This window comes from Gymnodraco acuticeps, unplaced genomic scaffold (genome assembly GCF_902827175.1).
Source record: "Gymnodraco acuticeps unplaced genomic scaffold, fGymAcu1.1, whole genome shotgun sequence".
NCBI lineage: Eukaryota > Metazoa > Chordata > Actinopteri > Perciformes > Bathydraconidae > Gymnodraco > Gymnodraco acuticeps.
In genome coordinates this window covers 2,137-146,315 of record NW_022991850.1, presented here as the reverse complement: position 1 = coordinate 146,315, position 144,179 = coordinate 2,137, and the positions used below count along the sequence as shown (strand labels likewise).

Sequence of the window (144,179 nt, the reverse complement as noted above, 5' to 3'; positions counted from 1 at the left end):
TATTACTCTTCAGCAGATTCCGTTCTTAGAATTAATTAAATTAATTAATATCTCTGCTCTCGGTCGGTTGAGCAGTTTTACCACTACATTTGCATAGTGGTTTTGATTGAGAATAAGGTAGTTTATTTCTCATCAACTGAATTAATGTTTAACAACACAGACTTGTATTTTCTGTTAATCACACCATAAGCTCAAGAACTAAATGTAGCTATTAAATGGGAAGGGTGGTGGCAGAATATTACATTCACACTGTGTTTAATAAACTTACGGATTATTGAATTGGATTTTGTTTAAAAAAAAAAAATTAAAAAAAATAAATAAATAAATAAAAAAACAACAAGTAAAAATAAGTACTGATATTTCCCTACCCCCGCTGAAGTTTCCCTAATTCGGATTAAAATTAAACTGGATGAGTTTAGCTGTCACCTGATATTTGTTGCGGGTTCATGTTTGTTTGTATAATTGTTTCGTGTTTGTTTGTATACCTGCCGTCTTGTGCATGTTTTTGTAACAACTAATAAATTAATCAGTCCACAGCCAAGGTAAAATGAATCTAAATTTCTGCAAAAGGAAAATAAATAGCAAAAAAGCCTCTGTTTTACACCCGGGAACCTCAGAGGCATAACTGCGGGTCATCTGTCTGCTCAAATAGGTCAATGTTGTATTATTTGTTTCATTTATTCTTAATCTATGTATTGTATGGTAATAATGAAAATAAAATAACCTAATGTATTGAACACATTCCGAAACAAAGCAGATAAGACAAGACTTAGACACAATGGTGATTGAACCTTTTTGCACGATTGATGCAAAATGAAAACTTTGTCATTATCTGTTTCCAACTGGCCACTGGAATCAGATAATGGATATGAGTTGAAGTTCAATTACAGTTTTAAATATAGTTCAACATTCTTTATTTAACTGTTTGAAATTATTTCTAGTCAAAATCCCCTCCTTTTCTATACTCTGCTTGGTGCTGCAGAAGAAGAAAATAAAATAAAACGCAAGACACGGGGTCAGAGACAGGCGTGACCTCTGGAAGGAGAAGATAATCTGAAGCAGACCACGGCGCGACCCATTGGGGGTTTTATGACCACAGCACAAAGGAAGATCTAATTTCAGCAGTCAGTTTTTTTTTGGCAGAACTTTTGAGCATTTTGAAAATGTCTTTTCTTGCCTCTGTGCAAGGCTTAGTCTTTCTATCTGTATAGCCACTGGTGTAAAGTAACTAAGTTCATAAACTTAACAAGTCCTATACTTGGGCACAATTTTGAGATACTGGTACTTTATTTGAGTATCTAAAATGTTTTGCTGCTTTATTTTTCTACTCCACTACAGTTCAGTGGTAAATGGTGTACTTTTACTCCACTACATGTATTTAATACCTTTAGTTACTTTCAGATGTGGATGAATGATGTGAAATCTAATCAAGTGTTTAATCAGACTTTAGTTCCACCTGGAGTGAATCCACCAGCTACCGTATGCAGTATACAAAGTCATTCAAACTAGCTTCTCCTTTACCAGCTTTGAGAACACTTTCATGATCAATCATTATAAAACATATCATATATAGTATTCTGGAATAAACCAATCTGCACAAGGACTACTTTTACTGTCGCTATTTTCACTATATTTTGATGACAATACTTTTATACTTTTACTTGAGTAACATTTTGAATGCAGTACTTTTACTGTAACTTAGTATTCCTACACTCTGGTACTTCTACTTGTACTCAAGAACAAAATCTGAGTACCTAAGCTAACGTTAGCCAGAAACCTTCCATTTTGACACAAAGAACAATGGGGTAATTTCAAAGTAATTCGAAGTAATTCACGCAGCCTCTTCCCTATGGGAGGAGCAGCAGGTTCAGCTTCATTTAAATATGTCGTGCAGTAATAGATGGATTTATTTTTTTCATCTCAAGAGAGAATGTGTATTTTATGTTAGTATTTCAAAAATCTCCTGGGGGAGAATCCCCCCAGACCCCCTGCGGGGGTTGGGTTTTCAGCATGTGAACTCTTTCACTTGTGAGGAAATGGCAGGATTGGCTCCAGGTCGCCTTTTTATTTACTACAAGACAAATGTTTTTATTTTATTTTAATTTCATACAGTTCAATTTGGATTGAGACAGGGAAATATTCTAAACCTCACGCGTGGCGTTTCACTGACAAGGGGGGGATATAGCGTGTATGTAATTACATTTCAAATACTGATTTGAGCCCCACCACTGTATGGGTTAGCCCTACCATAGATTATCTAACACAAATACTCGGGAGCCGATAAGTCAATAAGTTGCTTATCGCGACAGGCACACAATAAAACAGTGGAAACAAACATGTGTTTGACTTTCATTATTTAATGAAACTGTGTGCCCTTTATAGTCTGTGTCCAATATTGTGTATTTGTATATATATATTATATATATATATATCCTAAATATATGCTAAGGTCCCGCTACGGACACGATAGCAGTCGCTTCGTGCGCATGTGTGTAATTAAACCCATGATATCAAAATCTCACTCCAGCCAGGTACCCAAAGTTAGCAACCCTGTCCATACCCCAATTATATTTTATTGATGACAAGTTTGCATCCCTGCCTGTTATCGTTTTCATCACGGAGCTGGAAAAATGGTGTATTGATTACTGATCTGTGCAAGTCCAATTTGTTAACTGACTTTGGTTCTAATGTTAATGTTAATTTGATTTCAACCCATAAGTAATTATTTAAATTAACTCAACATTCCACATGATGGATTAGTGTTCCACATTTTTCCCACTAATTTGTTTATGATTAGGCCAATGGTAAAGAGAGACTTGATGACCCTGTGTCCTTTTTGTTAGCACGTGGTTCCATTTTGTCTAATGGCGTTGGACAGCTTCACTAAGAGTCACCCAGTTCTACCCTGCTACAGTCCGGCTGAGTGCAGTCACAGAGATGCTATGGCTGCTCTACATGACATTAATGGTTTGGTCCGAGAATGGACACCATTTCCTGCTCCCAGAGAGAATGACGCTCCTCACACTGAACAATACAGCCATTGACACTGTCTCACGTGGGCCTGCTCCCCCCCACCGAGCCATGAACTGGAAGCTGGAACTGTCACACCAGCACCAACCCTTGGGTCAGTTAGATGAGACTAACGGCTTCACTTAGGGCATATGGGTCAGAAATATGACTCTCGTTACCACGGAGTGGGTTGTTTGTTTTTTTAAGGCTATTCATACTGCTATGCAGAGTGAAGAGCCCCTACTATTTTAACAAATAGGCCTGTCAGGGGCCTCTTACTGTCTACTTCTGCATGTATTCACATTATATGGACCATGTTTACACCTGTTGAAACTAGGGCTGCACGGAACTCAGGCTACAATACAACCATTTTGTTCTGCTCTAACGATTCAATTTATAAATTCTACATCAAAATAGTTCGTTTTTATTGTTTCCAATGATAACGTCACCTTAAGTGGAGGAATGCAAATCTGTTTTAAAATGTAAGGTTTGAATTTCTTTGACATTTCTCAGTAATGACACCCTCAGACGCCCACTATCATTTATGCCAGTGGTTCCCAAACTTTGTTGTGCCCAAGGCACACCAAAGGACAAGTAAAACATCTCAAGGCACACCTATTGTGAAAAGATAGCCCTTATAACACGTGTTATCACTCATATTATGTAAAGTATCTGTAAATGTGCATAATTATTTACTAATGCCAAATAAAATGTGACAAAGACAACTATATTACGAAATATTTCCGAAATTAATTTGAAACTTTATCAAATTAGGCTTCATCAAAGCAGCAACACACTCATTTACACCAGACATGTCACAAAATAGAAAATGAGGCAAAAGAAACTCAGCTGCATTGTCCATGGTCCGGAACTACAAATTATAAATGTATTACTTTAAAAAAATGTAATATATTACACTACTTCGTTACTATCTACATAAAGTAACTCGGTACTTTACTCGTTACTTTCCTCGCCGAGCACGTACAAACTGCGCATGCGTGAGTGGCAATAACTTTCCTTACCAGCAGGCGGCGGTAGTCAAGCCCCCAGGTAGTGCGCCGGACTCAGATGAAAATATTCGTGCTGGCCAAACGGCGGTACTACACTTCCGGTTTGGTTGCCAGGCCCGAAAACACTTTTCCCATTGACTTACATGGGGAAAGAGTGGTCTGTAACTCGTTGGATAATTTTTTTAACTAAATAAACTACCCAGTATGAACACTTGTATAGCCCTTATTAAAAAACATTCGTTCCTCAAGTTGTAAAACATTTGCTAATAACGTTATTCTGAGAGTTATTTCCCTCTGCATTATGAACGCGCATCTAATCCACGGGACCGCGCAGCCCGGCACGTTCATGTTACGTGTCCCGACCAATCAGAGCACACTGTGCTCACAGGGAGGGTGCTGGAGCCAGGCTCTGAATGGAGTTTTTGGAGCTACAACGAGCGTTAAAGGCAGAGAGTGGAATTCAGTGAATACACGTAGTTTACAGAGATGCTGTATGAGGAACCAATGTGAGTTGCGTTTATCTTTACCCATGGATGCACAATGGGAACGGATCCATATCGTCTTACTGCCATCCCACGGAGCTGTAATAATGGATATATTGCACATGTTTGCTGTAATTCATTGTCATACTACATGGGCTGTATGATTGAATCTTGTACCGTAAATGTTGTATTAAATGGAGTTAATATTACCGATATCACTAGATCATTACTAGCTAGCCGCTAGCTGCTAACTGCCGCCTCGTTCATATCAAATCCATGGCGGTAGTGTGTATTTGTCATTTAATACAGGCAACAACCGGAAGACAGAGAAGAAGAATAGACTGCGTGATATAAAATAATGGGCATACCTCCAGCCCTCGATAGTTATCGCTGACTCAGCCATGTTTATGCAGCACTGCACGTGGAGATGTGGACGCGCAAGTCGCGCAGATTACGTACATAAACCTACAAAGTACTGATATAGTAAATTAAAAAAATAATTGATTATTTTTGTGTAGTTGTATATTGAAAAAATAATGTATGGTTGTCACAAAATCCCACGGCACACCCGGACTTGCCTCACGGCACACCAGTGTGCCGCGGCACACCGTTTGGTAACGGTGGTAACTCAGATGCTTACATGGACTTGTATGTTTTTTCCTTCATATCTAACAGAAATAAGAGAGAAAGAGATGGGAAAGTGAGTAAAGAGGGATAGGAAGGAGGAGAGATATTTGCGAGTTGCATACTGACTCTGAGTTTTCTCGATTAATAGCTTATATAGACAATACCATGCTTAAATAGACTCCTAAGTTATTATTTCATATGTGACAATATGTAAGAAAAGGGAGGGAAGAGTCAAATTATATTGAGAAATTGAGCAATTGATTTCATATTGGAACATTCATTTCTCAAACCTATGTTTTATGGAAGAGGAAATGTACTTCTGATAAACTAATCCTTGATCAAACGGTAAATGGTGAATTAATATAACATCTAGAATCATTGAGAAAGGGTTATTCCACAGGGACTAGCTCACATTTAACTTCAAATAACATTTCTCTGCTTTGGACTGATGAGTATATGATTCTTGCATGTTAAATGACTAACACAAACCTTACATTTATAATGTGCATGTCTCAGGAAGGCTCCCAAATCATTCTGAGGGGCCTATCCTATTTTTGTAATTGAATGATAATGTGCTAATCCATTACCTTGAGTTGTCTGCACTCAGGAAAACATCCCTATCAAGTGTTAACCCAATAACTAGGACAGCTCTGAAGGCCAAGGGTCAGAGAGAGAGGATCACACTCTGCGGCTGCAGAGAGCAACTTATCCACGGGCAAGGACGTCGTTCGAGATGAGAGGATTCTAATCTTCAACTTTCTGATGAGATGGGATGCTTCTTCATTTTCGCTCGCAGGACGAGCGATGGTTTCAGAGGTCGACAAGGTTTCCATGTTTCATTGGAGGAGCAGATGTTTTCATAACCTCTCCCATCACGGGGGGGGCATCTGGATGTGCCACTTGGAATAGGCAGGTGCACTGCTCTCAAGCAGATAGCAGAAGGAATGCAGGCAGATGAGCCTCTGTTTCACTGGGAGATCATACAGTGCTCACTGAATTGAGCCACAAAAGCAGAGCAATTGGGGGGGATTGAGATATGGCGCTCTGATGAAGAAGAGTTTTGAGCCAATCAGCACCTCAGTGCTAATCTACAGATAATTGAGTTATGGCGCTCTGATGAAGAAGAGTTTTGAGCCAATCAGCACCTCAGTGCTAATCTACAGTATCAGGATGCCTTTACACACCAGACATTCTGTGTCATAAAAGAGAGGAGGAAAACATGTCTTCTGGCTCTCGTACAAAGATAACATTTGAATTGAATGACCAGATGATTACAGATGTACAATTAATGATTGTTTTTGTATTCCCAATGTGTTAAATAGTGGTGATAAATATATTTTATCAGATTACACTTTCACACTAAACTAATTAATTAATTGATATTTTCAGATTTATAAGGTATTGAACAATAAGATATTTCTAATATTATAACAGACAATGTTACTATCCTTAATCATTACCAGGTAAAACAGATGTTTTGATATTGATTACAGTTGATGCTCTGAATAAAGAACAGATGTTTTGATTTTTCTTTTTCAGGTTGTTATACAATAAAATGTTTGATTCTTCAGATTGTTAAACATCTTGAGAATTGTTTAGCTTTCCCTTCAGATTTTGAAATGACAATGATTGATAGTTGAAGTAATGTAATTAATTAAATATCATGCCTTACTCTTGAATAAAGCGTAATGAAGTAAACGTAAAGTAATGTTAAAGATTGAGGACACTGTAACTTTACAGATTACAGATTGATCGATTCATCACTGTGAATTTATACCTTAACTAGGAACCTTAGCTGGATCTCTCATGATTCTGATTTATACCTCAATTGGATTTCTTATAAATCCTAAATTCTAATTGTGTTTTAATAAGTAATTGCCTTGAAGTAAATCTTTGAGATGTAAGCTGATTTAGAATTTGTGTTTGATGAAGGAGATTAACTGAGTGATAAATGATAAAATATCTTATTCTTGAAACATATATTTTGCTATAATATTTTGTATCCCATGTGTTTATTATTGTACCTTTTGACAAAAATGCCAAGCACTGAAGAGAGATGATTTTATTATGATTGACTGTGTTCAATCATGGTGATTGAAGTGTTTTTCAATCTTGTTCTATTTTTAATGTAATGAATGTATCTGAGCCCACCCAACTCTGAGGACGCCTATTGATTTTAAGTATTGACTGAAATATTCTTAGACTAATGTTAATTGGTTATCAATAGATTGATAAAAAGAGTGAATCTGTAAGAGAATATTTTCATCTGATCTGTTTATAGAGTTTCTTATTGTTTTATAGAATCTGTGATACTGCAAACATCTGCTTGTAGTCAGTCAAAGACCCCTGTGTAGGTTGAGGCTTGTCTGGATCTCTTTGAGACAAGTAGACTATTGTCTCACATCTGCTACTAATTAGGTATACGCGGGCTTTCTGGGAGCCCGCCTCTCCTCGTGTTGGTTAGATGTTTTGTGCTTTTTGGGGCAGAGATTACCTTGGTGGAGCACAAGGACAGTGTGAAACTAGGATGATTTCCCGGCCGTATGTAATTGTCTGTTTCTCAATAAATATCAGTGTATTGACAGGCGAATCCAGTTTCCCTCATTTGATGATGCGCTCAACATTGCTGCAAAGAAGTTTTTACTTCACATTGACAAAGGTGGAACTTTTTGCCTCCAACATTCTAAGGATGTGTTTTGGACGTTGTTGGGTAACACATTAAAGATGTTCTTTATAAAACGGTCCCTCAATGTTACATGATAACCAAAGAACATTTTGAAAGCAACATTTGGATAATGTTTTCAGGAGGTTATTATTTTTTTATAAAACGTTCCTGTGATGCAAAATATTAACACGGTCATGGTCAACGTCAGATTTATTTGTAGTGCGCTTTAAAAAAAAACAACTTGTTGCATTTGTTTGAAAATGATGTTTAAAAAAAATCTGATGTCACCAAATGTTCCTTTAAAAAAAACAAAAAACAAGCACGTAATTCATGATATTGCATGTTTGCGTAGGCATGTCTGAGTTCCCAGCTAGACATTGCTGGTTCTAAAAACATTCTGAGAATGTTACCATTCATTGTTCTAGGAATGGTTTCATCGAGAAGTTTTATTTTGGTTCCTGGAATGTACTTCTGAAAGGTAGGATAACGTTCTCTAAAAACATTCTTAAAATGTTTGGTGATAACATTGTTCGAACATTATACCCCAAGTGTTTTTGTTGTTTATGCACATATCTCTATGGTCATGTGGATCGAATAACACTTAGAAAACCAAAGACAGACATATAGAAGAATGGACCGACTATCACTGCCCGTCCCTGAAACCCCTGTTAGTGTTTTTATGTGTTTGTTTCTACTGTGTGTGTCTCTCTCTCTCCCCCCCTGCCTGCTGGTCTGCTCTACACGGCTTGGAGCAATCTCCAATCAACCACACCTGCAACCTGCTCATCAACCACACTATGAAAGCCTGCACTCAGTCCCTGCCAGATTGTTGCCGTGAACGGTTTGTTGCGTGCCGCTCTAGCTTTTTACCAGCATATTCTTTGACAACTTTGCCTGCTTTTGCGTCACTCATTTTTGTGTCTCTCCCAGGAGGAATCCAAGGCCTTCCACACTCCCAAGACCAGCCAGGCCTCTCTACCCACCCTGGAACAACTGTTTCCCACTGCCGCCATAACCAACCTCCACTCCCAGCTCCCCTTTTCTAATAAACAAATGTTACTTTCACCAGCTGATTCCGAGTCATCCTTGTACATGTGTTAATAGTCAAATTCCAATAGTTAAGTAAACTATCAAAATCATCCTAATGACCACAGTGGTCAGTCCACTTACCCAGGAATTTTGAGTTGAACAATTACAGGAATATTATGTCTTTATGTTCTAATAATGTAAAGATATTTTAGTAAATCGTTACCACAGAACATTTGCATAATGTTTTAAACATAAAGCATATTATCCTTCTCTAAAATAATAACATTCTGGCAACATAAACAAATCTGCTGAAAACGTTTTAATTATAGTAGGGCATAATGTTCTAACAATGTTATCAAAAACATTTTAGGAAGGTTATCACCAAACATTTTAAGAATGTTTTTAGAGAACGTTATCCTACCTTTCAGAAGAACGTTCTGGGAACCAAAAGAAAACTTCCAGCTGAAAACATTCCTAGAACAATGACTGTAACATCCTCAGAATGTTTTTAGAACCAAACATTTCTAGCTGGGGAGGCCTTTGGTTACCTCCCTTGGTCATCCTTATCTTGCATGTGTCATAGCCCTCTGTTAAAAGTCTCGAATTTGAGAAATTCCGGCGATGAGGAATGGAGTAGACGCGTGTTAGGGTTAGGGTAATGTTGTGAATCGAGTGGCCTGTGTTCGTCATCCATAACATACGCCTGCCCATACCATAACCCCACCACCACCATGGGCCACTCGATTCACAACATTACCCTAACCCTAACCCTCACACCAGATACTGCCTGGTTTTCGGACCCCCCCCAGACCCCCCCAATAAAGCAGAAATGCACGTTTCAGAGTGGCCTTTTATTGTGGCCATTCAAAGGCACACCTGTACAATAATCATGCTGTCTAATCAGCATCTTGATATGCCACACCTGTGAGGTGGGATGGATTATCTTGGCAAAGGAGAAGTGCTCACTATCACAGATTTTTTCAGATTTGTGAACAATATTTGAGAGAAATGGTTATTTTGTGTATATAGAAAATGTTTTAGATCTTTGAGTTCATCTCATGAAAAATGGGAGCAAAAACAAAAGAGTTGCGTTTATATTTTTGTTCAGTGTATATGATTCTGTTTTCTTCAAGTTTGTATCTTCCTGGTCGAATGTACTTATTGTAAGTCGCTTTGGATAAAAGCGTCTGCTAAATGCAATGTAATGTAATGTAATTTAACATGAACGTTGTCCTGGCTAACGTATATGCCCCAAATATAGATGACGCTGCCTTCTTTGTCCGCCTTTTCTCTAATCTTCCCGACCTGGGCCAGCACTACTTTATACTTGGAGGAGACTTGAACTGCTGGCTGGACCAGGCGCTGGATCGCTCCTCCACCAAGCCAGGTGCAGTGAGTAAATCAGCACTGCAAATTCAATCATTTCTCTCAGTGTGGTATCTCAGATGTATGGAGGTTCCTCCACCCAAAAGAGAAACAGTATTCATTTTTCTCCCATGTTCATCATACAATATCGAATAGATTATTTTCTCATTGATAATAGACTACTTTTCCAAGTCCGTTCTTGTTCTTACCAGAGTGTTGTTATATCTGACCATGCACCTGTTGTGATGTCACTGGCACTCCCAGGTGTCCCGATGCCCACAAGGCACTGGCGTTTTAACTCATCTTTACTGTCTGATGATGAGTTTGTAAAATACTTGGAGGATCACATCACCTTCTTTCTAGAAACAAATAACACATCCGATACCTCTGCTCTCATGGTCTGGGATGCACTTAAAGCTTACCTAAGAGGACAAATAATTTCATTCACCATTAACAAAAGGCAAAAGTCCCAAAGGGAACGTTCAGAACTGTTATCCAACATTTCTGGAACTGATGCACAATACGCTCTGACCCCGACCCCTGAGCTATATAACACTAGACTGGAACTCAAAACTAAATTTGACCTACTTACTACTCACCAGACTCAAAACATTCTGCTAAAAAAACAAAAGTACATTTTATGAGCATGGCCAGAAGGCAGGAAAACTGTTAGCTAACCAGCTAAAAGGACGTAGGTCGAAACAACTAATCACAAGTATTAATACACAAAGTGGCAATGTCACACTAGACCCTACAGAGATAAATACTGCATTCAAGGACTTCTATTCTCATCTGTACTCCTCCCAATTTGATGGGGACGATCCAAAAATCAAGAGTTTTCTTGACTCTCTGCCCATTCCAACTATTCCCCCGGATTTGTCAAAGGCCCTGGAGGCACCTATAACACAAGCATACATAACCATAGCTATATCCTCAATGCAATCTGGAAAGTTCCCCGGACCAGATGGGTTTCCCGCCGAATTTTTTAAGAAGTTTTCCGCGCTTCTCTCGCCATACTTGACAACCGTTCTGGCCGAATCCTTTCAGCTGGGCTCGCTCCCCCCGTCTCTCAACGAGGCAATAATTACTCTTATATCTAAAAAAGGGAAAGACCCTACCGAATGTGCCTCTTACAGGCCTATCTCATTGCTGAACACAGATGCTAAAATCTTAGCCAAGGTTCTGGCTCGCAGATTGGAAGGTGTCATCCTACTAATAATATCATCTGATCAGACTGGGTTTATTAAAAACCGCTACTCCTTCTTTAATGTCAGGCGTCTCTTTAACATAATATATTCACCAACTGGAAACGTCCCAGATTGTGTTGTGGCTTTGGATGCGGAAAAGGCGTTTGATAGAGTCGAATGGAGGTATTTATTTACAGTTTTAGAGAAGTTTGGCTTTGGGTCATCGTTTATATCTTGGGTTAATCTATTATATGCTTCTCCCACCGATGCAGTCCAAACAAACAGTACACTCTCGCAACCTTTTGCCCTGGGCCGTGGAACACGCCAAGGTTGCCCATTAAGTCCAATCCTTTTTAATTTGGCTATTGAACCGCTAGCGATTGCTCTCCGCAACAGTGCAGACGTTGCCGGTATCTCAAGGTGGGGCTCGGTGCATGAGGTGTCTTTGTATGCAGATGACCTTTTGCTATATATTTCAAACCCAACAACCTCTCTGCCAGCAGCATGATCTCTGCTAGAGCAGTTCGGTTCCATATCTGGTTACAAGCTAAATTTAAACAAAAGTATTCTGTTTCCAATCAATAGTGAAGCACTCCATTTAGACTACAAAGACTCGCCATTTAAACTTGAACGTGAGCAGTTTACTTACCTTGGAGCAGTGTTGTCGTCAAGTCACCAATTCACGAGTCCAAGTCACTCTAGAGTTACCACTCTTCGAGTCCGAGTCCAAGTCCCAGTTACCAAGGGAGAGTCGTAGTCGAGTCCGAGTCACCCAAGGAGTGTCCGAATCGAGTCCAAGTCATCATTACCTGTGTTCGAGTCCGAGTCCAAGTCCGAGTCACCCAAGGAGTGTCCAAGTCGAGTCCGAGTCATCATTACCTGTGTTTGAGTCCAAGTCAAGTCCGAGTCACAAGTCTTCATGTATTAATCTTTGTGGATATATGTGTTGACATTCTTTTTTCTTAATTCTCTGTCAAAGCGTCTTTGAGTTTCATGAAAAGCGCTATAAAAGTCCCATGTATTATTATTATTATTAATAAATGTAGCTGCTCCTCTACATTGCTTTTATCCTGTCATGTTATACTAATCTGTCTTTTGAACTACTGTGAAGCGAGTTTGGCTACAATTCTTGTAATAGGTGCTATACAAATATAAAGCTTATTACTAATATTAATATTATTATTGTAAATGACCTTTAATATGTCCAACTATATTTAAAATGAGTTAACTTTTAGAGAAGTGATTATATTTGTATGCCAATATTTTCCTATGATAAAGTTTTCGTTTTGCACTTTTATTTTGATAGTAATAAGATCGGGAACTTTTACCAGTTAAATCAGTTTACTAATAAAGATTTAGCCCCAGAAAGCACATGGCTTCACATTTCTATTTTGGTTTCATCTGACCATATGACATTCTCCCAATCCTCTTCTGGATCATCTAAATGCTCTCTAGCAAACATCAGACGGGCCTGGACATGTAATGGCTTAAGCAGGGGGACACGTCTGGCACTGCAGGATTTGAGTCCCTGGCGGCGTAGTGTGTTACTGATGGTAGCCTTTGTTACTTTGGTTCCAGCTCTCTGCAGGTCATTGACTAGGTCCTCCCGTGTGGTTCTGGGATTTTTGCTCACCGTTCTTGTGATCATTTTGACCCCACGGGGTGAGATCTTGCGTGGAGCCCCAGATCGAGGGAGATTATCAGTGGTCTTGTATGTCTTCCATTTTCTAATAATTGCTCCCACAGTTGATTTCTTCACACCAAGCTGCTTACCTATTGCAGATTCAGTCTTCCCAGCCTGGTGCAGGTCTACTATTTTGTTTCTGGTGTCCTTTGACAGCTCTTTGGTCTTGGCCATAGTGGAGTTTGGAGTGTGACTGTTTGAGGTTGTGGACAGGTGTCTTTTATACTGATAACGAGTTCAAACAGGTGCCATTAATACAGTTAACGAGTGGAGGACAGAGGAGGCTCTTAAAGAAGAAGTTACAGGTCTGTGAGAGCCAGAAATCTTGTTTGTTTGTAGGTGACCAAATACTTATTTTACCGAGGAATTTACCAATTAATTCATTAAAAATCCTACAATGTGATTTCCTGGATTATTTCCCCCAATTCTGTCTCTCATATTTGAAGTGTCGGCTGAAAATTACAGGCCTCTCTCATCTTTTTAAGTGGGAGAAATTGCACAATTGGTGGCTGACTAAATACTTTTTTGCCCCACTGTATATATGGCAAAACATGAAACCGCAAGTTAATAAATGACTACTGCAACGACTCAAGAGGGATGGGGGCATGGGCCTCCCCAACACTCGCCATTATTACTGGGCTGCTAATATTCACTGCCGCCACTTCTACCTTCAACCCAACAGGCCAGCGTGGACATCCTTGGAACTGGAGTCATCTGGTGATGTCTCACTTCCAGCACTCCTTGGGTCACCACTCAGTCAATTTTCGTCTAAATCGATACCTAATCCAGTTGTTCGGCATACCCTGAAAGTGTGGGTCCAGTTTAGGAGGTCTTTTGGTCACAAAGATTTCTCACTTCTGACCCCTGTGGCTTCCAACCATCTTTTCGTTCCATCGAGACATGACTCCACCTTTCAGGACTGGCACGGGAAGGGTATCAGTCAATTTAAGGATATGTTTACAAATGGTAATTTCATGTCTTTCGACTAACTTTCAGAGAAATACAATCTACCTAAGACACATTTATTTCGATATCTACAGGCTAGGCACTATGTGCGTTCTGTCTTGCCGTGTTTTCCTAAGGAACCGGATAGTAACCCTGTTGATATGTTCCTCTCCTTTAACCCAATGTCTCAAAAGGCTATGTCAACCTTATAAAGAAACATCTCCATGTTGATTCAGGCACCCTTGGTCAGTATTAAGCTGGCTTGGGAACATGACCTGGGGCTAGGGATGGGTATCGTTAAGGTTTTAACGGTACTACTACTTTTATCGATACCGCTTATCGGTCCGGTTTTTTAACGGTACTCTTATCGGTTCTTTTGGAGAAAAATACAAGGTAAACTAACTAAACAAATTGTGAACAAAACTAACATTGCTTTTTATTTAAATAAAATAAATAATATGTCACATCAAAAGAAACAACAATGCTTTAACAAATCGTATTAAATAATCTGATGACAGAATAGCTGAAACTTTAACAAAATAAATAACTCAGTTTCCTCTAATCATTAACCCATGTTTGTATAATGTAGTTAACTCCGTGTGATGCTGCTAGCATACATAACACCTGACGTGGAAACGTTACTCGTGGATGGAGCTACAGAGCTACTAGAAAGACAGTCGAACCCGGTGCATTCCTCCGTCTGGATGTGGAGCACTTTTGATAAATGTTTAGACAAACTGCTCGTGTTACCGCCCTTACATGCTAAACTCTTTTGGCAACGAGCATTGTCCACATCGAGACGGGTAAAGTTTAACCACACCTTGGAGCGCGTTCTCTCGGCCATCTCCTCCATGTGTGTGTGTGTGTGTGTGTGTGTGTGTGTGTGTGTGTGTGTGTGTGTGTGTGTGTGTGTGTGTGTGTGTGTGTGTGTGTGTTGCTGCACGTAGCAGCTGCGTGTGTGTAAACTGCCCCGCCCCCTCCCAAGCAGGCAGGGGAGAGAGATCTCTCGACTGGATTGGAAAGATTGAAAATACTACAAATAATCATAGACGCATTTTGCAGTCTTTTTGCATCATTAGAAACCGTATTATCGTATCGTATTATCGTGTCGTATTAGTTGGCGACACTAAAACTGCAATACAATGTTTGTGTAGCAATAATACATACGACATATATTTGTTACATGTCTCCAGTACCGATAAAAAGACCGATAACGTCGGAGCTTAACGGTACCACGGTCTTTAATAATTCAGCCTCTGTACCCATCCCTACCTGGGGCAGTCCTTGGATGACGACCTATGGGACACAATCCTCACATCAATTCATAAATCTTCACTCTGTGCAAGACACTGCCTTATACAGTTTAAGATAGTAGGCTACACAGGGCGCATTTTTCAAAGGCTAAATTGTCCAGCTTCTTCCCGGATGTGAACCCTACTGCGATAAATGTAAAAACAATGTTGCTACCCTCTTTTACCCTCTCTGGCTATGGAATTCTGGGTAGACGTTTTCCTTACCTTGTCCAACATCCTAAATCAAAAACTAGACCCAGACCCCCTGGTAGCTATGTTTGGTACAACCACTGTAGGTGTGCTGCACTTGACACCCTCGGAACGCCGCATGATTGCCTTTTCCTTGCTTCTGGACAGACGTGCAATTCTACTTAAATGGAAGGACGCTGCCCCGCCCACATGCAATCAATGGCTTCGGGACATAATGTCCTGCCTTAACTTAGAGAAGCTGCGCTTCTCAATCAGAGGCTCTGATGAGAAATTCTATAAGACATGAAGCTTAGCGCAAGTTCAAGAAGGAATACCATACCCCTGGTGTTACACGTCACTGCAAGCTCCTCTCCCATTAAGTAATCAGGGGCGGTACTCCCCAGCTAGCAATCATTGCACCTGCTAAACCCTTTAAATCTGATCTTCCCTCTCTGTCAGTTGTCATTTCAGGTGTCAACGCACAAGTGTACGCGTCACGGCGTTCATGGTTAAGCCAAGCAGCAGCAGGGCTTTGGCCCAGCTGAGGGCTTCGTTCCAGCTCCAGGCATTTATTCATCAGCTCCGCAGTATCGCGGATTAAGCTACAGGCTGCGTTCCCCAGTCGGGTAGCGGGTCAGCCGGCCGTCCCGCAAGCCCGGACGCGGGAGGAAAAGACAAGGAAATCTGGCTCCATGGAAGTTCCTCCGGCCTAATGGGAATGGCTACTTCACGCAAACAACTGACGTACGCTTCAGTCTCTTGAGAAGGCATCACTGGCATCAGGGCCGCCTAATGCAGCGCTTCCGGCTTCACACGGAACGGGTCCTCATCACATGCGGAGTTTTACCCATTCTGGCTTCAACTACAACCCCTCCTGCAGGCAGGCAGGCAGGCAGGCAGGCAGGGCTTAAGCTATCCCATTGAAGCTATTCCTCCTGCGCTCACTTCAACAGGCATCAGGGTAACGTTGGCAAAGGCAGTTGCAACAAATTCACGAGATGTTTCGTATATTGTTACGACATTTGGGTCATGCAGAGTGAGATCGCTACCCTTAATAGAGGGGCGTGGCGTGTGCATGTGTGCGTGGGCATGGTATGAGCGAGCGGGATACATGTTTTTAGAAATAAACGAGGCAGCAGAAAAAAGAAAGGTCTGCGATCTTGCGAAATCTATCTTGCGAAACAGGAGAGCTAAATTATGCAACGACCTCCCAAGAAGAGCTCGCCTCTCTCCAGTCTTTCCGATAAAATGGGTTATTGAACCAGAAGCGTGTTGCTTCTGCCCTGGGAGACGACAGAGAGTCACCCCCCCCCCCGTTTCCTCGACTACGGTCTGGGAGCCGACAGGAAGTTCAACACTATGCATTGCTACCTCTAGTCAGGGTTAAGGTGAGCTTCAGGCAGTGTTGGGGGTAACGTGCTACAGTATGGAGTTTCAGTAACGTATTACTTGCATTACTAATGCAGTCGGGTAATTACTCATTACAATGCTCAGTAACTAAACGCAGGTTCAAGCTTCAACACAGCGTTTCCTGAAATGAATGGCGTTCCGTAGGGCTTCTTTTCCTCAATGAACAAGTCGCTGCACATTATCCTGTTTATGACCAGATACTAAATAAATTAGGAATTCACTCCCAATATTAATTTAATGATTATTGACTAAATGATCGGTTTTCTCTTTTTCTTCTCCACTAAGAATATTCCGTTTCTTGGTGCACCAACGGCTAGATCTGCGACAACAACATCTCCTTGGCAGCAAGGCAAGTTTATTTATATAGCACTTTCAATACAAGGCAATTCAAATTGCTTTAAAAAATGAAAGACATTAAGAAATGGCATTTAAAATCAGTCATTTAAAAGGAAGCTAATAAAATAAACATTAAAAGAAAAAGTACATGGATCAAAGTACAGTGCAGTCTAAGATATGAATAGTTCAATTAAAAGCAGCGACAAAAGAAAAGTCTTCAGCCTGGATGTAAAAGTAGTCAGAGTTGCAGCGACTAAGGGTGCAACAACTAATCGACTAATCGATCAAATCGATTACCAAATTAGTTGCAACTAATTCAGTCGTCGATTAATTGTGACGTCAGCAGTGTGTTTACGTGCGTAAGCTCCAACGTTATTGGTCTTTTTATCAGTACCGGAGACATTTATAAATATATGTCATGTTTATTGCTACAAAAACATTATATCGCAGTCTAGTGTCACAACTCGTTCTAATATGCAAAGGACAAACAAATGCGCCTATGATGTATTTTCGATCAGATGAGATCTCTCTCCCCCATCGCGAGGGGACGGGGCAGTTTACACACACAGCTGCTACATGCAGCGGAGCACACTGCGGAGGTGGCGGAGAGAACGCGCTCCGAGGCGTGGTTAACTTCACCCGCTTCGATGTGGAGAATGCTCGTTGCCAAAGTGCAATAAGAGTTTATCATGTAAGGGCGTAACACGAGCACTTTGTCTAAACATTTAGCAAAAGTGCTCCACATCCAGACGGAGGAATGCACCGGGTTCCACTGTCTTTCTAGCAGCTCCGTAGCTCCATTCACGAGTAACGTTCCCACGTCAGATGTTATGTATGCTAGCAGCAACACACAGAGTAACTACATTATACAAACTCGGTTAATGATTAGAGGTAACTGAGTATTTATTAGTTTCAATTTCAGCTTTTCTGTTTACAGCCTGTCGACAGATTATTTAATACAATTCGGTAAATGCTCAGGGCAATCTCGATGACAAGGTCAATGTTCCCCCCTTTCTACGCACGGAGATAATGTAATCTAATAGCGTGCAGGCCAAGGCTGGCTCTTCAAAGCAGATATTACGACGCGCTTTAATGTTCCCATCATCGTTCAGCGGAACTCTTCAGCCTTAAGTCAAGTAGGAGAAACTATGCGTGCACCGGCTATTCGGGTAATAATATTAATAGCGTCTCTCCCCAGTTCAAATCACCCACTGCTCAGGGAGATCTCCTAATGCGTTGCCTTCACGCATCTAGCGTTAATACAACATTACTAAACTACAACTCCGCTCAACTGGGAAAAGAGAAGAAGAAACAGAAGAGACTCCTCCAGGAGCACAGCGTTCCTAATCATGAGGAACTACAGGCCCAGTCTCACACCGGAGTTCCTAGCCATCACATCAAGCTCATGGTATTATCGTTCCTCTAACCAACTGCGTGCATCCACATAAACGTCTTCAACGACAGTTGCTCTTCCTCACCGGGCAACCGTACTTTGCATGCGGATTCTTCGGCACGCATCATCTCCCGTTTCCTGGACGTGGCATCCGCCGGCCTCACGACGACCGTGTTTTCCCCGACTTAAGGACGTGCACTGCACATCCTCCGTTTTGGGGGGGATATCTGCATGAGATCATTCGCATAGCGGCACACTCAGATTTCCACTATTTCTACACATTTATTATCACACTTGCTGGATCTAACACTAGCGTCCTTCCATCATCCTCACTTCAGATGATAGAAGACAGTCTTAATCACTCAATCAGCTCATCAGCATCTATGACTCATCCCGGCACACTTAACGCTAATTAAGATATACTATATCATGGGTCATGTCTCAGTATTTAACTAAGTGTACGTCTTTTCTGCGTGCATCCTGCACTTCATTCATATTCTCGGGTTCATGCTCACTTGGCTCGTGGTAAACCAGGTTACGATATTCATGCATCACCGTACTCAAGCTAACAGCTCTCGGGCATTATATCGTCTACATCTCCCTCTTCACCGGATATCGGCTCGTGCCGCCAATCAAGATCTCTTCAGTTTACCTATGGTAAATATGCATATAACTGGTGGTGGCGTCTAATAGCATATCAGGGCTTTCGTTCAGACAGGTGCAGCCATTCAAGGCATATCTCCCTCCTCCATGCCAACTCGGACGGTGGTCCTCCTCCGCCTTCATATCCCACATTCGCCCGGACATCCGTGCGTGCTGGTTATCCAAGGTCCGAACACTAAACGGTATTTATACATACAACTGGTGGTGGTCTTAGCAAGTCAGCACATGTACGGTCACCGTGTTCATGTTTAAACACTTCATATCGTCGTGACCTTCGGGTTCGCTCGTATTGAATCCTGCCGCGCAGGTTGCGGCCAGTGGGTCCGCATTATGTTTAAACCCTGCACGTGCAGGGCGAGTAGGTCAGTGTCATGTTTAACCCTGTGTGTACAGGTTGCGGCCTATGGGTCAGCATTTGTTTAACCCTGTGTGTGCAGGTTGCGGCCTATGGGTCAGCATTTGTTTAACCCTGTGTGTACAGGTTGCGGCCTATGGGTCAGCATTTGTTTAACCCTGCGTGTGCAGGTTGCGGCCTATGGGTCAGCATTTGTTTAACCCTGGGTGTACAGGTTGCGGCCTATGGGTCAGCATTTCGTTTAACCCTGGGTGTACAGGTTGCGGCCTATGGGTCAGCTTTTGTTTAACCCTGTGTGTACAGGTTGCGGCCAGCGGGTCAGCGTCATGTTTAACCCTGCGCGTGCAGGTTGCGGCCGGTGGGTCAGCGTCATGTTTAACCCTGCGCGTGCAGGTTGCGGCCAGTGGGTCAGCATCGTCTAATCCAACATGCAGGTGCTAAGCATGGTTGGCGTTCACATTAACCCTACAGTTATTCCGACATTCTCATCATGTCCCCGTGTTATCTCATTTCATCCACAGATCTCCTCAATCAGCCAGCAAGGTAAGAAATGCTTCACATCTCAGCACTTCTCACTTCTCTTCTCTTTGGGGGTTCATCGGAGCAGTTTTCCCCTCCCGAATGATTATCCTACAAACCGGGGCCTAATCTCCAAACATCAGTTGATTCATTGTTGTAATCTGTCATCATAATTTTCTATACCACGTGTCCGGTATTAAACATGTATTTCATACATCACGTCTCTCATGATTGAAATGAAGCTTAGCGCAAGTTCAAGAAGGAAGACCATACCCCTGGTGTTACACGTCACTGCAAGCTCCCCTCCCATTAAGTAATCAGGGGCGGTACTCCCCAGCTAGCAATCATTGCACCTGCTAAACCCTTTAAATCTGCTCTTCCCTCTCTGTCAGTTGTCATTTCAGGTGTCAACGCACAACCCGCCTCCACCCCTTCGCCTCCTGTCTCCTAATTCAGGGCCAAGCTAATCCTTCTTCCTCCAGACCAGACCGAACCATTATCACCACCACCAGTGTCTAGACCCCGGGGGGTTCATCGGAGCGGTTTTCCCCTCCCGAATGATTATCCTACAAACCGGGGCCTAATCTCCAAACATCAGTTGATTCATTGTTGTAATCTGTCATCATAATTTTCTATACCACGTGTCCGGTATTAAACATGTATTTCATACATCACGTCTCTCATGATTGAACTGGGGTCCCTTCTTGGCTTACTTTAATAAGACCAAAGTAACTTGATGTGGTTACTTGACCCTTGACATGAAAACAGTGTGACTCCATTGTAATATACAATAACATATAGTAATTATATTCTCTACTCTGGACAATGTGCTATATAATTAGTTTGATCATCCACTGGAACTGGGAGGGATGGGCCATCTCCGGCATAATTATTTGTTCACAATACTTTGCTGATGGTGTTTTTGTTGTTGTTGTTTTTTCTATAAAATGTCTTCACTTTTTGTATGTAATGCTACATGTTTGCACAACTCACTGCATTGTGATACTGTTTTGGCCCATCTGTGGGATTTCTGTGTTGAACAAGAAAATTAATAAAAATATTTTGAAAAGAAAAGTCTCGAATTTGCTTAACCACAAAGATTTATTTTAATGTTTAAAACAAATAACTGTTATTATCGACATTATGTGGATGACAGTTTCAAGAAATATCAGTCCTTTATTTGTCACAATCAACTAGTGAGGAAGTCAATCTTGTGTATTAATGCACTGAAACATGTCCACGCCACGTCCCTTTCCTGAAACAGAGGCAGGAAGTCCTCACCAAGCGAGAGCAGCGGGACCTCTGGCTGCAGAGCGCGTCATTCTGACCTCAGCAACAACGCACCCCACAGAGATGAAAAACATGCTATTTGTTGATCAATAATTCATCAGTGTCTTCTGCTTACTTCTATGGTGATGTTAGGAATGTGTGTGCGTGTGTGTGTGTGTGTGTGTGTGTGTGTGTGTGTGTGTGTGTGTGTGTGTGTGTGTGTACCATTGTGGCTTATTTAATTATTGTTGGATTCATTATCAAATATTTGTTGCAGTAATACAAATAATGTTACGTCTCAGACCAAGGATTCATCATAAAAAACGTAACCCCACCCACCCCCAAGATGTAAAAAAAAAGAAATAGAACCCAGACAAAGAGAACACGTGGTCCCTTTGTCCTCGTGGTATTGAAGCATGCTACAGTTTCCAGCTTTCCCAACACTGTATGATCACCTGTAACTATTTGTTTTTAACACTATATGTTTCTTCGCCATGTTGCTCACTAATTTTGATCTGTATTAGACTGTATATAAGCATATGGCAAACAACATACACTCCATAAATAATAATAGAATCGAGGTATGCAAGCTGATTATATCCCACAGGAAAATGTTCTGCCAGAAGAGATGCATGTATTAGGTGAGTTGGGAGAGGACATGACAATACAAACTGTCAGTTTAATGACACAGAACAGTTTTTTAATACAGTTACGGGTATTAGCTCAAACCTTATTTAAGTGATTATGTAAGCATCACTCATTTAAATCAAATGTCCTTTTACAATTAACTTCAGTTTGAATAATAAGTGTATGAACCATAGACTGTATATATAAAGGTATGAACACATAAAACATTTAATAAATCACAACGTTTTTTGGTTCTTCCTGTAAATTCTACAGCTTATAAGACATTTGTAACCTTCCACAGTGAGTTACTCGTCTACCTACGATCATTTCTCTTTAGTCACAATTCTTTTAAAAAAGACATGCAAAAGCTGTCTGACATAGGTTACGAAATACTTTTGTTCTCCACCCTCTTGCCAACTATGCCTCAACTATTTTAGTGTTGTTTACATTGCAGCTCGAACAAGTTGTTGTTTTGTAATTCGCAGAGTGAAGACTTTAGTCCCTCAAATCTATTCCCATTCAGCTACAGCCATCATCAATCTCTACCCATGTTGAACAGCTGTTGAAAAGGTTGCAGTCATTTTCAAAAGACGCACTTTGCATTATGACTGATCCCTCCATCCTTCATAATGTTGACGACCACTGTTAGATTAGACATAGACTTCATATGCATAAGAATTCTAATACATAATTGTTTTCATTCAGACCAACAGGCACTTTGTAAAAGACCGCAACCACATCCTCATATGTTAGAGATACAAACAGAACATGAATGGATATGAAATGTGATGCTGCGACTTACCTGTGAGATGAAGGCGAGCACTGACCGAGACCCCCTGCCCTATCCTGAGCCAGAGGGATCTTTTATAGGTTGAACCTCCTGCGTCGTCGTCATTGATCACTGGTTGGTAGTGTGTGTGTGTGTGTGTGTGTGTGTGTGTGTGTGTGTGTGTGTGTGTGTGTGTGTGTGTGTGTGTGTGTGTGTGTGTGTGTGTGTGTGTGTGTGATACCATGCACCAACAAACACACCACCCTTATTTCCTTCTTTTCATCCACCACTTATTTTGATATTTGATCGTACAAAGATTTGTAACCTTCCAAAATGTGTATTCCCATGAGCACACACATATTTGGTTTGGCCACTATTTTAGTCTTCCATAATAGACTTGAAATGAGGTCTGTGGTCAAGGAAAAAGGCATGGAGGTCATGACAAAAAGCCCAAAGTAATATTGAAGTGGGCTGTATAAAAAAAAACTTAAAATATACATAGCAGGGACAATTTCTTTTTTTGTCTTTTACTGAATATCATCAACTTCTTGTGAAATGAATGAATGAACACAAAGTCACAAATTGAATATGTTAAATATGTATACTTGATGTATACTTAATGTTACAAGAAAACTAGTATACTTGATGTTACAAAATGTGACTTGCGAGATAAGACCATTTATTAATAAGGTTGGGTACCGTAACCCTTTTTATCTATGCCGTAACCTAGGTAGGGCGATCATGAACCACAGTAAACACTCAAAAGTGTGACTTCACTTTGTTAAATGATAGGACAGGTCAGCACAGCGCAAAACTCATTTCGTGCAAAGGAGGGACCACGACAAACATGACCAAACACCTTCGCCTGCACGCTATACAAATCAACGGGTGTACCGTGATGGAAGTATTGCTCCAGTCTCCCTCCACCTCACAAGCTTTTACCTCCTTCGTCGTCCTCGCGGCTCAGCCGGCTCAAATTTGCTCAAGACATCATTTCGCTTACGGCCCCAATTTGCCCAGGGGCATTTCTGCTGACTTCTGATGAATGGACTAGGATAGTACAGGAACACTTCCTCAATGTCACACCTCACTATATATGGGAGGGCAAAATGAGGCAAAAAGTGCTCCAACCAGTGCTGTCTACAAAGCCCAGACAGGTTTTTGGACAAAGAAGCGGCAGACACAGTTGACAATGCATCCAATATGGATGTAGCCATAAACAGGCTGCAATTTGTGAAGTGGACTCAGTGTACAGCAAAGATCTGTGCCATCATTTTGTGGATTAAGAGATCGTCAATTGCTAAGGCCATTCTCCAGGAGAAGCAGGATATCCTAAGTAAGAATCATTGCGTTACATTCATTTGACTCTTGTGAATGGTATTAAATAATGCATATGTTTCTAATACATTGTACTGTAAGCATTTTCAGGTATTAACATTTGTATTTTAAAATATACATTTCAAGTGAATATAAGTACACCATGTTAAATCGAGATCCCAATTGTTGAAGTATTTTACAGTAACAGAAAAAAAAGACACTAATCAGTTAATCCAAAAGTACCAGAAAGTAATCAGGAGACATTACTTATTCATTTTGGGGGAATAAGATTACACGACTGCTGATTACTTATTTTTAACTCAACACCTGCTCATTCTTGATGTGAGAACTCGCTGAAATTCTCTCCACCTAATGCTCGAGAGATTTCTAGAGCAATACATACAGTACACTGTAAAACATTACATTCCTGTTTAACTATGTCAAGTTACATTGTCTCTTTTATTCAATGAACTCTGACACATTTTGGATTTTGAACTCAGCTTTTCTAGTTTTAGCAGGTTAAACTTACATGTATTTGTTGTCTTGACAACTTGAACATTTTGTCACATTGACTCAACTTGCCTTAGCAAGTTATCAGAAGAAAAAGGCGGGGTTGCAGGTTTGAGGCCTACAGTAAAATAAATATGCTTCCGCATTTGAGTTGAAATAACTCTCTTTAAACTTGTTATATCCTGAAGATATGTCATCTTTTAATTCGTAAAGTAAAGACACATTTTGATCTAAATTAGAGGACTATGCTGTTGGTGGAGGAACTCTGTGCACCTGCAGCAGTGATCCAATTGAGGCGGAGTAATACTTTAACCTACAGTCTGAAACAGGAGGACAGTTACGGAGGGAATTTTATTTCTGCTGAAAGACAGCAATGGAGGTCAGTTTTAATGATTAGAACCTTTAATTATTTACCATTTACCTTGGGTTTGAATCCTAAACATAATAGAGTTAATTGTGGATGTTGTGCTTACTGTATGTTTTGATAGAAAGCTAACAATAGGAACGTTTAAGCACATGGTTCTGTTTAAAACTGTTAATATTTCTTTTTCATTAATGAACTACTAAAGTTATTCACTTCAATTTATATTTGCTTTGACATTTAAGTAGTTGTTTGCTAGCTTAAATGCTATTAGCAATGTTCACTATTAGCTAGCTACACAGTCAGGGCAAAGGGAGGATACTGTGGCGGGAGATTTACTTTTTCTGGCTTTGCGTGCACTTTGCGATTAACATTGAATAAATACCATTTCTTATGAACGTTACGCCCTTAATGACGTGTATTCATTTGAAACATGCTGCAGACTCTGGAGGCAATTTATCATTTGTGAGGGAGAGTTTCCTCTTCTCCTTTGCTCCGCTCTGTGTATGTGTGTGTGGGGAGGCAGAGCAATTGTTTACTTCTACACCAGATTTTTTTTACTTCAGCTTTAAAGCTCGACTATTATGCTGTATTTGAACAATATATTATAGGGCCAGTTATTGTTCAGTGAGAACAAACATAGCAATTCAAAGGAAATATCCAGGTGTTACGGAATCTTCATTTTTTACATAAGACCCAGTATGAACCCATGTTTGCTTTGGTGTCCTGTTTTTTGTCACTTGTTTCATTTTCTTTGAGCTGTTTACGTGTCCCTGTACTAACCCTATCCCTAATAGACCAGAAACAAACCTATCCTGTAAGCTTGGAGGACACTTTGGGAAGTGAGGGTGTATTTTTGTATTTATTATTGGATCATTGAGGAGTTCTTAGAGGCCACTGAAGCTCTATAGTTATCAGAAACCTACTGTGATTTTAGCACTAATTCTGGTGACTGTCTGCTAGCTGTGTGTGGGTGTGTGTTGTGTGTTTGTGTCTTGAAAGGGGCACTGGGGACAGCTGAGTATACATTGACTGAAATGACCTGCTCAACCCCCCTGTTTTTCTGCCACGTCATCCCCCTCCTCTAACCTTACAATACAGCATTGTCCACAGGCCGCTCCGAAGCCCAGTGAACCACAGGAGCCCTCAGGGACTCTGGGACCAGTCTGAGCACCCAGGGATAAAGCAGCCAAGAATAGCAACAGGATCAGAACAACTGAATGCTGTGGAGTCTTCAGCATACAGCAGAACCAGGGCAGTAAGTTATATGCAATTATTACATTTCTTTCTTTTGTTTCCTCATGTTATGCAGCAAGGTAAGTGCTGAGTCTAGTGATGATCATTTGCTGTTATTTTCACTTGCCTGAAAAACAATAGATTGATTCTGCTCTATTACCGACATTTGCCTCAATTGCAGTGACTGGTGTAATCATTCATTATGTATGTGTACTAAAACTGCTTAACAGCATACACGGTGTAAGATGTAGGATTCCTCCGATTTGTATGACAAACTAAAAGAGTGTATTGCATGATACTATACTTGTGAAAAAAATTGTATGTAACATTTTAGGTATTTATCTGCAGTTATGTTGTCAGTGGTCTTGATTGCTACCATTCAGATAAACAGAATTGTGTGCTTATCTTATTACACACACAAAATGACATGAGTAGTAAAAAAGCTCTTGTGAAACCCAGCAGTAACTAGAACTGTCCCAGCAGGCCAACATTCACACAGTGCTGCCAGCCTTCTAAGCAAACATTCCTGTGGTATTATGACCAAACAGCCAACAATGCTTCTCACTAATCAGCCATTTGGAATGTGATGATTAATGGGCACAATGAATAAAGCGAGGATACCATGGTGATGTCGGCACTGGCATTGGTAGACAGTAGCTTGCATAAACTTCACAAAATGTCTGATGGAATTGAATGATCAACATTGGAAAAGGAAGTGCAACAATTGCATTTAGTAAAGCATTTTGTACCAGGGATGGGTATACCGAAGCTGATACTCCTTATTGATACTACTCTCCAACATGTTGTGCAAAAGATAACATGAAGTGATATGAAAAGGTTCAAAAATAACTGTATCGCTATCTTTGATCTTTTCAGAAGCAAAAAATAATAGAACAAAAAACAAACCTGAACAAGAAAGGCGGGATCTCCCCACACCTCGGGGAAACAGATGACATGTATGCACGCTGGCTACGGAGTTGATTTATTCCCCAAACTTTGGCAGGTGATTTTTGGAAGCTACAAAGAGCAGACTCACCAGTGCACAAACACGTTTTCAAACAAATCACATCTGTGTGCCATACAGTACTTCTCATTATGAATATACTGTATATACTTATTATAATTGCTGTTAACAGTTTGTACATTTGCAATACTGTCTAGATACTTATATTACTTCATCTAAATTGTGTTTGTTTATATTTATCTCTATTTTATCTTGCACTTCTTTCTGTCTTAGGTTCAGAATTAGATTTGTTCTGTGTCCTTTCTTTCATAGATTTTTAATGAGCATTGCTTGAGTCTGATTCCCCAACATTCTTATCATCAAACAGCTGCTTCCCTATACTTGCATCACACATCACTGATATTTGTTTTGCTGCTGTTATTATGAAATGACATGATTGGTTTCCTCTGTCTTAGAAATGAAAGTATTCCATGCTGCTCATAATAGAAGACATGAAGCTGCGACAGATGATGCATACATTCTTACCTCTACTTTATGAATACATGAAAATGTTATTAAACTACTAGCTGTTAAATACATTTACTGAGGTTTTAACCATTATTTACAACATGTAGTAAATAAACAATGGAATAATAAGAAATATCCAGGTAATTAAACAGCCTACAAAACATGGGCCATAGAAAAAGTTGTGTATTGTTCACGGAGCAGGGAGTGGAAAAAGAGATTACAGAATGTATTTTAAATATCAAATGATAAAGTCATGATTAAATTACTGCCATATTCAACAATTACTTAACTAACTAATATAACAATATTGGTGGCTAAAGGTAAACAGCTTACTCTTATTCACCTGGCCAGGGTCATCTTTTATGTCATCGCCGGTGGTGATCTCAAATAAATGATTCAGGAAAAAATGAAAGTACAATTTCTGGATCCTCTTCAGCCGAGTTAGCTTTTTAGCTCATTTGCTAGCATGTTGCTGAACCAAAGCAGCGCCACGTCGTGGTCGACGTAGGCTGGGTCCTCCGAAGGAGAGAGTTCCCTATGGGCTTCATAGAATCCAAGCGTTGAGATAAAAGAGGCACAGCATTTAAAAAAAACAGCACGCTCCTCCCAGCTCCTGACCAATCAGACACTGGTACCAGTTTAGTACCAGTTCTTGATAACTTCTCCATTTGTCACACACGTTACCATTATTGGTTTACTTTAATATTTACAGGGCCGTTTTGTGACTGAGATCAGAAGAGAACTGAGAAAACCTTTTTCTATTAACCTAAGGTGATTGATGTCACATTTGTTCTTTGTTATATTTCAAAAAGTAATAAAGAAAGTTAAATACAATTGAAATTGATCTCAAATGCAGGAACAGAGTAACTTCATCCTCAGAGGATAAACAAGTTCAGGAACAAAGACACAATCCTTCAGAACATCATCCCGCTGTCTCCTTGCCAAGCAGCCACTCAAGAAGCTGATAACAGTTTGCTGTGCTCTCTGTAACGTCTGCCCATCTGTGGTTCATTCAGCCAATCTTCTTTTTCTTTTAAAGCTGCACAACAGTGGAACTCAATCCCAGTAACGATTAGAGAACAAAACACCTGCAGTTTATTTAAATCTAACTTAAAAACATGGTCAGTGGAAAGTCAGCTCTGTCAACACTGACACAATCTGTACATTACAACGCTCTGTTTGTACATATGCCTTGACCTGTATCTGTCTGCTTTGTGAATATGTATTTTATTTTAATTTTTTTATATACTTTTATCATAATATAAGTATCTCTGTTGAATGTTGTTTTACTGATTGTATTAACCTGTTATTTGAAGTGAATTTTTGTTTTTAGGATGACTTTTAACATCTGTCCAGGGACTACAGATGAAAAATAGCCTGTTGGCGCATTTACAGAAATGTCAATCAATGTGCACTGTCCCTGTTAAATAAATATATTTTAAAAAAAAAAAAAAAAAAAAATAGACAGATAGTAGTTGTAAGTTGCTTTTGATAAAAGGGTCAGCTAAATGAAATGTAATGCTTATTGTTTATTCCATATATCTATTTTCAATCTTTTCTTCTATTATCTTTAAAATGTATACATTCCAATGTCCAGAGTTGAAGTAATAAACATAACTTTTTCCAAGTTTTTGTTCCTTGGGTTCCAACAATAAGGATTGACTTCAGGATACATGACAGATAGTTTGACTTTTGAAATATGAGCTTTATGTATCACTTGAATTGAATCAAGCATCTTATTTTAGAGGGCTGAAATAAGCCTTTTCTGGGACGGGTTGAAGTTTCCATATTTATTTAATCTTTTGTTTACTGAACAGGTTGCATTTCATTAGACCCTTCACTATTCTCTTTTGATTACAGCAGGTAGCCCCCTTGTTTGAACTCAGGATGTCTCTGATGATGGCACTTGTCTTGGCCGTGGTCTTCATGGGCCCCTCCCCTAACATGGCAGCCCCTACAGGTGTGACAGATGAGGAAGCTTTTGACCTTGAAAACTACAGCCTGAACAGTGAGATGGACTGGGAGAACCTAGACGTCAACATCTACGGAGACAGTTATGATTATGATGACTTGGACCAAGAGGTGAGGAGCGGATGAAATATAATCAATATGTTATAAATCTATACAAAGAGTAGTGAGGAGAACAAGCACTTTCAAATTCCAATGCTTTCGCCAAACAGTGTGCTCATTGTCCATCTGTCAAATGAGAAGAGAAAGGAGCTGATCAAAATGCTGAGAATGCAAGTGCCTTTAATAATATGAGCAGCATTGAGTTAATTGTGGCTGTTGTAATGGGATAATCTGTAAGGCGACATAACGCTTATACGTCCTCAGGGCTGATTGCAACCAGATGTGGCCGGGTGGTGTGTTTAAAGTGTTTTATTCATTTTAAATTAGATGTTTACAAGACAGTTCTGAAGGCAAAAGGGAGTCCAAGGCTTCCTGAAAAGTCCTGTTTGAATATAGATGAGAATCTGATATTTTCCAGCGACATTTTAGACATTGTGTCTGTCAACCACTGTAAATTAGTAGGAAGACACTGTCCCTCCACTTAAGCAGGATTCCTCAACGAGCTAGTAGGAGAGCAAAGGACAGAGATCTACCGTCCTTCTGCAGTTATTTGTATTTCCTTTCATACAACACTAAATAGGGCGGTTTAGAGGGTTTGGTTCCAGTTCATCCACCTTATTTTAGAGGGCTGAAATAAGCCTTTTCGGGGACGGGTTTAAGTAGAGGACAGTATCAACAATGGTTGCATCGGTAGATATAGAAGGGCTGGGTCATTTAGAGAGCATGCATGCCTTGCTGTTAGATATCTAAAACAATCAGACTTAGGGAGATTGGATTTGTTGCTCGAATGATGCCAGAGTTTTATCTATGACAATATCCTTGAAACGATGACTTCCTTTCCTGAACCATTCTTGAAAGCCTCTATTCAAAATGGATGGTTTGAATAAATGATTTTGTATGATGGGACTCAGAAGAGAAAAATCAGAAAGGCCGAAGTACTTCCTAAATGTATCCCAAATCCTTAAAGAGTGTTTCACCACTGGGTTTCTGATAGATTTTATGGAGGGTAGTGGAAGTTTTGATTCAAGCAGTGCAATATATCCTCTGAGTGCAACTCCTGTGAAGTTGGGAAGAGCCATAACCCATTAGCCTTGCTTTTTTGCAGGTGGGCCTTGTTGAGACGGAAAGGCTTCCCCTACCATATATATGAAGTAATAAGGGAATCCAAATGGTCATGATCTACACGTCCTATACGGGACATTGACAGAGATGAGCACTGTGTTAGTGTTTGTTTCACCTGATTTAACAGAACCAGCCAATTTCCTCTGAATATGTCTTTGTATTTCTTTGTAACTGAGAAACCCAGATAAGACAGCTTGTTACTTTCAATTTGATAACGCAGGTAGGTGAGGTTTAAGCTTCATGCTTTGCCATTGATTGGAAAGAGTTTGCTTTTGTGAAGGTTTAATTTGTATCCTGACAGGTGACCAAACCGACCGAGCTGACATGGAGGTAGGCAGAGAGGTGCTCGAGTCATCGGCATAAAGTGAGGCTGTGGCGAGCCGTTAGATGGCTAGATCAAAGAGCATGGGGCTCAGGGGGCAGCCCTGCTGATTTAAAAGTAGTAGTTTAATCGACAAAGCAATGTTTGGTCAAAACCCAAATTTGTCCAAAACACAAAACAGGTAGTTCCCCTGAACCCGGTCGAATGCTTCCACAGAGTCATAGGCTCAAAACGGTCAAAGACAGCCAGGCGAGGGGCACACATTTGCAGTAGCAGTGATTTGAGCCCTAGTGGAAGTTACCTCACATACCTCGGGTAGGTCTCCATACAGGTAGTCTAAGGGGCCAGTTAAGCCCCTTGCCCCCGGTGCCGGGGGCAAAACGCAGCATCTTGCAAGAAACAGCGTCTGAGGCAGCCGCAGCGTTATGGTTGGGCCTACTGGGCCTAGGCCCACCCACTCTGTCACTGGGCCCACCCATTCATTGATCAAAAATGACTGTGAGAAAATATAGTGTACCAACATTTTTATTTGATTATCAAAATTAACAATTACATAATAAAATAAGATCAAACATGTGTTTCCCTTTATATAAATTATAAAATTAAAAGCAACATGAATTAACGTAAACAGGCAACGTAAAATGTGAATTGGACGGAAGCGCGGGAGCAAACACATCGTAGAACGTTTCGCGGCCATGCGCAGACAAAGGAGGACAGTGGACCGGACAGACACAACAAATATACCGCACTCACTAACGATGTCACAACAATCAATGTTCAGGTTTTTTAAAAGAGTAAGAAGGGAGTCGCCACCACACTCATCCTCACAGCAGGTGCCGCCTCAGAGAGACGAGAGTGTGTTTAATGTTGTGCCCCCGCTGAGCTCAGTCCCTCTGCGGGACATAGCATCCGTTGGAAGGATAACAGAAAATAGCATCCCAGTGCCGGACCCATCAGCCATAGATGACCCGGTGGCTACACAGCCAAAGAAAGAAAATAAAAGGAGCTTCGCTGCCCACTGGTATGACAAGTACACATTCTTGGAGTATAGCATTAGCAAAGACAGTGTATTTTGTAAAATGTGCCGGCATTTTAGTGAGAGAGGCGGGGCCGGCAGAGAAGATACATTCAGTCGCCATGGTTACAGGGACTGGAAACATATCGACTATGCTCTCAGTAAACACGAATGTAGCACAGTTCATGCAATAGCTATGGAGAGAAATACAAACTACAGACAGTGCGAGAAGTCTGACCATGGAACCATCCTCCATCAGCTACTCAATCCAGAAGGCCGACAGGGAGAGAGAGATGTTTGAGAAAATCGGGAACACCTAAAAGTTTTACTGGACATCATTCTCACGTGTCCAAATCAGCAAAGCTCCTGATGTGAAACAGTATCTGCTGCCCAGCTGCTTTAGTATGAAACGTACCTTCAGCTCATGAAATCTCTGCAGTATCAGAAGGAAGTAGCTAATGATAAATCTGCATTCTCTGAAAAGTGCCGCGTCAGAGAACCAGTGCCATTTACGCACGGCCGCTCACTTCGCTAGATCGGCTAAAAAAGGACAGCAGGTTGCGGTCTAACCACACAGACACACATCAGGTGCTCGCTAATTATTCCATAGTCTGCCCGCCGTTGTGTGCTCTTTGTTTCTAAATGTATCAATGTATTGTGAACCAAAACAAAAAAACATGCAGTAGGCTTTAACATTTAATTTCACTCATTGTGGCGTGCCGCTTAATCATTTAAATAATGTTTAAGCTTCTTATACGTGAACATGTTTAAAAGAGAAGGGTTTAGAAAAAATGTCTTTACTATAGGAAATATGCATTACACAGTTGCCTACAATGATATGCAGGCATTTATTTATTTTTTATTTTTGTTAACGAGAAACATCTAATAGAACAGGCCCAGGAGAAATTACATTGGCCCACCCAAAATTGAAATCCTAGTGCCGCGGCTGGTCTGAGGGCTTCTTAACATTTAACAAACTATGAATGTGTCATACCCACTTAACGGGAAAAAAATCAGCTATCAGACAATATTAACAATGTTTAGTTAAACGAAACACAAGGGTAATACCAAGCCTCGGAATTAGCGGTAAGCTAAAAAATGCTAACGCACTTAGCACAGAACTCACGGTAGAAATATTGTATTACTTATCGGATCTACACAAACAAGATATCATATGAAAGCTGAGATTCCACACTGTGCGACCAAAACTCACCGCAGCTAAGGCAAATCCAGACAACACACCACTTAGCTTTACGGAGCCAAAACGGCCAAAACTTTTGCTGTTTTCTCATCAAAAGTTATGTTCAATGGCATTAAAACGATAAAAACGCTACTGAAGGTTAATCCAATTTGTCTGTGTCACTTTGAAATGATTACTGATAATCCATCATAAGATTTATGTCAAAAACGGAGATTCCATATCAAGCTGCTATGAGAGCTATGAGAGCTACGACCCAGCTTCCGGTTTTGGGCATTCTAGCTACGCGTCACTCATTCACCAATTGGTAATGGTTAGATGGATTTTAGGAACTTCCCCTCGATTCTATTGGCTCCAACGGTTCAAAACAGGTGTCAATCATCAAAATCGACCGATGGGTTCCAGAGATATGAAAAATCCACCCAAATGACCCGAGAAGTTTATTTTTTTTCTAAACCTCTCTAAAAAGGTCAAATTTCACTTGTTTTGGGTCAATCTTGATACAGGGTACTTATTATATGTTATAGTTTGGATTCCTAAAACTTTTAGTCTACTATCCCATCATTCAAGGGTGGTTTTCACTATAAGTAATGTTTTATTTTTGGACGGACACTATAATTTACATTTGATAATGACGGATGGCAGAGCACTCCATCAATGTCTGACTTGGTGGCAGAGGACCCGCCTCATATTCAGAAGGGCTCATTCTAAGCTAATGGGAATACAATATTCTTATTTTAAATTGAACATTATTTTGTAATTTTACACTAATGAAAACTAGTTATCAGTATTATATTATATGTCTGCTATTTGATCCCCCAAACAATGGTACTTAAAATAATTAAACAAATACAAAAATAGATACAAATATATTTGTACCATTCAAATGAAAATGTATTTAAATGGTCTCTCTCTTCCTTGCTGCCCATGGAGAACAGATTGAGGTGGGCACCGTAGCTCCAGACCCCCCCTCTGCAGCAAGCCTGCCCACAGCTGAGTACCATGAGGAGGAGCTGACCCTGCCCCCAGCTCCCTTCACTCTGGACTTCAAGGGACCGGGTCTCTTTGGCCCTGATACTGGCCTTGGTAGGTCAAAGCATCAACTGTGTGTACAGCTACAGGTTAGAATAAATACTATTAAGTACTAAGTATTAATGTGTGAGCTGTGTTGTGTTTCTGCATATGTTTAGATGTGTTTGCACAGGTATTACAATCTAAACTCTGTATGTGCAGGTATGCCCACCTGCTTGCTGTGTGTGTGTATTGGTGGGAGTGTGTACTGTGATGACACAGGCCTGGATCAGATCCCACTCCTTCCTAAAGACACCACCCATTTTTATGGCCGCTTCAACAACATTCGACATGTCAAGAACACAGACTTTAACTACCTCAGTAAGGAATCACTTTGATTATTTGAACCACCATACACTCTAAGATAAATGATGTATGATTGAAGATATTTTTGTTTTTTTGATATAGATCAACTCCAGTCCATTGATCTGACAGGGAACCAAATTTCAGGGATGGATGAGGATGTGTTTCTGTCTCTGCCGCAGCTTCACCAGTTGCTGCTGGCTGATAACAACCTGCAGAGCATGCCTGAGCTGCCAATCACCATGAAATACATCGATCTACGCAACAACAGGCTGATCAGTAATGGGGTACATTCTGAGGGATTCAAGGTAAATATCGTATACATTTAAAAAAATCCTATTTTACACATGAAGATTAGTTTATTTGTAGTATTAGTATCACTGTTTTGTGGATCTGAATCCATTTTGCATTTTTAAATTAATATAGCATATATTTAGAAAATATCCAAAAGAGAAAAATCTGTAATTGGTAATAATCATGCAGTGGCGGTTCTACGGGGTGGCACGGGGTGTCAGCTGCCACCTCAGAAAAATGCCTTGCCATCCCAGCTGCCACCCCAGTTGGCAGCTTTGTTTTGAAAGAAAAGTTGTGGCTCATCGGACATTTATGAGAGAAAATCTCTAATGTCCGAGTGCAAGTGAATGCAGCACAAGACGCGAGCCTTGTAACCCCTCTCCCCCCCTGGCGCGAGCTTGGAAATATGATTGGCGGCGATTTCATTTGAACGGGAGGACAGCGCAAAACGAGAAGCATTTTGGATCCAAGTAGACAGAAGGAATGAGGTATTTGCGGTCAGGGTATGGCTGGGGTAGGCTACAGCCATACCAAGAAATGGCTTAGCCCCACCATGAACAATGATGTTAAAGTAAGCAAAATAAAGTCTGCCAACTTGCGTAAATTGCACAGACAGCAGTTAGTAAGATTGATTTCAGTAGCCACTTGTCTGGAAATACCGAAGACTAGAAACGGTTTTGAAAACTTTTGTCACGTAGTGATCGTCTTCTTAATAGAACATCTTTGATAATGTCTTCTGGCCAATCAGAATCAAGATGGTGTTGGCGTGGTGTTGTTGCAGGAAGTCCCGACGGAGAATACTTTTGCGGTAGTACATCTCTATATACATCGATACAACATTACGTGTTGTTAGAAATCAACACGTAATGAAATAAGACCCCACGGTTTGATGATTGATAGGTGTGTGGGCTGTCTTTCATTTTGACACACAGAACAATGGGGGCTATCCACCCTTATCCACCATGTAAAGTAATTCACACAGTCTCTTCCCTCTTCTCTCTGTGAGGAGCAGCAGGTTCAGCTTTCAGAACAAAGTAACACAAAACTAAAATGGCATTCATTTTTTTAAATATGTCGTGTAGTAATAGATTTATTCATTTTTCTTCTCAAGAAAGTACCAGAATGTGTATTTTATGTTAATATTTCAAAAAATCTCCCCCAGACCCCCCTGCAGGGGTTGGGTTTTCAGCATGTCAACTCTTTCACCTGTGGGGAAATTGCAGGATTGGCTCCAGGTCGCCCTTTTTATTTACTACAAGACAAATGTGCCTTTTTATTCCATACAGTTCAATTTGGATTGAGACAGGGAAATAATCTAAACCTCACGCGTGGCGTTTCACTGTCAAGGGGAGCGTGTATGTAATTACATTGCAAATACTGACTTGAGCCCCACCACTGTATGGGTTAGCCCTACCATAGATTACCCAACACAAATACTCTGGCGCCGCCACTGTTTGCGGTCTACAATGACAGAGAAGAGCCTATCAAGTTTGGCTGTACTCAGCATTGAATCAAAACGGGTCAACGGGTCCCTCTATCCGCCATCACGGCTCTGCCGTCGATAGGCGGTATTCTCTAGGAATTCCCGGAGATCATCGGAAAGGCAGCCGCCTAATGAGATCTCCCCGTTCCCCCGGTTCAGGAGAGCTCTCCTCCGGATGACATAAAAAAAGCTGCATAAACGGCTGCCTCACAACCTGTCGGTTGTTAGGCAGCAGAGCTCACGGCTCAAACCAGCTGTCTTTAAAACCTGTCGGTTAATTAGACAGCCCGGGTTTGTTTCCTATATCACAAATGTGCCTCCTACACACACCTCCGCTCATTCCTCAAGCAGGTTTGAGCGTGAACCTCATTGTCCCTTTATGAGTTTTCTCCTAAACGGCGACATGAGGAGAGCCGCTGTGTAATACAGCGTGTGGAGGTGCATAAGCCAGCTGTTACCTGTAGGTTAACAGACAGCGGGGCTCGCCGTTTGAGCCGGCTGTAACCTGTTGGTTAGCGCGGCAGCGGGGCTCGCGGCACAAGCCAGCTGTAATTAACCAGTCGGTTATCAAACAGCAGGGCTTGACGGTTAAATCTGATGCTCCTAACCTGTCGGTTATAGGCAGCACGGTTTTTCCTCTGTCCCAGATGTGCCTATACTACACACGGTCGTAATGAGCCTAGGACTGTTATTACGCACTGTGTAAATAGCACTGCACACACCTCCGCTCATTCCTCGCGGGTTTGAGCGTGAATGCGCCTCAATGTCCAGTTTACGAGCCTTCTCCGAAACAGAGACAGGATGAGAGCCGGTGTGAGAGGCAGCGTGTGGAGGGCCCCTCGCAGCCTTTTCGGTCCGGGCCCCTCTTGGGCTGCTTCACGGGCAACGGCGGCGAGGGCTCTGACGTGGCTCGTCACCATGACAACCACAGCACATCCAAAACATGCGTGCGCTCTCAGAGTATTACTCAGAGGGGCGACGCGTGTGTTCGATGGACAGATGGATAATAATAAGTAGCAAGGCCCACCGGGTAAGCCGGCTGCCCCTAACCTGTCGGTTATAGGCAGCATGGCTCGCTGCATAACCGGCTGTCTTTAAAACCTATTGGTTTTTAGGCAGCTCGGATTTTTTTCCTCTGTCCCAAACCTACCTCCTACACACGGTCGTAATGAGCCACGAGTGCCATTATTACAGTGTGGACAGCACTGCACACACCTCCGCTCATCCCTTAGGGGTGTTGAGCGTGAACGCACCTTAATGTCCGGTTTACGAGCCTTCTCCTAAACGCGACATAAGGAGAGCCTGTGTGAAATGCAACGTCTGGAGGGCTCTGGCGGGGCTCGTCACCATGACAACCACAGCACATCCAGAGCAGGTTCGCGCCTTGAGTGACGGCGCGTGGGTTAGATGGACAGAGGGAAGTTAATATGCAGCAAGGCTCCCCAGTTAAGCCAGCTGCCAATAGCCTATTGGTTACTTGGCAGCATGGCTCGCTGCCTAAGCCGGCTGGGTTTTTTAACTTATCGGTTAATAAAACAGCTGGGCTTGCTATTCAATCCGTCTACCGTAAACATTTTGGGTTTAGGCAGCATGGATTTTTCCTCTGTCTCAGACACCTCCTACCCACGGTCGTAATAAGCCCACGGAGGGCCATTATTACGCCTCGTGTGGACAGCACTGCACACACCTCCGCTCATCCCTTAGTGGTGTTGAGCGTGAACGCGCAGTTTACGAGTATTCTCCTAAACGCGACATAACGAGAGCCGGTGTGAAATGCAGCGTGTGGAGGGCTCTGGCATGGTTTGTCACCAACCACAGCACATCCAGAGAATGTACACCCGGCGCTATCAGAGTACTGTATGGTACTCATTGTGGCGGCCTCGGGATGCATATCGTTGACTTTTTTACGATACCGATACCGATACCAATGAACAATACCGATACACAACCGATACATATCGTAATACTTTGAAAATGTATCATCCCACAATTACTCCCATGAAGCGCTTTACAATATAGTTAACTAATGTCAAATGAATATTAAATTCAATTGTGGGACTTCTTGGACCTTTTAGTACTGAACAAACAATGAAAAATACATTAAAAATATGAAGAAAACCAATTATGGAATATCTTTTATAACACCCGCCATCAGGTGTGCGTGTGCCGCGTGAATAGCACATCTTGTCAATGCAAACAGACCGTTATAGCACCGTTATAATTCATGTTAAACCTGAGATTCGACTAGAGAACAAATACATAATAGAATAATGGTCATGAGATCTCGGCATTGCACAAACAAATCTCATCTTTAAAATCAACATTTACCTTCACTGGTGAGAGAAAACAAATCCCATCACAGTTCATTTGTGGGACTTTTACCTTTCTAGTATTGAACAAACAATGAAAAATACATAAAATATGAAGAAAAACGATTATGCAATCTAATTTATAACACCCGCCATCACGGGCCACAGACTCACTTTTAAAATTAATTTAAAACGTTTTTTCGATACTTTAAAACATTTTTTAAAGTATCGAAACCGGATCTGATTTCGGTACGGTATACCGTAGCCACCAGTAACCGGTATTTTGGTAATACCGGATACCGGTATGCATCCCTAGCGGCGAGTGTGTCTGATGGACAGATGGATGAGCAGGCGGATGGGCAGAGGGTAGTCTCTGCAATTCGCCTCTCCCCCCCGCAGTTCTTCGGGATACAGGAAGTCCTGTCATCCCAGGAACAGTGTCTCGCGCTCCGTGCAGAGCGGCAGGAACTTTGGTTAAAGAAAGCTTTTTCCCAGGGTTCCTCAAAGGGAACAAAATCAGGGGTTGTTACTCCCGCTATTTTCTGGTCCCGAAGGAGACGGGGCGGGGGGAATGAGACCCATCCTCGATCTGTCAGTGTCCAACAAGGGAATGGCCTTTTCCCATGCTGACGATCAAACAGATGCTGGAGTGTGTTCACTAGGGAGGTGCACATCCATAGTCCTGAAGGATGCTTACCTCCACGTAACCATCATCCCGAAACACAGCAAATTCCTGTGTTTCTCATTCCTGGCTCCACGCACTTTTTTCAAAGTGGGTGGAGACGGTTGAAGCAGCTACCCAAGAATGGGGATGAGGGTTATTTTGCCTGGACGACCGGCTGTGGCTGGCTCGCTCCAGGGAGGAAGCGGTTTTTCAGACGATACAGTTCGTATCTCATCTGTCAAGCCTGGGTTTCATTATCAACTGGAAGAAGAGCTGTCCTCTTCCCTCCCAGACTGTTTAACTGGGAGTGGAATTGAACTCAGCCCGCATGAGAACGCGACTCTCACAGCAGAGAATGGAGAAAGTGACAGCTCTCCTCCGGTGCAGCTGTTAACCTGTCGGTTAGCAGGCAGCACGGTTTGTCCTCTGTCCCAGATGTGCCTACTACACACTGGTCGTAATGAGCCCAGGGCTGTTATTACGCACTGTGTGAATAGCACTGCACACACCTCTGCTCATTCCTCAGCAGGTTTGAGCGTGAACGCGCCGCAATGTCCAGTTTACGAGCCTTCTCCTAAACAGAGACAGGATGAGAGCCGGTGTGAGATGCAACGTGTGGAGGCCCCCTCGCAGCCTTTTTTCGGACCGGGCCCCTCTTGGGCTGCTTCACGGGCAACGGCGGCGAGGGCTCTGACGTGGCTCGTCACCATGACAACCACAGCACATCCAGAGCAGGTCGCGCGCTCTCAGAGTATTACTCAGAGTGGCGACGCGCGTGTTCGATGGACAGATGGATAATAATAAACAGCAAAGCTCACCGGTGAATCGGCTGCCCCTAACCTGTCGGTTATAGGCAGCATGGCTCGCTGCATAAACCGGCTGTCTTTAAAAACCTATTGGTTTTTAAGCAGCTCGGACAGCTCTCCTCTGGCGCGTCACACCCCGCGGGGCGGTGACAGCCCTCTCCGTGATGCAGCTGTTAGGTATGATATCAGCTGGTCACGTGGTGATCCCCCTGGGTCTCCTTCACAGTGAGGAGACTCCAGAGGTGGTTTATTTGCCTGCGTATCGACCCCGTGCGTCAGAGGAGACGCATGGTGTACATTCCTCCTTCCGTGGGTTTGGATTGAACCCACTGGAAAAATCTCCACGTCAGTGGGGGTGCCCCTGAGCAGAGTGACGTCACACACCACAGTGTTCACAGACGCATCTCTCGCAGGCTGAGGAACGTGCATGTGGCAGGCAGTGGGGGGACAGTGGCTGGCGCACATGTCTCTCCATATAAACGTGCTGGAATTACTCTCCGTATGGAAAGTAATCCAGCACTTCGCCCTGTTGCTGTACAATCAACATGTGTTAATTCGAACAGACAACAAAGCAGCGGCGGCCTACATAAATCGCCAGGGAGGTGTTCGATCAGCGCAGCTGCTGAACACACATCCTACACAGCCAAATGGACAATGTTCCGTTTGGGGTGTGTGGAAAATCCTGGACCCCGTTGGGCCCCCTGCCTCGTGCTGTAGTTCCTCCAGCTGTTGCTGGACAGGAATTGGCTTATAGCACGGTCGAAACATATGCTGCTGCCATTTAATCTTGCCACGTAGATTGGTGTCAGCACGGTGTGTAGTCACCCTCTGACAAAACGTTTTCTACGGGGAGCACAGAGACTCAGACCTCTGTCACGCGCTTTGGCACCTCAATGGGTTTTGGCTTAGTGTTACGCGCACTGAGTAAAGCTCCATTTGAACCTTTAGATCAGGTTCCCCTGAAGTTTTTGTCGGCCAAAGTAGCTCTGCTCTTGGCTCTGACATCAGCTAAAAGGGTGAGTGATTGGTCTGCTCTCTCTGTGGCTCCATCATGTCTCCGGATCCAAGGAGATGGCAGCTTAGCTGTTTTGCGCCCTAACCCGGTTTTTATGCCAAAGGTTATCACAAGCTCGTTTAGATCGAGAGTGATAACTTTGGATGGCTTCTTTCCTCCTCCTCACCTCCTTTACGGCACGGAGGAATGACAGTGGAAGACATTTGCATTGCTGCATCTTGGTCTTCCCCCTGTTCTTTTATTTGTTTGTATTTGAGGGATTTCTCCCATTCCTCTGACACATTCAGTACTGAATAGCCTGCCAGAATGAGTAATGTCTGGGTTTTTAAATTGCATGCCCTCTCTCCTGCCTGTCGGCACTTAGAGAGCTGCCTTTTTTCCCCCCTCTCTTGATCGTTTTTAACAAGTGAGACTCGATCTCTACTTTTTATAAACGACAGGTAGCCTGAGTAAGCCTTCCTTCGTTCCCTGATGGAGAATATTCATTTTTTAATGCTATATTCCCTGGGAATGTGACGCTCCATTTACGCATGGCGAAATGGACATGGGTTATTAACTGAGTAGGTGTATTTTGTGCTTCTGGTAACGGACGGACCAGTGGGGCGTGGACTACATCCTGCTTCGCCCTTAACCCAATAGCGATAGCCTTAGAGGGTGAAGCCTTATACGAAATAGAACTGGGGTTACGTACTGTAACCCAGCTTCTATGAGTATAGGCGTAGCCCTCTAAGGTTCGGGCCCCACTGGCTCCGCGAATAGCTGAAGAAAAGCTGTTGGAGTGGATTGTAGGGCCTGTATAAGTCTGTCAGTGCTGCACACGTGCAGTGGGGATTACCCAATAGCGATAGCCTTAGAGGGCTGCGCCTATACTCATAGAAGCTGGATTACAGTACGTAACCCCAGTTCCATCTGCTTCCTCCACAGGCCGGCAGCCAGGCTTTGTAATGAAACAATAATAAAATGTTGGGAAACAGGGAACATGTGAACACTACTTGGTAAATTCAAGGAATTGTAGTCAGTCAATATCACGTTGGCGTATTGCTCCCTCTTGTGAGACCTTTGTGTGTTTCTTTTTCCTGCAGGACATGAGCCAGCTGGAGTTCCTCTATCTGTCTGACAATAAACTGGATTACATTCCTGTACCACTACCACTGGGTCTGAGAGTTTTACACCTGCAGGTAGAAGCACATTCATGTCATGCCTCTTTTTCTTTGTTGCCTTCAAAGGGAAATTAAGAATCAGAATGTGAATAGTTTATTTATCCCGGGGGGAAATTGGGTTTCGGGAAAATTCAATATTGATGTGATTAATAACTAGATTACTTAGTATGGATAAAAAATGGATAAAAAAAGAAACGGCCAGTTCACCAACAACTAGCCTGGCTACAAAATGCCAGGATAACTTAACATGGCTCTGCAATCACACTGTTAGACCAACACATTTCTGGGAAACAATAGTGACAGAGCTGGGGTCTGTTGCTGTTAAAAAAAAGAATGGCCTCTTGTTTGTTCTGTAATTAACCTGTTTTATTGATCGTTGCTTTATTCAGTAGGTCATACCTAATTTTCCACGTCACACAACTGAATAAGTAAACAACAACAACACATAACTAAAAAAGAAGAATTCCAAATGGGAATCCATCCATCCATCCATCTTCTCCCGCTTATCTGTGGTCGGGTCGCGGGGGTAGCAGTTCCAGCAGAGAGCCCCAAACTTTCTTTTCCCTGGCGACATCAACCAGCTCTGACTGGGGGATCCCAAGGCGCTCCCAGGCCAGCGAAGAGATATAATCCCTCCACCTGGTCCTAGGTCTACCCCTTGGTCTCTTCCCAGATGGACGTGCCTGGAACACCTCCCTAGGGAGGCGCCCAGGTGGCATCCTAACTAGGTGCCCGAACCACCTCAACTGGCTCCTTTCGACGCAAAGGAGGAGCGGCTCAACTCCGAGTCCCTCCCGGATGACCGAACTTATCACCTTATCCCTAAGGGAGACACCAGCCACCCTGCGGAGAAAACCCATCTCGGCCGCTTGTATCCGCGATCTCGTTCTTTCGGTCATGACCCATCCTTCATGACCATAGGTGAGGGTAGGAACGAAAATGGCCCGGTAGACAGAGAGCTTTGCCTTCTGGCTCAGCTCCCTTTTCGTCACAACGGTGCGGTAAAGCGACTGCAGTACCGCTCCCGCTGCTCCGATTCTCCGGCCCATCTCACGCTCCATTGTTCCCTCACTCGAGAACAAGACCCCGAGATACTTTAACTCCTTCACTTGGGGTAAGGACTCATTCCCTACTTGAAGTGGACAGTCCATCGGTTTCCTGCTGAGAACCATGGGATGGGAATCCAAATCCAAACAAAATAACTAGTAACCATTAAAGTGAGACAATAGATTGCCACATAAAGAGGAAAGTGTCTTATAAAGAAAACATGTTGACTAAGCCGAGAACAAATCCAAAAGGTTCATATACACAACTATGACATATATGACAACAATGCAATATAATATCTCTAGCTGTTTTGGTGATGGTGTTAGTGTGAAGAGTCCATGTCAGGTCCTCAGTGAAGAGTCAGGTCCTCAGTGAAGAGTCCATGTCAGGTCCTCAGTGAAGAGTCAGGTCCTCAGTGAAGAGTCAGGTCCTCAGTGAAGAGTCCATGTCAGGTCCTCATTGAAGAGTCCATGTCAGGTCCTCAGTGATGAGTCAGGTCCTCAGTGAAGAGTCAGGTCCTCAGTGAAGAGTCAGGTCCTCAGTGAAGAGTCCATGTCAGGTCCTCAGTGAAGAGTCCATGTCAGGTCCTCAGTGATGAGTCCATGTAAGGTCCTCAGTGAAGAGTCAGGTCCTCAGTGAAGAGTCAGGTCCTCAATGAATAGTCCATGTCAGGTCCTCAGTGATGAGTCGATGTAAGGTCCTCAGTGAAGAGTCAGGTCCTCAGTGAAGAGTCCATGTCAGGTCCTCAATGAAGAGTCCATGTCAGGTCCTCAGTGAAGAGTCCATGTCAGGTCCTCAGTGAAGAGTCAGGTCCTCAGTGAAGATTCCATGTCAGGTCCTCAGTGATGAGTCAGGTCCTCAGTGAAGAGTCCATGTCAGGTCCTCAGTGAAGAGTCCATGTCAGGTCCTCGGTGAAGAGTCCATGTCAGGTCCTCAGTGATGAGTCAGGTCCTCAGTGAAGAGTCCATGTCAGGTCCTCAGTGAAGAGTCCATGTCAGGTCCTCAGTGAAGAGTCCATGTCAGGTCCTCAGTGATGAGTCCATGTCAGGTCCTCAGTGAAGAGTCCATGTCAGGTCCTCAGTGAAGAGTCCATGTCAGGTCCTCAGTGATGAGTCCATGTCAGGTCCTCAGTGAAGAGTCCATGTCAGGTCCTCAGTGAAGAGTCTATGTCAGGTCCTCAGTGATGAGTCCATGTCAGGTCCTCAGTGATGAGTCCATGTCAGGTCCTCAGTGAAGAGTCCATGTCAGGTCCTCAGTGAAGAGTCTATGTCAGGTCCTCAGTGATGAGTCCATGTCAGGTCCTCAGTGATGAGTCCATGTCAGGTCCTCAGTGAAGAGTCCATGTCAGGTCCTCAGTGAAGAGTCTATGTCAGGTCCTCAGTGATGAGTCCATGTCAGGTCCTCAGTGATGAGTCCATGTCAGGTCCTCAGTGAAGAGTCCATGTCAGGTCCTCAGTGATGTGGACCCCAAGGAACCCGAAGCTGCTGACTCTCTCCACCGTAGACCCATTGATGGCGATGGGGGCGTGTCCCTTTCTCTGCTGCTTCCTGTAATCCACAATCAGCTCCTTTGTTTTGCTGACGTTGAGATGGAGGTTGTTATCCTGGCACCAAGATGTCAGGGTTCTGACCTCCTCTCTGTATGCACTACACAACACTACAAAGATTTTAAATTAAAACAATTGGAAAGTTCGAAATATAAAAGCACTTTATCAAGATAGGGCATAAGATGGAAAATGCTGAATGAGCACCGTAACTTACATGATCTGTATTTGTTGATCAAGATAGTGCATCACTTGCATAGCATTATCTGCTTTGCACTTTCTTTAGAAATATACTTTGTGACAGCAATCTAACTTATGCAGACTTACTTCATTTAACTCAAAACATAGTTTCTTATTTTTTTAGGGAATGATGTAGCTTCAATGCAGACCCTTCACAAATGATGAACGCTAACACTCTCGGTTTTAAAACATGAACTGTATCTTTCATGTGCCCCAATCAGAATAACAACATCCAGACTCTGTACGAGGACTCCTTCTGTAACAGCCATGATCGCCACTTCATCCGCCGTAACCTGGAGGATATCCGCCTGGACGGCAACCCCCTAAACATCCAGCTATTTCCCCAGGCCTACGTCTGCCTGCCCCGCCTGCCTGTAGGGAGCCACTGAGGTTATAGATACTGTCATGGGGTTGGAAAATGTCCGGTTAATCAGAAATACTTGTATTTGTTATGTCAGTGGTAAGTGAATGTTCTAGGATATATTTTATTCTGTGTACCAACTTTTCAACACACACTAACAAACGCCTGTATTTTCAAAGATAGACGCAAGTGTTCCAGCAATACAAGACCCATGTTAATGGGACTCTGTCACGCTGTTGAAATACTGTGATAGTGAGAAACGACATAAATAATTACAAATATTAAAAAAAAAATGTCATGGTTTTTTCTACTTTGTTCCATTGTATTGACATTTTTGGATGAATATTTTTCTGGGTTTTGCACTGCAGATTCCATATGGGGCTGGTGTGATTAAAACAGGAAGTGCTCTATAGTAACAGTGAACCAGGGCTCAAGGCATGCAACTGTTGAGATACGGGATGGATGTTAGATGACTTTATGTGATTTGTGTGACAAGATACAGTGAAACAATAGATACAGTTATGTACTGTTCAATTCTTTATTGCTATTTTGCACACAAAAGGTTAGAACTGATACTTCCTGCAGGAGAGGGATCCTGTGCTCGATGTGTATGGTGATATGTGAATGTTGTGTTTGCAGTTACACCATGCTGGTGATTTTCAAAAGACAAGGAACGCTTTTTCTGTAACAGGCGGGGTTGTGCGGCATGACAAGGTAACGGTCAGCTCTGGAGCTTTCTTGGTTCTAAGCCTGGCAGCTCCTTGCATCACTCCTTTGCATCCGGTGAGAAGCTCCTGCCGCTCCATTTTGCCGACGCCACGGCTCTGAAGCGCTCAGACCAAGATCAAGGATCCAAAAACAAATCTTTAATCTAATGTTAATAAAGGCTGAAAAAAGACAGGGAAAACTGTCAAATAATCTCAGAATATGAGAATCTCACATAAAATAACATTACATGATGATAATACATTAACACTATATATTTATATAACTGCAGCATCAAGCACTGACAGTGCTCATTGTGTGTTAACAGCGCAACACATTAGAAAGAGACACAGTATGACACAGCATGGCCTTCAACAGGATGTTGTGCACATTGTTTGAAACATCTGGGACAATACAGTTTATTTTGGGAGTGATAACTAATGTCTCCTTTAGCTACAATCAGGTTACTAATGTGTCATCAAGTGTTATACCACAATTATAATATTTATTTATTATAATACTAGGTCACAAGGCGACCAGGACATGAAGAATGATGGTGCAGATTATCAGAATGTTGCAGTGAGTTTCAGGCAGTGGTCAACAAAATCCTCACAAGGAGTACGTGACTGCAGAGAGGAAGGCACACAGTAACTATAAAGCTTTTTGATTTCCATCCTCTCTTTGTTCCTTCAGTCCTTCCTTACTTTTAGACTTTTCTTGCAAAGCGGTTGGTGTTTTCCCATCTTTTTCTTCACTCATTTATCTTGTAAATATGTTTATTTTACTTTAGGCTGTTATGTACAGACATTAGAGGGTTAGTGAGTGTTAGCAGTTAAAAGAGGAGCAGTGTGCCCACATAGAGATTGTTGACATATATTCAATATACATATAAGAAAAATCCCTTCAGTTGAAATGTTTTGTAACACAGCGAAATAGCGAGTGAAATGCTGTTAAAAGTTGTGTTGTGTTCATTAGTAACAACACCAACACTGTACTGTGTTGTCTCTCCAGAGCAGTAAGAAGCCATGTGCTTTTAATGCATTACAGTTAACCAAACGGTTTACATACACAAACATAAGTGTGAGCACACAGACCTGGGACTTGTGTTGCCGTTGGTGATGTTCAAACTGTTGTTGACCCCTGCCCTCTGCAGGGGCCGCTGGCTGGTGGCCTGGCTGCCATTGGCTGCCTCGCTCTCTGCAGAGAAAGGGTCTGAGGTTCCAAAAAGACTTCCATGTCTCTGTTTTAGAGAAGAGAGCACAGTTATTGTGGCCTATATTCTTGATTGACACATATGTCAAATGATGTCAATACAAATTAACACAAAAACATTTGACCTTTCAGTATTTACAGATGACAGCAACATTTATATTTGCATTATGCCCCTGTGTATTTATTTGCAAGGACTTACTCTTGGTCACCCAACTGAAGCTGCAAAAACGTGAATGAATTATAGATGAAAACAATACATTTTGCATTTATAATTGTTGTTAGGTCGGGTTAAGGGTTAAAGCTCTGTAGGTCTTCCTTTAACGGCTGGCCTGGTTTTGTGGTGTAAGAGGCTCTATTTATTATCATAAGATTTGTGTTTGATTTTGAAATAAAACATTGAGTCGAAATGAAATGTCAGTCGGGTGGAGTGATGTTGAATTCTGTAAGGGAGCATACTTTAAAAGTCCAATGGGCTGTATCATATCAGATCTCTTAGATTACTGTGAGTGAAGACAGGGAAGGCTGATCCTTCGTTCTGTCATCCCTTCATGCTGTCCTGTTACCCTGAAGATGCCCTCTTCGTCAGCAGCCCCCTCCATCTCCTCTTCATTCACAAGGTCTCCAGAGATGGCCCGATGGAGCTCTGGAGCCGCCTCCTCCTCTATGTTCCTCAACCCTGCCTGGTGGACACAAAGAAACATTTGTATTGAAGAAAACTACTACTAAAGTCATTCCAGCCAATGGGTGTGTGCAGAGCATCATCTGCAGGATGGCAGTGCGGGCGGGTCTTGAGCAGAGGACCAAACTAGGTCCTGAAAACCCTGTTAAATAAAGCATGCTCTCTTCTTCTTTATATTTATTTGAGTTGTTTAGCATGTGGATTCTACTTTGTCTTTCCAGTCTTTTTACCTTTGCTTATCCTTTAAAGATGGTACCTATCCGTCTGACTGAGGGGCCTTTGAGGGGAGGGGAGCTCGGGGACATACACAGAAGGCCTGCCTGATATTTGTTTTACTTTTGAAGTAAAACTGGAAGCACTACAGTAAGCATGGCAACAGATCCAGAAGCTGCCCCTCACTGTGTGCTCTGCAGCTGTAGGCCATGCTCAGTACTGCTGCTCCAATGCTGAGTGACTCCCTGGTATCAACTGATATAACCACCAGGTTTACCATATCAGATTCTTTGTCTAAGAGCGATCCTAGAGCCTTTTTATTATTCATTTAAATCATTTAAAAACCAGACCATTTTGTTAGGACCATCACAAACATGATGTATATTTTAGCAAACCTTGACTTACAAACATATTCAGTATATGAATAAAAGTGCATCCATTAGAAGGTGAACCTTTAAGCGAGTACAATGTGACTGCTGAGATTCACACTGTTAATACAAATCACATTTTCCTAAGGATCCTAATAATTATTTTTAAGTAAAGTAGCCAAATAATATTCCTGTTAGACACCATTTTTTAATTAAGAACAATAGCTATAAGTGGCAAAATGTAAGATGACCTTAAAAAAGTTAAGGCAAAAAAGGAATAGTCCACATACAGAGCTTACAGAGAGAGGTCAAGTCCACAGTGAATGGGGAAGGAGTGGAACGTTTATTCAAATGGTCCTATCCTCATGCAACTCATGCAATTTTACACTTGAACATTACTTATATGCACATTTAATGAACAGTAAGTATGTTTACAGTACAATCATGTCCTCCACACTCAAAGAACACATACACTTGCTGGTACCATTATCCTTACTCACTGTTGTGTATTGTATTTACATGAATTAAAGGTGTAGTCAAAATCTATCAAAGAATAATAAAACCATTCACTAGACATCCCATGGCACTCTTGACCTAACAATCAACATCGGCACCTCTGTTGTTTCCCCGACTCAGACTGCAAGGAATCTGGGTGTGACCCTAGATAACAACCTGTCCTTCACTGCAAACATCGCTGCTACAACCCGTTGCTGCAGATACACGCTTTACAACATCAGGAAGATACGTCCCCAGCTGACTCAGAAAGCGACTCAGGTTCTGGTCCAGGCTCTCGTCATCTCACGCCTAGACTACTGCAACTCCCTCCTGGCTGGTCTACCTGCATGTGCCATCCGACCTCTGCAGCTCATCCAGAATGCAGCGGCTCGTCTGGTCTTCAACCTTCCTAAATATTCCCACACCACTCCGCTCCTCCGCTCCCTTCACTGGCTTCCGGTAACTGCTAGAATCCACTTCAAGACACTGGTACTTGCATACCATGCTGCGAATGGATCTGGCCCTTCCTACATCCAGGACATGGTTAAACCGTACACCCCAGCGCGTGCACTACGCTCTGCATCAGCCAAAGGACTCGCTGCACCCTCGCTGCGAGGGGGACCCAAGTTCCCATCTGCGAAAACACGTGGGTTTGCTGTCCTGGCTCCAAGATGGTGGAATGAGCTCCCCATTGACATCAGGACAGCAGATAGCTTGCACATCTTCCGGCGCAGACTGAAAACTCATCTCTTTCGACTCCACTTCGAGCAATAGAACTATTAACAAAGGACTTTTATACTAATAAAGGACTGGCTTATCTAAAGCCAGTTGAGTAGCACTTGAAATGTTTGGCTCTATGAAACCTGATGTACTTATATGATTCTGTTTTCTTCAAGGTTGTGTCTTCCTGGTCGAATGTACTTATTGTAAGTCGCTTTGGATAAAAGCATCAGCTAAATGCAATGTAATGTAATGTAATTAACTACTAACCTGTATCCCAGAAGAAGCACTTTTCTTGGTGGGCTGGCACCCATAGTACTCTTCCTGTCTCTTCTTCATTTTCCTGAAATAATCCTGGATCAGGAAGGTGGCGTAGAACTTTCCCACTGTCACCTCATCATCTGCTCAAATACAAAATCCATGTAAACTGTGGGAATGCCATTAAATCCATTCAGTTTACAGCGTATTAATCCCACAGTGGCCCTTTGTGAACACCCCAGACAGGAAGCATATGGCACATTTAAAGTCAATGGAAAGAAGCCACAAGACAGAAGATACATTAATACAATACATACATGTAATATACATGTAATACAATACATGAAGATATCTTAAAATGAAAGTATTTCAACTGAAAGTGAATGATGTGCACTTATATTTGCCCACTATATGCTTGTAACACGTGAACACATGACACCACACAAACATTCACAGCTGTGGTTATCTTAGTGGAGATCAGATCTCTTGTCTTTAGGTTGACTTTTAAAATCTATCCAGGGACTACAGATGAAAAATAGCCTCTTGGCTAACTCTGGCACATTTACAGAAATGTTGATTAATGTGCACTGTTAAATAAATGAATGAATACAAAAACGATCACATCATTTAGAAGTTTAGCTGGCAATGTTGGAATGAATTTGGTGAGGAAATCTTACAAAAGGCTTTAACTTTGCTGAAACACGTTGAACTAGCAACACTACTACAATATGTAAGACCTAGCACAATTTATTCGGACCAATGCTTCCTTGAGAAAACTAAAGTTAATTTAGTTTATCATAAAAGCTGACCTCCTATAGGTGGGATGACTTGGTCCAGAAGTTTCATACTGGTGCGCTTCCAGATCTTCTTGATAATTGCCCTCAGTTCCTCGTTTGCTTGTTCAAAATTACCTGACAAAATGGAAAAGAGCAATGAGATTCATGACGATAAAAAGTGTTTTGATTGTGTAAAAGCAAGTTTGGATATTACCCGTGAATTCATGAAAATGAATACCAATCAAACTAATAATGAAATCAAATATCATGGTTGCTCAGGGCCGGCCCTGGGCATAGGCAGTATAGGCGAATGCTAAGGGCGCATCAACCCATCGGGGGCGCCGAAAATTGGGGAGAATTTTTTTTTGAAATACATTTTTTGTTTCATAACAACACAATTTCCCAATTTTGGATCAACAAAGTACATCTTATTCTCTTATACTAACAGAACTACGCCTATATTGCGTACAGTGCCCATAAACTATGGCACAACCCCCCCCAAAATCAAGTTGAACCGCCCAAGCCCCAGTAAAAACCAGAGGTTTATGTGAAATAGTTCTTTTTTTTAAATAATGGTTTTTTAAAAAAAAAACAGGTTTTAATTTTGTATTTGAGTTAAAATAAATCAAACTCCCAAAAAACGTACACAGCTTCTGTGTGCTTTTATTAACATTGGAATTTACTGTGTAAGTGGCCGAGCGGGGGGGGAGAGCTTTAGAGAGCTCTCTCCTGAAAGACTGAGCGGCTCTGATAACCTCAGCTCAGTGAGGTAAAGGCACACCTTTATAATCATTATAGTTATAAAAAAATAAGAGAATAGGTGAAAAACAGGTATAAAATACTATCTGACAGTACAAAAAAGTTGTTATTAATAAACAAGAATAGAGTTTAAAAGGGGAGTGATTTGTAAAATATCCATAAAAAAAAAGAAAATCTGTTTACAGTTATTTTTCACATGATGAGATGTATCCATAGATCTCTTCATGTTGCTCTCAAAGTGCACCAGATTGATGCTTTTAACAATATTAAAACGAAATAATCTTCCTGGGGGAGCATGCCCCCAGACCCCCCTAGAGGATGTTAGGTCCACCCCCCACTTAAATCATGTTCACTTGGATAGGATACTAAATACATTTTCACACATCTTGTGTCCATATCTTTCTGTTTTGGTGGTCATGCCACAATGCGTGAGTCATAGTGAGTGTCTGCATTTTGCCCTAGGCAAGCTAAAATCTTGCCTAGGGCAGCAAATTGGTCAGGGTCGGCCCTGTGGTTGCTAATAATGTGGCACTGAGATGAATGTGCAGTTGCCTACCCACAGTAACGGTACGTCCACACAGCCGCGTTAAAAAAATCTTGGAGGCTTTGTATCTGAAGCTTGGGGATTTTTTGCGAGCAACGCTCTCCCAGCTTGCACGCGGTTTGATTGGCTAGCGCTTGTACTGTCAGATTTGCATAAACGGGATTTGATTGGCTGACGCTTCCAACTCAGCTTCAAAAGTTGAACATTGCTCAACTTTTGAATCCTGGAAATCCTGGAAATCTTCGCTTTGCTTCCCCACAATGCAGTTCGGCGAAAAGTGAGGCAACGTGACGTCACCCTATTCAAAGTGAATGGGCAGAAGCGTTGGAAGATTTTTTAACGCTGCTATGTGGACGGGCCGTAACTGACTTAGCATGCAGCGGCTCCACTTTACAACAGGGAAAACCAGCTAACTGCAAATGAATATCATAGATATAATTATAATTGTTATTACCACCTCACATTGTTAAAAAGTAAAAATATCAACTACAGCCGCTTTAATTTGGATCCTGCCTTATTTGTATTCATAAATATTGAGGCCCTGTAGTGAAGGTGGCCTCTGTGCATGTTAGTCAGATCATAGCTGGAACTATAGGCTGTTGTCTTGAAATGAGTGCTACATTAAAATCCATATTCACTAGAAATGACGTGAAGAAACATACATACTAACGATGACACAAACCTTCTGTCTTTATTTTCAGTGCCGTTCTGACCAGAGCAAAAAGGGTGGCGTTGAAGGTGACTGTTCCATCACTATTGAGAGGCATGTTCATGGAGACCAACCTCTGTAAAACACACGCACGCACACACACACACACACACACACACACACACACACACCACACACACACACACACACACACACACACACACACACACACACACACACACACACACACACACACACACACCACACACACACACACACACACACACACACACACACACACACACACACACACACACACACACACACACACACACACACATACACACACACACACACACACACACACACACACACACACACACACACACACACACACACACACACACACACACACACACACACACAATGTAATGTAAAAAAAAGTCCTTATACAGGGGAAATACTTTTTTAAATTTATTTAAATTTATTTAATATTTAAAATATTTAAAAGACAAGTTCGTATTTTGTTGCGTTTGTCAATTTTTGCTTTTTTGAAGACAAAATGATTTCCCCTGTTCCTTCTGGCCATAAATATATACATCACTAAAGTGAGAATATCTTTATGGGATACATGGTTGGCAATGACCTCTACAAAGATCACTCCTGTGCATTTGAAGGATGATTCATTTGACTGATAAAGGGGATTCTTTGACTATTTCTATCTGAGGAGCAGCGTTAAGATCTGTCTTTGGATAAAAGAGGAAACGTGAAGACAAGGTGAGAGTTTATGAACTCTCCTCCTCACTCTTCACTAATACTATTTCACAGGAAAATATTGAATATCAAAACTAGAATGTGTGAACCCTTAAATGAAAAAGGATCTTGGCAGGGAGATTAGGAAAGAGAGTATGTGATCTCAACTGGGCTACAAGGGATGTGAGATATAAATAAATGTACACCGCTTACCCTGATTCAAATCAACATAACCAGGTCAGTAAATGTTTGAGTTGTTACAAGGACATGTCTTTATGCTCTATGAGATTGTCAATCAGGAAATCTTTTTCTGAAGGTGATACTAATAAAACCTCTCGCACCATCTCTACAGCTATGTACTGTAGAGTTTGGAATCAGAGTAAAGTGTAATGTTCTTTCTTTTGTTGTTCTCTTTTGTAATATAAATGTTATCATAGATGTTTTCTATTGTAATGGAACACTTCAATACAGATGTTTTATAATGAATGTAATCACATGCTTTCTTTCTCATGCTTTTGGCTGTTGACACTTCACCTAGCTACTATGTAGCCTAGCTCTGTATACCTAAGGTGTTGTATGCAAAGTTAGACAGTCTCAAGTACGCAGTGTTTCCAGCAGTTTGCAGAGGTCAGATAAAAAGCATACCAAAAACAGTCCTCTCAATTCATCCATTTCAGTCTCTGGCTATATCCATGTCCTCTGAACTCAGAAACAATCTATTGACTTGAAGATTATGTTTCAGTAAGATATGTTTGATATTTTCGTCATAGTTTTCTAAACCAAAAGGGAAAAACTATAAATAGGGTCTATATACTTACCTTGCAGGCGATACGATGAGGACAAAACTTGCCAAAACCTAGAGGAGGAGGTATTCTCCGTAGGAGTGTCACTACATCAAGGTGCTTAATACGCCCACTGAAAAACAATTACATTTCATAATGTCATACTTACACACAGACAGATTATATTTACCTAACTGAGAATACAACGTTAAATTACATTGAGCCTTTTTTCTCCAAATCACTTTCTATGCAAAAATAATTATATAAACATTTAAGGAATAATAATGGAAAGAACATGGAGCATAATGTCTCTGAATTAGAGTCACTAAGGCTCTGTGATTCCATTCTCCATACTCAAGTACATTTTGAATTAACAACTTACTTTAATGTTTGTGAAACTGTACCCTTTAGAAACATCACAATCTATAAACCTATTTAAAATAAAGGAAACTATTATACCCATCAAGAAACATGCGACTCAGCCCCCCTCTCTCTCCTGTGAGAGGCCTGACCATTCATTCATTATGTACTAACCCCTTTAGGACTTTAATCGCTGTTATGCCTTTCAGCAAGACTTCTGCTCTTCTATGTTTAAAACATACATACAATCTGAGATTTTAAAAATGAATTTATAATATCTTAACAAAACATCAAACTGCCCTATATATTCAATGGCTGCCTTCTCTCATCCTTGTACAATTGCAAAGATAAGGGACATCCTGTCTTTAAAATCTGAAAAACTAGTCCATGATTATTATAGAGTGGATTATTGGAATAATTCCTTACTGATGTACTGACAAAAACTAGGAAACATGTTCATATTTCTCATATTTTAGCTTGTTTGCACTGGCTCCCTAAATATAATCTGAAATGAAAACTACATTGGTTAGGCCACATCTCATTACGCTCCAAGAATACAGGATTATTAGTAGTTTCTAGAGTGTGATGGTTTCCCTACGTAGCGATACCCAGGAAGAAAACATTGGAAAATGAGAAATCTCCAACGAGGCGTTCTGGGGCAGCACAGACAGGTATTTTCTGTGTTAGAGTTTTACTCGCTACAGGGTGCACTTTGAGGGTTTTGACTCTGCAGACCGTTTACATGCAGAAAAACCTTCATAACACAAGGGGACGGGTAATAACCGGAAAAGCATGACATGGGACCTTTTAAGTTGTAAAATGCACTAAAAGCCGAATCTAGATTTATTTTCTCTCTCCATCCATTCTAGTGAGCCGAGAGAGGGAGCTCGGGGGGCGGGGCTTAAGGGGCGCATGCTCTGTGAGCGCACATACGGGTACTTCTGCTCTGACAGTCAGGCATGACGGGTAATCTGTGACGTTTTGCTCTCGAAAATATCAGGCCATTTTGTCCTCATGCGCCAATGAGCAGCTCTCATAGGAAAGAACGAGACCCCGCCTCCAATGCTGTATCCAGTTATTATTAAACATCCATGACAAACACTTACGTGGCCTCAGGATCATATTCTGCCCATATGTTCTTGAACTCATCCAAGTGCTGGGGGCCAAGGATGGACCAATCACGTGTCAAGTAGTCAAAGTTATCCATGATGACAGCCACAAACAGGTTGATGATCTGTGAAGGATAGCACCGACATGTCTTTACTAACCAGGAGGCCTTTGCACTGGTAAACATGTACACATTTTGTATTGGAAATTTTTGGTGTAAATATAGAGACAGCTGTATAATGCTGTTCCAAAATTCACTCTACGTCCGCTTGCCTGGTGTTGCTTATTTTGGACAGGTTATTTAGCTAAGCAGGCTGACATGGGCTGAGCTGGAGCTAGCTAAATTTGATAGATAGACATGAGGCGCATTCACACCGCAGTACTTTTCCCACAAAGGTTCATGAGAGAACTCTTTAGTTCTCATGAACTAAGTACAGATCGCGTTCACATCGGAATAAGTCCCTGGGAGAGGATTAGGCAAATGAAGCCGCTGACGTCACTTCTTCTTCTTCTGCTTTGGGTTTACTGGCAGGCCGCAAACCACTTCACGGTGTATACTGCCGCCCCGGCCGGAAGTCCCCGGAGTTGGGGACTGGCTTCAGTAGAAGCTGCTGGGACTCCTCATCTCCACCGCTCCCATGTTTTATTTTGTGTTGCCATAAGTTAGTCTCTCTGCGTTTCTGCGCCGGGCTAATGCTAATGCTAATGCGAGGATAATAAAATGGCGGCTTCACAACACTTTTTGGGAGTTTTACGGGGTGTGGTTTGCAATCCGCCCAGCCAATCAGACATAGGAACCTTTTTCTCCCACGAAAGTCCCTGCTCTCTAGCAGGGACGGAAAAGGGGGTAAAAAGGTTCTCATGAACTAATTTTAGTTCCGGCTCTTTTTGGTGTGAACGCAACATTTCGGAACTATATCGGAACTAAAGTGGGAAAAGTACTGCGGTATGAACGCGCCTATGGACACAAACATAAGTAAGGTCAATGACGTTGAGAGGTACCACCCACCTCACCAATATCATTACAGAAGCCCTCGAACAATGTGGCAGGACAGCTGGGTCAGATCTATATCAGTCAGCAGTTTCTAACTACCTTACTGCGCTAGTTAAACTAATTAGATATTCTTTAGTGTTGACTTGTTACTGGATCCGTGCCAGCTGCATGACACTGCAGTGATGGAACTGAAAGAGCGTCTTTTGTATTCCTAGTATGAAACAACAATTGTTTTTCTTCCACTCCAAAAATGCCATTATTTTAATTATTAATTATTTCGTTTTTTGTTTAATGTAGCCTACAATTTATTGATGAATTCTAAAATGTATTTGACATTTCAATCTGCCTAAAGTAATTGAAAAGTTAACCTGTTAACCCCTGAGCCTGATTTTCAGGTCTCAGGCTCGAAAATGACATTCCCAGAACAAATAACATAACTTCACTTCTAAAAGGGGTAAAAATGTATTTCGGTAAAAATTGTTCGTATCGTCAGTTAGCTGAGTTTCTTCCCGTTAAGTGGGTATGACACATTAATAGGTTTTTAAATGTTAAGAAGCCCTGAGACACAGTTTTGTGAACAGGTTAATAAACCAAAGTGACAGGACTGTTTAGTCAGATCTCCAAACTTATCATAAATAATGATATTGTTAAATCTTGCTTATTAAGAAAACAAATTCGCTGTATCAATAATTGACATATCTGTGGGGGCCTGTGTTGCTGCTGGGGGTGAACATGACCAACCCGATTGCGCTGGGGTAATGGGAATTTTGGGGTTCTAATGTTGATGTGCATTCTGAACCTTGAAGAAATCAGACATCTTGACTGCAGGAATTTGCTAAGTGTATTTTGCTTTAAGAAGTTGTTCACTACTGTTTAACTGTGTGTAATCTGTTAGGGCTGAATTCATTTTCAACTTCCTTAATTTTGACCTGCTAGGGTTGCTGTTGTTTTTAAGTTTCAACTGAAACCTGAGCCTCGTCAGACTAAGAAAAGGGAGTCTCTTGGAGGCAATTGGAGTTGAATTAAACTAATCTGGGGTAACTTATTTCACTCTTTCTCCATACTCAGACATGTGTATCCTTTCCATTCATGTTCCTACTAAAATATATTATAGGCCTCGCACAGTTTATCACAACTTCAACTCTCTTATCTTTCCAACTCTCTCCACTCAAACATTCATGGAGGAATTAGATGTCCTCCTTTCCTGGCCCGCCGCTGCTTCTTCTCTGTGACTTCAACTTCCAGACAGAGAAGTGTCTACTACTCATGCTTAGCTCCTTCTCCATCTACTCACAAAGCTGGCAATCTCCTCGACCACATCTTCTCCAGAAACTGCTCTCCCCCCACCTTCTCTGTAACCCCGCTTCACATTTCTGATCACTTCTTCATCTCCTTCTCTCTCCCCCTCTGCAAACACGACAAGCCTATCTCTTTGGAGGGTTCGTTAGTGTCCTCCAGCTCCCTGGTTGCGTGAGTCCAGAACCATAAGGGCTGCTGAAAGGAAATGCTGGAAATCAAAACACCTTGATGACCTCCGTTCCTATCAAGCACTCCTATCCTTTTTCTCTTCTATTTCCGCAGCCAAACACACTTTCTTTCTGAATGTAAAATTAAATCCTCTTTCTCTAACCCCAAAAACCTCTTCTCCATCTTTTCCTCACCTCTTCAACCCCCTCAGCCCCCCATCTCTGTCTTCCCTTCCGCCCAGTGATTTTGAGAAAAAAATGGATGACATCTCATTCCTTCTATTCTGGATCTTTGGCCTTAAGTGGTGTTCTGGCCGACACACCGGGGTGAACCTATTGATAAACACAAAGCTAGTGCCAACACTGAGTTATCCTTAACTCTCCACTTCATACCTACTGACACTACCTTCTCACCTTCCACATCTCCCATCCACAGTCTAACTTCCTCCTCCAAGAACTCTCCAAGAACTGGGATTCTCAGGCGTTGCCCTCTCCCTGCTCACATCTTACCTCAAAGATCGCAGCTTCAGGGTAACTTGGAGAGGGTCATCTCCTCACTGGAGTCCCACATGGGTCTGTCCTGGGTCCCCTCCTTTTCTCTCTGTACACAAACTATCTTTGCTCTCTCATTCACTCACATGGCTTCTCCTATCACAGCTACGCAAACAACACACAACTGATTCTGTCTTTTCCCCGGTCTGAAACCCAGGTGGTCGCATGCATCTCTGCTTGTCTTCTTGACATCTCTCAGTGGATGGTTGCTCACACATGAAGCCCAACATAAACCTAAACCTAAAAAAGACCGAACTGCTCTTCATCCCAGGTAAGGACTGTCCCATCCATGACCTGTCCATTAACATTGGCGACTCAGACTGCTAGGAACCTGGGTGTAACCCTGGACGACCAGCTGACCTTCACTGCTGACATCGCTGCTACAACCTGATCCTGCAGATACACACTCTACAACATCAGGAGGATACATCATTACTGTCCCAGGAGGCAGTGCAGGTCCTGGTCCAGGCTCTGGTCATCTCGCGCCTGGACTATTGAACTCCCTCCTGGCTGGTCTATTTTCTATTTTTTATCTTTGCTATCCTGGCTCCTAATTGGTGGAATGAGCTCCCCATTGACATCAGGACAGCAGAAACTGCATATCTTCCGTCACAAACTGAAAACGCATTTATTTTGACTGTACCTTGGCAATTAAGTTATTGCTGAAAGAAAAAAGCACTAAGCACTTTTTTAGTTAATTTAGGCCTTGTAACTAATTCACACTAATCTTGCTTGAAGTGTATATATCTGCACTTTCCTTGTTGTTTGGTGTTTGATTCTTTATGGTTTTTGCACTTATTGTAAGTCGCTTTGGATAAAAGCATCAGCTAAATTAAACGTATTGTAATGATGTGTTTTGAGAATGTGTGAAGGTGGGTTGTTTTACCAGAAAGGCACACAGCATGTAGAAACTCATGAAGTAGATGATGGCAAAGTTTGATCCACATGTGTACTCCTCCCCGGGCAGGTAATCAGACTTGGGGTCGCACTTCTTCTCGTACATACATGCTAACATCACTTCATGCCAAGCCTCCCCTGTCGCACATCTGCACAACAGACAAATCAAAAGGTCTCAATCACACACACTCTGAAAGTCACACTGAAGTCAAATCTGCCCTTCTCCATTACACAGTGTGACAGTGCTCTCCTGTTAGCTGTTTGCTTTAGAGAATGGGTTTAATATCGAGCTACACCAAGCATTAACACATCTACAGAGAGCAGTCAGTCAAGACCAAAATCCAAAAGGGAGTTTTATATACATCATTTATATGTAGGAGAATCACAAGCTTTTGATAACCTCTGATAGTTTGGACCAGTAATGATGCACACAAATATGTAGTTACTCGATTTATGGATTAAATTAGCTTTTCAGAAATCCATTTTCCAAATTAAAATGGCAGAAAATCTGAATAGAAATGCATCTCTGTACCCAATTTTGTGTACATTTGATCATAGCGCCCATTTGGTCAATTGAAGTGACATTTATTGAGCAGCAATTGAACACAACTTCCAATAGTTTGTAAAAAAAAATCATGGGTCTATGATGAATCATGTCACAGACACATCTAAAACAAACATTAATTACGATAACAATAATGATATTCATAATCATAATGGTGTGTAGTAACAGAAGAAGACATTGCACCAACCTGAATAACAGCAGCACAGCCTGAGGAAATGTCTGGAAATTGTTGTTCCTGTTGATGTATGTGCCGTCAACCAACGCAATTTTTCCAAATATCTGCAGGACATTTTTTTTAATTAGATAAAATAATAAAAAATGAAACAACACATTGGGTAAGCTATTTTGCACTCTGGGTCTTCTTAACTAAGGGCAGAGTGTTTTTAGCCCTTGGGTGATCCTTTACAATCATTACACAGATTTGTATCTTGCTTAAACTATGGTTATTTGCCAACAAAGTATAATATGTATTAAAACATTTAAATCTGTTAATTATCATTTTATTAAAACCTGCTTTTTTTATTTGCACAGGTTGTGTAAGTTAGAAAGAACGGAATGTTATTTAGATGCTCTTTCTCCTTCTCCGGTTCATTGAGTTTGACCTTGAGATTCAAACAAATATCCACACATTGACATTGGAATGGTTTTAAATGAGAAGCTATTTCTCGCTTCGAATAAGATCCTTGGCTCAGCCTCATCAATCGATTAGTACTGGCCCATATGTTGAAAACTAAAGCTTCATATTCATCCACACATGCCAGAAATAAAAAAAATGAAAATGCCCATCATATAATTATCAATAACGGATGGTGTGTGTGTGTGTGTGGTGTGTGTGTGTGTGTGTGTGTGTGTGTGTGTGTGTGTGTGTGTGTGTGTGTGTGTGTGTGTGTGTGTGTGTATGTACCTGCATTCCAACCACAGCGTATATAAAGAATAGCATGAGAATGAGCAGGCCCACATAGGGGAGAGCCTGCAACACAACAAGCAGTAACACTGTCAGATGGATGCCTCATTTCTGAACTGGCTGAATCTGATCAGAGTTGTTACTGACCTGAAGGGATTTGATGAAGGTCCACAGAAGATTCCGAATCCCTTCAGAGCGATTCAAAAGTTTCACCAGGCGCATGACCCGAAACAGTCTGAAGAATGTGACTGACACGCTCATGTTTTCAGAAGACTTGTCAGAGAGATGAAGGACTTTTTATAAATCACATGATATTCCAAAATAAAATAAAAAACTGGATTTAAAAACATTCAAGCATCTCACCGCAATTGCTTGCATTGGATCCACTGCCTGTAGAATTATAAATATTTTCTTTAAAGCTGCATTTATTAAGAATGGCTTTTTAAAAATGTTTTTATGCTCACGTTCCAAACTGTTAGTGAACACATCCATATTTAAAACAGTGGGTGAGAGAGAGAAACATAGCTGTCATGTGATCACCTGGGGGTGCGTGAGATCAGATGGGTGCAAGGCTGACGGACATACAGACAAAGTTCAACTGGAACCCTCAGCCTCACTGTGATCTGCTGAGAGTTGTGCTGGCACAGATTGTCTGCTGCCTCTGTCCAGAAAGCTGGATAGATAATGTAACGTGCATGCTGGTAAAAAACTGAACACTTCTTTGATTCACTGGAATCAAATAGCAAATCCCACCAGCAGCCTGGCAAAGAGCCTGTGATTAATCAACCCAGTCTCACGGCATTTTGTGTTATAGTCACAACATGTAATCTATTGATTCGTGTTCACCAACACGATTTTCCCCTTTTTTTCGTGTCACACAGAACGATTTTAAAAGCAATGTATTTCTATAGGTAGTGAGTTTCGTGCATGCAACACGTCTTTTTGTCCGGTCGGGTCTTGGAACACCGGAAGCTGTGCGGTTCATAAAAACATGTTCTTACTCAATATCAAGCCACGATTATTGTTTTTATTTTAAATCGTATAATGTTGGACCTTTTTTGCCGTCTGCGAGGAAAATAAATGCCCCCCACCTCCCCTCCTGGCTCCCCCCCCTTCACCTCACAGCCCCTGTCCCACTTCTCTCCTGTGACCCCCATGCAACTGTCCGACTTCATGACTGGAATTAAGTCCACCTGCACACTTGACCCAATGCCCTCCAAATTTGTTAAAGAGAGCCTCCCTGCCATCTCCCAACTCATCGCCACCATCATTAACTCCTCCCACAGATCTGGATCAGTTCCCCCCTCTCTCAAACTGGCTGCTGTCACACCCATTCTCAAAAGACCTGGACTCACACCTGACATCATGTCCAACTTCCGGCCCATCTCACATCTCCCCTTTCTGTCAAAAAGACTTGAACGTGTCGTTGCCTCACAACTTAAATCCCACCTCAGCTCCAATGACCTCTTTGAGCCATTTCAATCCGGTTTCCGATCAAAACACAGCACAGAAACAGCTCTTCTGAAATCACAAACGACCTCCTCCTCTCCTCCGGCAACCTGAACATCCTCATCCTCCTCGACCTCACCGCAGCATTCGACACCATCAACCACGCCATCCTGCTGTCCCTCCTCGAATCATCACTCAACATCACCGACACTGCACTCTCCTGGCTGAAATCCTACCTCACCGACAGACATCAGTTTATCAACATCAACATCTGCACCTCCTCCACTGCTCCTCTGTCCCAAGGCGTCCCCCAGGGTTCGGTGCTTGGCCCCCTCCTCTTCATCCTCTACATGCTCCCCCTTGGCAAAATAATTCGTCGCCACAACCTTCAATTTCACTGCTACGCCGATGACATCCAACTTTATATCTCAACAAAAACCATCACCCCCACAACACACTCCACTCTCACCAACTGTCTCTCAGAAATAAAAGCATGCATGCAAACAAACTATCTCCAACTGAACAGAACACATCAGACATCATCATCATCATCATCGGCCCCCCATCCCGTACCAAAGACATCCAGAATTTCAACTTCACCCTTGACAGCCACACTCTATCTCCCCCCCCTCACATCCGCAACCTCGGAGTCATCTTCGACAGTCAGCTCAAATTCAACCACCACATCAATCACATCACCAGGACCGCCTTCTTCCACCTCAAAAACATTGCCCGTCTCCGCCCATCACTCTCCTCCTCTGCTGCTGAAACCCTGATTCATGCATTCATCACTTCACGACTCGACTACTGCAATAGCATCCTCTACGGCAGTGGTTCTCAAATGGGGGTACGCGGACCCCTAGGGGTACGTTGGAGTACTGCAGGGGGTATGTGAGATTTATTTAATGTTAATGAAAAAAACAACATAAGTAATGCATTTAAACAAACTACTAATAGTAGATTAACTACTTTATTCAAATGTTTACAGTAATTCTGGATAACCTGTACTAAGTGACCCGACAGTAAAGAATACATATATGTATAACTAGTTTAGCTAGTTCCAGAGTAGATGAACTAGCTAAGTGTGTTAGGTCTAAATCTTAGTGTATTTTGCTCCGCTCACCGGTCCGTCACAGCGGGGGAGCTGTGATCCGGAAGACCTGCGTGTTCTCCGTTATGATCTGATCTCTCTCTCTCACGTCCGTTTATATGAGGGGTCAAAATCCCATGCTCATAAAATACTCATTTTTTTTCTTCTCTTCATTCCCCACCCCCCAGAAATAAATGAATAAATAAATATACCAATTTTAGGAAAAGTAACGAAGTTTGGGCAGTGTGGGTTTTATATAAACAGTTACACATATTTCAAAACGTGAAGTGTAATAACTGCAGTTTGCCTCCCTGTCAGAATGACAAAGATCCTCAGTGAAGCACAAGCCCATGATTCTCACTTTATTTTAAGTACAACTTATTAAAAAGATCAGTTCAATGCAACTAATGTCGTTTTAGTACTTGGCTGAATTTTTTTTTCAAAGGGGGTGCATTATTGAAAAAAGTTTGAGAACCACTGCTCTATGGCATACCATCCAACCTCCTCAATAAACTCGAACATATCCAGAACTCTGCTGCCCGCCTCCTCTCCCACACCCACTCCCGAGACCACATCACTCCCGTCCTCCAGAACCTCCACTGGCTCCCCGTCCATCAAAGAATCAACTTCAAAGTCCTCCTGATTACTCACAAAGCCCTCAACAACCAGGCCCCCCCTACCTCACAGACCTGCTGCACCACCACACCCCTTCCCGCTGCCTCCGCTCATCAGAAGCCAACCTCCTATCCATCTCCACCCACATCAATCACCGTCGCTGCCCCCTCCCTCTGGAACTCACTCCCCGAACCCATCAGAGACTGCACTGACCTCACCACCTTCAAAACACTCACAAAAACTCACCTCTTCAATCTGGCTTTTAATGTGTGATTGTTTTTGTATTATTTGACTTTAACTTTAACTATATATATTTATTTGTTGTTCTTTTCTTTTCACTATATCTGTAAAGCGTCTTTGAGCACCTGTAAAAGCGCTAACAAAATAAATATATTATTATTATTATAGAACATTTTGCGAAACACAATAGCCAGCATGTGTAGATCTAGGGGGGCGTTCGATTCCAGTTTTGGATAGTCTGGCGTGGTTTCGTTCCATTTCAAACAGCTGTTTGACGCTCGGTGTAACATTGGCACACTGCCACTCCAACATCCAATCCCAGAGCTTGAAGATTAATCACGGGGACTGTAGTCCCAAACGATAGCTGGGGATTATGGGTAGTGTAGTGTCTTCGGCCATCCTAAACTCCGAAATGTTTTTCGGATTTCATATCGCATTAACACCATATCCCAACGTGCATTGCGGCTAAAACATCCAATCAGCGAGCTTAAACCATAGCTGAGAATCTTGGGTAATCAGTTCAGTGGCTGTGTATCGCAATGATGCTCGAAATGTCCCTTATGGGCCTACGTCTGTTTCCGGTTATTTTTATTTCCTGACGGACGCCAAAAAAGCCCGAGATTATAGAATTAAACAAATAAATAAAAACAAGGATAATTGTGTGTTATTGTTGAGTAAATAACAGTGTGTTATTTAGAAAAGAATAACAAATTAGAAGGAAAAAAAGGGGAAAATCGTGTTGGTGAACACGAATCAATAGATGAAATGTCGTGAGACTGGGTTGGATTAATCCATGCTCTGCTAACCACGGTGTTATGTCAAAACAAGCAACTAAACTAACTTTTAGGAGAGGAATACATCACAGTACATTATATACATATACACATATACATTATATACATATCAATCTATTTTAGTTCTAAACTATGTTTCCGATTCATTAGACTGTATGTCTGATTATAGGAGTCATGAGTTAGCCCAGACTTTCTGTTTCATACTCTTGGGGAAGGGATGTATTGATTTCATAAAACTTTGTTTAGCCTGCCAGCCCCGGGATAAACAGGCCACTGTGGATGAACAGATGGATTTACTCAGAAGTGCACAGGTGCACAGATGCATTCAATGAAGAACCTTTCTGAACATGGATACGTTTGGAATCCTGTTGGAAAGGGTTTCTGTTAGTTTTCTATAAACAGTGTTGGAGGAGTGCAAAGGATGTGCATACACACAAACATACATTGCAAGGTTTGTAAGATGGATTTTACAATCATCTTAGCCCTGTCATGCCGTTTGAAAACGAGCTCTGCCTTTTATACCTTTGTCAGTTGTATCATTGTTCAGACAAACTTCATGCAACATGTCAATGTCATGCAAAAGTGAAGCACGTGAATAGTTACAGAACAGCCATGGAGACAGTAAAGTCCTCCAGAGGAGGCCAGAGCTGCCTGTGGGAGGGAAGAACACATTCAGGAAGTGATGTCAGAGGAAGGGAATGTGTGTCTGTGGCAAAACATGTGACGGTGAGAGATAAAGGCATCGACATTGAAAGCAGAGGAAAATATATCAAAGTCACCATTAGTTAATTATTTATTATTTATTTATGTACATTACATTACATTACATTACATTACATTGCATTTAGCTGACGCTTTTATCCAAAGCGACTTACAATAAGTGCGTTCGACCAACAAAATACAACCTTGAAGAAAACAGAATCATATAAGTACATCAGGTTTCATAGAGCCAAACATTTCAAGTGCTACTCAACTGGCTTTAGATAAGCCAGTCCTTTATTAGTATATAAGTGCTTTGTTAATAGTTCTATTGTTCAAAGTGGAGTCGAAAGAGATGAGTTTTCAGTCTCCCCTGGAAGGTGTGCAAGCTTTCTGCTGTCCTGATGTCAATGGGGAGCTCATTCCACCATCTTGGAGCCAGGATAGCAAACCCACGTGTTTTTGCTGATGGGAACTTGGGTCCCCCTCGCAGTGAGGGTGCAGCGAGCTGTTTGGCTGATGCAGAGCATAGTGCACGCGCTGGGGTGTACGGTTTAACCATGTCCTGGAAGTAGGAAGGGCCAGATCCATTCGCAGCATGGTACGCAAGTACCAGTCTTGATGTACATATGTCATGTCTATTTAAGTCCCATTTCTTGTTTTTATATTGTCTAGTTGTTTTTATATTGTCTTGTTGTTGCGCGTTGGCACCTTGAGTTCACATTGTAATTTCTTGTACAATGACAAATTAAAGATCTTATCTTATCTTAATGAAACCTACTGGCTACATTGTGAAAACTCTCAAATCCCATTCAATACATGTTCATTTGATGTCAATTTCATTTGATTGAATTATTTTAGAACTTATTACTATACATCAGGGGTCGGCAACTGGCGGACCGCGGTCCGGATCCGGACCCAGACGCTGACCTATACGGACCCGGGCCTATAATCAATACATTAATATGGGATTTCAATTTTGACGGGGCGATTCTATTTGAACCGCTGCCGACAGGGGGCGAAAGAGACGAGTGAGCGATACAGGGAGAGAAACACAGAAGAAGAGATAAGTGAGAGATACAGGGAGAGAAACACAGAAGAAGAGACGAGAGAGAGATACAGGGAGAGAAACACAGAAGAAGAGACGAGAGCGCGGCAGAGAGCGGAGAGGAGAGTGAACAGGCGTGTTAGCGGCAGACAGGGAGAGACAAATAATTACACATGGCGCTCTCCAAGAAGAGGAACGTGGACAGTGAGAACAGAGCTTTGAACCCTGAGTGGACTCATTCATGTTCATCCTGCCCACTGGGAGCACAGAGCCAGTGTGTCTCATTTGTTCAGAGACCGTGGCGCTCATTCAAAGTGCCAAAACGCCACTATGAGACAAAACACAAAGTGTTTGACCAAACATTCCCTCAAGTCAGAACTGAGGTCACAGAAAATAAATATGGTTCCAGCGCAGGCTAACCGAGGCTAACCAATGAGCACCTGCATGTGTGTATGAGAATGGCCCTGACACCATTTCAGCCCAGATTCAAACTCCTGGCAGGACAAGCTCCAGCTCAATTCTCGCCCTGAACAAAACAAAGTGAGAGAGGGACTGCAATATAAGAGGGAAAGAAAGAGAAACTTTAAAACTGTTCAATTGTTATGATGTGTAAAGACTGATATTGTTCTATAATCGTCTGAAACTGTTAAGTCATGAAGAGAAACTCAAGCTGCTGCTACACTCTATTTTATTTATCTAAAATTAAGCACTTTTAAGTACGCTTATCCGGTCTACATGTGTTTTGTAGACTTGGAGAAGGCGTATGACTGAGTTCCCAGGGAGTTACTGTGGGAGGTGCTGCAGGAGTATGGGGTGAGGGGGTCTCTACTCAGGGCCATCCAATCTCTGTACTCCAAAGCGAGAGCTGTGTCCGGGTCCTCAGCAGTAAGTCGGACCCATTTCCGGTGAGGGTTGGCCTCCGCCAGGGCTGCGCTTTGTCACCAATCCTGTTTGTAATATACATGGATTGGATTTCGAGGCGTAGTCGTGGGGGAGTGGGTCTGCAGTTCGGTGGACTAAGGATTGCACCACTGCATTTTGCAGATGATGTGGTTCTAATGGCTTCATCGGTCTGCGACCTTCAGCACTCACTGGATCGGTTCGCAACCGAGTGTGAAGCGGCTGGGATGAGGATCAGCACCTCCAAATCTGAGGCCATGGTTCTCAGCAGGAAACCGATGGACTGTCCACTCCAAGTAGGGAATGAGTCCTTACCCCAAGTGAAGGAGTTCAAGTATCTCAGGGTCTTGTTCTCGAGTGAGGGAACAATGGAGCGTGAGATGGGCCGGAGAATCGGAGCAGCAGGAGCGGTACTGCAGTCGCTTTACCGCACCGTTGTGACGAAAAGGGAGCTGAGCCAGAAGGCAAAGCTCTCTGTCTACCGGGCCATTTTCGTTCCTACCCTCACCTATGGTCATGAAGGAAGGGTCATGACCGAAAGAACGAGATCGAGATGGGTTTTCTCCGCAGGGTGGCTGGTGTCTCCCTTAGGGATAAGGTGAGAAGTTCAGTCATCCGGGAGGGACTCGGAGTTGAACCGCTCCTCCTTCGCGTCGAAAGGAGCCAGTTGAGGTGGTTCGGGCACCTAGTAAGGATGCCACCTGGGCGCCTCCCTAGGGAGGTGTTCCAGGCACTTTCAGCTGGGAAGAGACCAAGCGGCAGACCTAGGACCAGGTGGAGGGATTATATCTCTTCGCTGGCCTGGGAGCGCCTTGGGATCCCCCAGTCAGAGCTGGTTGATGTGGCCAGGGAAAGGAAAGTTTGGGGCTCTCTGCTGGAACTGCTACCCGACCACGGATAAGCGGGAGAAGATGGATGGATGGATAAGCACTTTTAAGATGCACACATTTTCAAAAGCTATTTTATTTATTTTCTCTATTTCATTTTTAAATGCAGCCCAAGAGGAACATTACACATATCCACAGTATTTACTGTATATCTGTAGAGTTCAATGTTAATTGACAATAGATATTGTTGTTTATGAATTGTACTTTCTTTATTTGATTGGCAGTCAGTTGTTGATTACATGCATACGTTGATAAAGCTGCAGCTACTTCAATATATATCACACTAATTCATAAAGCAAGTTAGACATTTTGATGTTCCGGACCTTTGCATGGGGAGATTTTCTCTAACTGGACCTCGTTGACTTTTAGTTGAATACCCCTGCTCTACATAATACCAACATAACATGAAGCGCTTCTCCCAAGTTCTGGCTTAAGAGACCTCTGAGGTCTAGTGTCATGACACTCAGCATACTTAAGCATGAATTATCTGGGAGTAATTCAAAACGTTGAAAAAAAAAACCCAAGAAGCCCTTTAAAAAAAAAATGTTACACCTGGAGGATATGAATAAAACGAAGGAGTTTACTGAGATGACCAAACAGAGCTCACAGAACATTCTCACACACACACACACACACACACACACACAGGTCACAGCACACACACACACACACACACCCACAACACGACACACACATCCTACGACACACACAACACACACACACACACACCACACACACACACACGACGACAGGACACCTACACACACACACCACACCACAGGCACAGCACACACACAGTACAGCAACACACACCCACCACACCCAACACACACACACACCAACTACACACACATACACACACACACACACACACACACATTACACCTACACACACACACACACACACACACACACACCCAACACACACAACACACATCAACACACATCAACACACACCACCAACACACACACACACACACACACACACACACACACACACCCACACCACACCATACACCAGCCACACAACACACACACACACAACACACACACATACACACACCACACCAACACACACCCACTCACACCAACACACACACCACACACAACCACACCAACAACCATACACATACACACCTACACACCACACACACACACACACACACACATACAGCAACACACACACACCAACACACACCACCACACACACACACACATACATCCCCAGCCACCCGCCATTTAGTTTGAACGTTAAGTTATTCCTGAATTCTCAGTTACTGCCTATAGTCAAACTGGTAATTTACTAAACCGTCTTGCAATAATAAAACTTTAAAAACCTCTTAGCTAGTAGAACCTTTAGGAATCTGAAAATAAGTTGATAGGAAACACCTGCCCACAAAGTCTCTGTTCCATTACACAACAACAGAACTACAAATATGACAAATGGAGAGGCACAAAAGCCTTTCATACGTAGTTTCAAGCATATTGTCTTTCATTTGTGGGACAAAACAGGGAAAACAGAGCAATGCAATAATACTCACATCAATTTCACTCAGCATCACGTCCACCACACTTCCAATGACAATGATAAAGTCAAAGACATTCCAGGGGTCTCCAAAATAACCCTTGAAAATCAAGAATAGAGTGAATGTGTATCTTTGAAAGCACTCGTCATATTGCATGCATTTATTTTTTTCATCCAAATTAGATCCCAGCATGTTTAAGGTAAAGGAAGTACATTTTTGCAGAGCTTTCCTGCTCTTTGTGAACACTCAAAGCATTTTTACAACAAGTCAGCACTGACCAGTTCAAACACAAACTCATGACGATCAGGAGTGATACACAGATTTACCTAGAGAATGTTTTAATATATGCAATTCTGACTGACCTTTGCTTTGTAGGCCATAAGTTTAAGGATCATTTCTACAGTGAAGAGCACAGTGAAGATGATGTTCAGCATGTCAGACAGGTGGGTCACATGGTCGGACTGGTTGCAGTGCTGTGGGAAGAGACACAGAGTCTGTTTGACATGGAAACCTCTGGACTCTGGGTTTTATAACATCCCTTTCTAAATGAACTCTGATTGGACAGTGCATTTCTCCCGTTGCGACTCTACAGGCACACATTGAAGAAGTTCAATTCCTGAGCAATGTATATCCACGCATTGAATCCTTACAGCAGCCCCATTAAACTTGTTGTTAACTCTTGGCTTTTCCCACATTAGTTTGAGGGTCTTTATCAGAGCTCAAGCGTTTGAGTTTTGAAGGAAGGTGTCAGGCTGCTGGTTCAATTCAGATTTACTGGCAGCCTCTATTGTTGGGGTCTGTAGCTGTAAACTATTACTGCCGGTTCCTTCTCTGTTGTATTCCTATCATATACAAAGTGGAACATTGTGATAATTACATGTACAGTAAGGTCTATTCCAGAAAGGAAATACATATTTTATATTAGATAAGTTTATGATAAATTAAATAACATAATAAAAAAACAATTACGTCGAACAGCCACCTTTTAAAATGTGCTAAATACTGCTCTATTGTTGAACAACAGCCATGTTCTTATTATTCTTATTCCAGACCTCGTTGCATTTCTCTTTGATAACGTTAACTTTGGCTTTCATGCTCTCAAAAAAAAGCTTGCTCATCATCCACAGCCACTCTGTATTCCTAGCTGTTCTATAATCGACTCATTAACAGGTCAGCCGCTTGAAAAGCCTGCTAGTGTTATCCCAAACTAACACTGTCAGACTTGGTAACTTCTGCTGGCAAAAGATACCTATCTCTATTGGCGCATTTCCACTACAGGGCCTCGCTCGGCCTCGCTCGGTATGGCTCAACCCAGTCTCACGGCATTTCGTGTTATAGTCACAACATTTAATCTATTGATTCGTGTTCACCAACACGATTTTCCCCTTTTTTTTTTTCGTGTCACACAGAACGATTTTAAAAGCAATGTATTTCTATTGGTAGTATGTTTCGTGCCTGCAACACTTCTTTTTGTCCGTTCGGGTCTTGGAAGACCGGAAGCTGTGGGGTTCATAAAAACATGTTCTTACTCAATATCAAGCCACGATTATTATTTTTATTTTAAATCGTATAATGTCGGACTTTTTTGTCGTCTGTGAGGAAAATAAATGGGGCTCAGAGCCTCAGGATACTGAAATATTTTTTTCCTTCTAATTTGTTATTCTTTTCTAAATAACACACTGTTATTTACTCACCAATAACACACAATTATCCTTGTTTTTATGTATTTGTATGATTCCATAATCTCTGGCTTTGTTGGCGTCCGTCAGGAACTGAATTTCAAAATAAAAATAACCGGAAACAGACGTAGGCCTATAAGGGACATTTCGAGCATCATTGCGATACACAGCCACTGAACTGATTACCCAAGATCCTCAGCTATGGTGTAAGCTACTGTCCCCATGATTAATCTTCAAGCTCTGGGATTGGATGTTGGAGTGGCAGTGCGCCAAGGTTACGCCGAGCGTCAAACAGCTGTTTGAAATGGAACGAAACCACGCCAGACTATCCAAAACTGGAATCGAACGCCCCCCCCCAGAACTACACATGCTGGCTATTGTGTTTCGCAAAATGTTCTATGGGACGTCTCTACTGAACGTTTTTGTTTTTCCCACAATTAGAAGTTGCCAGTATTAAACACATTGGTGTTATCAAAGGTAAAACATATAATTAATAAATGGGTGAAAATCGCTTGTGTCCATAATGGGCAGCATTAATATATTCCCACATGACAGCTCATTGTTACTTTGTAATTCTACTCCACTACAATTCAGAGGTTAACCTGGTATTTTTACTCCACTACATTTATTTTAGTTACTTTGCAGATTCTGAATAATGATGTGAAATATAAACAACCCTTAAAGCAGACTTTAGTTACACCTGAGTAAAATTCAGGGAAAGGTGATTGTCAAGTGCCAACAATCAGGAGAGATATTTGATAGTTGGTGCTCGAGAAGACTAAACATGTATCTGCAGATCCCTATAAAGTATATTAATTACTCGTTATTCTCTACTAATAGTTAATTAAAGACTGTATATTATGGCTATTTTGCACATCCCTTTCAAGATTTCAAGATTTTCAAAGGTTTATTGACATATCATATACACAACTACGGTGTAGTTATGCAATAAATGAAAAACTTGGGTCACAGGTTCCTCAACAGTGCATTACAAGACATCTATCAATATGTGTGTACCTCCACCATTAAACTGTCATATTCTGCACATTTCTTATACTATCTACATACATAAGAGTATAATTAATGTGTATAATATCAGTTAAAATAAGTGCTTCAACATAGTTAACATTGCAGGAAAGCAATATATTAGACGTTAAGTACTTTGTCAGGCTTAATATTTATCTGTAGATAGATACCCCCAAAGCTTTTTTCTTATTTGAAAGAAGACCTTAATCTAAAGTATTATTTAATGTTTAAATAAAGGTTAATTAGTTTTTCTGTTTTGCACATCCTCCTATTAATATCTTTGTACATCGTGCACTAAACTGTTTTATTGTAGAGATCACTTATAGTATCTTCTTGATTTTTTATATTCTATATTTCTATCACAGACCTTCTACTTTCCCCCTATGAAAGTATGTACTCTTAATATTGTTTTCAGCAAATATAACACGTAAAAACAATAATTCAATAACGTGCTTTAACCACTAGGCGGTGCACACAAGGACACACAGCCATAATAACTTTGTATTATTAGTGTAGGACACTTATGTATGTACAACATCTGAAGATGTGTAGTTTTATTCATGTTTTCACATAATTTTACAGCATATTGCTATACTATTTCAGACTCAGTATTTACATTCTTACATTCAAAGAAAATCAGTAATATCTTTAAAAACTACAAGTCCTTTTATATCAGCTGTGCACCGTTATGGTGTAAATATAACCTATCTACAAATTAGATCAAATGTAAAAGTCAGCCGAATTAGTGTTGATACTGCAAGGAGACGTATTGTGTGAAGAGAAATTGAAGATGTTGTTTAATTGTTGATATATTTATGATCCACGTCAAGTATTCAGTTTCGGCGGCATTTCTTCCAGTTTTTCCAAAGGTCTTCTCATCAGGGCTCTATAAATAAAGAACTACGGCAGATCTGTAATATGTAATGCAGCCGAACCGTGTATTACAATGTCGTTATGTGATGACTTTCAAAGAGAAAAGCAAGCACACTCGGAATAAAGTATTATTTTTAGGGCCGGGACTCGATTAAAAAAATTAATCTAATTAATTAGAGGCTTTGTAATTAATTAATCGAAATTAATCGCATTTTTAATCACATATAAATATTTGACCTGAGAACAGTGAGAAGCAATTTTTTTCACATGGATTTTAGTATACCATTAGGCGCATTCCCACCGCAGTACTTTTCCCACAAAGGTTCATGAGAATTTAGTTCATGAGAACTCTTTGAACCTGGGGGTGGATTAGGCAAATGAAGCCGCTGACGTCACTTCTTCTTCTTCTGCTTTGGGTTTACTGGCAGGCCGCAAACCACTTCACGGCGTATACTGCCGCCCAAAGTCCCCGGCCGGAAGTCCCCGGAGTTGGGGACTGGCTTCAGTAGAAGCTGCTGGGACTCCCAGCAGCTTCTACTGAAGCCTTCCGAGTAAATCGCCAGAACGCCGACACCTCCTCATCTCCACCGCTCCCATGTTTTATTTTGTGTTGCCATAAGTTAGTCTCTCTGCGTTTCTGCGCTGGGCTAATGCTAATAATGCTAATGCGAGGATAATAAAATGGCGGCTTCACAAAACTTTTTGGGAGTTTTACGGGGCGTGGTTTGCAATCCGCCCAGCCAATCAGAAATATAGCTATTTTCTCACAAGAGAGCCGTACGAAAGTCCCTGCTCTCTAGCAGCTCTCTGATCTCTAGCAGGGACTTTCGTGGGGGTAAAAAGGTTCTCATTAACTAATTTTAGTACCGGCTCTTTTTGGTGTGAACGCGATAAAAGAGGCTAACGTCCACGCTAGCTTCCACGCTAGCTGCTATATGTTTTGCATTGAGGTGATACTTGAGGCTTGATGTGCTGCGGTGATATGCGAATTCCTTTTTGCATAATTTGCACACAACCGTGCTCTTATCGACGCTTCCATCCGTCCGTTTTTTAAAACAACATTTCCCACTGTTGTTCACTGTGGTTTGTTGTTGTCTGAAGTCATGAACGTTAGTTGGTGCTCCAGTATAATCGGTACGCCTGAAACTCATCCAGTGAGAAACGTTCCGCGGTGCAAAAATAAGTGCGATTAAAATGCGTTAATTTTTTTAACGCGTTAATTTTTGTGTAATTAATTAATCTTAATTAACGCGTTAAAGTCCCGGCCCTAATTATTTTCTTTAAAAAAAAATGTTTTTCAGATTTCATATCGCATTAACACCATATCCCAACGTGCATTGCGGCTAAAACATCCAATCACCGAGCTTCTAGCTGAAGATCTTGTGTAATCAGTTCAGTGGCTGTGTATCGCAATGATGCTCAAAATGTCCCTTATAGGCCTACGTCTGTTTCTGGTTCTTTTTATTTTGAAATTCAGTTCCTGACGGACGCCAAAACAGCCCGAGATTATGGAATTAAACAAATAAATAAAAACAAGGATAAGTGTGTGTTATTGGTGAGTAAATAACAGTGTGTTATTTAGAAAAGAATAGCAAATTAGAAGGAAAAAAAGATTTAAAAAATACAGATTTCAGTATTCTGAGGCTCTGAGCCCCATTTATTTTCCTCACAGACGACAAAAAAAGTCCGACATTATACGATTTAAAATAAAAACAATAATCGTGACTTGATATTGAGTAAGAACATGTTTTTATGAACACCACAGCTTCCGGTCTTCCAAGACCCGACCGGACAAAAATACGTGTCGCAGGCGCGAAACACATTACCAGTAGAAATACATTGTTTTTAAAATCGTTCTGTGTGACACGAAAAAAAGGGGAAAATCGTGTTGGTGAAGACGAATCAATAGATTAAATGTCCTGACTATAACACGAAATGCCGTGAGACTGGGTTGTATGGCTAGGCCTCGTTAGGCCTTGTTAGGACTGGCTCACTTTATGCTGCGTTTCCATTACAGTTAAGTAGCTGGGGCAGTAACTATAGTAACGCAGTGTAGGCGGAGCCGTGACGTCATCTTCAATGCGAAACACAAAAAAGAGCTCACAGCTCCTCATATCTGTTCAGAAACTAGACAAAAGTTAAACAAGTACAAACCACAGACTGCCTGTGTCATGGCGAATACAGTCGCTGGTTTATTTATGTCTGTATAGGCCGTTGTTGTGAGTGTGGACGGTCGGAGCATATATAACGTTAGCTTAGCCAAGCTCCATTTAGAAAACACGCATTTTAAAGGGTGTTTCGCCTGCCGTCTGTCTGCAGACTTGTCAAAGCATTAATTCATGGTTTTTACTAATCGGTATCAGTATGTCGTTACTTCGGCATCATTTTGAAACGTGTATTACAATTAAATCACGGTCAAATATGTTCATCTTGTTGTAGTTGTATCCCCCTTGCCAGCGATTCTCTCTCTAGTTTAGCATACTCAGCCCGACTCAGCCTGGTTGTTCCTGGCCCGAGAACCACGATTTTATGGGGCCAGAAAAACTGTGAATTAGGACCCGCTAGCCGGTACTAGGCCAAGTGGAAACGCAACCAACAACGGGTCGGGCACGGCACGCTTAAAGCGAGCTCCGCGCTGTAGTGGAAATGCGCCATAAGTGTGTACTTGTTATTATTGAGATGACTCCTTGCACAGACTGAGTGGAGGGAGAGGGGGGTGCTGTGATTGCTGGAAGCATTCACAATCTGCTTTCTGCTACACCAGCTAATGAAGTCATTCCCCATTCATTAACATAGAAAGTTCATTCAAACTTTAAAACGTTTAGCTCATCAGGATTCTCCCATCTGATCCTGTCTCTCTTGTCCACTCACCCAACCCCCCTTTCCTCCATCCCTTTAAAATAAAAGCCAAATTGCCCCTGTATCCTAACAGGATGCTAAAGGTAGAACTTGTTTTTACAAAATCAAAGCCTTCAACTCTTACTGTATCATTGAACAGGGATGGACATCCTTTTAAAAACGCTCTGTACAGTCACTGTATGTTAAGAAAACAATTGGTTTGGACCTACCATTTCAATAACAAAAGTGCTTCTTGCCAGGGCTCAACTTCTTCTCAGTACAAATAAGCACATTTAAATGATTGCTTTAGGACTCCCATTTCCCCATAGTTCATACTCCATTAAACCTAGAAATGTTAACATCTTATGGATTGTTTCCATCTCAACTTTAACAACCAGGAATGCAGTGCAGCATTAGCTTTTCAATATCAATCATTCACAATGCAATTTCTTCATAATGTTTTTTTTCACGGTAGATTTGTCATCCAATCTTTCATGGCCAGACTGAGGAGTTTTCTGAAAGTGGGCTGTATGAAATGTAGAGCACTATTAACCAGGACATGATCCAAGCTCTCGGCTCACTACCAGCTGTGGAGAGGGTCCCACTAGCTGTCACTTCCTTAGACCTGAGCCCACAGGATGTAGGAGATGCAGCAGACATTGCCCTCCACTTCATTATCAAACACCTGGACTCTGTGAACTCATGCCTGTGTTCTGTTTGAGGGCTACAGCCTTATGTTCAATACCATCATCTCCCCTCTCAAACTAAAGTTATTTCTCGACCTGGAAGTGGTTTACGTGTAGCTTGACCAGGTCTATAAGCATGTTGATAATCAGTGGTAAAGGTATGAACTAGGGCTGCTCGATTATGGCAAAAATCATAATCTCGATTATTTGGGTCAATAATTGATATCACGATTATTAAAACGATTATCCATTTACTCTGAAAACATCCATTTATTGCAAAAAAAATTGAACAGTATGTTTTTAACAGTTGATTACCCTGAACTTTAAGTATAATTCAACTGAAAAACCAATAAAAAAAATAATAAAATAATTTGATTCTGTTGTTTTCATAATTGTTGCAAGCCAAAATCGTAATTGCGATTAATTGAGCATCCATAGTATGAACTTCAAAAGTTAGAATTTGATAAAACAAATATCTTCAATGAACTTTCCTGAAGCTGCTAAACCTGCCAGAAAATAGGGCGTTATTAACTTCTGCTAGAAAATGACATAACATGTACATAACGTGTGTTGTGTTCATACCTGCATCCCCAGGCACATGGTGTTGCACATGATCAGGAGGAACATGAGGTACTCAAAGTAGCAGGAGGTGACCACGTACCACACCTGATACTGGTAGGGGTTCTTAGGAATATAACACCGCAGAGGTCTGGCCTTCAGAGCATACTGCACGCACTGGCGCTGGAGGGAATAAAAAGAAGGTGGAGGAAGTTGCAGGACTTAGACAAGTTAACAAGTGATATTAAGGATGAGGCATGATACAAATCATATATCAGATATATGGAGTATAAGTATTTGAAGTTATTAAAACATGATGTAAGGATTTCAATTGTTTTATGGCATTGAAAGAGCCCTTTTCTTGTTTTATTAGAGAACAACAAGACCTCTGAGTTTCATAAGACGGAATAACAATGTGTCTGTCATCATCAGTGTTGGGTGTAACGTAAGAAAAATGTGATGTGATTACAGTAACGCGTTACTGATCACATCACATTTTTCGGTAACGCAGTAATGTAACGGGTTACTGTTATACATTCAGTAATCACACTACAGTTAGTAACATTGCGCGAAAAAATGACTAGATTCTCCCTTTGACAGACTAAAGGGATTACAAGACGGGTTGGTGGTTTGGCGCACCGCTGCAGACTCTTTACACGGTGGTGCTGCAGCTCCTGTCCTATGTGCAGCCCGGCACAAATGAACCCCTGGGTGGAGGTCTGCCCATTATTTAGAATTTGTCAGAAGAAAGGACAGGAATGTGACGGTTAAGGCCAGAAGCTATTACCCACTGCTGCACATATAACATCAAACCCCTCCAAGCACCTGCAAAGGCAACATGCTAACACGAAGCTAGTAGCTAAAGACCCCCGAACCCAGAGTGATGATGTTGAGTGTGTGATGATGTTGAGTGTGTGCCGACTCCGAACAAGCAGCCAAAACTAGAATGTTCACCGGTAACTGAAGCAGAGATAGACAGGCTTATAGCCAGGGGTGCACATAACTGGTACGCAGGTACGCATGCGAGGCACAAATCTGAATTGCGTAAGGCAAGTTTATTTATATAGCACTTTTCAACACAAGGCAATTCAAAGTGCTTTACAAAAAATGAAAGACATTAAGAAAATGGCATTTAAAATCAGTCATTAAAAAGAAAAGCTAATAAAATAAACATTAAAAGAAAAAATACATGGATAAAAGTTACAGTGCAGTCTAAGATATGAATAGTTCAATTAAAAGCAGCGACAAAAAGAAAAGTCTTCAGCCTGGATTTAAAAGTAGTCAGAGTTGCAGCGGACCTGCAGGTTTCTGGGAGTTTGTTCCAGATATTTGGAGCATAATAACTGAACGCTGCTTTACCATGTTTAGTTCTGACTCTGGGGACAGAAAGCTGACCAGTCCCTGAAGACCTGAGAGATCTGGATGGTTCATCATTTAGCAGGAGATCAGAAATGTATTTTGGGCCTAAACCATTCAGTGCTTTATAAACCAGCAGCAGTATTTTGAAATCTATTCTTTGACACACAGGAAGCCAGTGTAAAGACTTCAGAACAGGAGTGATGTGATCCACTTTCTTAGTGTTAGTGAGGACTCGAGCAGCGGCGTTCTGAATCAGCTGCAGCTTCCTAATAGATTTTTTAGTGAGACCTGTGAAGACACCATTACAGTAGTCCAGTCTACTAAAGATAAAAGCATGGACAAGTTTTTCCAAATCCTGCTGTGACATTAGTCTTTTAATACTAGATATGTTCTAGTAACACACTTGTGTCACTATGCGCCTTTGTGTACCTCAAAACATAAAAACAAAACACATATTTAGTCTACACGTGTTTCTTGTCAACACTCAATGGAGTAAACTACTAGACATGTAAAAAAAAAACAAAGATATTAAGCAGCTATGTTGTCGTTTCGCTCCCTGCAAAAAAGCTTCAGTCTTTCTATCTATGACTGATTGAACTGGAGCTGGGCGAGCCGCGCAGGACATAACCAACGGACCTGTGAAGCTTTACAGGAGGCAGAGGCTTAGATCACTGGACATACAGAGTTGTTCACCGTGTGCACAGACAGGGTTAACGTCGGTATGAACAACAGAATTGTGCCAAAACTCCGCCAACTGGCTGCAGTGGGAGACTCCCCTGAGCACACTCTGTGCCCCGCGCACACACTGGAGAACTGCGCAACATCAGCTGATCACAACGTTCACGCTCTGTGGTCAAGCTGCTGCAGTTTGATTTACAACGAAGTGGAGTGAAACACACAGCTGCAAACTTACTCAGGGTGTTATGGAAGAGTTTGAAATCAGACAGAGGTGGAAGAAGTACTCAGATCTTGTGTAGGAATTCTCTGTTACAGTAAAAGTCCTGCATTCAAAATGTTACTCAAGTGAAAGTAGAAAAGTATTATCAAAATATAGTTAAAGTAACGACAGTAAAAGTAGTCGTTGTGCAGATTGGTCCATTTCAGAATAATATATATGATATGTTTTATAATGATTGATCATGAAAGTGTTCTCAAAGCTGGTAAAGGTGCAGCTAGTTTGAATGACTTTGTATACTGCAGGGTAGCTGGTGGATTTACTCCAGGTGGAACTAAAGTCTGATTCAACACTTGATTATATTTCATATCATTCATCCACATCTGTGAAGTAACTACAGGTATTAAATACATGTAGTGGAGTAAAAGTACACCATGTACCTCTGAACTGCAGTAGAGTAGAAGTACATAGCATCAAAGTCAAGTAAAGTACAAATATCTCAAAATTGTACTTAAGTACAGTACTTGAATAAGTGTACTTAGTAGCTCACATCTGAAATCAGATATGACTTCAAGTCATGTGATCATTTCTTTGTATCCGATCCTCCAACTTGGCCTCAGGAAATGCAAGGACTTCACAGTTTTGGCAACAAGTTTTGGAGAAAGCAAATCGGAGACTTAAAAAGAGACAGGGAGGTGCATCTTCATCATCTTCATCATCTAGCATGCAAGAAGTGTACATAGAGGACAGTGAAGGAGACACTGAGGAGGACCACACTTGCAATGTATCTAATCTTACCTAAAGCCAGTTGAGTAGCACTTGAAATGTTTGGCTCTATGAAACCTGATGTACTTATATGATTTTGTTTTCTTCAAGGTTGTATCTTGTTGGTCGAACGCACTTATTGTAAGTCGCTCTGGATAAAAGCGTCAGCTAAATGCAATGTAATGTAATTTGACCTTTTTAGAGAGATTTAGAAGAAAAAAAAACACTTCTGGGGTCATTTGGGTGCATTTTCCCTATCTCTGGAACCCATCGGTCGATTTTGATGATTGACACCTCTTTTTAATCGTTAGAGCCAATAGAATCGAAGGGAAGTCCATAAGATCCATCTAAATATGACCCATTGGTGAATGAGTGATGCGCAGCCAGAATGCCCAAAACCGGAAGCTGTCACTCTCGTAGCTATCATAGCAGCTATATCATGTATTTATTTTTGCTATGTATATAAATGTCATGTTCTCAAATGTTGAATGTGAGGGACTACAGATGGAAATTAGCTAAGAGCTCAAATCCGGCATATTTATATTTTGGAGCATTAATTGTTAAAAATGTTCATCAATGTGCATTGTCCCTCTTCAAATAAACGATTAAATTAAATGAAATATGTGAAAACTCTGTTTTTGCCATAAATATGACGATGGATTATCAGAATCATTCAAAGTGACACAGACACATTGGATTAACCTATGGATTAACTTTCAGCAGCGTTGTTATCGTTTGAATGCCATTGAACACAACTTTTGATCAGAACAATAGCAAAGGTAAGACAATTTGCTGTTTTTGCTCCGTAAAGCTACGTCGTGTGATGTCTGAGTTTGCTTCCCCTGCCGTGCACAGTGATGATAATAATACTTCTAGAATCTATGGAATCTCAGGTTTAATCTAATATCTTGTGCAGATCCGATAAGTAATATCGAAGAAGCCTGTGAGAAATAAGAAGCCTTTGACCTAAGATTTTCATCGACATAACTACTCTGTAGCTATGTTCGTATGACAAATAAAGAACCTTGACCTTGACCTAATAAAGTATTTCTACCGTGAGTTCTATGCTAAGTGCATTAGCATTTTTTCGCTCAGGGCTCATTTCGACGCTTCTTGTGAGACTTGTGTTTCGGTAAAAATGGTTCGTATCGTCAGTTAGCTGAGTTCCTTCCCGTTAAGTGGGTAGACACATTAATAGGTTGTTAAATGTTAAGAAGCCCTGAGACACAGTTTCATGAAAAAGAAACCTGCAGGGTTAACAGGTTAACTAGACTGAGAGCCTTGGCAAAATGCATGCCCGTCACTGGGCAGGGTAACATTGTAACATCAAGAAACCAGCAGAGCAGCGACGTGCAGTCAGGGGAGGCAGGGGAGGCAGAGCCTCACCTGTCATACTCATAGACTGGCCATACTACAATGTAACGGAAAAACAACTAAAGAAAAACTAAATAGTAATAATAATAAAATGTCTCCACTGATATGTGTTGTAAATGTGATTTCTGTTTGATTCCAATCGCTTTTTATAGTCAAAATCAGCTAATTTGCCGAGCTCCGCTACAACTACGGGTAGCGATGAGAAGTGAGGCAGGGACGAGCTCTGCCTCTCGTAAGCCCACAGTAACTTGCTGGAGCGCGGGTACTAATTTAGCGCGGGCACTTATTTTGTGAGCACGCTCAAGCCAGTTACTGTGGGGTGAGGTGAGGCACAGATGAGCTCTGCCTCACCTCAGAATGCGTCACCCCACAGAAACTGGCTGGAAAGCGGGCCCTAAGCGCATGCCTGCACCATCTCACTGTATGTCACCAATGTAATGTTTGTAGATCCCTTTATTACATTTATCCTCGCCATCCATAGTCTCTAAATAACTTATTTCACGTATATATGATATTTAGGCTCGCCGTACAACGGCAATGAAAAAAGCACCAGGAGAGGCAGCCATAACCTCTGCCGCACTGAAGGGGGCGCACATGAGCCCACAGGTCCTTGTTGCTACTGTTATTATACGCAGAGACGGTAGACCGTAGATGCAAACAACAAACTAGACTTTTGAAACTAGAGGAAGATAAGGAGGACTTTTACAAAAAAGTAATAGAGATTGTTGTCCAGAAGGATAGCATGGACTTCATCTTCAAGTCAAGGTAAGACCACATTGGTAATGAAAATAGGATCTTACTAAGAAAGAACAATCCAATATTTAGATTGTGGGTATCCTTTTGTTGAACGGTCTGTTTAAAATGAATTGAAGCATCAGACCAAAAAAGCTTTTGAAAATAACCGAATATTTCGATTAAGGTCAGAATATAATATTTGTAAATCTGACTCTGAAAAAGTCAGTGCCTCACCAGCCATGAACCTCACCGCACGTCACTGCAGCAGAGTGATATTCTATTTGACTGTGGAAGTTTGTGTGTGTGTGTGAGAGTGTGTGTGTGTGTGTGTTTGTGTGTGTGTGTGTCCTAGCATTACTATACTTGTGGGGACCTACATCTGTTTACACAGTCACGTGTGGGTATGAGAGGCCGTCTAGCTCACAACTCATACTTCGTCTTACAAACAATATCAGAATCTCACATGTACACCACCAGACTCTTTCACACACAGCATCATACCATCTTTAACGTACTGTCATTCCTTCCTTCATTTACTATCATACTATCATACATAAATAACTATTCTCTCTCACACACAAAAACTAAATCTCTTAAACGCACCATCATACTCTCGTACACACACCACTATCGTCTTTCACTATAATCTAATAGAACATTATAATAGTGTATGTGAAAGAGGATAGTAGTATGTATGTAATCGGTAAACAATGTATGTAAGACAGAATAATAACCTTTGTAAGAGGGAATAGTATTTCATGTTAATAACAATAGTCATATATGTAAAACAGAATAGCAGTGAATGAAAGGCCGAATAATAGCTTATATAAGAGGTAATAATATTTAATGTGAATGACTATAGGTATGTGTATAAACAGAATGATAGGGTGTGTGCATAAGAATAGTTATGTGTGTGAGAGAGTATGATTGAAAAGGAAGTGAGTTTGATTGAAAAGGAAGTTGGTCTAAATTCTCAGTTCCTGATTGGCTCTACGTTTTTGTTTGACGGACACCGCCCACAATGGCAGTAGACTACTACTAATTTTCCCTTTGTAACCTGAAGAGTAAAAGGGTCAAGTCCGTCAGAAAGCAATGACTGTAAGTGTAAGCCTAACACTTACACTGACTGTAAGGATTAGTAACATGTATTGTGTTTATGTGATGACATTTGGAGATGTTTAAACTGCGTTAAAATGCGTTAGCATTCGCGCTAGCATACACGCTAGCGTTAGCCATACTAGCCTGTATACATGCTTATTGCACAGCTAGCATTAGCTATATTTACCTTGTTTACACTTAGCGGTCCTAAGTGTTAATCTGTGTATGTTACACTTGCATGTATGAGATCATTAAGTGCCTTGTAACTTCTTTTTGTATAGTTTCACTCCGTTTGAATGTCAGTAGACTGCAAATAAGTCAATAAAGGAGCATGGCTGCTCATTCCCTGGCTCTCAAAAGAGTTTGGCTGGCTGTTTAATCTATGTTCACACTGAGACAGTACAACACATAGAGAGAACAGTACACATATAGTGTAAGTGCATACAATCAGGTCACACAGTATGATCACAAATATATATTTTTTGGATTAAATATGATCTATTCTTATGTAACAAGACATGAAACTATTAAGTGTTAATTAAGTCTAAATAACTCAAAATTAGGTACTACTGTCTTATTGGGCCCATATTGAGAAGAGCATATTAAGACCAAAACTCATGTACAACAACTTCCTTACTTGCAATAAATAAGCACTAATTAGAGGCTGAACACGTTGAGGCCACAGGCTGAACACGCGCGCCAGACATACACACCTGTCGCTGCTGTGTGGAGGAGATTTCGCAACGGAGGAGTCCCGCGGCTGAAGGCCGCCATCCGCTGGGGAGACCTGCACAGCTGTTTTCTGCTTCTGCCGGTGCGGAGGCCTGATCAGGGGATATCGCGGAGAAACCGGAGTGTTGCCACACTGCTGGTTGCCTATTCCTTGCTGCTGTCCGTGGTTTTGTTTCGGGAACTTCGTGGATGCTGTTGTGCTGAACTGGGAAAATGGCAAATGTCGTGTTTCTGCTGTGCCTTTTTTTGACTGTGCTGGACAATGAGAAGATCGGTAGTCATCCTGAAAAATCTGCTGGATTCGGGTCTGTTCTGTCGCCGGCAGTGGACATCCCCTGTACAGGTTCGGATGGGTTGCACAAACATTTGCTGGTTGCACTGTCGCGGACATTCATCTCGTCAAATGTCTGTCTTTCTCACTTGCCTGCCACGATGGTCCTTCAGAATTGTTATTTGAACTCTAATCTCACTTTCGCGAAGTTTTCTGGTGACTCTAAAACAGTTGACAATGTGTGTGTGTTGATTAAGAGGAAAAGGTGCTTGGTATTTTTATTGTTGTTGCTATCGGGGAATGTACAGCCAAATCCGGGTCCACCTAGTACTTTTAGTCAAATAGCTACTCCTGCTGATTTTATATCTAGATCTGGGCTAGGTTTAATTCATTTAAATGTGCGTAGTCTGTTACCTAAATTAGATTTTGTCCGTATTTGGGCGAGTTCAACTGATGCTGATGTCATTGTCTTATCAGAAACGTGGCTTGATAAATCCATCCTGGCCTCTGACATTTACATAAATGGTTACAATGTATATCGCACTAACCGTCCTAAAAAAGGTGGTGGCGTTGCCATTTATGTGAAAAATAAGTTTTGTGTAACTAATATGGTTTCCAAATCGGTTAGTAAACAACTGGAATTTTTAGCTGTGAATGTCAAAGTCACAAAGGGTCAACAGGTCATGGTGGTGGGTTGCTACAGACCCCCCTCAGCTGTCAAGGACTCCTTATCTTCACTGGCAAAACTGTTATCTCAACTTTCCTACAAGGAAATAGTGCTGCTTGGTGATTTTAATTGGGACTGGTTAACTTCTGTGTCAGAGGACTTTAAAAACCTGTGTACCTCTTTGAACATTACTCAGATTGTAGATAGTCCTACTCGCCCAAACATTAAGTCCCCAAATAAATCCTCCTTAATTGATCTCATTTTAACAAATGTGCCACATAAATACTCATCTGTGGGAGTATTTGCTAATGATCTGAGTGACCACTGTGTTGTAGCCACAATTAGGGACACTAAGATCCAAAAAGTGAAACCACGCATTATCACAAAGAGAGATAAAAAACACTTTGTGGAGCAGGGTTTTTTACACGATCTGTTTGATTTTGATTGGGGTAAGATCAATCTGTGTGCGGATGTAGAAACTGCATGGTCTTATTTTTATCTTGGTTTTATGAAAATTATAGATAGACATGCACCTCTGCGTAAATTCAGAGTGAAGGGTCGAGACAATCCCTGGTTTTCCGCTGAACTGTCCAGTCTCCTTCATGAGAGAAACAATGCCTGGGCTAAGGCTAGGAAATCAGGCTCAGAGGTAGAATGGCTACGCTTTAGGCAGCTAAGAAATAGCTTCACATCTCAAATAAAAAGTGCTAAATCAAAGTACTATTTGTCAGTTACCACAGAAAATCTGAATAATCCTAGGAAATTTTGGAAAGCCATAAAATCGATTTCCACTGGTGATATTCCAAATGAGCTACCTCCATGCCTTACCACAGAATCTGGCATTATATCAGACAGGGCTACTATGCTCAATTGTTTTAATAAGCATTTTGTGTCTTGTGGCTCGCTGTTTGATTCTGTCACTGACTGTGCTTCTGCTTCTGTGAACGCTCCAATCCTTGAACAATGTGGTCTGGAAAACCCTTTCAGTTTTACCCCTTTTACTGTTGGTGTTGTCCATGATGTTTTATCCAAGTTAGATCCTAGGAAACCGGCTGGCCCGGACAACCTAGAACCTTTCTTTTTAAAGATAGCTGTAGATTTTATTGCTCCACCGCTTACTTCTCTTTTTAACCTCTCCCTCAGCACAAATACAATTCCTAAAGTATGGAAGTCTGCTTATGTCTTGCCTTTACTGAAAGGAGGGGAGGCAACTATTTTAAATAACTATAGGCCAATCTCGAAATTGTCAGTTCTGGCTAAAGTGCTTGAACGACTAGTGAGTGAGCAAGTAAAGGACTTTTTATGTATAAATGATATCCTGTCGAAACATCAGTCGGGCTTCAGGAAAAAACACAGCACCATCACTGCCACAATGAAAGTTGTGAATGACATCACTAGTTTTTTAGATAATAAGCAGAGTTGTGCAGCTCTGTTTATTGATCTCTCTAAAGCGTTTGACACCGTTGATCATCGCATTTTAAAACAGAGGCTACTCAGCATTGGCTTGTCCAGCCTTGCAGTGGGGTGGTTTGTGAACTACCTCTCTGAAAGGTCCCAATGTGTACACTTTGATGGGCTCACTTCAGAGTGGTTGAGCATTTCTAATGGTGTACCTCAGGGTTCTGTTCTAGGTCCACTTTTATTCTCCATTTATATTAATAGCTTGGGTGATAATGTGGAGGAAGCTACCTTACATTTTTATGCGGATGATACTGTGATGTATTGTGCAGGTACCTCAGTTAAGGAGGCTGTTGTTAAATTACAGACTGTTTTTAACACTGTTCAGACTCAGCTCTCAGTGCTTAAGCTAATTTTAAATGTGGATAAAACCAAGTTAATGCTCTTTTCAAAAGCTAAAAAGTCACCAGAGCCTGTTTTAGATATTGTAACCATGCAAGGAAAAAAACTTGAAGTGGTAACCTCTTACAAATACCTTGGTATCTGGCTTGATGACTGTCTTTCTTTTAAACTGCATGTAAATAACCTGCTTAAAAAACTGAGGGTTAGGCTAGGTTTTTTTTATAGAAACAAGTCCTGTTTCTCTCTTGAGGCCAGGAAAAGGCTAGTCACTGTGACCTTTTTACCTGTGCTGGACTATGGTGATCTATTTTATATGAATGCGCCGGCCAATTACCTCACCAAGATAGCTGCCGCCTATCATAGTGCACTGAGGTTTGTGACAGACTGTAAGACTTTGACTCATCATTGGACCCTGTATACAAGGGCAGGGTTGCTTTCACTTACTGTACGGCGGCTAAATCACTGGTATCTTTTTATTTATAAAGCAATGTTAGGGAAACTTCCGTCTTACATCTGTTCCCTGATCTCACAGCGTATTGTAAATGGCTACTGCCTGAGATCTAAAGCTGTGGTTGTATTACATGTGCCAACTGCTAGGACTGTATTAGGAAATACAGCTTTTAGATGCGCAGCGCCGCTAGCATGGAACAGTCTACAAAAGGAATGGAAGCTAAGCAGTTTGATTCCATTTCATGTTTTTAAAGCTAGGATAGACGCTATACAATCAGAACATATTGGTGTCTGTAAATGCTACTAGTATACAAACTGTAGTATCATATAATGTCCTTTGTTTTCTGTCATGTTTGTATTAATGTTTGGAACTAATTGAAGCAGGTCACCATTGTAAAAGAGGTCTATGATCTCAATGGGTTTTATCTGTATAAATAAAGGTTTTGAATTGAATTGAATTGAGGGTTATTGAGGAAAAACTCTCAACTAATGGCCTATTACTTGTATAATCTGGTCATGTAGAATAAGGCATTAATAAGTGTTTTATAATGACTAATAAATAGCTAATATACTGCTAATATGCATGTTAATTATCAACTAGTTGATGGTGAATTTGTGTACCTTAATATAAAGTGTTACCAAAAGTTCTTATTGCAGCTCAAATGTAGCCGTGCTCTGAGCAGCTTCAGGCTTTGTTTTCAAGGCTGTAAACCAGTCAAGGAATGAATATTTAAACTGGCTTCCTGTTGGATCAACCTGACTTCCTTTTAAAGTATGCTCTCTCACAACCAGTACAATGTCCTCCTGTCATAAGCTCTCAAAAACACAAGGGTAGCAGTCGAATAGTCCAACAATCAGCTCCTAACGTCTAACCCTATCGTCTATTCCTTGACCTCTGAGTGAAACGTCACGGGGTTAAGGGATAGTGGATAGGAGAATTAAAAGGACTTAGGAGAAGAGACTGCGGTACTTTAGAGAATCCGAATGCACTTTCACTATCCGACGTGTTTATGATGCGCCAGCGGACGTCATGAATGTGCGTCTGCTGCTGTGGGGAAACTATGGAAACTACAGTTTTCTATACAGCGGACTACAACATGGATGTTCAATAAGAACGAGGGACTACTGTAAACTCATCTAGAGACTCTGCACCGTGCTCTGATGCTGTTGTTTTATGCTTTATGAACGTGGACGACAGAGAAACATATTCTTCAGGACCAAAGTTGGAATTGAAATAAAAAAGGAAAGTGAAACTTATGCTCGTCGTCACCCTCTCCCTTACATTTACTGATCATTTCAGTAAAAACTAACGTTCATATTTCTCTTGTTGATTATAATACTGATGAACGTTCAAAACAAAGCACTTTGGCAACTTACCACATACGTTTTAAAATGCTTAATAAGCACTGTAACTTTCATGATATTATTTCTCGGTCATAATCGGTTGTTTTCATGAACGGCCGACTGTTGAGTGACGGCAAATGCTGTGGCTGCAATGCATTGTGGGGCAGCATTTTCTCTTAGTTTGAAACCGCCTTTCCTATCATCTAGATCAGGTGTGCCCAACCTTTTTTGAACCGAGAGCTACTTTTAAAGTTGCCAGTCTGCCGAGATCTACCAGTCCAAATAGAGAGGCGTAGCCATTACTGACAGCCTACTACCAGGTAAATACACACTTCTACTTGTATAAAACTGACCTTTGTACGATTAATACTCCATAAAATACTCCAGATCCTTTATCTTACCTCTTTCTAATCTACACACATACAAGTATTTAACTGAAGTTACACAACAGTGTTGTTGATAGAGTTTATTCACACGTCATACTACAGTGGGTAATGTTTTCAAGAAACATTGAACAGTGCTGCCACATATGACACAGGGAAAAAAGAAAAGACTCTGAACCCTTTCTTTGCCATTATATAAAAATAGTGTTGCTACAAAAGTATAAATTAGGCTTACTAATAAGACAACTCAGATCAGAAGCTACACAGGAATCTGCTGCCAACGTGCAATACAAAATTAATAGAATCAAACCCTTTTTTGTAGCATTTTAGTAGAGTATAAAAATAAATGGCTTTAAAATAGGATGCAAGCAACACTAGTTTCTTAACCTGAATTGATAATAGACTATAATCAATTTAAACAGAACAGATCTGAATGTTTGCATTCTTATACCATTTTGTACAATAATTATCATGAATAAGTTCAAACAAACTAAAACTTACAGCTGATTAATAACGGTATCTAACTTGAGTTTGTATTATATCAAAAACCTGTTGAAATGCTACTGTTATTTTTACTGTCCCCCAAAAGCGCGTCGGCAGCCTCCAGGAATGCTTCTTTCACAACTTCGCCGTCTTTGAAAGACTTCATGTGTTTCGCAAGAACGTGACTGACACGATAACGGCCCGTCTACACTACAGGCATCAAACAATCTTGAAGCTGGGCGTGTCTGAAGCTTGGCGATTTTTTTGCGAGCAACGCGACCAACAACCAATCACATGAATCTCCCGCCCCCGACATACAAAGCAATAGCAATGTTAAAACGAAGTAAACTGGATATAAACTCCAAAACAGGCGAAAACCTACCAGTTTCACCCACTGTCTCTGCCACCTCCTCCGGTTTGTATCCCGGTAAATAGTTCTGGTCGGAAAGAACCGGGTGATTTGCTACCGTAATTTCTCGTTTGGAATATGAGGAAATGAACTGCGGTCTGGCTCTCCCAGCTTGCACGCGGTTTGATTGGCTAGCGCTTGTACTGGCGGGATTTGCATAAACGGGATTTGATTGGCTGATGCCAGCTTCGAAAGCATCGGGAGCATCAAAAGTTGAACATTGCTCAACTTTTGATGCTCACGATGCTTGTAAAGCCATGCTCCGCTCCCCACAATGCAGTTCGGCGAAGATTCAAAATCTTCTACGTCACCCCATTCAAGTGAATGGGCGAAGCGTTGAAAGCATTTTTCGATGCCTGTAGTGTAGACGGGCCGTAAAATGCTATGGTAGCAGCCTTGCTCTTGTTGTTGGGCCTGGTGAAAATGGACTTCTGTGCATTTAGCTGTCCTTTCAGGCCCCTCCCCTTTTGGAGCGTAGGGTAGAATTAGGAGGGAATTCCGTCTCGCAGCGTTTGTGCACTGTTTTGAAATGCCGCTCCTAAATTACCCTTCTTCGATAAAGCCACATTCGCATTGCAGATGAGACAGATGGACTTTGAATTGGAATAGATACACAAATAATCATCCTCCCACTCGGAGTGAAAATTATATATTTTGGGCTTTTTTGCTTCTGCCGTAATTACGGTCTTGTGTGTGTGCGGACTGTCACTCCTGTTGACACGGACAAAGTCAGCGAACTAGTGCCCACTGCCCACCAGCCACGCCCCGACACATGGGGTCACGCCGGCCAATCACAAAGCTTTGATGCGTTCAAGTGCATTATTCTGGCACAGGAAGATTATGTTACAGGACATTAACGATAAAACAGAATGTTGTTGTTCTATTTTTAGACACATCTCGCGATCGACTGGGAATCTCCCCGCGATCGACCGGTCGATCGCGATCGACTGGTTGGGCACCCCTGATCTAGAGCAGTGGTTCCCAAACTTTTTGTGCCCAAGGCACACCAAAGGACAAGTAAAAATCTCAAGGCACACCTATTGTGCAAAATAGCCCTTATAACACGTGTTATCACTCATATCATGTAAAATATCTGTAAATGTGCATAATTATTTACTAATGCCAAATAAAATGTGACAAAGACAACTATATTACTCATGAAATATTTATTAACGAAATATTTCAGAAATGAATTTGAAACTTTATCAAATTAGGCTTCATCAAAGCAGCAACACACTCATTTAAACCAGACAGGTCACAACATTAAAAATGAGGCAAAGGAAACTCAGCACAGAGAACTGTCAATGCAAGGAAGCTGCATTGCATGGTCCTGAACTACACATTATAAATGTAACATTTCAGCAATCAGCATTGAAACATGTGCTATTGTAAATATGTTGCCGATATATTACACTACTTCGTTACTATCTACATAAAGTAACTCGTTACTTTACTCGAGCACGTACGAACTGCGCATGCGTGAGTGGCAATAACTTTCCTTACCAGCAGGCGGCGGTAGTGTGTATTTGTCATTCAAAACAGGCAACAACCGGAAGACAGAGAAGAAGAACAGACTGCGTGATATAAAGAAACAACAAATAGCGTGTGCGGTAGCTTCACCTTAGCATGTGTTCTTTGCAGGTGTGTGTTGAGGTTTGACCACGTGGTGTTTCCAGCAGTGGATAACAGCTTCTGGCCTGGACACAGTTTGCACCTCACCGTCGCATACCTGCACCCCTCGAAAGTTATCGCTGACTCAGCCATGTTTATGCAGCACTGCACGTGGAGATGTGGACGCGCAAGTCGCGCAGATTACGTACATATAAACCTACAAAGTACTGATATAGTAAATTAAAAAGTAATTATTTTTGTGTACTTGTATATTGCAATAATAACGTATGGTTGTCACAAAATCCCACGGCACACCCGGACTTGCCTCACGGCACACCAGTGTGCCGCGGCACACCGTTTGGGAACCACTGATCTAGAGAATTGGAACGGCACTTATCATGGCTGCCACTGAGGTACTTCCGGGTCATTTCACTCCGTTAGGAAGGTTCCTAAGAGAAACGGACTATTCGACCGCAACCCTGCATTGTCTTTCACATACACTATCATTCTCTCTCACACACACTACTATACCCTCATACATACTATAATTCCTCTCTCACATACACTATCATTCTCTCTCACACACACTACTATACCCTCATACATACTATAATTCCTCTCTCACATACACTATCATTCTCTCTCACACACACTACTATACCCTCATACATACTACAATTCCTCTCTCACATACACTATCATTCTTTCTCAAACACAAAGTTTTCCATCTTGCATACACTACTAGAGTATAATATTGTAGTATGATGTGGTATGTAAGTGGGAATAATAGTGTTTCTAAGAAAATACAGTTTGGTATGTAAGTCAGTTTGATTTATGGCCCAGACAAAAGTGTGTGAAAGAGAGTATGATTGTGCGTGTAAAAGTGTTTAGCAATATGTATAAAAGAGTTGAATGGTGTATGTGTGAGATTCTGATATTGTTTGTAAGACCAAGTATGAGTTGTGAGCTAGACGGCCTCTCATATGTGGGGACTCACTTCCCTTACAAATTGGAGGTCCCCAAGAGGGGAATCATTAATTTTAGGGTGAAGACTTGGTTAGGTTTAGGTTAAGGGTTAGGGTTAGGCATGTGTTGGTTATGGTTAAGGTTAGGATAAGTCTCCAGGAAATGCATGTAAGTCAATGTAATGTCCCCTGAAGTGAGTGTGTGTGTGTGTGTGTGTGTGTGTGTGTGAATGTTCTGTGAGCTCTGTTTGGTCAGCTCAGTGAACTCCTTCGTTTTATTCATATCCTCCAGGTATAACATTTTTGAAAGGGCTTCTTGGGTTCTTGTGTGTTGTTATTCAGGATTTTCTATCTTCTCTCAATCTGAGCTGGTAGAGCTTTCATGTTCAGTTTCATTTCCAGTATTTTTGAACATACCTGGTTTTTGTCTAGCTCACAGTTCTTATACTCCTGCTCTCCTTGCTCCTGGAAGGTGACGATGACGAATCCAACAAATATATTCATCATGAAAAAGGCGATAAGGATGAGGTAGAAGATGAAGAAGATCGAGATGGCCACTCGGTTGTTGTACACTGGACCTTTATCTTCTAAGTTGGAATCAATGGCTTTATATAATATCCTGGGTAAATAAATACAAAAGAAAAATGAAGTTCACAGAAATAAATTAGAATACAGGAAATAGTGGTTTGCGGAAGTAAATGGGACTACACTTTTATTCATGCTGCATACAGCATATCACAGACAGAATTAGGAACAACAGTACACATAACAATTCAGAACTCACTTTGGCCATCCTTCAAAGGTAGAAATGGTGAAGAGGGCTAGCATTCCGTTGAGGATGTTGTCAAAGTTTAGTCCTGAGTTGGTCCATTGCCTCTCATGGACCTCCATTTCATGGAGTGCTCCTTCCTGGTACCTTATATACCAGCCTCTGAGCCACACAGAAGAAACGGACAGGCAGGGCTACAGTCAGATCCACTGTCTGCAGGTTCATCCAGCTAAGTTTAACAATTTCAGGACCTTTTAAATATGAAAAAGCTAGAATTTGAACACACTGCGTTATGGTACTGATATTAGAAATGGATATCATTTTAGCTGGGCCTTTGTCTTGGGTGGTTCAAATGTTTATTTTTCTGATCTCCCAGGACATAAGAGTACAGCTTGCTTCCATGAATGAACACCTGTCTGTTTTTCAAATAAATCCTAAAGTAAACACCGGGTTAAACCTGAACTTCCAAATCTGTGGCTTCTTTTCTGATTTCTAAATTCCAGGTTATCCAATTACTTTGATATAAAAGCCTAGAGTGGCATCACTGCTTAAATGCACAAAACAAAGTTCTTACTTGCATGTTTCCTCAGTCATTTTGTCAGGATCCGTGCACTCATAGAACTTGCCCTGAAAAGGCAGCAAGGATGAGAACAATCAGACATGTATCTCCATTACAAAATACAGTGTTAGCAACATTCTGCTTTTAAATGTTTTAATATCCTTTTACTGACTTTGAAAAGTTGGACTCCAATGCAGGCAAACATGAAGTCCAGCAGCATGGTGACCAGTACAATGTTTCCAATGGTCTTGATAGCAACAAACACACACTGGACGACATGCTAAAGACAGAGATATTACTGAGGATGAATCAGTTCAGTATTAAGGCCATTTCAAACTGCAAGTCAATTTATCAACATCTTATACCTTGAGTCCCTTGGCTCTGTTAATGGCCCTTAACGGTCGAAGTACCCTTAACACTCTGAGAATCTTCACCACTGAGATGGCACTGGATCTAGAGGATACAAACAAAGGCAGTGATATTGCTTAATACATCCAGGAGTCAACAAGTTAAAGATGAGAGCTTAAAGAGGGGTACCTCAGTCAGTACGCTTCAAACTTAGATTGTACACACATTTTGAAACAAATGTCACTTTGGCCATCCACTTTGGTGGAAATGGTGAAGAGGGCTAGTATTCCATTGAGGATGTTGTCAAAGTTTAGTCCTGAGTTGGATGGACTCCCTGAAACCCGACATTTTGGGGAAAATGGACTCTTTGTCTTCGAGCCTACGCTCCGAGATAACCTCTGTCCGAAAAGAATTAAAAGAGTCAATAGGACCACTGCAAGAGAAAGTCGAGCAACACGTGCTTGAGCTTGAACGAGCTGCTACGGACCATAGCGACGGCTAACGGAGCTGAAGCTACAGTTAGCAGGCTAACGGCTCAAGCTAAACATTTGGATGATCAGTGCGAGTACCTGGAAGGAAGATCCAAAAGGAATAATATTCGGCTGGTGGGCATACCGGAGAGAATGCAGGGGCTTTGTCCGACTGAGTTTATCGCCAAACTACTTGAGGAAATACTTCGTCTGGATGAAGAGCCCCTGCTCGAGCCCATCGTACACTGCGGGACAGGCCCAGAGAGGGAGATGCACCCCGACCATTCATCGTAAGAGTTCACTACTTTCACATTCGCAATGAGATCCTACGTCGGGCCGGGGAACTGAATCTCAAGAAAGCGGTCACTCCAAGTGCTGTGTGAAGTAGCTCCCAGTCACGCTCATTTGTTTACGCCAACTTGGACTGCATTTGCCGTAGCTTTCCATGATAATTAGTAATTGATAACTTCTCTAAACGTTTGACGAACGTGTTAATGTTCTGTTTATTTTATGCGTGTTTATACTTTTTTTTAACCAGTCGCTTTTCTCTTTGGGTAGCTTTAGGCTGTGGTAGTAGTTACAGTGGGGCGTTTAGCACTTTCTATAAGGTTTGATCGGCGTGTCTTGTTTGGGGAGGCACTTGGTTTGTTTACCACAAAGGGTTTGAAATGACATAAAGATTGATAATTGAAGTAATGTAATTATGTTATCATGCCATAGTCTTTTGATTTAATATGTAATGAAGTAAACGTAAAGTAATCCTAAAATTGAGGATACTGTAACTTTGCAGATTACACATTTGTATACCTTAGCTGGATCTCTTATGATCCTGATTGTATACCTTAGCTGGATCTCTTATGATCCTGATTTTATACCTTAGCTGGATCTCTTATGATCCTGATTTTATACCTTAGCTGGATTTCTTATGATCCTGATTTTATACCTTAGCTGGATCTCTTATGGTCCTGAGTTTTAAATGCTTTTTACTAGTGATTGCCTTAAATTAAATCTTTAAACTGCAAGCTGGTTTTGATTTTATAGTTTGATAAGTGAGATTAACTAATGGTTAATTGTTAAAACATATTATTTTAAAGTACATGTTTTTGCTATTAAGCATCTGTGTTTTATGTGTGTTCATTATTGTGCTTTTGACAACAGATGATCCAAACATTGATGAGAGATGATTTTTCTATTATGATTGTTTGTATCATTGTGGTTGGATGTTTCGATCTTATTCTACTCTGTGATGTAATTGATGTACGGTGAGACCACATTCAAATCTGAAGACGCCTATTGATTTAAGTATTGACCAAATTATTATTAGACTAATGTTTTAAGGTTATCATAAATGATAAAAAGGGAGAAACTGTGAGGGAATAATTCTGTCTTACTCCTAAGATATTTAACCTTTTCTGTGTGTTGACGTTTACGACCAACCCTGGCTCTGGTATCTCTCTTAAGGAATGGGAGGCTCCAGCTATCTTGATAAACCAGTTAAACTCTCGGTCACGAAATGGTTTACGGCTGTGGGAACACTGGCTTCGAGGCCATTAAGGGTCACACGCAAGTGATTCAGGGGGCCCAGCTGTTTAGTCTATCTCCCCAAATATGTTGTTTACTCTCTCTGAACTAGTTAAAAGGTCTATCGAGAGAGAGAGGCGCCGCAGATTTGACATGGCAACCCACCCGTGCAGTCAGAACCTTTGACTGTGTGACTTGTGATGTGAATTCTCCGGCCGATACTTGTAATAAACACCAGTGTTTGACATCAGAACTCCTGCTCGTCCCGTGTCTCTCTGAGTCCTGACTCTCCATTGCTGCAGAAGTTTCCCTTACAGTGACTACTGTATTCATTCAGGGAATGTTTGCAAGATAGAACGAGGACTAAGAAGTTATCAGGTACATTTTAAAATCCACTTACTCCATGCCCATTGAGAGGAGAGATACACTGACCACCAGAAGATCCAAGATGTTGAAAGAGTTCCGACAGAAAGACCCTTCGTGAAGAATGGCACCATATGTTGTCATCTGAAAAGAATACTTGTCATCCATATAGAAAACCAAACTGCACAAATAAGAAGTTCCTGTTGAATGAATTACACATTTCCGATAAAGAAAAAACATGTAATATATTATGTCTTAAAAATCCCAAATCAGCAAAAATCAAGACTGCTGTGGATGTTTTGCCTTCTAGAACGTTTGTTAACTTAGTTTCCCATCTCTTCCACCTTTAAAGAAGGGAGATGACAGCACTCTGCTACTTCCTGTCAAACTAATTCACCTGCGGTGACAGCGTGCTCGTATTGTTTCCACCTTATGTGTCATCGTGTTAAACGTGTCTGCTAGGACTCTTACTGTAGCTGGGACTGAAGAAAGGTGTTTTAGTTCAAAGTACCCCCCAGTCTACAAAGGAGTGTAGACTGGGGGGTACGAAGTTGGAAAGGGGCCATTGGTCCTACCGATTGTACACCCCAGGCACATTTTGGCACTGCGCCTGGTGTGATTTTTTTTCACAGTTCCAGGGACCTCTAGGTTCACTATGCTTTCCACACCTCTTCAGGTTTCTTTAATTTACCACCTTTCATTATTAACAAAGTTATCTGTGGTGCTTGTTATTACCTTGAGCACAATTTCCGCTGTGAACACCGAAGTGAAGACTATATCAGCATAGGCCAACACCTGAAAATGTGACATTAGTTGCAATATGAATCTTAATAGAAAATGCATACTTAACACTGACAATATAAATTCAACTTGCATAGTAGCTTTAACATTTAAATTACAATGATGCAGGCATGCACTTGTTACCTGGTTTCTAAAGGACATGGGGTCGATGGGATCTTCAGCAGCTAGAGACACAGACGACAGGAGGATGAAGAGGAGGATGATGTTGGTGAAAGTCGTTGCATTGATTATACGATGGCAGAGCTTCCGGAACCTGCAATGGTATAATGATATGTTTATGAGTATGTTGAGAGAATTTGTGAGATCCCAGACATGAAATACATTTGAAAGGTGACCATAGTAAATGGTGTACTTCTCAATGGCATAGTATCCAGGAGGAGAACGCTTGCAGTACAAAGTTGTAACCATTGGTCAAGCACAAACCTGAAGCCGCGTCAACTTGTTTACAGCTTCATTCACACTGTAGAAGCCCTTAGTGTTATCTTCGTTGTCAGTAGGAAAGCTGACTACTAGAGCTAGAAAGATTATTACCGAAGCTCATTGAGATCGTGACCTCTTACAAATACCTGGGTGTTCATCTGAACAATAAACTGGACTGGACTGATAATTGTGCTGCTCCGTACAAGAAGGGACAGAGCAGACTCTTTCTGCTGAGGAGACTGAGGTATTTCGGGATGCAGGGGGCACTCCTTCAGACCTTCTTTGACTCTGTTATGGCATCAGCCATCTTCTATGGTGTGGCCTGCTGGGGCAGCAGCACCTCGGCTGCTGACAGGAAGAGACTGAACATACTGGTAAGGAAGGCCAGCTCTGTCCTGGGGAGTCCTCTGGACACTGTGGAGGTGGTGGGAGACAGGAGAATGGCAGCCAAGCTGTCCTCCCTGCTGGACAATGTGTTCACCCCCTCCAGGACATCCTGTCCTCACTGTGCAGCTCCTTCAGCGACAGGCTGCTGCACCCCTGCTGTCTCACGGAGAGATACCGCAGGTCCTTCCTTCCTGCAGCGGTCAGACTGTACAACCACCACGGCCCCTAGTAGACCCCCTCCCCCCCACACACAACAACAACAACAACAACACAGACTATAACACCCCTTGCTGTTAAATACCAACCAACTATGTGCAATATCTGCTATAAGTATATATATATATGCCGTTAATAACTGCAATATATACCTGGCTGCTAAATCCTAAGAACTGTTACAGGATGTGAATTTTGTAAATTGTGTAACTTTTTATTTTTATTCTATTTTTTATTATATCCTAACTTTTTTAGCTTTAATACTTTTTAATGCATGTAACATATGTAACATTAAGCTGTCTGTGGATCTACGTACATTTCCCCTCTGTGGAACTAATAATGTATTCTACCCTCGGGTTCTCCAAGCGATGTTGACCCTGCGCGACTTTTTAAAGAAATCTGGGACATTGTTGGACTTAACGTTCTTAATATAATTAACATCAGCCTTACTACAGGAATAGTACTAACACTGGTGAAAATGTCGTGCTTTTTTCATAAAGGGCACAATACCTTCCATATATGAGCTTAACCACTGTACTAGTAAGGGCAAAGAGATAGAGAGGACATGAGCACATACAGATCTAGAGAAAGAGATGAAAGGTGAAGGTCACCTGGCAGTCTAAGCCTATAGCAGCAACACTTTAAAAGACTTACATTTAAATTATATTTTATAGTGAACCAGTTCAAAGCATTTGCATAATAAGTAACTATATATAATTAATTGTGTTGCAGAATAAGTTTATCTTAGAAACAGTTAGCTTTCAGTGTGCTAATATTGTTGGATAACTGGCTGCCAGACAATGGGACATGTTGGGACTATTGGGGTTGCAGAATACTGGGCCGTGGGAGCAGTGGCATGCAAGATGAACATCATCACCACCGTGTTCTACTTTTAAAATAAGTGTTGCATCCCGCTTTCATGTTTGAAATGAAGTTACTAATTAACCTAGGTTCGGGAGCAATGCCAACAAATCAATGGTTTAACTGACTGTAGACTATCCTAAGCAAGAGGATGACATATTTTCCCTCCAACAGTCAAATAGAACACCTGATGTGTGTCTTGAACAAACATTTTAAAGCAATACACACTTTCATTCACATGGGATGACAGATGACACAAAGGGGATTTCAGTGTGGAATAATGTGGCTTACATAGTCAATCTTCAATATAATTATAAAACACAATTGAATAATTTAGCAAAGCACCCAAGCGGTCACGGCACAGGCAGTACCCCCTAAACTGCTCTTATAGGAATGATGCCACTGGTCCTGATCCTGCTTTTTCCTCAAATCCTGGTATGATTATCCAGGCTGTTGTCTAAGTTCACAAAATGTGTATTTTTGTAAATGTGAATATTTTATCTTGTCAAACACAACAAAATAAATGTCAAACTGCCATTAACATTCAAAACTGGTTGAGCTTATTATCACTGCATCTTGTTCATCAAACCAAACACAAGCTGTCATACTTGTTCTGAGGTCCAAAGATAAAAAATGAGCTGGCTTCTGGCATCGGCACTGCTTCCTCCTTCAGCTGCAGATCTGCCATCGGACGAGGTCTAGGGCTTTCTGGGATCTCAGGGTCCTCCTCCTCATCATCACCTAGCAAACAAAGCACCATGGATTAGTAAATGCCTTTTCTACCTCTGAGTTTGGAATAGAATGATCAACCGTATGGAGGTATTGTGATTTACCAGGAAAGTCTGCTGGAGGGAAAGGGTCTTTAATCTCATTGACGTTAGACTCAAACTCGTCGATTTTGAGCTGCATATTTCAAATTGATATAAATAAAAGGTAAAAAGAGAAACAAATCTATTAAATTGGAATATTTTCTTTGCAATTGTCATGCTCTTGGATGCCTCACCTTGGCAGTCGTAGGGATGCCCTCTACGCCCTTGGCCCTTTGCTCGGCCAACTTCTTTGCGAGATTTGCTTTCTCCTCTGTTGCCTTATCAGGCATGTTGGCCCTAGAAATCAACTGGTGGTTAGCATGAGGCATTTAAGAACATTGCAGTGATTAACAACATGAATCTTTATGTAGAGATACAACAACTATGCTTCATGGTTTCACAAAAGGGTTTGGTGTATCGTGAGTTATATCAACCTTTCTCTGAAAGCCAGCAAACCCGTTCCACAGAAACATAGTGGAGCAGGCACCAGGACCAGGACAACATCACCCAGCACACGACTGGCTTCTCTCATTATATAACTTTACGCAAATGAATTAATTTAGTGATGCAGCATTTTCTACGAGATAACTACAAATCTTAAAAATCATCCATAACTGCATCTTCTGAAGCAAAAGGGTACACATAAAACACTTAAACAAAGTCTGACACAATGTCGTAGCTCAAGCACTTAATGGTCACATATTTTGCTAAATACACATGTTCATGGCATTTGAACATAAATGTATCCTCAGTATGTCTAGAGACTCCCAAAGTATGAGCAACGGCAATCGTTTCACCCCCAACCCCCTCCCACTTGTTTCCTGACAGGGCATGTTTGGAGAGTAATTTGGTTCACATTTAATGTGGACTCGACTTGACAGCATTTATCATTTTCAAGTTATTGATTGAATCCAGGCAGCACATTGACATCCTGTTCTCTGAATACTAGTTATAATAATAATAAATTATATTTGTATGTCTCTTTTCTTGGACTCAAAGGTGCTTAAGTGTCTAGTCTACCTACTAAGCAGCAGGATTCACATACATCTACAAACTGTAGAAACTGCTGGTAAAGCTGCTATTATCAGAAAGGAAATAAAAACGACCATAATCTCCACCCCTGATGTTTCTTCATTTGAACACCTGATCTTCAAACTCTCTGGTCCACTCCCCTGGTCACAGCCATCATCTACCGTCCCCCGAAGCCAAACCCCTCCTTTCTCTCCGACCTCTCTGACATTCTCACTCAGCTTTCTGCCATATCCCCATCTGTTCTCCTCTTAGGTGATTTTAACATTCATGTTGACGACCCGACCTGCAAATATGCCTCTGAATTGAAGGAAACCCTTCACTGCTGCAACTTCTCTCAACACATCAACTTCCCAACACACAGCCGTGGTCACATCCTGGACTTGGTCTGCTCCACTGGTCTCACCATCCATCATCTGTCCAGCCTCAATCTCCACATCTCTGATCACCTGGCCATCATCATGGACATCAATATCCCCGCCCAAAAGCAAAAACACACAATAACCTACAGAAATCTCAAATCCATCTCACCTTCACAGCCTGTCCTCCTACAAAAAACGACCATATAGGCCGATTGTTCATGCCCTTATTACGACCCAGAGACACGTTTTAAAGTGTATGTTGTTTCTTACACGACCACTAGAGGTGCTCTAGTGGTCGTGTAAGAAACACGACCACGTTTAGGGACGTTTATTCACAAATAACCCTCTCTGGAAAATCCTAAATTGTGGAATAGTTTGGCCATTAAAACGCTTTTTGATTCGATTTCTGGCGAGAAGTGTATATTGTACTCTTAGAATCCACGTCCAGTCGATGTGTAGGATCTACAGTTTGATAGATATTACGAAGATTATTTGAGGTCTCGCCAGGATAACGTGTATGCAGCTTCCATGTAAAGTTAGCGTGGGTGAAAACAGTTTTTCCGGTCTTGACGTTTTCATAATAAAACCGGATATATTCCCCTCACTGTCAAATAATAATAATAATAATAATAATTTCAATTTATATAGCGCCTTTCACGAAACCCAAGGACGCTTTACAATGGGAAGTAACAAAACAAAAAGTAATAATAAAGATACATAGGCTGAAGAAAACAAAAACAGGAACAGGTTGCTGAGTACTGTATATTAGTTGAGGCCAAAGGCCTGAGTGAACAGATGGTGTTTGAGGTGTTTTTTGAAGGTGTCCAGAGTGTCTGCATTCCTGATTGCACAGGGGAGAGAGTTCCAGAGGGTGGGGGCTGCGACACTGAAGGCTCTGTTGCCAAATGTTTTCAGCTTGGAGCGCTGGATGGAGAGCAGCCCTTTGTCAGAGGACCGCAGGTGACGAGAGGGGGTGTAGGGCTGAAGGAGGTCAGAGATGTATGGAGGGGCTAGGGAGTGGAGAGATTTGTAAGTTAGCAGGAGGAGTTTGTACTGGATGCGTGACTTGACCGGGAGCCAGTGAAGGTGGATGAGGGTAGGGGTGATGTGTTGCCAGGGCTTAGTGTGGGTGAGGAGCCTGGCTGCAGAGTTCTGGACGTACTGGAGCCTGTCCAGGGCTTTGCTGGTGACCCCGAACAGAACTCCATTGCAGTAGTCCAGACGAGAAGAGATGAAGGTATGAATTAATGTTTCTGCAACGGGGTCGGGGAGAGAGGGCCGGAGTCTGGAGATGTTTCGTAGGTGAAAGAAAGCGGTTTTGACAGTAGATCTGATGTGGGAGTTGAAGGTGAGGCTGGAGTCCAGAGTGACGCCCAGGCTGCGAACCTCAGGGGAAGGGTGGATGGAGCCGCCATCGATGGTGATTACAAATGATTACACAGTGATATCTGCATTACTCATCCACTAAAAAACATCAGTTTATCCTTGTTAATTACACAATATTGATTGGTTTAAATTGTGTACAATGCTTTTGTGTTTTTAACCTTCGATTCAGAGAAACAAATAGATTTTTCAGAATTTATGTCACGATCTGTCTGTGTTTTGTTTTGTCTTGTCTTTTTCAGTCTTTGGTTTCCTGTTTTATATTGAAAAGTCTTCACCCCCTGTCTTGCCTGTTGCTTTCTGTCAGTGTTCTCTCCTGTCTGATTACCCGATTGTGTTCACCTGGTGCCCCTGTGTTTTCTCCTCCCTCCTCACCTGTCTCTTGTTTCTTTGATTAGTCCTGTGTGTATTTAAGTTCTGTTTTTTCTGTCTGTCATTGTTAGTTCCTTGTGTGTCTTGACTATGTTCACGGGGAAGAGTTCTGTTTTGTTTCCATTTGACCTTGGAATAAAGCAGTTTTCTGTGGAATCTGCATTTGGGTCCTGTCTGCTTCGCTCTACCCTGACAGTTTAGACACTACAGTTTCCGAAGGCACTACACTACCCAGAATCCCCAGCTATCGTTTGGGACTACAACATCCGCCTTGCTTTACAAACCCAGTGATTAGTCATCAAGCCCTGTGATTGGATGTTGGAGTGGCAGTGCGACAAGGTTACGCTGAGCTTCAACAGCTCTATGAAATGGAATGGAACCACGGCAGACTTTCCAAAACTGGAATTGGACGGGTCCGTTTTTTCTTATTCAAAAGAAGACCTTAACTTAAAGTGTTCTTTAATGTTTAAATAAAGCCTTATTAGTTTGTCTGTTTTGCACATCCTCCTGTTAATATCTTTGAATATAGTAATTGAATATTCATTTTTAATTTATTTATATTATATATATATATATATATATATATATATATATATATATATATAATTGATTAATATGTTCACTTTATTGAAAACATTTTTTTTTTTTATAAGCCTGTATAATAATAATTAATAAAACTGAAAGCAGTACTGATTGGCAGGGAAAGGAATCAACGTTTGTATTAATACTGTACCGTGTCTTGATTGGTGGAAAACGGTTGCAGGATATAAGAAAATTGTTTGCCAGGCACGCATATCTCAAATAATATATGCGCTGCCATTTCCCCACTTAAACATAACAGTCTGCAATGAAACGGTTTTCCTGTGTGCTCCTCTTCCTCCTTGGCGAACTGGTAACTTTCTTGTTAACCCGTTTTGGTTTAAAAACTAAAAAACAACACCAGTTTTTAGTTTTTCCTATTCGGTTTTGAAACGGAAAAAAACAAAGAACGGTTCATATACAGATTAAACAAACTTCTCCTCATAAATAATCTTTTTTTTAAAGTAATCATCATCTTTATATATATCACTTATACAGCACCTTTGGGAACGTAGTGTCTTGATCAAGGACACAACAAAAAATTTGACGAGCGTGGGGCTCGAACCGGCGTAACTCGAAGTGACATGTGTGGGGGGGCGAACACACTAACCACTCCGCCAACGCCACAGTCACCCCTGCCGTGCGGGCCGGATCATAATGTCTGGCGGGCCACCAGTTGATGGTCACTGCTCTACGGCATACCATCCAACCTCCTCAATAAACTACACATGGATAAACATATCCAGAACTCTGCTTCCCGCCTCCTCACCCACACCCGCTCCACAGACCATATCACTTCCGTCCTCCAGAACCTCCACTGGCTCCCTGTCCGTCAAATAATCAACTTCAAATAACGCACGATGCCTTCAATAATCACGCCCCCACCTACCTCACAGACCTGCTGCACCACCACACCCCTTCCCGCTGCCTCCGCTCATCAGAAGCCAACCTCCTATCCATCCCCACCCGCATCAATCACCGGACCTGGGGGGACAGAGCCTTCTCCGTCGCTGCCCCCTCCCTCTGGAACTCACTCCCCGAACCCATCAGAGACTGCACTGACCTCACCACCTTCAAAACACTCAGAAAACTCACCTCTTCAATCTGGATTTTAATGTGTGATTGTTTTTGTATTATTTGATTTTCATTTGACTTTAACTATATTTATTTGTTGTTCTTTTCTTTTCACTATCTCTGTAAAGCGACTTTGAGCACCTGTAAAAGCGCTAACAAAATGTAAAAAAAAGTACTGTTATTATTTGGCCACCACACAAATCCCGTTGTAACATATGTGTAAATGTGCTAAAGCTAATTTATATGGGGACAATTGCAAGTAAGAATATAACATAAAAATATGGGCTTTGATAAACTAAATATGTTTAATTTGTAATATTTAGGAAGACTTACCTCAGTGCATTCTTACGTTCTTTTTCCTCCGCCTTCTCTTTCTGTGCCAGAGTCAGAGACTCAGCCTCCGCCAAATTATCAACAGCAATGGCCAGGAAGACATTTAGAAGAATGACTGAAAGACAGTCAAAGATGTTTACAGTATTTTTCAATTGATCTGCAGTTCTCATGGTAAGTGTTTACTGTTGCTAAAGACACACGCATGCACACACACACACACACACACACACACACACACACACACACACACACACACACACACACACACACACACACACTAGAAGGATACAATTTCCACAGACAAAGAGGATGATGAAGTAGATGCTGACTAAGATGCCAGGCATGGTGGGTCCTCCATGAGCGTTAATGCCATCGTACATTACAGCATTCCAGTCCTCTCCTGTCAGGATCTGAAACGCATGCAATCAAACATTTATTAAGAGTTATTTTACTGCAAATAAGTGAGAAATATTTCGCAAATATTTCAACCTTTTTTTTAAGAAATTATTTTTCTCATCAGTTTAATTATTGGTTGTGATATTATTGGTTGTGATTGTACCTGGAACACAGTAATGAGGGCCTGAGGGAAGCTGTCAAAAGTGCTGCGGGGCTTGGCTTGGTTGGGAAAGTTAAACTTCCCTCCAAACACCTGCATACCCAGCAGGGAGAAGATGACGATGAAAAGGAAGAGGAGCAGCAGCAAGCAGGCGATGGAACGGACCGAGTTCAAGAGGGAAGCCACCAGATTACTGAGAGACGTCCAGTATCTAGGGCACACAGCATCACTTCAATAAGGCATTGGGATTATATTTACATCTGCTCTGAAACTACATTTGTCAATCAAAAGGTTTTGTCCTAAACATTCTTTTGATTATATACTGATGAAGACACACTGGCTTGTTCCTCACCGGGAGACTTTGAGCAGGCGGAGCAGGCGTATGCAGCGCAGCACAGAGATGCCCATCACTGACATGATGCCCATATGGACCAGGATCAGCTCTAGGATGCCAGTGGACACCACAAAGCAGTCAAAGCGGTTGAAGAGAGACATGAAGTAAGAGGGCAAACCCAGAGCGTACATCTTCATGAACATCTCCAGCGCAAACATGGACAGCAGTACTTTATTGGAATGGTCTGGTGATGGTTTGGCCACGGTATGAAGAGAGAGGCAGTGTCAAGAGGCCACGGTATGAAGAGAGAGGCAGTGTCAAGAGGCCACGGTATGAAGAGAGAGGCAGTGTCAAGAGAGATAGAAAGAGACAGAGTTATTCACAGATTGTGTCATTACTTTACATCGTGGAACATTTAGAGCATAACAAATCATAATTGAACACATTTTTGGTAGTAATGTGTTGACTATGAAAATACATTGATACTAATTGATGTATTATATTTACATAGCATTAACATGTCACAGTCTTTGCTGTTTCCACCCCCTTCCCTGCTCTCTGCTGTGAGGTCTCTGCTGTCTCTGGGAGCTTCCAAAGTTTATTATTTGATATTTCCTTGCTTCAACCAGAATAAGTTCTGTTACGCCATTTCTGTCTCAAAGCTCTTCTCTCTGCAATTATGGGAATTATGTGCTGTCTAATTAATAAATCATATGCCTCAGGCTGTACTTCAGATTTCATATTGTGTCATGGTCTTAGGTTAGTGTATAGTATGTTTCCTGTTTTATTTTTAAAGGTTAAAGGTGGGGTAGGTAATTCACTTCAGAAACACTTGTTATATTCCATGGAATGCTCTTAACATCCAGATAGCAATGAATACATTAAATGCTTTGACAATAAATACATTAAAAAAATGTCCTCTGTGGAAGCCGTGGTACTGTAAAAAGCACGACCTTAGGCGAACTGGATGGCCTACCTGCCTGTCAGCCTTCCATCTGTGCACAAACTTATCTCGTGCCCTCATTGGTCATGTGCGCATTCGTGTGTGATGGAGGAAGTAAGGAAGTCTGAAGGAAGGGGTAGATTTTTTTCGGCTGCGTAGTTTCAAATTCTAGCGCACTCGAGCTGGTTTCTCCATTCTTACCTACCCTACCTTTAAGTAGTGAAGAGACTAGACACTAGATAAGCGTATGGAAGTGTAAGAGGGAGAGGGTAAAGGGCAAGATTGTGCTGTGTAAATTCAATGTCATTCAGTGTTTGACTGTGAACACTTTCCCCTGGCCCCTGTCATTTTGCAAAGCACGTTGAGTATCCCTGTGTAAGGTGTGTGTGCTCAGACCTTGCCAGTTGGTGAGACTCTGGGACTGTTTGTGGTGCTCTGTTGCGATGGCCATTGTGTTAAGGAAGACCAGCGTGATCACCCACCGGTAGAACAGGTTGGACTTCACATACACTCTGCATTTACGCCGTAACCAACGGTTCCACTTACGAGCAAGCTTACTGCACAAAGGGAGAAACACAAGTTGAATCAGGAGAAAGGGTGAGTACTCAATAGGCCTTAAAGTAAGATGACATCGGTGAGCTTGATTATTTTTCCAGCTGTTTTGCACACCTGGCTTCAAGTGACACCAGGGGAAATTGAAATAGCATGAAGATTGTTCAAGTCTGAAGAGTTTCTCCATTGACTTCAATGTTAAAAATGTGATGAATTATGGGATGTATCTCTGGAATTATGAAAGTTACGAATGAGAAAAGTAATAGCAATCGATTCCCGACCGAGCTGAACGTTTTGATGTTTGAACGGAGTTTCTGCGATGTGGAAGAAGAAGAGGTGCAAAATAATCCGGCAGAATAATAAAGAATTTCGTGCGTCGAAGAACAACTAAATTATGCCACCTCTGTTTATGGCCTATGAAAAAACTATTCGAAAACTAAGGCTAAAGCTAACGTTAGCAGATAGTGACAATGTATGCTAGTTAGCTAGCTCAACGATTCCTTAAATAATATTGCGACAGAAAAACGTTTCAGTTCACATCACGCTCTGCCGCTCTGCTCTGAACACCTGAACGGCCCGTTCTAACAGCTGTTCACCAGCGGTCCAGTCTGTGCCACAGTGACTCCGGACCGCCCAGTTACTATTAACGAACGCACCCGTAGGTAATGTAGCTGCTGAAGTTAGACCCTCATCGCGGAGCAAGACTCGAGCATTCTGTCTGTTCCCCGGTCTGAAACCCAGGTGGTCGCATGCATCTCTGCTTATGGCTGACATCTCTCAGTGGATGGTTGCTCACACATGAAGCTCAATCTAAACAAGACCGAACTGCTCTTCATCCCAGGTAAGGACTCTCCCATCCATGACCTGTCCATCAACATTTAGCGTTCAGAACCAGAAAAGCGCAAGCATAGAGCCTAAAGGGGAACTGGTTTGGTGGGAAAGGGGTATGTGTGAGTTATAACCTTGGTTATGTGTTGTAACCCTAGTTCTACAGGAACAGGTGGAACCCTTTACCAAGGGGCCCTGCCTCTTCTATGCCGCTCGCTGAAGAGGGGGTAGGAATAAAGTAAGCGCTGTCGCTGCCTTAAACTGTGTGGACAACGCATGCATTTGGGAAGGCTCTTCCTGATTGGCCAATTATGTTTACGTAATGTAAATTCAGTGGGCGAACGGGTGTATATAACTGGTGAGGGGTAGGGATGCTCCGATCGCCAACTTTGGGGGCGATCGCCGGAATCAGTATCGGCCGATACCGATCCGATCGAGTGGGCGGGGCCTATGGGGATCTTCCATTTAAAGTGATGTTTAAAACTCAGTTAATGGGGCTCATTCACTGGAGCTTCCACAAACAACAACCAACATAATTATTACATTCAAATGAAGCACTTTGGATAATAACACGGGAGAAATGAGCGGAAGCACTCTCTTTTCCTCTCTCCCCCTCTCTCTCTCTCCTGACAGCCGTCAGTATCTCATGCAGCTCACTGATCCAGAAATGAGTGACCCGACAGTGAAGAATAAATATATTTATAACTAGTTTAGCTTATTCCAGAGGTAGATAAAATAGCTAAGTGTGTTAGGTCTAACTCTTAGTGTGTGTTTTGCTCCGCTCACCGGTCCGTCACAGTTACTATTAACGAACGCACCCGTAGGTAATGTAGCTGCTGAAGTTAGACCCAATAACTGGAGCTGCAGGATTTCTGCTTCACACACGTTGCATACCGCTATTTTATTGTCCTTTTCGGACACCTTAAAATACTGCCAGACTGGTGAAGCCATTTTGGCGAGCTTGTTTTCACAGAGAAAAGTGTCATGTATTTTACGTCATGCGACCGGCTCTCGCGATCGGCATTTTTAGAGAGCACCGATCGATCGGCAGAGAGTGAGTATCGGCCGATCGATCGGAGCATCCCTAGTGAGGAGTCTTACCCAAAGATTCTAGTAGAGGTAGATATTGACAGATCTTAACAAAATATATAATATTGCTCTGTCACATTTAAAATTCCCTTTTTTATCTTTAAAATAAGCCTCTGTACCTCGTTAGTCAGGATCTGTAGATTACGGTCTGAAAATGAAATGATCTTTTATTTAATCTCTGACTGGCGTGGTTCTGCCTGCTGTGTTCTTGGTGAAGCCAACATTTAGGATTTACTTTACCACAAAGACAATTGCATCTGATGCAAAAGAGGGCAAATTGCCCTCAGCTGAAGAAACGTTATTAGCGTGTTTTGCTTTAAAATCACTAATTAACTTGATGTATACACGGTAAGTGTTGATATTAGTGGCCTCAGTCTTTCCTTGATGCATTTGCCACTCAGTATCATGTTTACTTTATTGAAGTTAAGCTGAAAACTGTCACCAGTATTTACTGAAAACAAAGGCAGAATTGATTAAATGGATGTTAATGTACATATTTAGTGTAATTACAAAGAAATGCTACAACTTTAATAAATTCACTTCTGCTAAACTTAAATCTTGAAAAGAAGATACTTTAAAGATGACAAGCACGCTACTGACTAGTAATAGATGATAAGCTGCATGGTGTCCATTTGGCCGACACTTCCGGTCTCTGATCCTCCATTTTCTGTGGTGAGCAGACCTGATGAAAACACACACACACACACACACACACACACACACACACACACACACACACACACACACACACACACACACACACACACACACACACACACACACACACACACACGCACACACCATCTGTTAAATAATATTGTTGATGTTATGAATCACTTAACATATTATATTCTAGTATCCAAACTAGGAGAGCAGATCTGTTTTAAAAAGTAGTATTTTTATTGGGTGAGATAAAACAAACAAATCTGTGGTGTTCTTATAAAGAAATGAATGACAAACCGGAACCAGAAATCAGACGGTTCTTCTTTTGCTTCATGTTAACATTCAAACTTGTGGAATTCAGCAATATTGGCATGAAGTAGGAAGATTTCCCGACAGTTAGCTAAAGCATCAACAAAGCCCCTGTGATTCCCCTCTGTATAATGTGCTCGTCACACGGTATATACTCGTCTGTTGTATTATCTCTGCTGATATAATATTGCGAGCACTATCTGTTCCTAAAGTCCGATATTCCTATTCCTGTGCTTCTTCAAGAAACTTGTGCATGCTCTGCAAAATGTATTTTCCTGTTTTCACCACAACTAAAGCTTGATGTCCAGTGCTCTTCAGTCAGAGCAATACATGTAGCCTGGCCAGTTTCTCTGCTTTCTTCGTCTTTTCACTTATATGCACATGGTAAACATCAATAACTGGAGGCAGGCGATGAACTTGGTAATGTGATTCAATTGTGTTAAAAAAAATGTACGCGTTAAGATTTCCAGATGAATCACAAACGTTAACAGCCCTAATATTTAGCAAATCATTTTACCGTAAAATGCTTGTCTGCTCGCAGATTGCACATTTGTATAACTCCTAATAATACATTTACGACCGAATATGACAGGAAGTGAAGCACAATTGGCCTTGGCATGCAGTAGCTCACCTGCGTTTGGTGCAACACTGATAAGTTATACTGGTGACTTGGAAGACAAAGGGACAGTTTTGACAAAATCTCCTCCTTGTGTCCAGCCACCAGTTCCAACACACTCACTTTACTGGGCTATTCTTGGACCTTTCTCTACTTTGAAACTTATAGGCCTCTTTCTCTCCAACCACAATGAAGACTTCTTCCATTATGAGAGTGAAGTCAACAAGTTCTTCAAGCAAGAGATGAGCTAAATGCTGTTGGGGATAAGTCCACCTACAGGTGGGAGATTGACCGTTTGTTTGACATGGTGTAGAGAAATCGTTGGAGGTGTTTTCCCTTACTTTGTGTAGTTTAGTTTGTTGAGCAATATAACATAACAAAAGGCAAATGACAAGTATATAAAAGCCTACCAGGCAATAAAGCTGGTTCTGATAAAGGTGCTGAACAACCCTTTCCTGGCTGAGCTCGAAGAAACACACAGTTGCAGAGGCATCATTTTTATTCACCACACAAATATATTTAGAGATAAAAACGACACTGAATAGTGATTCTACATACAAATAAAAAAGGAAACTTATAGTGTTGAGAGCTCAACCATTACAGACATTATTCCGTTCATTTCCTAGGCATTCCCTTGTAGTGTGTTCATACAACAGGTATTCTACAACGTGTCTTGTGTCTTACCCTGTCCCTCCTGGTCCATGTCCATCACCTCAGCTTGAGTTATCCATTCCATATAGCCCTTAAGGTCCTCATCCAGCTGCTGGGTTTCCCTCAACTTCTGAAACTCTCCACGTGACTTAGCCTTCTCTCGCTCTTTTGTGAACTCACTAGCGTGAAAAATAAGACAATTGTCAGACAGAAAAAGACTGATCAAACTGAGTAATGTGAAGAGCAGACACACAAAGAAGCAAATAGTGCACACAAAATGAATGGAAGGGTGTAGTTCAGGTTTGGGTAATCCTACCCACTGAGCACTCCAAGAACCAGGTTGAGCACAAAGAAGGAGCCAACCAGGATTAGTGAGGTGAAAAAGATCCATGACCATTCCATTCCTATAGCATCATTTACCTATATGAAAAAGAACAGTTTTGTTGTTGTTGTTTTTTCAAAGAAATAGGTTGGTTTAACTTGAATTTTGTAATTACCAACAATTAAAAGAACATTTCAACATTTGCATTTAATCAAAACGTGAACTTACATGGGAAATACACATGTGTCGGCATCTTAAGGGAAGCATATAAATATAAATGTAATACTGTGCATACAGAGTAGGTCTGGAACATGTAATGCTAGCCATTGGTGGAGAGGAGGACACTGAACAGGCTGTTGTCCATCATGGATAACCCCCCCCCCTCTCCACCTGCAGCTGGACGGACAGTCAACGGAGCTCCTTCTCCAACAGACTGCTGCAGCTCCGCGGTCACAAGGACCGATACAGGAACACATTCCTGCCCACTGCAATAACTCTGTACAATAAATCACCTCTGGCTGGAAGAGAACTCTCTGCTCCGTAGTTTCTCTCGGAATAAAATCCCACTGTACATTTTACATGTATATATCCACTTTAATATTGAATATTCCATCTGTCACATACTTATATAATACCTTGCTTTATATCTTGTTATTGTTAATTTGTAAATTCAACATGTATATTTTCTACTTTCTTGTTTATTTATTGTGTCTTATTTTTTATTGTACAAAGCCATGTATTTTTATGCTACTGCAACACAAACATTTCCCAAATTGGGATCAATAAAGTACTATCTTATCTCATCTCTTATTTAAATTACACACAGAAATGTGGAGTTGAAATGACATGGGCATTTTGTGTTGAAGTGAACAATACAGCGTTTTGAAAATTGACACGACTCAGGATATCTCTGCCATTGCTGCAGGACAATGTTTCACTGATGTCAAATGGTAATGTCAAGATGCTGGACATATTATCTGCCATGAAAATCCACTGGTGTTTCTGTTTCTGCATTTTATATTCCTCCTGATGCCAATTTATAAAATGCAATGCAGTAATGCACGTGGCCTGATGTTTGTGTTTCATTTAGTCATAAATGGTATAAAACTGCATTTTATTACCGCGGACTGACAACAAATGATCCTTGATTGCTGAAATAAGAACTCGAAGTAACATTATGCTTTTAGACAGCACTAAGAACTTACCCAGTAGAGGACATCAGTCCATCCTTGTGTGGTGATGCACTGGTAGACGGTCAGCATGGAAAAGCCAAGGTTGTCAAAGTGTGTGATTCCCTGGTTTGGGCCTGGCCACCCAGCTCGACACTCCGTGCCGTTGATGGTACAACGCCGGCCATTTCCTGCCTGGGCACATGGAGACGGCTTCTCATTCTCCACTGTAGCAATGATATCTAAAGACCAAGGGAGGATGAGTGGATATTTATGAGTGTGAAGTGTACACATGGTAGCACCCATTTTACTTTCTCTCTCTCTTAATCTCCCCCTAAATTCCATGTTGGTCAATACACAGTACACAGGGCCCCTGTAACTCAGTGGTTAGAGCAGGCATACTACTCTGAACCGCTAGTAACGCATACGGAGCAGGAAGTAACGAGAGAACATTCGTTTGTGAGTTTAAGTGTATCTTCGTTGTTTTGTTGAAAGTTACTGTTTTTTGTACGTATGCCTTTGCTGTCTGGGGGTTTCCCCCTGTCGATGTGTTTTTTGTCTTGATGGATTTAATGGCTTCGACATCTGGAATGGATTATACTACTGAGTCACAGATCACGGACATTGAAAAGGAACAGCGGAGGGAAGAGATTAATGGGATTAACAATAAAGAACAACGAAAGGAAAACGATCAAGAGAAAGAACACGGACAAAACCAGAAAACGGGAGAAGGAGGAGAAAAAAAGGGAGAGAAATACGGGAAGGAATTAACGGTGGAAGTGACGGTGGATGCAGGAAAAGAGACTGTGTCTATGATGGATCTATTAAGAGCAGTTCAAAAAAGACTGTGGAGTGGTGGTGGGATGCAGGTTAAGAGGGGAATGAACATATGAACTGACAATGGGAAGCAGAGAAGGAAAAAGGAATATCATGGAGGGCCTGAGAGTGAATGGGGCAATGGTACATGCAAAATACATTACGGTGAATAAGATAGTGGTGTCATTCATAAACATGCCAGTGTACATTAAAGATGGAGTAAGGCCTATGTCGGAAATTAAAAGACGTGTGTGGCCAGGAACAGATATCGCTGATGGTACTCACTTCCTGAAAGCAAGATTCAATGACGAGGTAAGATCACTCCCCTACTCGACAAAGTTCAGCACATTGACAGGCTTCGAATATTTCAGGGTACTCCATGATGGGCAGATCCCAGTTTGCAGACTGTGCATTAAACCAGGGCATATCGCCAGAGAATGCCCTGAGTTCAAATGCTTTAAATGTGGAACGAAGGGTCACTACGCTTGAGAGTGTGGGGAAAGGAAAAAAGAGGCAATAATGGTAGCGGCGGCAGCAGCAGCGGCAAAGGCAGAAGCAGTGGCAGCGGAAGCGACGGCTCCAAAGGCAGCGGCAACGACGGCTCCAAAGACAGCGGCAGTGGCGGCTCCAAAGACAGCGGCAGTGGCAGCGGTAACGACGGCTCCAACGAAGGCGGCAGCGGCAACGACGGCTCCAAAGATAGCGGCAGTGGCAGCGGTAACGACGGCTCCAACGACGGCGGCAGCGGCAACGACGGCTCCAAAGACAGCGGCAGTGGCAGCGGTAACGACGGCTCCAAAGACAGCGGCAGTGGCAGCGGTAACGACGGCTCCAACGACGGCTCCAACGACGGCTCCAACGACGGCTCCAACGACGGCGGCAACGACGGCTCCAAAGATAGCGGCAGTGGCAGCGGTAACGACGGCTCCAACGACGGCGGCAGCGGCAACGACGGCTCCAAAGACAGCGGCAGTGGCAGCGGTAACGACGGCTCCAAAGACAGCGGCAGTGGCAGCGGTAACGACGGCTCCAACGACGGCTCCAACGACGGCTCCAACGACGGCTCCAACGACGGCGGCAACGACGGCTCCAAAGACAGCGGCAGTGGCAGCGGTAACGACGGCTCCAACGACGGCAGCAGCGGCAACGATGGCTTCAAAGGTAGCGGCAGCAGCAGCAGGTGCGGGAACGTCGGGGAGCTCTGGTGGGGTGAAAAGGAGCTTGGACACGATCACCAGGTGGAGCAGAAGCAGGAGAGCGAGTGTTACGCCCAGGTCTAGGGGAACCATAGGCGCAGCAAAAAATGCGCACTCTCCCCACTCTTCCCACTCCCAAGAACACGGACACCGAGTCAGAGAAAGCGTTTGGTACATTTATTTACCAAAAATAATTCACAAACAGGAGTAACAAAACCAACAAAAAACAAACAAACCTTTAAACTCAAAATGTTACCTAACCGAGAAAATAAATATACAGGCTTCTTACTTACACTACCTTAAACAGGAGAAAACGAACAATCCAAAAGGGAAAATAAAACAAAAGGGTTTGCACTCCGAAGACCATACATCTGTCTTACAAAGACAGGTAAGGTGAAACTGGCCCGCAGCCAGAGGAGAAGGACAACACGATACCAAAGTGCGAACACAGCACCACAGAACAAAATATCAATTCAAGCGCCGCATTGGGAGTAGGAGAAGTTGAGTCAGTGAGAGCGGCCGAGGAACTGCACGGCTGCCGCTTAATATCCTCCCGTCTCCCCAGGTGGACCAATCAGCCTGTCGAGGGCAGCCAATCAGCTACCGGGCACCACCTGTTGACTCATACGCAGCCACACAGACACAGGAGGAGGAAGGAAATACCTGCACACAAACAACATAACGACCATGGGTCGTAACAGCGAGGAAGAAGAGTCTGACTCGTGGATGGAGGTCACCGTCGGGGGGTCGGCCAGAGCGACGAGGAGCAGAGAGAGGTGGAAGGTGGAAGAGGCGGATGAACGAGACTGGGCGGAGACCAGAGAATCTGTACGGCTGAGCACCAAATGGAAGGTCGATAAAGAGAAGGAGAGGACGGTGAGCGGCGATGCAGCCTGCATGGACCCGAGCTGAAGTCAATGTCCGGTTTGAATATGTTTTTTTTCCTCTTCATAATGGCCACACTCCTGTCTTTCAATGGCAATGGACTAAGGACAAAGGACAAAGGACAGAAGGGAGAAAGTCCTTTTGCTTTGCAATGCGAACATAATTTGTTTACAGGAAACACATTGAGATGAAAGGTGTATGAGTGAAGTAAAAAAATAATGGTTGGTTGCAGTGTATGCAAACAATGGGAGTATGAATGTGTGCACATTTATTTAGTATCCTATCCATATGAACATGATTTAAGTGGGGGGTTGACCTAACATCCTCTAGTTGTGTGAAGTAATTAAGCATTAAAAATACAAGATCAGGGGGTCATTAAGATCTTTTAAATGATTATTACCCTCTTCTTTTAAAGTAAAAGCCCTTTATTTGAATTATTATCATAACAATATAGTGAAAGTAGCGACAGTAAAAGTAGTCATTGTGCAGATTGGTCCATTTCAGAATAATATATATGATATGTTTTGTAATGATTGATCATGAAAGAGTTCTCAAAGCTGGTAAAGGTGCAGCTAGTTTGAAGGACTTTGTATACTGCAGGGTAGCTTGTGGATGTACTCCAGGTGGAACTAAAGTCTGATTCAACACTTGGTTAGATTTCACATCATTCATCCAAATTACATTGCATGTCACTTTTATCCAAAGCGACTTACATACATTCAATACTGTGGACAATCCCCACAGGAGCAATTTGGGGCCAAGTGTCTTGCCCAGGGACACAACGACATGCTGACTGCAGTGGGACTCGAACTTGCTATCCCCTAATTTGAAGTCCAGCACACTAACCACTGAGCCACAGACTCCAAATCTGTAAAGTAACAAAAGTAATTAAATAAATGTAGTGGAGTAAAAGTACACCATTTACCTCTGAATTGTAGTGGAGTAGAAGTACACAATAGCATAACATAGACATACTCAAGTAAAGTACAACTATCTCAAAATTGTAATTAAAGTGGACCTATTATGCTATATTGGAAAAATATATTGTAGGGCCATACCTATACAAAACATGTCTGTGAAGTGTTTTGCTTAAAATACAAAACCGTTCACCCATTGTGGCCATGCCTCATACTGCTCAAACCCCTCTTTTGCAGCCCTGTTAGAGAAACGCGGATTTTGGGTCCTTAGCTTGAAAAAGGAGGCGGAGCTAATGCCTGATCAGAATTCTACCGGAGATAAAGTTAAATTCTGCTGTGATAAAACGCCATCCTATTCTAAACCACATCAAGGATTATTTCTGAAACAGTGTGGATCTCAAATGCTTTTTCTCTTGCGGGTTTATCACAAGGTGAGTTCCTTTTTTTATTTCCTGCATTTTAAACACATATGTGCTCTACAGCAGGGGTTCCCAACCCCCGGTCCGCGGACCGGTACCGATAATAGCTGTGAGTTTATCATAATATTTGCAGAATTATAAATATATAAAAATATTTTATCATAATATTTTTTTCAAAAAGTGTTGTCGCACCTATACCAGTCATATTATTTCATTCAGTAGCCTAGTTAATCTTTCACCAGAAAACCGTTGAAAATGGCTTTTATGATGTTGCGAGGGATTCGGCGGCTCAGGGTCTCAGCCTCTCGTGCGCACGAGAAAGTTACCGGTGCGCCAAATAGGAAGAGGAGCGCACAGGAGACAACCGTTTAATTGCAGACTGTTATGTTTATGTGGGGAAATGGCAGTGCATACATTATTTGAGATATATTTCAAACTCAGACTTCATTTTAAGGACATGTCGGCCAGGGGTGTCGAGCTATTTATTTAAGCACCGGATTGGCCAAACAGGAGAGTAAACCAGTCTGCCGTGATCTATGAATGCATGTCCGGGACTCTCACGGTATCTGCTGCCCGCAGCTGTTTTATAGAAGGAAAGCCTCCTTCACTTCATGAAATGGCTGCAGGCAGCATCAGGAGGCAGCGGGACGTATACTCCGCCTCTGAGAAGTGCAGTACCAGCGCGCCGAGAGCTGTGCCTTTTTACGCACCGCCTTCGCTGTGTTTACCTTCATCAGAACAGCTTAAGAGTGACTGCATGCTGCTACGTGTTAACCACACACACCTCTACACACATCTCTACACACACCTCTACACACATCGAACTGCCCGATTACTCCCCCTTTTATTTGTTTTATGAAGGAGATGTCCGTCACCAAGGCGCATGATGTGGTGTGTGTGTGCTCAGCTCTGTGTGTTCGGTGTGTTGGTGTCTGTCTGACACCGGCATTTGTTTTCAAATGACCATGAACAGTAATTTACACACATCTGGCTAACTCCATAGGTAGCCTATGGGTGTTCCCAAAAGAAGTTAGTTTAATCTTAATCTCGATGTAGGCCCTAGTGCTAAATGCTGTCGGACGTGCACCGGAACGAACGTCACTATCATAATATCTTCTGAAAACAAATGCCAGTGTCACACACACACACACACACACACACACACACACACACACACACACACACACACACACACACACACACACACACACACACACACACACACACCCCTCCTTCATAATGCGCCTTTTCCTCGTTTTCCCAGCATTCACTGGATTATCCGTAAATCATACAAACAAAACCAAAACGTTGATTTATCTGTTTTCCCGTTTTGGTTTAAAAACTGAATAACGTCGGTTTTTTGGTTTTCCGTTTTTCAGAAAAACCAAAAAACGACACCGGTTCTTTTTTAAACGTTGTTAATATGTTTTGGATGCATATTGTTCTAGTATTTGTTCAGGCTGTTACATACAATTAGCCTCTGTTGCTACCTGCTGGTGGTGAGTAAATATTAAAATCAGTTAAAATTGATAACCGGTCCGTCTGTATCTGCCGGTCCTTGGCACAATAAAGGTTGGGAACCCCTGCTCTACAGTACAGGTTAGCTCTGAGTGTTAGTGAGGCTTGCTAATGTAAACAAAGACGAGATTACGTCCAAAACACGTCAGGCATTGTTTCTGATAGCAATTTTCTGTGGGTCCGCTGCCGATTTGACGTCAGATCGGCAGCAAATCTGTATCCGCTCGTTGTTCCCCGTTTTTTAAAAGATTTGGGTACGGAGGAAAAGAGAGAGGGTTTTATTTTCTGACGCCGCGTGAGTTCCCCGACGCACCGGGGAGACATATTTATGTATAAAAGACATCACAAAGTACACTTTGCATGATAGGTCCCCTTTAAGTACAGTGCTTGAACAAGTGTACTTAGTTTCATCCCACATCTGATATGACTTCAAGTCATGTGATCATTTCTTAGTGTTTGATCCTTCAACTTGGCTTCAGGAAATGCAAGGACTTCACAGTTCTGGCATTGCAACAAGTTTTAGAGAAAGCAAATTGGAGGCTTAAACAGGGACAGGGAGGTGCGTTCGCCACTGCCACGCACAATAAGGGGCACACTCTGGACTTAATTATCTCAAAGGGTCTGAATATCTCTAAGGTTGTGGTGACTGACGTTGCACTCTCTGATTATTCCTGTGTTTTCTTTGAGAGCTCTATTTCTGTTCACAAAAATGTTCAAAAAGAGATAACCACAAAGCGATATTTAACTGAAAATACTAGGGAAATGTTTACTCAGAATTTCTCTTCCACACTTGCCCCTGCTAACATCTCAGTAAATGAGCTAGTAGATCATTTGAATTCAAAAATTAAAAATGTTATAGATGCCATTGCTCCAACTAAGGTAAAGGAAGTGTCTGGGAAGAAAATATCTCCATGGAGAAAGGCCATGACCGTGAGAGCAGAAAAAAGAGAGTGTCGAAAAGCTGAACGTAGGTGGCGAAAAACAAATCTCCAGGTTCACTTTGAAATCTATAAAGAGAGACTTGGCCTTTATAATTTGGAATTGAAAAATGCACGACAGTCTTTCTTCTCTGACATCATTACCAAAAACAAAAACAACGCACGTGCCTTGTTTGCTACCGTCGACAGACTAACTAACCCCCCAGTGTCAGTAGCCTCTGAATTTCTATCCACCAGGGCATGCAATGATTTTGCCTTCTTCAGAATTCAGAAAATCAGACAAGCAGTCAGTGCCTCTGCATCAGGTACAGCAAATGTGTTACACTTAAAATCAATTCAAACACCATGACACAATTCCATCTGATTAATGCAACCCACTCTCTTCAGTCTGTGTAAAAATGACAGGACTTTACACATTGGAAATGCGTGCAATAGATACGCAGAAGTCCGGTTTTGCGTGCATATGATACGCTAACCATTCCCATTGAGTTCTGAGGCCGAGTTTTGCGTGCATATGATACGCCACGTTTTGTCCGGTCGGGTCTTGGTAGACCGGAAGCTGTGTGGTTCATAAAAACATGTTCTTACTCAATATCAAGCCATGATTATTGTTTTTATTTTAAATCGTATAATGTCTGACTTTTTTTGCCGTCCGTTAGGAAAATAAATGGGGCTCAGAGCCTCAGAATACTGAAATCTGTATTTTCTTTAATCTTTTTTTCCTTCTAATTTGTTATTCCTAAATAACACACTGTTATTTACTCAACAATAACACACAATTATCCTTGTTTTTATTTGTTTAATTCTATAATCACGGGCTTTTTAGCTGTTCCTCAGGAAGTGAATTTCAAAATAAAGTCACCGGAAACAGACGTGGCCTATAAGGGACATAAGCGTCTTTGAGCACCTGTAAAAGCGCTAACAAATTAAATCTATTATTATTATTATTATTATTTTCAACATCATTGCGATACACACCACACACCCACTGAACTGATTACCCAAGATCCTCAGCTAGAAGCTCGGTGATTGGAATGTGTTAATGCGATATGAAATCCGAAAAACATTTTTTTTTAAATAATAATAATAATACTTTATTCCGAGTGTTCTTGCTTTTCTCTTTCAAAGTAATCACATAACGGCATTGTAATACACAGTTCGGCTGCATTACATATTACACATCTGCCTTAGTTATTTATTTATAGAGCCCTGATGAGAAGACCTCTGGACAAACTGGAAGAACTGCCACGGAAACTGAATATGTGACTTGGATCATAAATATATCAGCAATTAAACAACATCTTCAATTTCTCTTCACACAATACGTCTCCTTGCAGTATCAATAGTAATTCGGCTGACTTTTATATTTGATCCAATCGGTAGATAGGTTATATTTACACCATAACGGTGCACAGCTGATAGAAAAGGACTTGTAGTTTTTAAAGATATTACTGATTTTCTTTGAATATAAGAATGTAAATACTGAGTTGAGTAGTCAGGGGTTTTGGGTGATGGGAGACACATCTATGGAATCACAATTTCAATAGCTTACCATTAAATGACGGATATACCTTTATACCGTGATGTTTTACAAATCAGATATTAATGTGTAGAAGTAAAACATGTGAAATAGTATAGCAATATCCCGTAAAATAATGTTAAAACATGAAAAAAACTACACATCTTCAGATGTTATACATACATAAGTGTCCTACACTAATAATACAAAGTTATTATTAGTATGCTATGTGTACCTTGTGTGCACCGCCTAGTGGTTAAAGCACGCTATTTAATTATTTTTGTTGAATAATGTTATTTTTGTTGAATAATGTTCCATCCATCCATCCATCTTCTCCCGCTTATCTGTGGTCGGGTCGCGGAGGTAGCAGTTCCAGCAGAGAGCCCCAAACTGTCTTTTCCCTGGCGACATCAACCAGTTCTGACTGGGGGATCCCAAGGCGCTCCCAGGCCAGCGAAGAGATATAATCCCTCCACCTGGTCCTAGGCCTACCCCTTGGTCTCTTCCCAGCTGGACGTGCCTGGAACACCTCCCTAGGGAGGCGCCCAGGTGGCATCCTAACTAGGTGCCCAAACCACCTCAACTGGCTCCTTTTGATGCGAAGGAGGAACGGTTCAACTCCGAGTCCCTCCCGGATGACTGAACTTCTCACCTTATCCCTAAGGGAGACACCAGCCACCCTGCGGAGAAAACCCATCTCGGCCGCTTGTATCCGCGATCTCGTTCTTTCGGTCATGACCCATCCTTCATGACCATAGGTGAGGGTAGGAACGAAAATGGCCCGGAAGACAGAGAGCTTTGCCTTCTGGCTCAGCTCCCTTTTCGTCACAGCGGTGTGGTAAAGCGACTGCAGTACCGCTCCCGCTGCTCCGATTCTCCGGCCCATCTCACGCTCCATTGTTCCCTCACTCGAGAACAAGACCCCGAGATACTTGAACTCCTTCACTTGTGGTAAGGACTCATTCCCTACTTGGAGTGGACAGTCCATCGGTTTCCTGCTGAGAACCATGGCCTCAGATTTGGAGGTGCTGATCCTCATCCCAGCCGCTTCACACTCGGTTGCGAACCGATCCAGTGAGTGTTGAATAATGTTATTTGATGAAAATAATATTAAGAGTACATACTTTCATAGGGGGAAAGTAGAAGGTCAATGATAGAAATATAGAATGTAAAAAATCAAGAAGATACTGTAAGTGATCTCTACAATAAAACAGTTTAGTGCACGATGTACAAAGATATTAATAGGAGGATGTGCAAAACAGACAAACTAATTAACCTTTATTTAAACATTAAAGAATACTCTAAGTTAAGGTCTTCTTTTAAATAAGAAAAAAGCTTTGGAGCTATCTATCTACAGATAAATATTAAGCCTGACAAAGTACTTAACGCCTAATATATTGCTTTCCTGCAATGTTAACTATGTTGAAGCACTTATTTTAACTGATATTATACACATTAATTATACTCTTATGTATGTAGATAGTATAAGAAATGTGCAGAATATGACAGTTTAATGGTGGAGGTACACACATATTGATAGATGTCTTGTAATGCATTGTTGAGGAACCTGCGACCCAAGTTTTTCATTCATTGCATAACTACACCGTAGTTGTGTATACTATATGTCAATAAACCTTAGAAAATCTTGAAATCTTGAAAGGGATTATAAGGGGAAGCCATAATATACAGTCTTTAATGAACTATTAGTAGAGAATAACGAGTAATTAATATACTTTATAGAGATCTGCAGATAAATGTTTAGTCTTCTCAAGCACCAGCTATCAAATATCTCTACTGATTGTTGGCACTTGACACCTTTCCCTGAATTTTACTCAGGTGTAACTAAAGTCTGATTTAAGGGTTGTTTATATTTCACATCATTAATCAGAATCTGCAAAGTAACTCAAATAAATGTAGTGGAGTAAAAATACCAGGTTAACCTCTGAATTGTAGTGAAGTAGAATTACAAAGTAACAATGAGCTGTCATGTGGGTATATATTAATGCTGCCCATTATGGACACAAGCGATGTTCACCCATGTATTAATTACATGCTTTACATTTGTACTAGGGCTGTCAAACGATTAAACATTTTAATCAGATTAATCACAACTTAAAAATTAATTAATTATGATTAATCATCATTCAAACTTTGTCCAAAATATGCCATTTATTTATGTATATTGTTGTGGGAATGGAAAGATAAATGAAAGAAGGCGGATATATCCATTTAACATACAGTATCTATGTTTATTATAAAAACATTATGTGTGTCAAAATGAAAGACAGCCCACACACCTATCAATCATCAAACCGTGGGGTCTTAATTCATTATGTGTTTATTTCTATCAACGGGGGAGTACTTCAGGAAAGTCGACAAGGGGGCGGCGGCTAGTGGAGTACTTCGTGACTACCGTTGTGATCAGCTGTTTTAGCGCAGTTCTCCAGTGAAGGGGGGGAGTCTCCCTCCGCAGCCGGTTGGCGTAGTTTTGGCACAATTCCGTTGTACGGACCGACGTTAACAGCAGCCCTGTCTGTGCACACGGAGACCGACTCTGTCGTCCGGTGATCTAACCGCCTTCTGGAAAAGCTTCACAAGTAGTCGGTACGCAAATGCGCTTTGTGACACAATGACGGTACGCATTTCAGATTACGTACATAACCTGCGTAACAGTTATGTACCCTGTAGCCTACTACAGCAAAAGCATGAGCAAAAGTATTCTCCGTCGGGACTTCCTGCAACAACACCACGCCGTTATCTTGATTCTGATTGGCCAGAAGACATTATGAAAGATGTTCTATTGAGAAGACGATCACTACGTGACAAAAGTTTTCAAAACCGTTTCTGGTCTTCGGTATTTCCAGGCAAGTGGCTACTGAAATCAATCTTACTAACTGCTGTCTGTGCAATTTACTCCGCGCGAGTTGGCGGACTTTATTTTGCTTACTTTAACATCATTTTTCATGGTGGGGCTAAGCTATTTCTTGGTATGGGTGAAGCCTACCCAGCCATACCCTGGCGCTGCCACTGGTGGGATGTATGGGGCGGGCCATTCTGCACATTCGTTAAATGCGTTAAATATTTTAATGCAATTAATTCAAAAAATGTATTACCGCCGTTAACGCGATCATTTTGACAGCATTAATTTGTGCACACCAATTTGTTTCCTATCGCCTAAACCTCCAGGGGGATGTACACAGTTTAATACTGGCAACTTCTAATTGTGGGAAAAACGAAAACGTCTTCTAAAACTACAATTCCCGGTAGAGACGTGCCATAGAACATGTTGCGAAACCCATGTGCGAAACACAATAGCCAGCATGTGTAGTTCGGTGGGGGGGGGGGGGGGAGTTTGAAGATTAGTCACGGGGTTTGTCAAGCAACAGGATTGTAGTCCCAAACGATAGCTGAGGATTATGGGTAGTGTTGGAGCCAATTTGCTTTGGGTTGTGCACAGGGTTTGTCTATGTGTGTGTGAATGCGTCATCATCCAATCTGCGCACCTGGGAGCACGGGAGGTAATTAACCTATATGTGTGGGCATGGGTAATCAGCTGGGATGAGAGGTTAGAGAGGAAGCCACACGTTTTTCAACGGTGTTGACCGTGATTGTTTGTGTCTGAGCGTGTGCGTGATAGTTATGTTTTAAACAAGATTTGAGTGAGTCTTAAAAGAACATTTTAACCGTGGACAAGTAAATAAAGCATCACAAATTACGTCATGGTGGACCTCATCCTTCACAACAACACACGTTGGGAACTCTGACTGCTAACCTCCATGAGTGGCCTTTTTTGATTAACGATCGCCGCTACAGGTAGTGTAGTGTCTTCGGCCAGCCTAAACTCTGAAAGGTTTTTCGGATATCATATCGCATTAACACCATATCCCAACGTGCATTGTGGCTAAAACATCCAATCACCGAGCTTCAAGCTGAGGATCTTGGGAAATCAGTTCAGTGGGTGTGTGGTGTGTATCGCAATGATGCTCGAAATGTCCCTTATAGGCCTACGTCTGTTTCCGGTGACTTTATTTATGGCTAAAAAGCCCAATATTATAGAATTAAACGAATAAATAAAAACAAGGATAATTGTGTGTTATTGGTGAGTAAATAACAGTGTGTTATTTAGAAAAGAATAACAAATTAGAAGGAAAAAAGATTTTAAAAAATACAGACTTCAGTATTCTGAGGCTCTGAGCCATTTATTTTCCTCACAGACGACAAAAAAAGTCCGACATTATACGATTTAAAATAAAAACAATAATCGTGGCTTGGTATTGAGTAAGAACATGTTTTTATGAACCACACAGCTTCCGGTCTACCAAGACCCGACCGGACAAAAATAAGTGGTGTATCATATGCACGCAAAACTCGGCCTCAGAGCTCAATGGGAATGGTTAGCGTATCATATGCACGCAAAACCGGACTTCTGCGTATTGCACGCATTTCCAATGTGTAGAGTCCTGTCATTTGTACACATACTTCATGTACTTGTACTTCATATAGTAAACAAGTCTCTTTACTCAGGTGTTTTTCCACAGGCCCTGAAAACTGCAGTCATTAAACCGTTCTTAAAAAAGAATAATCTAGATGCTTCAGTAATGAACAATTACAGGCCCATATCAAACCTCCCATTTCTAGGTAAAATCATTGAAAAAGTTGTTTTTCAACAGTTGAGTAATTTCTTGCATTTAAATAACTGTTTTGATGTGTTCCAGTCAGGCTTTCGTCCAAACCACAGCACTGAGACTGCTCTTGTAAAGGTCTTTAATGACATTCACTTAAACACAGACAGTGGCAGAACTTCAGTGTTAGTATTAATAGATCTCAGTGCTGCGTTTGACACTGTTGACCACAGCATATTACTAGACCGACTGGAAAACTGGGTGGGACTTTCGGAAACAGTTCTAAATTGGTTTGAATCCTACTTAAAGGACAGAAACAAGGACAGAAACATCTTTGTTTCTATAACCCTTCAGGCTCATCAAGATCCCTCCGCTTCGCGCTCCCTGATCAGCCTGTGGGGTGTTATTTATTATTATAAATTATTTATTTTCCCCCTAGTTTGAGCCGGGCTGCATTTCCTGATGAAAAAACAAACCGATTGTTTTTGTAGTTGTAGCTTTGTAAACGCCAACGTGGATTAAACAACATTATGTTGTTAAATAAAACATGGTGATGCTTTGTAAATGATTACATGTCTCTTATTTAGCACAGAATATGATCCTATCCGTGACATATGGATCTTAACAAAGATCCGCTAAATCAGATACCTGTATCAGCTGTTTATTTCACTTGAGTTCCAGTGTGGCAGCTTTTTAATCACTGCTCCCCCTGGTGGATCCATGATCCATTGCAGCTGGTTTCATTATAATTTATCAAGGAGGCGTATCAAGTCTGAAACGTATTCACTACGTCATGCGGGGGGTTTTCCTTTCAGCGAGGATCGAGGTAGGGACGTGCAAAATGTGGTGCTACATCTGTAACTCACTAAAAAAGTGATGTGCATCCCTGGCTATAGAGCCATTTTGCATGCGGTAATTATGAAACCCCGGAAATATCCCATTTTTCACAAGACCGGACAAGTGTGCAAAGAATCTCCATCTTTTGAGCCTGCTAAGGCCCTCAAAAAAGGCAATTCATTTGGTAGACAAAAAATGATAAAAATAAAAAAAGAATCACAAAGATTTCAATAGGTCTTCGCTCCGACTCTGTCGGGCTCAGGCCCTAATAAGTGATATTTTGCGGGTTGTAATACAGAAGAAAATTCAATAGCTAAAAGGTGATATCCCTGAGCGGCTGCATAGCTGAGTGGTTTGAGCTGGCAGCCAAACTTTGTGCTCAGTCCTTACTAAGGAGTCTTCTTACACCAGCCATCCCCCCTTTCAACATTGCCATTCTCTAGTCAAGGCTAAACTGGCCCAAAACAATCTTAAAATGAAAAAGTTAAATCATGGGAAAGTTACTCACAGCAAAGAAAGAAAAACAATTTGATTGAAAACTTCTTGCCAAAACATTACACATGAGGTCAGTATTTCCCCCGATACACCCCATAGTGCATTTCTAGTATTACCACTATGTATAACCCTGTGCTGCATACTTTACTTGTGCTTATGTAGTAGCAGGTCTTGTGCATTTTGCATTTGAAGAGCTCCAATCCCATAATGGAGTAAATGGTGACCATGAAGAGGACAAGTAGGGTGATGTGAAAGAGGGGCAGCATGGACTTCAGTATGGAGTTCATCACCACTTGAAGGCCTGGGGATGAACAAGAATAAACCAAATCAGTAATACTTAATGTCATAAACCTTTATTACCGATATGTAATTATTATTGTTACTAGCATGATGAAATTATATAGTTTAATTGTAGGCGAGAGTGGGGTAAAATGAACCAATTTGTACTTATGTTGTCCTGTAGACAAGGAAAATTGAGATAGAAGTCAAATGAGAACAACAACCTTTACTTCAGGATGTCTTCTGTCAATGAAAATGAAAATAATGCATCTATCACAAAGGGCCATAAAAATATGACTTCTCAAAATAAGTGGTCTTGTGGCTTAACTTGCACCATCTAAGGCAGGGGTGCCCAACCTTTTTTGAACCGAGAGCTACTTTTAAAGTTGCCAGTCTGCTGAGATCTACCAGTCCAAATGGAGAGGCGTATCCATTACTGACAGCCTACTACCAGGTAAATACACACTTCTACTTGTATAAAACTGACCTTTGTACAATTAATACTTCATAAAATACTGCAGATCCTTTTTCTTACCTCTTTCTAATCTACACACATACAAGTATTTAACTGAAGTTACACAACAGTGTTGTTGATACAGAGTTGGAGTTTATTCACACGTCACTACAGTGGGTAATGTTTTCAAGAAACATTGAACAGTGCTGCCACATATGACACAGGAAAAAAAGAAAATACTCTGAACCCTTTCTTTGCCATTATATAAAAATAGTGTTGCTTCAAAAGTATAAATGAGGCTTACTAATAAGACAACTCAGATCTGAAGCTACACAGGAATCTGCTGCAACAGTGCAATAACAAAGATAAAATTAATAGAATCAAACCCTTTTGTTGTTGCATTTTAGTAGATTATAAAAAGAAATGCCTTCAAAATAGGATGCAAGCAACAGTAGTTTCTTAACCTGAATTGATAATAGACTATAATCAATTTAAGTTTGCATTCTTATACCATTTTGTACAATAATTATAATGACTAAGTTCAAACAAACTAAAACTCACAGCTGATTAATAACGGTATCTAACTTGAGTTTTTATTATATCAAAAACCAGGAATGCTTCTTTCACAACTTCGCCGTCTTTGAAAGACTTCATGTGTTTCTCAAGAACGTGACTGACACGATAAGATGCTCTGGTAGCAGCCTTGCTCTTGTTGTTGGGCCTGGTGAAAATGGACTGCTGTGCATTTAGCTGTCCTTTCAGGCCCCTCCCCTTTTGGGAGCGTAGGGCAGAATTAGGAGGGAATTCCGTCTCGTAGCGTTTGTGCACTGTTTTGAAATGCCGCTCCTAAATTACCCTTCTTCGATAAAGCCACGCTCGCATTGCAGATGAGACAGATGGACTTTGAATTGGAATAGATAAAAATAATCATCCTCCCACTCGGAGTGAAAATTATATATGTTTTGCTTCTGCCATAATTGCGGTCTTGTGTGTGTGCGGACTGTCACTCCTGTTGACACAGACAAAGTCAGCGAAATACTGCCCACTGCCCACCAGCCACGCCCCGACACATGGGGTCACGCCGGCCAATCACAAAGCTTTGATGCGTTCAATGCATTATTCTGGCACAGGAAGATTATGTCATAGGACATTAACAATAAAACAGAATATTGTTGTTCTATTTTTAGACACATCTCGCGATCGACTGGGAATCTCCTCGCGATCGACCGGTCGATCGCGGGGAGATTCCCTAGATCGACTGGTTGGGCACCCCTGATCTAAGGGGTAAGTTAGAGACTTCTTCATGTCTCTTCTACATCAACATGTGTCCCCTCTTCTTCATGTCTCTTCTACATCAACATGTGTCCCCTCTTCTTCATGTCTCTTCTACATCAACATGTGTCCCCTCTTCTTCATGTCTCTTCTACATCAACATGTGTCAACTCTTCTCCATGTCTCTTCTACATCAACATGTGTCACCTCTTCTCCATGTCTCTTCTACATCAACATGTGTCCCCTCTTCTTCATGTCTCTTCTACATCAAAATGTGTCCCCTCTTCTTCATGTCTCTTCTACATCAAAATGTGTCCCCTCTTCTTCATGTCTCTTCTACATCAACATGTGTCCCCTCTTCTTCATGTCTCTTCTACATCAACATGTGTCCCCTCTGTGGAAAGAGACTCTGAAAGTTTCAGGAACAAAGATTCTCTTTCTTTTTGATCCATTTTTATAAAAACCTGTCTGAAAATGAGCTGATCAGATTTTGGCCACTTTGTGATGTCATTACGATGTTTTGTCTTGTGTAACCATTAGCCAATCAGCAACCAAGGTAACCCCCCCCCCCTTATCACCTGAATCTCATCCTAGAGCACCATTGTGTTCTTTTTAACCAAATCTCTCTCAGAGGGGCGTGGGGAGGGGCTCCTTATTTCCATCTAAACCAGGGGTGTCAAACTCAATTTCATCGTGGGCCACATTCGCATAGAGTTTGCACTCAAAGGGCCGGTTGTAACTATATAAATATATAGTATATTTATAAAATAATGTATTATATTACATTATTGCCTCTGAATTGGATTATTATCGGATAGGATAATAACTTAGTAATGAACTACGTCTGAAAGCAGAAATCCAGGGCAAATAATTGCAAGTCTCTTCAGGGACATGTAGTTTATGGGCAACCTGCTTCTGTAAAGTGGCATGTAACCGTATAATAAACGTATTATATTCTTTGCAAGCTCTTGCGGGGCCACATAAAATGAAGTTGCGGGCCGGATTTGGCCCCCGGGCCTTGAGTTTGAGACCCCTGATCTAAAGTAACAGACAGAAAATCAGCACTTTTGAAACAGAAGGGATTATGGGATGCTACAATGCATGATCTGTTTGGTATTTCGAGCAAAACACTCCAGAGACATGTTTTGTATTTATCTGAGACTTATAATATATTGATGAAAAACAGTATAATAGGGGAACTTTAAGTATTATCTCTACATCCGGGTTCATGCAGCCAGGCTGAGTGTTCTCTTCTTTCAAATGACACCCTGCGGTGTGACTTTTAGTCTTTCAACGTCTAGGCTTGAATCTTACTTGAAGTAAAAAGGCCTGTGGTTGGAGATGATATGCATTTTTTATTTTGTATTCCTGCGTGTGCTTTAGCTGGCCAGTGGCTAAATTACATTAGTTCCACATATCGCGCTGCTATAGCCAATAAATTGTAATATTATAAACCTCTATTTTGGAGGGGTGGCCACAGGGGGGACCCAGGTCAGCATTACGGGGTTACTGACCCCCCCCCACCTAGAACCGCCCCTAACCCTTACAATCGTAACGATACCCATCCCTACACACAAGTCATTGATAGGTAGGCTATGTGTGGAATAGGAATAGTGATGTGATTATTTGCAACCTGCAGTACAAATAGTAGTTAATGTTGATTCATATATTTTCATTAAATAAAAAAAACAATTACATTGTTTTACTAGTAGGCCTATTTGTTTGAATTAGGCCTAATTTTCTACATTGACACAGGATCATCTGCCAATACAAGCACTTTAGTTCATGTTTAATCCGGTGTGAAATATAAAATGTGTATTGTTCTTATTTATTTTATGTTTTTACAACTATATACAATCAATCTTTCCTGTTGTTGTTTCCACAATGTTTAAGACGTAAACAACCAATCAGTTGTGTAAACTGAAATAACAGAGACTTAACTGCAGTGCCTCATGGGGGGTTACGTTGAACCACTGGCTCACTTCACCCCTCAGCCACTTTTTGGAAAGGAACTATCTATCTTAGTCCTTCATGGTAATCTTTAGCTAAATGATACACATGGTTTTACACCTTGCTGAATATGTATGCTACATATTTTCAGACCTGGATACATTTTCTTTGACATAACATTAATTATACCTGACTTGTTGAACATTTACTTGTACTAAAAAACACATTTATCACTTTACCACGTGCTTCTCTCCATCACAGCCAAATATAAATGGTAGGTGCTTCCTGAAGTTATGGTCACAAATGTGCAGTTCTCTAGACAAAGGGGTTGGGTCAACTTACCCACTGGCTCATCTACCCCACTCTCCTACAGAAACTATATTTACTCACTCGGAACTCCAGAAACCAGCCGAAGAGGTCTGAGGACCCTGAAGGCCCGCAGAGCTTTCATGTCAAAGCCTCCACCTTTCTCTCCGACCGGAGCCTCCACCCCACTGATGTGGTTGATGGCATCCACTACCACAGTGAACAAGCTGTAACAATAAAAACATGATGTTTTCTTTGGTAGTGACACATTATGGTTGCTTATCTATATAACAATGTGCATTGCTTACCCAACTGATACACACACAAAGTCCAACATGTTCCAGCAGTTTCTTAAGTATGCATCAGCATGAAAAAGAAATCCATAGGCAACGATCTTCAGGAAACATTCTATTGAGAAGATGATGAGGAAGATGTACTCGAGGCTTTCCTGTAAAACAACAAAGGCATTTCTTTGAATATGCCTTACTTTGTGAATTAGCCTTAAGCAACTTTTATAAGTCAGTGTTATATCATGCATAGGTTTTTTTTAAATAATTTTTTGACAACATTCTGTTATATTAATAAAATGAATAATAATACAATAATAGATTATAAATTAGACATTAACCTCTCAATTTTTGTTTCAACTGTTTAGCGAGAAAATCCCAGCAAATGTTTCTTTATGAGAGTTTGATGTTGCGCCCGCTAGTCTACCGTTGGTCTACCTCACTTACAAACTGAAATGTTTTAAAGTTCCCCTAATATACACTTTTCCAACAATATAACAACAGGTCCAACAACTGTTCCAACAGGTCTCAGATATACAGTCCCCTCCAAAGCTATTGGAACAGCGAGGCCAATTCCTTTATTTTTGCTGTACACTGAAAACAATTAGGTTTGACATCAAAAGATGGATATGAGACAAAAGGTCAGTGTTTCAGCTTTTCATTCCAGGTATTAACATCTAGATCTGTTAAACAACTGAGAAGAAAGCACCTTTTGTTTAAACCCACCCATTTTCCAAGTGAGCAAAAGTATAGGAACAGAGACTTAAAATGGTGTGAAAAGTGAATAATACGAAGTATTTAGTTGCAAATCCTTTGCTTGCATGACTGCATCAAGCCTGCAACGCTTTGACATCACCAAACGTTTGCATTCTTCTTCTTTGTGATGGCCAATATTCTGAAACCCCAATAGTTAAAAACATTTGAACTTTCTGACAACCCAATATCCTGAAAACAGGGCCTTAAGTAGTTTCCTTGCACAAACGCATGACCTGCCTCTGGTTGGGTTATCTGATTCAGCATGGCTAAACCTAACCATTTCCTCCAAACAACTCAAGTACTTGCCAATGAGAGGAAGAGCAGGGCAGGTCATGCCGTCCCATTAGTAAAACAAATTATTGTAAATGTCCAATATCATCCTGAATAATAATAAACCATGTGGCAAACTGCAGACTGATTTTAACATGGGTCAAGGTGAGCTTCTCCTGACTGAGGAGAGCTTATGGCCTACTTTGGAATGGAACAAAAAGTTAATTGGTAAACATGGGCTGACCCTAACCGTATGGCTGTCCTGAAGGCACACAAGGGTCCCAACTTTGTCTTAAAACAAGTGTCAGTGTTGCTGTATAATACAAAAAACAAGCAGGCAGACGCACCAGATTGCTGTTGGTGTTGTTGCTGTCTTCCTCAGGCATGGGCAGGTACACGGCCAGGGCCACGCAGTTGGCAAAGATTGCCAGTAGGATTATGATTTCAAATGGTCTGAAAGTGATTTATAGGAAGCTTCTATGCCATAGTAGTTCACAGACATTACCAAATTAACGTGCAAACAACTTGACATACACGCACACACACACGCACACACACACGCACACACACGCACACACACACACACACACACACACACACCCACCCAGGGCCGGCCCTAGACTTTTGGGGGCCCTAAGCAAGCTTTGGCTTGGGGGGCCCCCTCACTCTAGCGCGTTCTCACTACACACAACACAGAACCAACTTTTGTCTTATGATGTTAGCATAAGCACACATATTGTATAAATAACAATGTAAACACCGTGGACCTAACCTCCTGTAGGGGGGTCCGGGGGCATGGTCCCCCGGAAAGATTTTTTTTTAAATATTGAAGTTAAAAGCATCAATGTGGTGCACTTTGAGAGCAAAATGAAGAGATCTATGGATACATCTCTCAACACCCATATAAAACAGAACTGTAAACAGATTTTTCTTAATGGATATTTTACAAATCAATCCCCTTTTAAAACTGTATTCTTGTTTTGTCATATAGTATTTCATAACTGTTAAGGTAGCTTCTAGCTTCATGTCGAACAGTAAGTCAACATTTCCCAGAGAGCTTTCTTTGAAATCACCAGGTAACGCTAAAAAACATTACATTTAGATTGTATGACAAAGTGTTTATTTAATATATCTGGCTTGCTATAGCTACTTGCTAACGGTTTAGCTTACCCCCGCGATTCAAAGTAACGTCAACGTAGCTGTAATTTATGCTTTGCTTACATGTTCGCATAACTTGGATGTTTACTGACATTTACATACCTTGTTTACCTGGCTCAAGTGGTGGCTCTGGGGTTGTTGTGTGAGCCACCACTTGAGAATTGTCGTATTTTTTAAGAAAATGTTTTCTTATGTCCATCTTCAAAAACTCTGAGTCCGACTGACAGTTTAAACATTGTCACAGCTCACAGGATAGGTACCTGTCAGCCAATAAGACAGATATTTATTTCCATTCAACTCTCTGGTTGGTCTGGTGTCTTGCCTGTGTTGCATTCACTGAACACAGGAAATTAACCTGAACAAAAATATAAACGCAACACTTTTGTTTTTGCTCCCATTTTTCATGAGATGAACTCAAAGATCTAAAACATTTTCTATATACACAAAATAACCATTTCTCTCAAATATTGTTCACAAATCTGAAAAAATCTGTGTTAGTGAGCACTTCTCCTTTGCCGAGATAATCCATCCCACCTCACAGGTGTGGCATATCAAGATGCTGATTAGACAGCATGATTATTGCACAGGTGTGCCTTAGGCTGGCCACAATAAAAGGCCACTCTAAAATGTTCAGTTTTATCACACAGCACAATGCCACAGATGTCGCAAGTTTTGAGGGAGCGTGCAATTGGCATGCTGACAGCAGGAATGTCCACCAGAGCTGTTGCCCGTGAATTGAATGTTCATTTCTCTACCATAAGCCGTCTCCAATGGCGTTTCAGAGAATTTGGCAGTACATCCAACCGGCCTCACAACCGCAGACCACGTGTAACCACACCAGCCCAGGACTTCCACATCCAGCATGTTCACCTCCAAGATCGTCTGAGACCAGCCACTCGGACAGCTGCTGCAACAATCGCTTTGCATAACCAAAGAATTTCTGAACAAACTGTCAGAAACCGTCTCAGGGAAGCTCATCTGCATGCTCGTCGTCCTCATCGGGGTCTCGACCTGACTCCGGTTCGTTGTCGTAACCGACTTGAGTGGGCAAATGCTCACATTCGATGGCGTCTGGCACGTTGGAGAGGTGTTCTCTTCACGGATGAATCCCGGTTTTCACTGTTCAGGGCAGATGGCAGACAGCGCGTGTGGCGTCGTGTGGGTGAGCGGTTTTCTGATGTCAATGTTGTGAATCGAGTGGCCCATGGTGGTGGTGGGGTTATGGTATGGGCAGGCGTATGTTATGGACGACGAACACAGGTGCATTTTATTGATGGCATTGTGAATGCACAGAGATACCGTGACGAGATCCTGAGGCCCATTGTTGTGCCATTCATCCACGACCATCACCTCATGTTGCAGCATGATAATGCACGGCCCCATGTTGCAAGGATCTGTACACAATTCCTGGAGGCTGAAAACATCCCAGTTCTTGCATGGCCAGCATACTCACCGGACATGTCACCCATTGAGCATGTTTGGGATGCTCTGGATCGGCGTATACGACAGCGTGTTCCAGTTCCTGCCAATATCCAGCAACTTGGCACAGCCATTGAAGAGGAGTGGACCAACATTCCACAGGCCACAATCAACAACCTGATCAACTCTATGCGAAGGAGATGTGTTGCACTGCGTGAGGCAAATGGTGGTCACACCAGATACTGACTGGTTTTCGGACCCCCCCAGACCCCCCCAATAAAGCAAAACTGCATGTTTCAGAGTGGCCTTTTATTGTGGCCAGCCTAAGGCACACCTGTGCAATAATCATGCTGTCTAATCAGCATCTTGATATGCCACACCTGTGAGGTGGGATGGATTATCTCGGCAAAGGAGAAGTGCTCACTATCACAGATTTTTTCAGATTTGTGAACAATATTTGAGAGAAATGGTTATTTTGTGTATATAGAAAATGTTTTAGATCTTTGAGTTCATCTCATGAAAAATGGGAGCAAAAACAAAAGTGTTGCATTTATATTTTTGTTCAGTGTACATTCCTGCCGTCCTCTCTAGTGTCATGACGAGGTTCAGGTAAAGCACGGTTAATGTATTATATGATTGACTCAATCATATAATATATGACTTTGAGAGTAGGCACTCTACGCATATTAACAAAATTAATTAAACATACTTACTGAGATTATTCAATTTAAATAAAAAAAATTCAATTTTTTGTTGTTGTTGCTATGGGGCCCTTAGTGGCTGCGGAGCCCTAAGCGGCCGCTTATGTCGCTTAATGGGTCGGGCCGGCTCTGCACACACACACACACACACACACACACACACACACACACACACACACACACACACACACACACACACACACACACACACACACACACACACACACACACATACAACTACATCTGTGATAAAAATAGAACATTGAACATTTTACAATTACTGCATGTTAATCTACGATAGCTACAATCACCTAAAACCTTATGGTATATTTCTGATCCAACCCTTTGGAGGAGGATACTTCCACTCCACAATGCTGATGCAGGCCTTGCGGAAGGGATTCCTCAGTGTCAGGAAGAGGAGAGAGCGTGCAGGCCTTGGGTTCCCTCCTGTAGCCATCAGCTTCTTCAGCTTCTCTTTTTGTTTTCTCTTCAGAGTTTCCTCATCCATGATGTAGGATGACAATGGTGAACCGCTGCTCTCTGCCATCGCAGCTTCAAGAAAGTATTTGTACCAACTTTACTTGAATTGGAGGAGATATTCCAAAAGGTCTGTCGAAGTGTTTTTCAAAATGCAGTCGTCTTGTTTGCTATGTCTGTCCACTTATCTGTTACCGTTCTCAACTTGTCTCAATCATCTCTGTCACACTCTCTCTCTGATGGCTGGCCTGAGCTCCCTCTCTTTCTCTGTCTCTGTCTGTGGAATGGCAGCTGTCCCCTCGACTTGTAAGGGATTGGTTTACTGAGCAGCTGTTTGGTCAAGAGAATAAATATAGACAATGAGCATGGTGCTTGTAGCATAGGGTGACAAAGGAGAACATTTGCACAGATATAGTCTTGGTACAGAAGGTGGGCTGAGGGAGTAATGGAATACATGTAACGCTGTTAAAATATTCTGTTACAGTTACAAAATCAGGTCCTCCTCAGATTACTAGCAGAATGTTACAATACAATTTAAAATAAAGAAAGATATATTACGTTACATATGTCCAAACTTCACAAGTGTAACAACATCAAGTGAAGCCACAGCGAGTCCCAGTATTCTAATGTGTGCTTGGTGCACGCTTTCACTGGGGGGAAATGTTGCCATCATGTTTGTGCTCCAAGGGACAGAAGGGAACAACACTACCGTTCAGTCCAGCCTAAAATATACTGTCATTATCCAAAGAAGCCTTTTCACGTATAGACCAACCAATAAGAAATTACACAGGAATCTAGTTAGATAAAGTCTACGGTAGCTAACTTTTCTACAAGCTACTATGCATGTAACTAGCTACTGAAAAGATCAAAATAATAATTTTGACAATTGCTATGCTTACTTTCTGTCAAAACATGTGAATCAATGTGAAAATACTCTATCGCTTAAACATTTCTTTCAAGTGACTTAATTCGCAAGCAGCGACTTATTGGGTGGCCATTTTCTTCCAGTATTAAAGTAACTATTAAGCAGATAAGGGTGGGGTACGTTATAATGAAGGGAATTTATATGTATTCTTATTTTTGGTCCAAAACATTGGTATTGTTTCATTTGTGTTGTGTTCAAAATTCCAGGAAAGACAGACAACTTCTAAGTTTAACTATTTATTATAAGGGAGCAAAATATATATATCACTTGGCCAAGGACTCTGTCACGTCATAGAAATCACAGCCAGCAAAGCTGTTAACTGTAACCACTATTTCCGGAAAGAGCCCCGAACCTTGTGCGTGCATACATTTTTATTACACAGGGCGATGCCCGTACATTTATGATTGGTCAAGACTAGCTGAAGAGATACCGCGGTTTGGACTTGGTTCTCTTTGGTTGGTGCACAGTCTCAGATAGAGTCTCTTGGCAACACGACCTTCCAATCAAGCATTCGGCCGGCCTGTGGGAAGTCCCTCCCTTCTCTGGCACCATCATACGTAATTGTTTCGCTAACGTTTCTACAGAGAAAAATGGAATCTTCATAAGGCTGCTTCCTAGCTATGTGTGGGAGCGGAGCTCACCCAAAGCTCAAGGTCGGAGTGATGTCCTGTTTATGAATAACTCTGTATTCTTTCAGTGTCTGCACCTGACCTTGCTACTCTGTATTGCAGGCTGAAGACATCTATTTATTCCAAAGTCATAGCAACATCTCATGAGCACAAATAAGCAAATAATTTAATAATAAGAATCAGTCTTTCTAATGTTATATACAAATAGACTCCACAAATCCCTCCTTTCACACCTTTTTGTGGATCTAATATACGTATTATTACTTTTACTGCGTCTCTGGTGTAATTTATGAATCTCCGCTGGTTATAGTAGATATAGTTCACCCCATCCACATCCTTGTTGATTGTGGGACAGAGGAATATTTATTCAAAACGATGGGTTACATATTGTAACCCTGGTTATATAAGCACAGGTAGAGCCCTCTACTGGACTCTATGGGTACTACCCTTAACCATGCTATGCGAGCATTCACATACTGAGTTGCATAAACGTAGCAGGCCAATCGGGGCGAGCCTACCCTGAATGTGCGTGCATACCCAAAGTATATAAGGCGGCTACGCCTCCTGGCTGTCATCCTACACCCTCTCAGCGGAGCGGCATAGAATAGAAAGGACAGGGCCCCTAGTAAGAGGGCTCCGCCCCTCTATGGGTACAGTGGTGGAGCCCCTGATGGGTAAACGCCTCTGTCGTTCACAACATCGACCCATCACACTGCCCCTGACCGGCTTTTAGTCCCCACACTCACACACGCTCACCTTGTGTAGAGTGTGCATGGAAAATAGTGAGGAAGGCGAGGAGCGCCCTCTAGTCCTGTACGGGGTTTACGGAATACTACTTTTCCCGGGTCCCTAAGGCGCATGGGAAAACATGAGCGCACTACAGATGTAGCGCTTCATTTCAGACAGTTTGGTACATTTAGAACAGATAAAAAATGTGCGATTAATCGCGATTAAATATTTTTAATCGACTGACAGCCCTAAATGTCATGTAATCTTAAAGAGCTCATTATACCCGACTGTCCCACTAGGGCATAGGTCAGTAACAGGCGGACATTAATAAGGGATTTAATATTTCTATTTGAACCGCTGCCGACAGGGGGCGAAAGAGAGGAGTGAGCGATACAGGGAGAGAAACACAGAAGAAGAGACGAGAGAGAGAGATACAGGGAGAGAAACACAGAAGAAGAGACGAGAGAGAGATACAGGGAGAGAAACACAGAAGAAGAGACGAGAGAGAGATACAGGAGAGAAACACAGAAGAAGAGACGAGAGCGCGGCAGAGAGAAGCGGAGAGGAGAGTGAACAGGCGTGTTAGCGGCAGACAGGGAGAGACAAATAATTACACATGGCGCTCTCCAAGAAGAGGAACGTGGACAGTGAGAACAGAGCTTTGAACCCTGAGTGGACTCATTCATGTTCATCCTGCCCACTGGGAGCACAGAGCCAGTGTGTCTCATTTGTTCAGAGACCGTGGCGCTCATTCAAAGGGCCAAAACGCCACTATGAGACAAAACACAGTGTTTGACCAAACATTCCCTCAAGTCAGAACTGAGGTCACAGAAAATAAGCAGTCTCAGAGCCCAATATGATCAGTCCACCAGGATCAACATTAAAACCAAATATGGTTCCAGTGCAGGCTAACCGAGGCTAACCAATGAGCACCTGCATGTGTATGAGAATGTCCCTGACACCCTTTCAGCCCAGATCTAAACTCCTGGCAGGACAACAAGCTCCAGCTCAATATAAGAGGGAAAGAAAGAGAAACTTTAAAACTGTTCAATTGTTATGATGTGTAAAGACTGATATTGTTCTATAATCGTCTGAAACTGTTAAGTCATGATGTGAAACTCAAGCTGCTGCTATACTTTATTTTATTTATCTAAAATTAAGCACTTTTAAGATGCACACATTTTCAAAAGTTATTTTATTTATTTTCTCTATTTCATTTTTAAATGCAGCCCGAGAGGAACATTACACATATCCACAGTACTTACTGTATATCTGTAGAGTTCAATGTTAATTGACAATAGATATTGTTGTTTATGAATTGTACTTCCTTTATTTGATTGGCAGTCAGTTGTTGATTACATGCAGACGTTGATAAAGCTGCAGCTACTTCAATATATATCACACTAATTCATAAAGCAAGTTAGACATTTTGATGTTCCGGACCTTTGCATGGGGAGATTTTCTCTAACTGGACCTCAGAATCAGCTTCCAGTTTGTGTTAGGGCGGCAGACACCCTATCCGTTTTTTAAAAGTCAGTTTAAGACCTTCCTTTTTGATAAAGCTTATAGTTAGGGCTGATTAGATTCAGCCCCTAGTTTTGGTGCTATAGGCTTAGACTGTCGGGGGACACCTTACTTCTTCCTTCTCTCTGTCTGTACCTGTGCACTCTCATGTTCCGAATATCCAGCTTTAACAAAATGTCTCTTTGGTGTCTGTCTACGCCGGGTTCCTGAGTTGTGGATCCTGAGTCGTGGCGGTGCCTGCTCCTCTGGTCGCGAGTCATGACCTGAGTCCTGGATCCTGAGTCCTGGATCCTGAGTCGTGGCTGAACCTGTCTCTGTGGTCCTGCCTGATTCTCACCCTACTACTTCTCTGATGGCTCCCACAGGATTGTTGACATCCACCTGGAACCATATTTATTCTTATTTATAGACACATGCGTTTTCAAACATTTGGATTGCCTATGTTGTAAATATATTTTCTTTTCAATTTACACACGCCATCTATTGCACGTCCGTCCCTCCTGGGGGGTTAACTTGGGGGTTTCTTTTGAAGTTTTCCTTTGTCCGATGTGAGGGTCCAAGGACAGAGGGTGTTGTATTCTGTGGAGTCTATTTGTATATAACATTACAAGAGGGATTCTTAGTATTATATTATATGCTTATTGTGCTCATGAGATATTGTTATGACTATAAAATAAATAGGGTTGGATACGAAACAAGGGAATAGTCATATGAGAGTTTTAGCTTGCAATAGAAAAGTAGCAAGATCAGGTGCAGACACTGTAAGGAGACAAAGTTATTGAGAAAAGGAGATCGCTCTGACCTTGGCCAGTGTGCTCAATGCCTACGCATAACTGGGAAACAGTGTAAATGGAGGATTCCACTATCTATGTAGAAACTTTAGCAAAACAAATTACGTAGGATAGCGTGACTAGGGTAGGGAGGAACCTTCACAGGCCGGCCGAATGCTGATTGGAAGTCGTGTTGCCAATAGACGTTGTCTAAGTTTGTGCACCAACCAGGGAAGTCAAAGTCTAAACCACGGTCCTCCCCAACTAGTCTCAACCAATCATTACCAATCAAGCCAGTGGTCACCAACCAGTCGATCGCGATCTGTGGGTAGATTGCGCACCGTTAAAAAAAAGAAAGTAACAAAAGAAATAAAAGTTTAAAAAATATTAATAATGTTTAAAAAAAATTGTTTTAGATGTAAACCTATCATCACCAACCCGTTAGCAGGTGCCACTTGATTGGCGTATATTGAGACATTCCCTATTGCTCCCGAAAATCCTGGATGTACGCAAATACATTATGAATTATTAATGTTTGTTTTTACGAGCTCCCTTGAATCAGCCGTATGCGTAGGCTACTGACCAATGAGATACGAGAAGAGAGCGGGCCCATTAACTGTTGCATACATCAATATTAAAATAAGATAACAGTTAGATAAAATGCCGGAGGCTCCACGAAAGAAGGCGAAAACCTACCCATTTCCATGAAGAATGGGAAGAGGAATTCCTCATGGGCACTAAAAGTGAGCGCGTACTTTGGATCCACTTACCTCTGTGAAATGGCCTTTTCACAGATGAAAATAATCAAGTCAAAGTACAGGAGCCGCCTTACTGACAGACACCTGACAGACTGCCTCAGACTGGCTGTCTGTAGCTATGAGCCAGACTACAAAGCCCTCACAGACAGCGTTCAGCCATCACACTGACTTCCATTAACAGGACTTTGGTATTGTGAAAAGTGATGCTGCATATTTTGGAACTCACTGCACTTAGCTCTATGCACGGATAAAGAATGTTGTTAAGAATTGTGTTAAAATAACTCGTTTGTTTGTTAATTGTTTGTTTGTTTGTTTGTAGCCTTTATTTAACCAGGTGAAAATCCCATTGAGATCAACGATCTCTTTTTCAAGGGAGACCTGCAGCACATTGGTTACACATAAAAACAACAGAAACAAAAAAGACATCAATACAACATAATTACAGGGGTATACATTAGCAACCTATTCACAATGACAGACATCTAATAACATTTCATCTATCCGAGCTTTAAAATGATGCAAGGGAACCAAAATGCTCAGTTTCAAAACAAATAGCAGTGTTCCAAGCTAGAGGAGCAGCACACATAAAAGCTTTAGTACTTAAAACAGTCCTAGCACTTGGCACATGTAATAAAAACACATCATGAGATCTCAGGCAATAGCTACTTGCCACTCTCTGTGAGATCAAAGAGCAGATATAAGTTGGTAGTTTACCCAGCATGGCTTTATAGATAAACATGTACCAATGACTGAGCCTCTGAACTAGTAGTGAAGGCAGACCTGCCTTGGCATACAGGGTACAGTGATGAGTAAGTGCTTTACAGTTAGTAACACATCTCAGAGCACTAACTTTTGGGCAATGGGCAGGTGCATTCATATAATAATAATAATAATGCATTTTATTTATATAGCGCTTT

General features: G+C 41.7%; 2 protein-coding genes across 5 annotated transcripts; one reads left to right on the top strand and one right to left on the bottom strand.

Moving 5' to 3' along the window:
• Positions 1–26,115: 26,115 nt before the first annotated feature.
• optc (opticin) lies at positions 26,116–46,037 on the top strand. 3 transcript variants are annotated; one of them, XM_034199879.1, is made up of 8 exons: positions 26,141–26,271; positions 27,126–27,252; positions 29,584–29,802; positions 34,386–34,533; positions 34,681–34,839; positions 34,927–35,129; positions 42,475–42,570; positions 45,605–46,037. In XM_034199879.1, exons 2-8 carry the CDS (start codon positions 27,199–27,201, stop codon positions 45,770–45,772), a joined length of 1,047 nt encoding a protein of 348 aa, XP_034055770.1. In that variant the 5' UTR covers positions 26,141–26,271; positions 27,126–27,198; the 3' UTR covers positions 45,773–46,037. The 3 variants fall into 3 exon arrangements, with proteins under 3 accessions (XP_034055771.1, XP_034055770.1, XP_034055768.1); XM_034199877.1 differs by having other exon boundaries at positions 29,581–29,802; XM_034199880.1 differs by lacking the exon at positions 27,126–27,252 and having other exon boundaries at positions 26,116–26,271; positions 29,581–29,802.
• On the bottom strand, positions 46,031–138,178 carry LOC117535431 (dihydropyridine-sensitive L-type skeletal muscle calcium channel subunit alpha-1-like). 2 transcript variants are annotated; one of them, XM_034199875.1, is made up of 42 exons: positions 137,810–138,178; positions 134,520–134,625; positions 133,168–133,307; positions 132,944–133,086; positions 128,747–128,899; positions 114,473–114,678; positions 113,262–113,365; positions 112,979–113,124; positions 111,307–111,388; positions 108,634–108,794; positions 107,313–107,538; positions 106,964–107,171; positions 106,694–106,814; positions 106,405–106,519; positions 101,467–101,569; positions 101,297–101,366; positions 101,072–101,204; positions 98,706–98,835; positions 98,517–98,576; positions 97,819–97,925; positions 95,445–95,532; positions 95,252–95,359; positions 95,095–95,147; positions 94,536–94,682; positions 94,169–94,370; positions 78,435–78,593; positions 71,113–71,223; positions 70,766–70,849; positions 66,294–66,341; positions 61,866–61,892; positions 61,650–61,775; positions 61,503–61,568; positions 60,786–60,877; positions 60,023–60,182; positions 56,124–56,251; positions 54,694–54,790; positions 53,156–53,258; positions 51,204–51,305; positions 50,407–50,537; positions 48,225–48,341; positions 47,544–47,689; positions 46,031–46,631 (listed from the first exon to the last, which is right to left on the bottom strand). In XM_034199875.1, exons 1-42 carry the CDS (start codon positions 137,995–137,997, stop codon positions 46,622–46,624), a joined length of 5,007 nt encoding a protein of 1,668 aa, XP_034055766.1. In that variant the 5' UTR covers positions 137,998–138,178; the 3' UTR covers positions 46,031–46,621. The 2 variants fall into 2 exon arrangements, with proteins under 2 accessions (XP_034055766.1, XP_034055767.1); XM_034199876.1 differs by lacking the exons at positions 112,979–113,124; positions 113,262–113,365; positions 114,473–114,678.
• Between the last annotated feature and the right edge of the window lie 6,001 nt (positions 138,179–144,179).

Coding starts and splice junctions, on each gene's coding strand:
- LOC117535431 (XM_034199875.1), bottom strand. CDS start 137,997: ATGGCAGAGAGCAGCGGTTCACCATTGTCATCCTACATCATGGATGAG. Junction 111,389..112,978: donor CATGGACCAGGAGGGACAGG/GTAAGACACAAG, acceptor TGTTTTCATCAG/GTCTGCTCACCACAGAAAAT. Junction 107,539..108,633: donor GAGTCTCACCAACTGGCAAG/GTCTGAGCACAC, acceptor AACCATCACCAG/ACCATTCCAATAAAGTACTG.
- optc (XM_034199877.1), top strand. CDS start 27,199: ATGACATGTATGCACGCTGGCTACGGAGTTGATTTATTCCCCAAACTT. Junction 35,130..42,474: donor TACATTCTGAGGGATTCAAG/GTAAATATCGTA, acceptor TTTTTCCTGCAG/GACATGAGCCAGCTGGAGTT. Junction 42,571..45,604: donor TGAGAGTTTTACACCTGCAG/GTAGAAGCACAT, acceptor TGCCCCAATCAG/AATAACAACATCCAGACTCT.